The 144,179-nt window shown below is 42.3% G+C and overlaps 2 protein-coding genes and 1 long non-coding RNA gene across 5 annotated transcripts; 2 read left to right on the top strand and 1 right to left on the bottom strand.

The window, feature by feature from the left end:
• The first annotated feature begins 5,381 nt into the window (after positions 1-5,381).
• On the top strand, positions 5,382-13,049 carry YEATS4 (YEATS domain containing 4). The gene is made up of 7 exons (XM_039500703.1): positions 5,382-5,679; positions 6,527-6,646; positions 7,300-7,366; positions 7,462-7,556; positions 9,373-9,465; positions 9,544-9,631; positions 11,464-13,049. Exons 1-7 carry the CDS (start codon positions 5,629-5,631, stop codon positions 11,631-11,633), a joined length of 684 nt encoding a protein of 227 aa, XP_039356637.1. The 5' UTR covers positions 5,382-5,628; the 3' UTR covers positions 11,634-13,049.
• A 45,537-nt stretch (positions 13,050-58,586) lies between these two features.
• Positions 58,587-61,303, bottom strand: LOC120395797. Its single transcript, XR_005592795.1, has 3 exons — positions 61,041-61,303; positions 59,823-59,965; positions 58,587-58,717 (listed from the first exon to the last, which is right to left on the bottom strand). It is a non-coding gene; the product is annotated as an uncharacterized LOC120395797 (long non-coding RNA).
• A 16-nt stretch (positions 61,304-61,319) lies between these two features.
• On the top strand, positions 61,320-143,187 carry FRS2 (fibroblast growth factor receptor substrate 2). Of its 3 annotated transcripts, XR_005592793.1 has the most exons (8): positions 61,320-61,550; positions 118,832-118,932; positions 121,370-121,461; positions 123,105-123,291; positions 126,776-126,934; positions 135,943-136,106; positions 137,111-139,849; positions 141,880-143,187. XR_005592793.1 is itself a non-coding variant. In XM_039520514.1 (7 exons), exons 3-7 carry the CDS (start codon positions 121,396-121,398, stop codon positions 138,059-138,061), a joined length of 1,527 nt encoding a protein of 508 aa, XP_039376448.1. In that variant the 5' UTR covers positions 61,320-61,550; positions 118,832-118,932; positions 121,370-121,395; the 3' UTR covers positions 138,062-141,202. The 3 variants fall into 3 exon arrangements, 2 of the variants coding, with proteins under 2 accessions (XP_039376448.1, XP_039376449.1); XM_039520514.1 differs by lacking the exon at positions 141,880-143,187 and having other exon boundaries at positions 137,111-141,202; XM_039520515.1 differs by lacking the exons at positions 61,320-61,550; positions 141,880-143,187 and adding an exon at positions 103,168-103,216 and having other exon boundaries at positions 137,111-141,202.
• Positions 143,188-144,179: the final 992 nt, after the last annotated feature.

The raw sequence follows: 144,179 nt of genomic DNA, 5'->3' as shown, positions 1-144,179 counted from the left end.
GTCATGTGAGAAAATCCTGGGGTAGGAGTTGCAGCTACATAGTGACAAGCCCTGGCCATGCAGAATTGAAAAATACATTACCCCCTTTCCACCATTATGTCCATATCTACTCCAGCTTGTTTGATCCTAAGTAGGGTGACCAGACAGCAAATGTGAAAAATCAGGACAGGGGATGGGGGGGTAATAGGAGCCTATATAAGAAAAAGACCCAAAAATTGGGACTGTCCCTATAAAATCGGGACATCTGGTCACCCTAATCCTAAAGAGAATTCCAGTATGTCTACACAGCATTTAAACACCTGTGAGTGGTTTGTGTCAGGTAACTTGAGCTTGTAGGGCTCAGGCTGTGGGGCTGTAAAATTGCAGTGTAGAAGTTCAGACGTGGGCTCCAGCCAAAGCCCAAATGTCTCCACTGCAATTTTACAGCTCTGCATCCTGAATTCCATGAGCCTGAGTTAGCTGACATAGTCCAGCCATGCAGACATACCCTTCGATTTTATGCAGAAGAGGGACAGGGGCTCCTTGCCCACTTTATGTTCTGGACATGCACAGCTGCTATGTGAAAGAGAAGGGAGATTTGCTGCTTGCAAAGTTGGTAAGGCATTTGATATGCTCAGTGTCATCCACAACATCATCCCCCAAGACCTAGGTGGCGCAAATGTATGGACTTCACAGCTGAACAGCTAGTAAAGTGGGGTTAGATTAGCACAAGGTGCTGTCACAACACAAATAATATTAAATAAAGCATCAGCGATTCAGAAGTGCAGAGAAAGAGATTTGCTTTAAAATAATTATAATAATAATTTATAATAATTATAAATATTAATATAAATAAATAAACAATTTGAATCCGTTTGGATTATTTCTCAGGTAGTAATGTATAAATGACACATTTAATAGGGTGATTATTGTAATAGTGTGGGGAGAATCGAACAGTTGTTACCAGTTTTGGCTGTTACGTTGGGGTACACTCATTTATTCGTGTTACTCTTTGGGGGGGAGGGAGTCTGTAAGTCTATCAATGTACTGCTTGTGTCACTTGTGTTTTCATATGGAGCTCTACTTCTCCCTTCTGCAAGTCCCCTCCCAATGGAACTATCCTGCAGGGCCTAGGTTCCCTAGGGCTGGGTTCCTCCAGCCCCAGAACCCCCCCCCACACACACACACACACACAGCAAGTCTGAGTGGACCAGGTCAATCAGCACTGTCACGCAGACCCCTTATATGTCTCTGGACTCACTGGGCTGGATGAAGCAGCACTTTCAAGCTGCCTCTCCTTCTATGCCCCTGGGCTCCAGGGACTGGGTCAAGCAGCACTTACAAGCTGTTACCCTTATGCGTCCCAGATTCAACATGTCCCTATCCCCACTCTCACATCACAATTGTACTGGCAGTAACCTACTTGATGAGCAAAACCCACCGTATTTTGGGCACTGCAGGGATCTTTAGCTTAGGTAAAAGAAGCATTGCTGTAGAGTGAATGGGAGAAGCTAAAACCACAAAAGAGTAAAAGTTCAGCAAGAGAGAGAGAAGCAACCAGCTTAACCATACAAGCAGCAAAGAATCCTGTGGCACCTTATAGACTAACAGATGTTTTGCAGCATGAGCTTTCGTGGGTGAATACCCACTTCTTCGGATGCAAGCTTGCATCCGAAGAAGTGGGTATTCACCCACGAAAGCTCATGCTGCAAAACATCTGTTAGTCTATAAGGTGCCACAGGATTCTTTGCTGCTTCTACAGAACCAGACTAACACGGCTACCCCTCTGATACTTAACCATACAAGTTATTTATTGAATAATAGTGATAACTACACAAGGAGGGCTAAACCAATATGACATACATTATTAAAGGTTAATACCTAAGGTAGAAAGGAAAACAAAGAGAGACAAAGAAGGGGGATCTCACCGCTCCCTGAAGCTTGAACTGGTCGGGATTCCCAGGTGATGGTGGTAGCTCAGGGTCCTGAGGGTAGGAGACAGGCAGAGTACCCTGCACGATCAGTCAGGAGAATATGGAGTCCCAGTGGAACTGATGCATAGTTTGGATCTAAGCATCAGAACACTGACTGGAGGGTGAGTAGGGATTTTTGTAGAAAAAATACAATGGTTCAAGGGAGAACTCTAGATTTGTTTATGGGTAAACTGATGACTCAAGGGTTTTCTTTAGGTTAAACAATAGGAGCTGATCACTCTTGACTATGGGTGGTGTTTTCTTCCAGGGAGCTCACAATGCAGCTAGGCTGCTTCAGTATTTTGGATATCAATCAAGGATTCATTAACTAGAATTGGTCTGAAAACTGCTGAGCTGGGTGTGTGCAGGCGTAGGTTCATTAGCATCTGGAGCAGAGATTCCCATGATGCAGTGCTTCCCTGCTTTTTCTGGTCCCAGAGTTCAGTGCGGTTCTCTGTTCTCCATTCTGTATGCAAATTGAGATGTTTCCTTGTCCCATTTTTCATGCAGATGAGGCTAAGGGAGTTGTCTCTGTTCTTCAGTCTGTATGCTAATGGCGATGTCTTAAACTTGTCACCCTTGTCAGGAGGAGTCTAGGTGTGTCTTCCAATGCCCTTCACCGCTCTCTGCAAGTTTTTTTCCTCTGACGGGTTTTGGTTTAAGCAGAGGCTGGGGGGGTGTCTTTCAGGAGTCGGGCTGGATACTGCACACTGGTTCCCCGAGAACACAGAACTGACTGGTATCACAGTATTGTTTAGTTCCTTAAAGAAAGCAACAGTTGAAATATTGCAACATTTTGCTAAGTACATTTCACTTAACTATGTTGTAAGGCAGGCGTGTTAAACAGACTTGCCTACAAATCAACAGGACAAATATTTAGCAATCACGCTGTTTCAACAGCTCTGTGATTAGTTGCATATTTATATATTATATTGAGACTTGATGGTAAAACTGATTCATCCCCTTTCAAGTATGATATTAAAATTGTCAATCCACCCAACGACACCCATTTTCATTTTTCATTAAAGCAGGTTTGGCATCACTCTCAGTTGTTTCACATGAACAAGGACAGGCTTGACTTTCTGTGCTTATCTTCAAGTGAACTTTTGAGTTCTACTGTAAGAAAAGGACTTTAGTAAGTTTTCATTGTTATCATGAACAGCTTTTCTTTTAGTTTGACTATTTCATGTGGACAATATTGCCAAGTTAACTATTTTATAATTGTGTATGAATATACATCAAGAGTAATAATTAATGTGAAACCTGTTTTGCAACCATCAATGGCACAAGTATATATTGGTTGCCTACCAGAGGCTGGTTTAATTAAAGGGCAAACAATATTGCACTATAAATCTTTAACATATTCTGAAGCAGTCACTCACAGTAGGTAATTCTTAGAGCATCTTTCACTTTACAGTAACTCCTCGCTTAATGTTGTAGTTATGTTTCTGAAAAATGCAACTTTAAGCAAAACGATGTTAAGCGAATCCAATTTCCCCATAAAAATTAATGTAAATGGGGGGGTTAGGTTCCAGGGAAATTTTTTTCACCAGACAAAAGACTATATTTTATATATATATATACACACCTTCTAAAAACAAAAGATCATTGGAGTCTACACTCCTGCTCCTCCTGTATGCAGGCAATATAGGTGACCTGAAGAACTCTGTGTATGCTCTCTCACCAACAGAAGTTGGTCCAATAAAGGTATTATCTCATCCACCTTGTCTATCTGTGCAGGCAATAGTAGCTAAATTCCAGTGTCATTCCATTATCAGGCACCAGGATACTGCAACATAATGCTCCCTAGTTATTTTGGGTCCTGCTAATCTCCTACGTCTGAGCAAAAACTCATTGAACATCCTTTATTTGTTGGCTAATGTCCTGTGAGATGTATCAGATAATGAGCTATTAACAAGCAACAGATCAAATCGAAAGGTTTTCAAGGATCATCTAGTGCAGGGGTTGTCAATCTTTTTCTTTCTGAGTCCCCTCAAACATGCTATAAAAACGCCACTGCCCACCTGTGCCACAACAACCAGTTTTCTGCAAATAAAAGCCAGGGCCGGCGTTAAGGGGTAGCAAGCAGGGCAATTGCCCAGGGGGCACTGTGAAGCTAAGTCGATCAGGGCCACAGACTTCATCCCCCTGCAGTGGGACTTTGGCTTTCTGCCCTGGGCCCCAGCAAGTCTAACACTGGTCCTGCTTGGCGGACCGCCTGAAACTTGTTCGCGGCTCCCCAGGGGGCCCTGAATCCATGGCTGAGAACCACTGATCCAGTTAGTGTGTAAGATTTTTGTATCCTGAATGACATGTGTTGAGTCTTACAAAGCAGCCTCTCCTGTATTATTCAAATACTTTGTTCACTATTTCCTGGACATGTCTGTTTTATTCTAAATAGGCTTTTATTCTGCACTCATCACCATACTATCTAAGCACCTTCTAACAGTGCATTAAGCAACACGACTAACATTTCATGTTTGTTCCCTTGGCCTCCTCACAGGGGTAGAAATGTGCGTCATGGAGTATTTTGTTTCTGATTTTTTTTATATGTATGTGCAAACCTATACCCCCATAACTATCTGTTTATGTTAGAGAAGGCAAGTCAAATAAATGCACTTTTCACTTAGAGCCAAAGGTGGTGAGGTTTACTCTGGTCCTTAGTTTCTGGGAGAATTCACTGCAGTCTTGGGCCAGCCCCTGAGAAAGCTCTGTTTCCTGCACAGGCGAGTTTTACCCTTATTGTAGAAAGTGCCATTGGGCCAGAAGTGAAGACATCCACCATGGTCTTTCTCCTGAAGCCATCCCTACACTACAGCACACATCAGCACCTCCAAATCTGGGGTTGGGGGGAAACAGCAGAATGGCAGCATATGGGTGCCAAAACCAATCCTACCCAGGCACTTTCCTTGCCAAAGCCTGCACTACCCGGAGGGTGGCCACTCATGCATTCCCAGAACGTGGGACTTTCTGGTACTTCTGGGAATGGCGTGGGCCCGCCCTGTGGCCTGAGCTCCATACATCACACCACGGACACCGTTTTGAAGCGCATATGCTGCTGCACTCTCTGAAGCGGCTTCCCCAGCTGATACTGGATAACACCAAGCCCTGCAGGGCCTCAGACTGGGATGGGGGCGGGGCAAACCTCCCACAATGAGGGTCCTGGGGTGTAAAATCAGACCAATGTGCTGCCTAATTACCCCTCATCAGCTTACTGCCTCCAGCCACTCACTGACCCGCTCTGCCCTCCCCCCTCCCGACCAGCCGCTTCTCCTGTCCCTCCCCACTCACTGCTCCTCCCCCCCGCCCGTGTATGACCCCGCCTCGGCTCCCGCCCAGCCCGTCCGCCTTTTCCCCCCCGCTCCCCGCCCCCTAGTGGGCGGGGCAAGGTGACATCACGAACCCCGTGACACATGACTCGTGTTGGCCGCGGCTTCTTGCCAGAGGGAGGCGCGGGAAGCTCGCGCCGCACGCGGGCTGCCTGGCTGGTGACGTAGCAGCGTTAGCGTCACCCGGCAGGGGCCGGGCGGGTAACCCACCCCCACCCGGTCTGGCGGCGGGGACGGAAGGCGCGAGCCGTGGCCGGAGCTGCGCGCGGGCCTGGCCTCGCTGCCGCGGAGCAGGGGGCTGAGCGCGAGCGGCCGGCGCGGCCCCGGGCGGTTCCCCGCGGTGCAATATGTTCAAGAGAATGGCTGAGTTCGGGCCTGACTCCGGGGGAAGAGTGAAGGTGCCGCCCGGGGGCGGGGTCCGGGGCCCGGGGGCGGGTTCCTCTCTCGGGCGGGTTGCGGGGGGGGCGGGGCGCCTGTCCCCACCTCCACCGGGCGCTCTCGGCTTGCTGGGGGCTCCGCTCTGCCCGCGGGCAGCCACCAGTGCCGCGCTCAGTGCCCGCCGCGGGGTGCAAGCAGCCGCGGGGGGTGGCGGCCCCGCCCCCCACACAAAGGGCCAGTGCCCCGGTAGCAGCGTGGGCCAAGCCAGCGTCCCCCCCGGGGCCGGCCAGGGTGAGCAGCAGCCGCCGCCGTGCCTCGGGGGCCGGGGGAAGCGCCTCTCGCAGCACGCGCTGATCGAGACCAGCCTTAGCCCCTGCGCTGGGCACCGAAGTTTCCTGTTTGTCCCACAGGGCAGTCCCGCCACGCCTGCTCTGCGAGGGGAGCGCTTCGCTCTCCAGGCCTGGGCGGCTTGAGCTGGAGGGTGACTCGGTCTCCCAACTTCATCGGACTCTTGGCTTCTGCCGAGTGGCAAAGAGATTGGTTCAGGAGACTACAGACTCTTCATAACTCCTCTGCTGGTGGAGGAAATACATTTTTCACCCCTCTGTTCCCCTTACCACCGGTAGCCTCAGTACTGAAAGGGTATTTAGGCAGCTCAGAAACGTTAATTTCAGCTGGAGTCTCATGGCTCTCATGATAAAATACATGGAAAAATACTAGTTTTAAACAAAAGAAAATATAAATGGCAGAATAGCTTAAATTGAAGTAAAAATAGCAGCTGTTATATATCATGTGGCTTCTCAACATGATTAGTTTCCAGTGATCACTTATGAGATGCTGATCGTTTTTATTTTTTCTTTTTTAAAGGGAGTTACTATTGTGAAACCTATAGTTTATGGAAATGTTGCACGTTATTTTGGAAAGAAGAGAGAGGAAGATGGACACACACATCAGTGGACAGTTTATGTAAAGCCTTACAGAAATGAGGTAGGTAAAAAGTTGATTATTGACCAAAAGATATGTAACTGAACTAGAAATGTCATCTGTCTAGATATGGGCCTTAATTCTGTAAACACTTACATTCATATTTAACTTTAAGCATGTTAGTGGTCCCATTGACTTCAAAGTTAAGCACGCATAATTGCAAGAGTGGGGCCTTACCTGTTAAAATATAGGAAACGTTGTAATGACTGTGGTGTCACTTGAGAAATGCCAGAAAGGTCCTTAGTGTTGTGTTGGGATCAGGAGAAAATATAGGCACAATTAGAATAGCTTCTTCATCTCTAGTATAACACATTAGAAAGAATTAATTATATGTACAATTATAGAGCAGGCATTAGGGAAAAGGTGTGCAGATAAGCGTTTGGCAAAAAGTGAGTTATATAGACTGGCAGTTAAAAATAAACTCTATTTCTGCAAGGATCATATAGAAAATAAATTAGATTGATGTCATCAGAGAGAAATGTAGCAAGAGATTATGTGAATTTTTTAATCCCGGAGTTTAGCCTGGTTTTGTCAGGTAGTTAAAGTTTGACACATTAGTAAATATGATAGGTATGTGGAGGGGAAGAAACAATGGGAGAAACTCTTCAGTGTGCTTTAATATCTGGAAATAATTGGCTACATTGTTTACATTTTAGGATATGTCTGCTTATGTGAAGAAAATTCAATTTAAACTACATGAAAGCTATGGTAATCCTTTAAGAGGTAAGATTGTTTGTTTGTTTTTATGGTTTGTACATAGCTTCCACATAATGAGAATGTAAGTCATCTGTATTCCTGCCACTGTTTTTCCACTGCAGTTGTTACCAAACCACCATATGAAATCACTGAAACGGGTTGGGGTGAATTTGAAATCATCATCAAGATATTTTTTATTGATCCCAATGAAAGACCTGTAAGTAAATTTTTTTGGCTTTTAATAAACCTTTATTTATGTGTAGTATATTGTGCATTTATAAGACTTTGCCATGGGATGCAGCTGACCAGAAAAAGTTCTGGTACTAAGTCTCAGCATGTTTAATGTCTTCATTACTATATGCCTAGCCTTCACTTTTGGATGCATCTTGAAGATGTGTGTGCTATTACTCAGTTTTTGTAATCATTTTTTGTAATGCATTGAATCCCAGTGCATAGCTGGCTTTCACACTTTTAAACTAAGTTTAGATAGGGAAAGCATGTGTCAAGTAGCAGTGTGGTGCCTGAAAGTGGAAAGGGAATGCCTACTTCTTGAAAACAGAGCTTGTAAATTACCGTGATCACAAGTGCTTAGTCCAGGGGTTGGCAACCTTTCAGAAGTAGTGTGCCAAGTCTTCATTTATTCACTCTGATTTAAGGTTTCGCGTGCCAGTAATACATTTTAACGTTTTTAGAAAGTCTCTTTCTATAAGTCTATAATATATAACTAAACTATTGTTGTATGTAAAGTAAATAAGGTTTTTAAAATGTTTAAGAAGCTTCATTTAAAATTAAATTAAAATGCAGAGCCCCCCGGACCGGTGGCCAGGACCCAGGCAGTGTGAGTGCCACTGGAAATCAGCTCGCGTGCCGCCTTCGGCACCCGTGCCATAGGTTGCCTACCCCTGGCTTAGTCCTTTCCCCTTGTCCAAAACACTCAAAAAGCTCTTCATGCTTTCCTTGACCTGATTAACACTAAGGAGGAATATGATAGGTTACACACTTTTGAATGGTGTTGAAAGAAGGAAAAGAACTGTAAGGTGTTCCAAAGAGGTATCGGGAGTAATAGGATCAAAGTAGATAAAATGGCCTGGATTCTCTCTCTTCCTTCCCGGCCCTCTGTTATGTACAGTTCTTCCAACTGGAAGCAGGGATCAGCCATCTCTATGGCACTTAACAGGTTTGCTTAAGGGAAGGAGTGGAAAGGGCAGAGTTGTTGGGATTTGTTGATTAGAGCCAGAGCCATTGTGAATCCATGTTGCCTCCATGTGGATGGCCCTGGCCTCCCATGAATAACCAGGGGTTTGTAGGTAGACTTACAGCCTATTCCAGTATCTATCACCTCCCACAGAATAATAGAAAAGGAACTCTTGAAGAAGAACTTCATCGGGGGTGATCTAAATCTAGATTAGTATTGAGGAGCACTTCCTAACTGTTTTGTTAGGCATCAGTATGCATAGGGTTCCACATGAACCAAGTGATCTTTTCTCTGCTCAGAACTTGTATACATGGTGAGCTGGGGCACAGAAAGCTAACATGACTCTATAGGCAGCTACATCGTGCTTGCAAAGTTCTGTAGTGTGCTTTGACTTACTGCAGTTAGTGCTGTAGCTGTGTCCACACAGGATGTTGTTGTGTGGCTAGCTAGTGTTCTGCAGATGCACTTCCTGGCTTGTGCACCAACTCATTCAATGTTTTTAAAAAAGGTAATTATTATAATAGCATTTATAGATCAATCTTGGTTTATCTTATTTTCTATTTTACTTTCCCTAGACCCTTTACAAATCCAGCCAAGCATCCTGAAACAAATGTTTAAGTTGTTTAACAATTAATAATAAATTCAGTTATTCTGTTAAAGTTTAAATGGTATGAGAAGATCAGTTTAGTTCTTGTATTCTTGCAGGTTTTTTAAAATCCTATATGCTTGCACAGCAAAAAGAGCAATGAATGTTTTAATTCCATTTGGGTGTATCACTTATTTTTTCTTAAAGTGATCATATTACATTTATTCAGGTCTATCTGTTTTCCTTGTATAGGTAACTTTATATCATTTGCTGAAGCTGTTTCAGTCTGACACCAATGCAATACTGGGAAAGAAAACTGTAGTATCCGAGTTTTATGATGAGATGGTAAGAAAAGAGAACATGTTAAAGGTTTTGTTTTTAAATAGTGAGATTGATAACCGGTGTGTATTTTTCTCCTCTTAGATATTTCAAGATCCTACTGCTATGATGCAGCAGCTTTTGACAACATCTCGTCAGCTAACGCTAGGAGCTTATAAGCATGAAACAGAGTGTAAGTGCCAACTGATAACAATTCTAATGTTACATTTGAATTTAGAAGTTATGATTAACCGTTAGTGTTTAATTATCCTTGTTTGCTGCTGTAAAATGAAATTTGTGGAAAGAGCTCTGTTTTTGAAAAACATCTTGTATCTCTTACAGACATATACTAATTTTACAATCTAAAGGTTTCAGATTTGTACATTTTTCACAATTGTTTACTTCTGAATAATTCTGTATGAAGGCTGATAGAAATAGTTATCCTTCATGTAATTCCAGTGAAGTCAGAGTAACACAAGGAATGAAGTTGCCCTATAGATTTGAGGTGTGACTGTCCCCCGCTCATCTAAATAGGATATTAACTGAACTCAGTGATTAAAGTTGAAATATTAACATGAAATATTGCAATACTAACACCTTTACCTGAAGCCAGCAACTATTTTGGGATGGAGTGAATAGTTACCATTACTTGTTTTCTAAGTGAAGTTCTCAGACTTTCATGCTGTAGGCCATTTCTTAAGATAACAGACTTTTGAGAGTTACCTCCCTATCCAACCTCTTTCCTAATTGTTTTCTTTGCAACTATAATGCTTTATTTATGTGAACTAAGTGTTGAGGGCATTAAGGAGATGATAAAATGAAAATAAACTTTATTAATATAGACTGGTGTGGCTGTTTGGCTTATATTCCCCTCCTTCAGATTTTGAATCAGTTTTCTGATTTCCTATACCCAGAGCATGGATTTAATATATGTTCATTCCAAATCTCACCTTGCTGTCTACAACTCTACTGCTGTAATCTCTCCGGGCCACTTACACTTTGGTTCTGCCCTCCTGTCTGTATGTTACCCCTCTCGTTTAAGTATTGTCAGCAAATTATATTACTTAAAATACTTCTGAGATACCTAAAACCAAAGACTAAGGGAGTACATACAGCTTTGAAACCCAGAACATGCAGGATTCTAATCTCAGCGTTGCCACTGTAGTGCTGTCTCAACTTTGGTAAATCACTTGACTTTCCTGCCTTAGACATTGTTTCCACGGCACAGATGATAAAAATATCAGTTTCCTCATTTGTAAAATACTTATCTCACAAAAGTACTAGGGATTTTTTTTTGTATTTGTAATTGTTACTTTGTTAATTGGACAATAGAAAATGTTTCATGACTTTACTTTTGAGCATGTCAAATTTTCACATCTTAACTAAGAAGTGGCTACATGTTTCTACTAGGCATGGATAGAAGTGATTTATTGCTCTACAGCGAGAGTATTAGAGGTGTTTCCTTATTCTCATTTCTCATAAATACACTTGTAGAAGCAGATATAGAGTAGGACCTTCCTGGAGCATGGGCTGTTTAATATCCCACAAATGGGAGGGGTGATGTGTTTGCAGTGGAGCAGAGTGCCAGTGTTCTAGTCAGATTTCTGATGCCTTGCCAGCCCAAAAAGGGAGAAGTGGGGAAAGTAACATTCTCACAGTGTTCTTGTGCATAAGCTAAAAAGCTGGAATTTACAGTATATCAAAACTGCAGTTTCTGTAGGATACTTGCAAAGACAATCTGTGTCACTGTATCTCTGAGACATGTAGAATAACTAGGCATAGAGGGCAAAGTGCTTTTTTTATACCTGGTAGGGAATAGGAGCCCAACTTCCAGCCATGCAAACTCCAAAATGGGATCTGAAGGTCCTTCTGGATTCTTTTAGGGCCCATGCATTACCAGCAGTGAAGATTCTGTGAAACAGATTCTGCCCTCCACTACCTTTTTTTGAATTTTGGAATATTGTATTCAGTAATTGCAGTTTTGCAGTGCACTAAAAATATATTTTTTCTTTGTCCCCATCCCAGTTGCAGATCTTGAAGTAAAAACCAGGGAAAAGCTGGAAGCTGCCAAAAAGAAAACCAGTTTTGAAATTGCTGAGCTTAAAGAGAGATTAAAAGCAAGTCGGGAAACTATCAACTGTTTAAAGAGTGAAATCAGGAAACTTGAAGAAGATGACCAGTCTAAAGATATCTAACAAGTATCAATTTGATAGAGACTTAGTTGTAAATAAAGGGACTTGGATCATGGAACAATGTTAACATAGTCCCTCAAATTTCACAGAGGGGACTATGTACAGTTTCATCCATTAATTTCATTTCAAAAGATTGTTGTATGTGAGGCCAGCTTTACAGATGAAAAATGTCCAGTGTTTAAACTATAGAAGTATGTGAAATTTTTATTTTTCTATCATTTTTAAAGAATGTAATTCTTTGAAATCAGACTTTTAAAAAATTTTCATTGAGTGCAGCATGGTAACTTTATATTAAATCTCACGTTACTATGATTTACAACATGTAATCAGTTTTCATACTCCATTTACTCTTCCTAAATGATTGGAGACAAATCTTTAAAACTGAACATTAAAATTGTAGTAGCTTTTTCACTGTTAGGAATCTGAAACTCCTCTGCTTAGTTGTTGGCTTCACATCCAGTATGATGAGTACACTTGAAGAGAGAGGTTAAAATCTTTGGTATGCAGGTAGATTAAGCCTGTCAGTTTAAAATTACATCTGCACTTCTGTTTTCTGGTATTGGTATTAGGAAAAAGTGAGCTGGTAAAGATTCAGGAAGATGAGATTCTTTTAACTAGCAGTTGTACTTTACAAATGGTACAGAGACAAACTATAAAAATGTAGATCAGACTTATATAAATGCAGCAACCACATTACTTATATTCCAAGATGTAAGGTGACTTGTCATATTTTGCAACTTAATATATTAGTATTATACTGTGTTATTTGTTACCAACTCAGTAACTCTAGCATACATCCTTACTGAAAAAGCAGTACATGTTCCACTTGTCAGCTCTGACTTTATTCATAGGAATAGAAGAGCCTGGCAGTGAAGCAGCAACTTGTGATCTTGGAATAAAAGGGTATCTTCCCAGCTATTTTTTAAAGTACCATTTTACAATAAAATCACCTGTTAAATACACACACAAACCCCAGGAATTAATGTGAGATTATGAAGATTCAAAGTATTGGGATTGCTTTAAATTTGAGATGAAGGTGAACCATCTGACCATAACTTTAGTAAACTAAATACATCTAAAACCGTTTAATAGAAGTGTAACATACTTCAAATAATGCAGTTTTTTTTATATCTGCACTTAATACAGAATTGAAAGGATTTTTCCTTTATTCTCTGGCCCCACAATGCAGCCAAGATATGTGGGACTCAAATGAGAAGGCACAAGCCAAGACCCTTTTTTTAAAAGGTGTTTTCAAAGAGTTATAACTTTCCCATGGAACCAACTAGTATCTGATGTTCAAAAAAAGCTGGCTGACTCTAAAAGATGGTCCATGTGGCTACCTTGGACACATTGTTGCTGGTCTGATGCTTTGCAAGACTCATGAGAGGCGAACAGGGGTGGAAAAGTACTAAATTGACAGGGGAGTAAAATAGATGTCCGTATTCCAGAAACAGCAGCTCCTGTGACTCCTTGCAGCTGCTGCTCTGGACTTGAGAGTGGGCTCAAGTTTGGAGGGATAGGGTTTATATAGAAGCCAATGGCTTACCCAAGCCCCACCAGCTCAGATGATGCCTTGTCACATTTCCCAACCTCTGAGTGAGGGTAAAAGAGTCACTATCCAGAGGAAGGAAGGCCCAATGGGTAGGGAACTCGTTTAGGATTGGGGAAACTGTGGTTCAGGTTCTTGCTCTCCCACAGTGAGAGACCTTGAACAAGTCACTTAGCCTCTCCATGCCTCAGTATCCTTTGTGATATGGGGATAATAGTACACCCCTACCTCATTAAGGATTATGAGATGCTCAGATACTACAGTGATGTGGATCATATAAGCACCCTAGGTAACTTATTTTCTTGACAGTGATTGTAGAGGGTTCTTGGAGCTACTTGCTAGAGTTGAAGCTGTGAGGTGTCACTAGAATTTCAGGAGTACTATCACACAAGAGTTAGGGGAATCACATTCCATTTCCTGAGGTAGCTTTTAAAATCCTGGAATTTTTTTCTGTTTTGGGAATAGGATATAGATGGGGAGGTAAAGGAAACCTGGGAATTTGCAGTAGTGGTGGGACAAAAATTGGTCTAGAACTCAAATTGTACCAATATTTACTGCTGCACAGCCCTGCAACACAAGACTGTGGGGAAATGAGGCAATCATCTCAGTGTTTTTAATCTTCACACTGAGCCAACGTATATGACAAGAATGCCTCTCCTGGTTTGGGAGTTGAAGTTGTGAATCCTAATTCTAGAGTACAAGTCAAAATTAATGAGACTAATGGGAATATGAGTAACATGCAATCCGAATTCTAGATCCTCCAAAGTGTTGAAACAGATCTTGAAAGGCTGTGTCATAGATAGCTTAGCAGAATTTTTTATAATTTTGACATATCAATGTTTAGTTTTTAAACATTTTTTAAACTTTTATTTTCAGTTGCAGGAAATTGGGGTGGGGAGGAGGGGTCAGGCAATAGGCAAGATCAGACCATAATTCTTTAATGACAGTAGATGTTGAGATTTCAAAAAGTTAAAGCTTGGTCATTAAAACACAAATTGTTCACATCACATTAAAATATACAAAATACATATTCTTAAATCAAACTCTTCACAAGCAGCATGTTTCTTATTTTGCCTATCTGTAAACTTTGGTTATTATAGATGTAAATTTTTGTTAATATTTATATATGGTGAAATGAACATCTACTGTCACTTACTGATAATCTAATCCTCCCAAGCCTAGTGATAAGAAATATCTGAATCAGCTTTTCTTAAGAACCTAAAAACTTTATCCAGCTGTACTTTTATACCATTGTTATCACCATAGTATTAGAATACTTTAAGTGCAGAACTCAACCTTAAAAATGGACCCAAGACTGGTGCTTCCGTAATAGAGAGCATTCCCATAATAGACCAGTGATCTTTTTTTCCCCCCTCCTTACTTCTCCTGAGGAAATCAAGAATTTTTTTCTTGTCACTATTCCCTCAACTTCACTTTTTATGCTTTTCTTTCTCTCCTTCCTTCCTTGCTATTCCTATAGGAGGAGGAGACAAAAATAATGCTTATTACTTAGAGAGAAAAAAAAATTAGTCACAAAATCTTTTCCTGAGCAGCTATGACCCTCACATGGAAAACAAGAAACTATTTCATATTACACTGTTTAAGTTCCTTGTGTGCATTCTGTATTTTTCTTCATTGGTAGAAAATTGTTTCTAAGCATGAAGAACACATACTTGAATTCAGTGGTATCAGGAAAATTCAATTACAATAGCTGTGACTCTACTTTGGCCACCCCTGAGTACGATGTTTTTCACTTGTTCCAGACAAGTCATTATGGTTCATGATTGTGAATTTAAGTGGTAGCTATGTACATGGTTGACTCTGACTTTCTGCCTTCAGAGAGTGGTTCTATCCTGAATTACAGTGATGACACAGAGTGGTGTTTTAAAATCCCTTCATGAGAAGAAAAAAAAAAAACCTGATTGTGCCATATGTTAAAAAAAAAAAAAGACTTCTTGATCTCACCCAGATACATGATAATTTAGTATAAATAATTGTCTAGCACTAAAGCTTCAGACTCTATTTAAACTAATCCTTTGGTGGGTGAGAAGAAATATGGTTTATTTCCATTGTATTGCTACCTAAAATGTTCAGGATTAGGAGATAAACTTGTCTGGTAATAAATCATGTTACAAGTTAACTAGTCCAGATACAATGTTATCTTACTTCATGCCTCAAACATGTAGCTTTATAATTAAGCACGGTTTGCTATTTCCATTGCAAACTCCCATTTCCCCCACCCCAATAATTTTAACCCATTTTAACTCAGCTGTCTGAGATGTGAGAGCTAAATATTTAGGCTGGATGAAAGAGAGACTGCCACCTACCTCCCTTGATCACCTTCCCTTTCATTACTTTTCAGTAGTAAAGAAAAACTCTCACTAAACTGCTGATCTGAAAGTTGTATGCTTCACCATCCTCCTACAGCTTTTTCAGCACGGGGGTGGAGTGGGGTTGATTCTTCTGGGGGTGGTGGTTAGCATATAAGCCTGTTTGTTAACCTGAGATAGAATTTTGGGTTTGACTTTTTGATACTCTTGTATCTTATACTAATGTGTGAAGAACAATGAACAAAGACACTGTGTGTTGCATTTCCCACAACCTGATGGGGTTTTTTAGTACAATGGGAAGAGATAAGGGATAGAGCAGTTAAAGTGTTACAGGGTATGGTGGGAGTGTAATTATATATGAGCATACACTGAAAGGCTGCCTGGCTCCTTTCTCAAGCCAAGGTCAAGCAACCAGTTCAGGGGAGAGATGGGGGAGAGGCATAAGAAACGCTAAAAGCCAAGGAAAAGCCTGGCCTTGGCCAGAACACAACCTCACTCCTTACCCCTCCCATGGGATACAAAAGAGGTGGGATAAAGACCCAGACCCATGACCCTCCAAAATGGAACATGACGATAAGTTGTAAGGAGTGTGACTATGGGTGTGCTCTGCAGGTGTATTTGGGCCTGCTGAGGAGGAGGAGATGGGAATGGGGAAACGGGGATATAAGCAAGGATCTGCAGCGTCAGAGCTGGGAATGAGGACACGGGGTAAACACTCTGTGGTGTCAGAGCTGGGAATGGAACACTGGGAAACAGACTCTGCCAGCGTATAGAACTGTGGTATACATGTTCATTGGGGTTAGTTCCAAGCAAACATCGCATTGCCTGCACTTCGGACTTCTGGTCATCTGCTTTCTCTCTGCATGACAAGAACCAGGGGAGAGGGTGAAGGGAAAACCCTCTTAACAGTGGTAGCCAGACAGGAAGTGCAGCTCTGTTGGCGCAACCTGCCCGGTCTCATCCAACAGTGCTCTAGGACAGTAAGTAGGTTGCTGGTGCCCAAGACCCATCCCTGTTGGAGGGAGGGTGACCCAGACTGGTGGCCAGAGGCAAACTGAAGATACAGAAGCAAAGCCTCATGGGCATGAGCCACACCGATGTATACTATTCTTCAAATGCAGACCTGGTGAGATCTCCTGAGACCCATGAAGTATCTAGATACAGCTAGGTGAAGTATCTCCTCTCCCTCTTACTTATTTTCTTTTGTTACTTCTGTATTCTGTCTATCTTTTGCATTCTCGTATTTTTATCCTGTTTCATTCATTTACTCTGTCTTGCCCTTCTTTTTAGCAATTTAGGACTAGTAACAGTTGTCAGATTGAAAGCCTTGAAGAATAAAACCCAGCACCAGAAGAATATGGACAACTAACTACCTGGTTGTTGTAAGAAATGTTGCTTGCTTTTGACTTTTTCCAGAGAGTTATTCTTCTGGTTACACTAACCCATCTGTCCCTTTGGCATGTAAACTACACTGCTGAACCACTTACAACTTTATATCATTTATCACCATCCATTTTCAGACCTGCTTAAACCTGATGTGTAACTTACACCTCCGTTTACATCACCATTCAGTTTGGTCCTAGTATTTCTATTTAACCCACATCTCTAATACTAAGCCATTTAGAGCTGTACCCTTTGTAGATTTCACTTTAGAAAGACTTCATTCAGCTCCTAGGCAATTTCAGGGGTTTGCTCTAAGAATTTTCATGATCAAAGGGAGAGATGGGGATGGTGGTGGGAAGTTTTCCCCTAAATGTATATTTAATGATGTTAATGTTTGTTTGAATTTAATATGTTTGCTGTAATGATTAGTATAAAATGAGTTAATTATGGAACAGAAATCAATGGAGTCCATGTTGTGTTGTGCCATAACAACAACTTGGACTCCATGTTGTTGCTGCTCCTTGTCAGAACTTTCACACCTTTTCAAAGTAGTGGCAGAAAAAGAGAAACGGACTATTAGGGGTCAGTTAGAACCAGCTCAGACCGCTAGGTTCACACCACTGAGCATATAAAAAGGGCTGCGTGCCTGAGCATTCTTGCTCTCCACCAGAGCGGCAGGCAGGTATCACATTGATTTGTGCGGACGTCGAGGATCTCCTCTGTGACTCCGGACCCACACCATCGCCCAAGAAGGCATCACTTATCATCACTCATGAACTATAACACCTACCTATATCCTAATTCCTGCTACGCCTTTATCTGCAATCCTGGTTCCAGTAGATCTTCGCTGACGGTCCTGTGCTCCTCCCTCCGTAGCCCAAGTCAGGCTGTGAAGCTTGGTTTGAGGTCCAGGATTTGGAACTCACACTGTCAAGCTACAATGAGATACACCACCATCAGCTGTTTTGTCTTACCTGAAGTCACCTCTGACTCAGTACAGTATTGGGTTAGTTTGTGTTTTCCTTTTGTTTGGTTTAAATATAGCCAAGGTTAAGGTTTGTACGGGTCTCCGGGCTTCACGTCCAATTGGGGGCAGCCACACTTGCATTTGTATTGGGTTGTTTATTCTAGTTATCATTCCCCTATCCCTGCTATTGTCAATTTTCTTAATAAATCTTTAACTGTTTTTGAAGCATACACATCTCTCTGTCTCTTTTCTATCATACATGAGAGGGAGGTGTATGGACTGACAAACTGCTTCCACAGGTGATCAGATACTGTTTGCCAGCCCAAGTTCCTGACCCTGTTGGCTAGGTTTAATGTTAACAATGGAGGGAATACTTGGTCACTCTCTTTTTTTATTTGTTCCTTCCCACACTGGATTGAAGTCACTTTCAGCGATGTTGTCCTGAAGACTATTTTGTTTGGGTTTTTTAATATATTTGTCATAAATCCTGAGTCCATTTCAGAATAACATTACCTTGCTCCTTAAATAGGAATACAATTTCAATAGCACTCCAGGCTCCTCTCCAAACAACAGGAGGCAAATGTGTGCAACATTGTCCTAATGGTCTCAATAACAACTTAATAATTTGGTTTTGGGCAGGGAAAGGGGAACATCTCACAGGGCCCATAAAGTAGCTTTTTACACTGAAGATTTTTAGCATTTTTTAAAAAAATCCAAAAGGATAATCAGTAGTGACCTGTGTCCAGGGGCCATTGTCAGTACAGAAAAAAAATACTCTTGAATCAAAAATTGGATTGTGCATAATACCCTCAGCCGCCAGATTCAGACAACTTGCTACAATCTTAGGGACTATTTTTCCATTTGGGCAATGTTTTACTGCTATTGGCCTTCAAACCAATCCATTTGTGTTTATGGGCTTTAGGTATATTCATATATCTTACACATTTTTATCCCTGAGCATCATGAAGGTCTGAGTATATCATGCTCAGGGGGTGATCACAGAGCCAGACCATTCACTTTGAGATTTGATCATGTTACAGCATAATTTGTTCTTGCTTCTGTAGATGGGACAAAATCACATCTACCCTGCTGTGAAACTTTTACAATCCTGTGAGCCAGTAGTGCCAATTCAGATATTTCTTGAGGTGGGAGGGGGCAAATTCCAATCCCCACCCCTACATCTTTCTCAGGGATCCTTTGTCTGGACAGTCTCCCATCTCTTACCTACAGAGCGCATGATCTACCAATGGTGCCAGGGGTTGAGTTCTCAGTGGACTCTCCTGCTCACTGGATGGAGGGGCAGTTGGGTCAAATTTCAGTGACAAGGTAACCATGCACTCAGAGCAATGCTCTGAATTGCTGCAGCAGCAGCAGTACTGTGCTTCCCCTGCTACTGAAATGAATTAAAGGACAAATCCTGAGGGGGAGGGTGTGGCATTTGCACCTCACTGCTATGAGCAGAATTTAGCCTTAAGTATTTGCCTGACTGCAGGGCTCAGTTATAGGGATTGTGTCTGGGTCCAAACGGAGACAATTATTGCATGGAAGGGACTGCAATTCTAATTTATTTGTCAGGGTCCAGTTTTTATAACCCATGCTCCCTTTTGGTGTGCTTTTTCAAGGGGGAATTATGTACCTGCAATTATGTGCAGACAAAAATGATGTCACACAGATGTCCTATTACATGGCATAATTTGCTCATGCACACAATTATTTGCATCTGTAAGAAAACCAGGTTTTAAATTTTTGAATTTAACATTCAATTGCTGGCCGTTGAACTTAAGAATTTAAGTAATAAATAATGCCATAGATGTGCTTAGGGTGTGCAAAACCAATAGATGGAGTCTCTGCTCTGCACAGTTTACAATCTAAGTTCAGATAAGTGTAACAGGAGAAAACATAGGTGGAGTTCACAGGAATATAAGAACTGTCATACTATTTCAAACTAGTAGTCCATCTAGACAGGGGCGGCTCTAGGAAGTTGGCCGCCCCAAGCACGCCGGTCCCGCGGCTCCGGGGGACCTCTTGCAGGCGTGCATGCAGATGGTCCGCTGCTCCCACGGCTCCGGTGGACCTCCAGCAGGCATGACTGCGGAAGGTCCGCCGGAGCCGCCTGCCACCCTGCCGGTAAAATGCCACCCCAAGCGCGCGCTTGGCGCGCTGGGGTCTAGAGCCGGCCCTGCATCTAGACCAGTATCCTATCTAACGGTGGTCAATACCCCATACTTCGGAGGAAAATGGGTAAAAAACACTCTTTATTTAAGTATGGAAAATATGGAGTAAGTAGAGTGATAGCGGGAAATGGTGACAACAGTGAAAGATCATGAGATGAGCTTATTGTTTCATATGCATCTTGTTCCTCTTTGGAATTTTAAAATATAATTAATTAGTTGGGATTTCTTTTTTTAACCTGTTGTTTATAGTATAGGGCAAGCAAATAATTCATAATGGAATGTTCTTCTTCGAGTGATTGCTCATATGCATTCCAGTTAGGTGTGCGCGTGCACGCTCGTCGGAAGATTTTTACCCTAGCAACACTCGGTGGGTCAGCTGGGCGCCCCCTGGAGTGGCGCCGCTATAGCGCTAGTTATATACCCCTGCCGACCCGTCCGCTCCTCAGTTCCTTCTTACCGCCCGTGACGGTCGTTGGAACAGTGGAGTGCGGCACTGCTGACCTCCACAGCCCTAGCTTCTCACTTGTTTTCTCTACATAGTTGTTGTATATAGTTCAATTAGTATAGTTAGATTTAGTTTACTAGTTTAGTTGTAGTTAGTATATAGTTAATCGGGGAAATTGGGGGGCTAGCCCCTTCTTTTTCCCCCAACCCGGTGCGGGCCCATGCCCAAGGCACCGGGATTTAAGCCGTGCTCGGCCTGCCAGAAGCCGATGCCGGTTGGAGACCCTCACGATTTTTGCCTGCGGTGCTTAGGAGAGTCTCACCTTCCCGATAAGTGCTGCATTTGCAAGTCCTTCAAGCCGAGGACAAAAAAGGAGCGAGACTTTCATTTGAAGCAGCTCCTAATGGAGTCGGCACTTAGCCCTGCGGCGCCGGCACCGGCCGCCCCGCGGTCGGCTTCGGTGCGGAGCGCGCCAGCGGTTCCAGTATGTTCCGGTACCGAGGTCCACCGAAAGGAGCAGCCGGCACCGGCCCCCTGGCACCGTTCCCTCTCTCCGTCGGGAAAACGCAAGGTGGCACCGACCTCCTCCAAGAAGGTCTCTGCGCCTGGACCTGTCACCCGACCACCGGCACCGACAGTGCAACAACCTGGCGCTGTACCGTTGACTCCGGCGCCGCAAGGGCCGTCGAGTCCAGTACCTCCTTGCTCCCCGGTGCACACCATGGTCGAGCTCGCTCTCCCGTCGACGCCTGAGACTTTTTCGACGGCGAGAGAGCTGATAGCGTTGATGGAGCCAACGCATTCTCAACCCCCGGCACCACCGGTGCAGGTTGTTAAATCAGCGGGCAAGCCAGCTATAATGAGGCCTCCTTCCCCTGACCGGCAGGACAGACGTTACTCCAGGTCCCGGTCCCGGAGACGTTCCTGTTCATGCCACTCCAGATCTCGACACCGCTCGCAGTCCCGGTACCGCTCTCCATCGCGGTACTGGTCGTACTTGCGGAGACGATCCCGGTCCCGGTCTCCAGACAGGCGCTATAGGCACTGATCCAGCTCTTGGTACCGCTCCCGGTACCGCTCCTCCCGCAGCCGTTCCCACCGTCGGGACTCGAGATCCTGGTCTCACTCCCGGCACCGGGATCTCGAGATCCCAGTCTCACTCCCGGCACCGTGAAGAGCGGCACCGTTCCCCGGCACCGTCCAGGGACAGAACGGCGGCGTTGGCGGCGCAGTCGCATAGTCTCTCGGCACCGCCTTGGCCTTCGAGACAGCCATCCGTCTCCTCCCAGGCTGACAGTGCAGCTGACCAGCGCACCGAGCCTCAAGACCAAGACCAAGGTCCTCCTCAATGGGCCTTCTGGACTCCGTGGGCATACCATGAGGTGCAAGGAGCCCCCTTTGCCACTCAGCGCTCCGGGCCCTCTGACCACCGAGCGCCTGAGGCCACGGTCAGCAGACCTCCGCCCACAGCCGTGGAAGAGGGGCCACGGACATCCATTGATGCTGAGCATCCCCCTGTCGAAGAGGCCCCACAGCAGCTCGCTGAGCCTCCGCAGGACACTCTGGTCCCGGGCCTGTCATCCTCTTCCTCCCCGGATGAGGCGGTGGCAGGGGCGTCTGCCTCGGGACCTCCTCCCATTGACCTTTGGGCCCATCAGGATTTGTTGCGGTGGGTAGCCCAGAACATAAACCTGCCAATTGAGGAGGTGGCAGAAGATGACGACCCAGTCATCAATATAATCTCAGCGGATATGCCTCTGCGAGTGGCCCTGCCGTTTATCCGCACTATTCAGCGGAATGCGGATACCGTTTGGCAGTCACCGGCTTCCATCACTCCGACCGCCCGAGGAGTGGAAAGGAAGTACATGGTCCTGTCCAAGGGCTACGAGTACCTCTATACTCACCCTGCTCCATGCTCGTTGGTGGTCCAATCGGTTAACGACCGTGAACCCCATGGCCAACAAGCGCCGGCGCCTAAGTCTAAGGAGGCACGGCGCATGGACCTTTTGGGCCGCAAGGTTTACTCTGCCGGTGGCCTTCAGTTACGGGTTGCCAACCAACTGGCTTTCCTGAGCAGATACACCTTTAACACCTTGGTGTCTCTATCAAAATTCTCCGAGCTGGTGCCACAGGAGTCCCATCCTGAGTTCACGGCTCTGGTGGAGGAGGGTAAGAAAGCGTCCCGGTCGGCCCTCCAAGTCTCTCTGGACTCAGCAGATTTGGGAGCCAGGACCCTGGCCTCTGGGGTAACCATGAGGCGCATTTCGTGGCTTCAGGCCTCGACGCTGCCGCCGGAAGTCCAACAAACCATTCAGGACTTGCCCTTTGATGGCCAGGGTCTCTTCTCCGAGAAGACCGACTCAAGGCTGCAGACCCTTAAGGACGGTCGCGTCACGATCCGCTCCCTGGGCATGCATACCCCGGTTACCCAGAGGAGGTCCTTCCGGCCACAACCATACCGCCCGTACAGCCAGCCCAGGCCGCAGCCGGATAATAGGCGCTGGGGCAGAGTGAACCGGCGCAGACAGTCGGGCAATCAGGGGAACCAGTTCCAACCGCCCTCGAAGCCTGCTTCAGGGCCTAAACAGAACATTTGATGGGATGCCCGAGGACGGCCCACCAGTTTCCTTACCGGATCCTTCCCCGTTGTTTTCCAGCCGTCTCTCCCAATTCCTACCGGCTTGGTCCCAGATAACATCAGACAGCTGGGTACTTCGCATGGTGCAATCTGGTTACCGCCTTCAGTTTGTTTCGCCCCCTCCCTCTCACCCACCCTACCCGTCCCTCTTCAGGGACCCCTCTCACGAGCAATTCCTCTCGCAAGAGGTCCAGAGACTGTTGGGTTTGGGTGCCATAGAGGAGGTGCCAGAAGGCATGCGGGGCAGGGGTTTTTACTCCTGCTACTTCCTGATCTCCAAGGCGAAGGGACATCTGCGTCCAATCCTAGACCTCCGAGAGCTCAACAGATTTCTCGTGAAGCTCAAGTTCTGCATGGTGACCCTGGGGACCATTATCCCTTCCCTGGATCCGGGAGACTGGTATGCCGCCCTCGATATGAAGGACGCGTATTTCCATATCACCATTTACCCTCCTCATCGACGCTACCTTTGCTTCGTCGTCAACCACCAGCACTACCAGTTCGCGGTGCTCCCCTTCGGCCTCTCCACGGCACCGAGGGTCTTCACCAAGTGCATGGCGGTGGTCGCCTCGGCCCTCCGCCGCCGTCGGATACATATCTACCCGTATTTCAACGACTGGCTGGTCCGCGGAACGTCCCAGCAGCTCGTAGCACAACAAATGTCCGTGATCATAGGGCTTTTTCAAAAGCTTGGCCTTATGATCAACACCGAGAAGTCTACCTTGACTCCAACGCAGAGGATAGAGTTTATCGGCGCAGTCCTGGACTCCAATCTGGCCAGGGCCTGCCTCCCTCTGCCTCGACACCAGTCCATGGCTTCCATCATCCGAAGCCTACAGTCCTTCCCGGCGACAACGGTGCACACCTGCCTCAGCCTCCTAGGCCACATGGCAGCGTGCACTTTCGTGACCCTATATGCGAGGCTCCGCCTTCGCACCTTTCAAACTTGGCTAGCATCGGTTTACCGCCCACACAGGGACTCTATAGACACGGTGGTCACGATCCCGAGGTCGGCCCTCGAATCGCTCAACTGGTGGTTGGACCCAGAGGTAGTGTGTGCCGGGGTCCCGTTCCGCACCCCCCACCCTTCCATCACTCTGACCACAGACGCCTCGGCCATGGGGTGGGGTGCGCACCTCGGCAGCCTACACACCCAAGGCCTCTGCTCACCCCGCGAGCTGACCCTGCACATCAACATCAGGGAACTGCGAGCGGTTCGCTTGGCGTGCCAAACCTTTCGCTCCCATCTCCAAGGTCGCTGCGTGTCTGTCTTCACAGACAACACGACAGTGATGTTCTATATAAACAAGCAGGGTGGGGCACGTTCCTCCCCGCTTTGTTCGGAAGCAATGCGACTGTGGGACTTCTGCATAGCCCACTCCATACACCTAGTAGCATCGTTTCTTCCAGGAGTACAGAACACGCTGGCGGACCATCTCAGCAGGTCATTCCTCTCCCACGAGTGGTCGATTCGCCCCGATGTTATCCACACAGTTTTCCGGAGGTGGGGCTTTCCCCAAATAGACCTGTTTGCCTCCAAAGAGAACAGGAAATGCCACCAGTTCTGCTCTTACCAGGGACGCTCCCAGGGCTCCCTATCGGACGCGTTCCTCCTGCCGTGGACAGATCACCTGCTGTATGCCTTCCCTCTGTTCCCCCTCATACACCGGGTGCTACTCAAACTCCGGAGGGACAGGGCCCGCCTCATTCTCATTGCTCCGGCTTGGCCGAGACAGCACTGGTACACCCTGCTGTTCGACCTCTCCGTGCAGGATCCCATTCCCCTCACGTTATGGCCGGACCTCGTAACACAGGACTTCGGCAGGCTTCGCCACCCGGACCTGCAGTCCCTTCACCTTACGGCTTGGCTCCTGAGTGGCTGACCCGCACAGAGCGTGACTGTTCCGCTGCAGTACAGCAGGTACTGCTGGAAAGCAGGAAACCCTCCACTCGGTCGACTTACCTCGCCAAGTTGAAGCGTTTCGCACACTGGTGCGATCAGAAGGATCTGAACCCTCTCCTGGTGCCTATTCCCAAGATCTTGGACTACCTCTGGTCGCTCAAGGAGCAAGGCCTCGCGGTCTCCTCCTTGAAGGTGCACCTGGCGGCCATTTCCGCCTTTAGGCCCAGCATAGGGGAGCGATCCATCTTCTCCAATCAGATGGTTTCCCGCTTCCTTAAGGGGCTAGAACGATTGTACCCTCAGGTACGGTGCCCTACACCTACCTGGGATTTGAACTTGGTTTTAGCCAAGCTTATGGGAGCCCCCTTTGAGCCCTTGGCCACGTGTTCCCTACTCTATTTGTCCTGGAAAATGGCCTTCCTCATCGCTATTACTTCAGCGAGACGAGTTTCTGAGCTTCGTGCCCTAGTGGCTGACCCGCCGTATACCATCTTCCATAAGGACAAGGTGCAGCTTCGGCCACACCCCGCCTTCCTCCCTAAGGTGGTGTCGGCTTTCTATGTAAACCAGGACATCTTCCTCCCGGTTTTCTTCCCGAAGCCGCACGCATCACGTCGGGAACAACAGCTTCATAGCCTCGACGTGCGTAGGGCCCTCCCTTTTTATATAGAGTGAACGAAGCCCTTCCGACGTTCGCCCCAGCTATTTGTAGCAGTTGCAGATCGCATGAAGGGCAAGCCAGTCTCTGCTCAGCGAATTTCGTCCTGGGTGACGTCATGTATCAGGACATGCTATGAGCTTGCTTGGGTTCCAGCTACCTATCTCACCGCTCATTCTACAAGAGCACAAGCCTCTTCTGCCGCCTTCCTGGCCCATGTCCCCATCCAGGACATCTGTCGGGCGGCGACCTGGTCTTCCGTTCACACCTTTGCTTCCCACTACGCATTGGTGCAACAATCCAGAGATGATGCAGCCTTTGGCTCAGCGGTCTTGCATTCTGCCACATCTCACTCCGACCCCACCGCCTAGGTAAGGCTTGGGAATCACCTAACTGGAATGCATATGAGCAATCACTCGAAGAAGAAAAGACGGTTACTCACCATTGTAACTGTTGTTCTTTGAGATGTGTTGCTCATATCCATTCCAGACCCGCCCTCCTTCCCCACTGTCGGAGTAGCCGGCAAGAAGGAACTGAGGAGCGGACGGGTCGGCAGGGGTATATAACTAGCGCTATAGCGGCGCCAATCTAGGGGGCGCCCAGCCGACCCACCGAGTGTTGCTAGGGTAAAAATCTTCCGACGAGCGTGCACGCAGCGCACGCACACCTAACTGGAATGGATATGAGCAACACATCTCGAAGAACAACAGTTACAACGGTGAGTAACCATCTTTTTCAGTTTTAAGAGGGCTTAAGCCAGGAATCTATATGATATATGCTTCTAGTAAAACAGATCTTTTACAAGGAGATATTACATGACTGAAACTGAAATTTACATTTAAACATTCAGGGAAAAACATCTTGGAAGCCCTGGAGAATAAGTCACAAAAAGAGTTCATCAACATCAGGATGTATAGCACATCTCCTTTTTTCCTGGATAACTGCTGTAAATTCTAAGTCACTTGAGTGTTGAAATAATAGTGGTTGACATCTTTGATCCATCTTCTACTGTATTCTCACAACAGTGGACAATTACTATACTTTATATTTATAGCACAGAAAACATCTATCTGATGTTCTCCCCTCTGCTGCTTATAGAGTATTTTAATCGGAAATGTTGACAGTTTTTCTAAGGGTCACAGCTGAAGAAATATTTTAGCTAATTCCTATTTTTGTTGTGTTTCCCTTTCAAGTGTTTTGTACACTGTTTGTACATTTTCCTATGGAAAATATTGTTGGTGACAGCTTACAGTACAATGTAACTTCAATTTAAATACTCATATTTCAGGCAAACTGTATCCTAAAACATTTTAATGTATTCAAAATAGTGAGTTCCTAGTATATGGTATAAGTTGCTGTAACAGGTCGGACTCACCCCTGCGGCGCCTCCTGCTGGTGACTCTGGGGAATTAGCTCTTTCCAGCTCAGGAGTGCCCTCTGCAGGCCGGTGATCTGCCTTACAGCCACTGGCCCCCGTGTCCCTCCCAGGACCCCAGTGACCCTTTAACTGGGTTTCCCCCTCCCAGGGGAACCCCCACCCCACTATCCCCACTTCGCCTCAGTATTGGCTACTGCCCAGTCTCTATCTAGCCCCCGTTCGCTGAGGCAGACTGCAGTATCCAGCACTCATCATCGGCAAAGGGGGTTCGGACCTGCTGCCTTTGCCTACCCCTAGGTTGCCCCCTGCAACTCCCAGTACCTTTTGCCCTGTGCTAGGCCACAACCTGGGGTTTTCTAGGCTGGAGCTTCCCCAGCTCCTCAGCCTTTCCCCAGCCCTGCTTGTCTAGCTCCGTGCAGCCAGGCCCATCTCCCTCTAGAAACAGAGAGAGAGAGACTGAGTGGGCTCCTGGCTCACAGCCTTTTATAGGGGCCAGCTGTGGCCTAATTGGGGTGTGGCCCAGCTGCGGCTACTTCCCCAATCAGCCCAGCTTTGAGAGCAGCAGCTCTCAAGCCCTGCCAAGCTGCTTTTAAACCCCTTCAGACCAGGAGCAGGGGTCCACTCTGCTACACACCTCCCCCCTTAAAACTCCCACCCCTGAGGATAGGGGGGCTTCTTGGCCTGGACCAGCCGCCCATGTGACTCCAGTGCCACCCGCTTCTTCTCTGATTCCTCCAACCGCTTCCTCAAGCGGACCTCCTCATCTATGACGGCCGCATACTCCTTAGCGTGGTCCACTGCACCCGCTTGGGACTCGCGGAGGGCCCGCTCTGCTGTCTCAAGTCGTGCCTGTAGATTTGAGTCCCCCAGGCCCTCTTCCCTCAGGGTCTGGGTTCCCTTAGTGGTCTGTCCCACAGCCACCTGTGTCCATTTTGTTTCTTGGACACGTCCTCCCAGGGCTCCAGCCTCTTGCTGGGCCCACTCCATCTGGGTCTCTCTCTCCATGACAGGCGGGGTGATGGTCTGGGTCCCAGCCTCCTGCGGGGTCCCCACGATTGCCACCTCCGCCGGTGTCACCTTCTCTGGATCCAGCGTGGCCCCTTCCGGACCTCCAGACACCTCCCTTGGCCAACCCTCAACTGTCTTGAGGGGACAGTGCCTCCTAATGTGGCCCAGCTTCTGGCAGCCCCAGCAGGCTCCTTGCCTCCTCACTGCCTTGGGCCTTCTCTGTCCCTTCATGGGCCTAGCCTTCCCTGGGCTGCCCTGCATCGTGTTCCCTGGGCCTGGACAGTACCTCCAGAAGTGGCCCGTCTGCCCACAAGTCCAACATGCTGGCAGCTGCCTGGGTTCCCTCACCTGGTGGACTGCCTGAGGGACCTGCCGCTGCCTCTTCTCTAGGTGAGGCACCTTGCTCCCAACCCAGTAGGGACAGTCCCTCTTTATATGTCCTTGCCTTAAACAGGCATAACACGTCCGGCGCTCAGCCGCAGGCCTCCTGGTTCCGGCTCGCCGCCTCTCCCATCTGTCTCCACCACGCCTCCGGAACTCCGTCCTGAGGATGTTTACCAGGGCCCGCTGTTCCTGTACCAGCTGGCCCAACTGTTCCTGGAGGGCCTCCTGCACCTCCCACACGTCCTGTTGGGCCTCCCGGATCCCCTGCAGGTTGTCAGTCCCCTTTCTCCGGGGCACTGACACCGGGGCCCAGCCAGGGACTGCATCTGGGGCCTCTGCATGGAAGGGCCTCTGCATCCCCTGGGTCACTCCAGTTCAGGCAATAGTCCACAGTCCTTGCCCTGGCCCCTTGCCCACAGGCACCGCCCCCACAACTCCTGTTGGCCAGTTCCCGGCCAATGGGAGCTGTGAGGACAGTGCTGGAGGTGGGGGCAGTGCGTGGAGCCACCTCCCCCCCACCAGGGGCGCACAGAGATGTGCCAGCAGCCAACTGCTTCTGGGAGCGGCATGGGGCCAGGGCAGGCAGGCAGCCTACTGAGCCCTGCTGCGCCGCCAGGCAGAAGCCACCTGTGGTAAGTGCCTCCTGGCCAGAGCCTGCACCTCGTACCCCCTCATGCACCCAACCCCCTGCCCCAGGTCAGAACCCCCTCCTGCACCCAAACTCCCTCCCAGATCCCATACCCCCTCCTGCACCCCAATCCCCTGCCCCAGGTCAGAACCCCCTCCTGCATCCAAACTCCCTCTCAGACCCCACACCCCCTCCTGCACCCAACTCCCTGCCCCAGGTCAGAACCCCCTCCTGCACCCAAACTCCCTCCCAGACCCCACACCCCCTCCTGCACCCAACCCCCAGCCTCAGGTCAGAACCCCCTCCTGCACCCCAACTCCCTCCCAGATCCCACACCCCCTCCTGCACCCCAATCCCCTGCTTTGTAATCAAAGCAGACTGGCACCCAGCAGAAGAGGTGGGAGGGTTGCATGCAGGGGATTTGGAGTATGATACAAAGCCAGGGTGAGGTTCTCATAAGCACATAATCCACCGCAGCGTGGGTGTAGTTATTGTGTTGTCTCGGGTACGCAATGCTCCTAGCACCCCGTGATTGAGAAGGGCAGAGACCACTCAGCCCCACAGGAAGCACACATGTTGTACAGTGATATTGCATTAATGTGACCCCCTGCCAGGATACTGGCCTTATTCAGAGCCTCACTTGAGGGACTGTCATGTCACTACAGGCCCTGTAGCAAATGCCTTTTAACAAACCCAAATCTGAATGCAAGTATTTTCAGGAGAGATGGGTCCAAACTTATTTGTATGTCAGTAACATCAGTAGGCCCCAACTGAGATCAGGGCCCCATTGTGCTAGGTGCCGTACAAACACAGGGGGTGTGCCTACATTGCAATCAGAAGTGTGATTGCAGCTCTGCTAGCTTTAATATAGCCACCCTGGCTAAAGATATCAGTGAAGATGCAACAGCACGGACCCAGCATGGTTTAACACCGCTGCTACATACCCAGGCTGTGGGCAGTCTGGTACAGTCCTCACTGAAGCACCTAGATTCTAGTTGCATTAAAAGTATTGGTGAGTAGTAATAATTTTAATATGTTCAATTATTATTAGTTGATAAATTCTAACTCTACAAAGTAGCTTTGCATGCGATGTGGCTCTCGAAATATTTTGGTCAAAGACAAAAACAAAAAAATGGCTCTTCTTCTTTGAAAGGTCGCCGCCCCCTGGACTAGATGATCACAATAGTTCCTTTATAATCTATGAGCAAAGATGCCCTTGTAGTTAAGGAAGGTGAATAATACAATACAAAGGAAGATTCAGATCTATCTCTGCCACAGCTTTCATATGCAATGCAGAGCAAGTCACTTACACAAAAATTTTGCTAGGTGACTGCTAATTGTATATTTCTAATTTTCTATATGCATAACTTGACACACTGGGGGCCCACTGTGCAGAAATGCTGAGCACTTACAGCTGCAATAGAACTCAGTGGCGCCAGAGATGCTCAGCACCTCTGCCAACAAGACTTTGTTTTCACTGACACAAAGGTATGGGGGGGGGGGTTTACAGCAAGATAACAAACATGCAGTGGTTATCCTGCTATAAAATCCTAAGAGACAAGGCACTTGTGTGAGGTACCTAGCTGAGGTCAGCATTATATACCTGTGTTTGATCTCGTGATAAACACTACAAATGTCTCTTCTCCACTATGGTAAAGCAGGATAGTTAATGTAGTTAGGTATTTCATGGTAAAAACATACCTTTTTGTCAGTGACCTCATTGTATAAGCAAGCTTGGTGTGGAGGCATGGGCACAGGTTTAGGAATCTCATGGTGCAGCGCTCTAATCCTAGCTGTGTTCCTGAAGAAAAGTCTTTGTCTGGTTTTTCCCATCTACAAAATGAGAATAATACTCTTATCTTGCAGTGGAGATATGGAGCTAAATTCATTAATGTGTGTGAAGCACTCAGACATTACAGTGATGAGTGCTCTAGAAAAGACCATAAGAAAATGAATAATTATGTGTTCATTGCATGGTATACACTAAATAAGGCAGAGGACACTAACTGTATGTTGAGGATAAAAATATTAAACAGCAGCTTCATTCTCTGAATCATGCATTTTTAAAACAGGTTTACAGATCCTAAATGTAAATATCAGAGACAAAACCATCATTACAACAGTGAGCTTTTGGTTAGTGAAACAGTATACAGTAATATAATCATCAAATCTCTCTATTTAAGCAGGGTGTTACCATGTGACAGAGTGAGCATCTTTATACTACTCATGACATCGCATTTCTAGTGATTTGGTTAAAGTGAGTGAAATCTCTGATTACACATATTTAACAAGTGAGGCATGTCTATCAAATGCTAATATTCAAAAAGATTGGACAGGTATGCCAAGAGGTTTTTTGCAGGTGAATGTCCTTTTGTTTGAGTACTGAGTATATAGTAACCAAATATCTAAGTATCTATTTGTCATCTGTCTGTTATGCTGAGCATGTAACTGGTGCATTAATTTTTCCATAACAACCTCTCATCTTTTGTGAACCATTCCTCTAGAGTTGGACCATTTTTTTCCCAACGAGAGGCTATCAGTAGCCTAGCAGCTACTAGCAGATGACAGATTAATTCTTCATTTCCTTTTGTGTGACCATTTCTGACAGGAAGCCCCAGGAGGATTAACAAAGGATCATTTGGTAATAAATATCCAACAATTTGTGATAAATTATTATGAATTATGGCCCAGGACTTTCTAATGACTGGACATGTCCACCCTATATGCCTAAAATCTCCTCGTTCACCACAGTTTCTCCTGCATTTATCCTCATTAAATCGCTATATATATATTTTTAACCTGACTGGCATGAGATACCATTGAAACACTATAGTAAAGATTTTTTCTTTTATCATGCTACAGACTGAGGTCCTCTTGTACCATATCAACCCTCATTCCTCTGGGCTAATTTGTTTATCTAGATCCTTTCTCCAGCATGTCATATATGGACTTCTTTGGTTAGGAAAGTTGTCTGCAAAGACTGATGTAAATTAGTTATAATTTTTTGTTTCCCAACTGACTGGATGCTATCGCTTCTATTGAAGTCAGCTTTTTGTATAAAACAACTTTTCTAGAAAGATGAGCAAAATAATGCCTAATTTGAAAGTACCAGTGTCAGGGGAGAGTGGGTCAGTTAACGTTTGTTCTGATCTCTACATAAGTTAGAAAAGTTTCTTTACTGAATAGCTGGGAAATCATTTGTATTCCATAGCTCTCCCTGTCTTTAAAACTCTCTGGTTCATGATTGGGTTAAGAACTGGATTATTTGAAATGGGTGTCATTAGTGAGGGAAAAGCAGTTATTTTTATCTCTAGTTCTATCTTAAACCCATGGAGTAGCCTTTGCTAAAGATGTATATACATTTCTGGAGGGCATGTGCAACCAACATTCTGGCATTTTCTAACTTTTGGGAGCTTGACTTTGCAACCTTCATAATGTTCTTTTAACACAGTGGTTTGTATATAGTGTGTGTTCATGCATGATTGTACGCAACACGTGTGTGTGTCACAGTTCTGAGACACTGCAGTTCCAAATTACAGCAGGGTGAAATAAGGACAGAATGGCAACTTTAACTTGGAATTTCCTTGCTTTTGTCAGTTTAATTCAGACCCTGAATGTTATTGCAACATACTGTAACTTTTTGTATTTAATTAGATTTACATCCCACTCAGTTACCACAGGCTGGTTGGAAAAAGATGTGTATGTACTTTCCTATGGTCAGCACATTGATGCTGCTACTGGAAAATAGCCAACAAGAAGTTACAAAAAGAGGACTGCATGTGGCAGCCCCTGTTAGGGGAGTGAAAACAGTTGAATTTGGTTAAGCATAACGTTCATTTGTGAGGCCAGCTGGGCTTGAATATAGTTTTGGAGGCCTCAGATAAAGCTTCATTTGTAATGATGTTTTCAGTCTTTCATAATGTATCTGAAAGATTGAAAAAAGCAGAGCATGACTATCTCAGCAGGCTCCGAATCATTTTATTATAACACTAAATATGTCTTCTCTGACCTCACAAGCTTTAATTTACATTTTCACTTGTTTTCTCATTGCCATTGCATGTTCAGTTCTTACAGCTGAAATACCACTTTGCCCGGAGGCTTAAAAATGCTATAGACAGACAGTACATTGTTCGTATGCAGCAGGTAGATCTTTTCAACAATGCCATTGCTCACAGTTCAATATCTATAAGGCACTTTACTTATTAGGCAACCCAATTCAAATATTCCCAGTATGGGCACCTACCTCGAGGTCCCCTTATGTTCTGTTCCACCTTTCTCAGAAAGCCACATCCATTAAAAGCAACTGATTTATCACTTTCAAGCAGCCACTTAGGACAAGTTTTACTGTGTAAATAAAAATAAACTGTCAAGATGCAAGAAACACATTAATTTAATATTGATTTGGAACTTTTTACATACACAGTGGCAACTGCACTACTGATTACAATATTCAGTGATACAGTGGACCAATGGTTTAAAACAAGAGCCCAATCTTGAGTAAGGATTTCCTTACTCAGACAGAAATCCTATTGACTTCAGTAGGACATTTTTCCTAATTAAGAATTGCAGGGTCAGGTGCTAGGTGCCTGTAGCATAGCCTCCACTATCTGTGAGGGTTTTGTTCAACTGTGGAGAACAAAAACTTCTTGATAGGCAAAGGCTCATTCTACTGAACATACCCACCATGAGGGGAGGCAGACTGACCTTATACTGTTCAACTAGCACACTACGTAGAACTCACTCTCTCTCTAAACCGGTCTTCAAGCTTCTGAAAGATTTGCTATAGACTCAGAAATGCGTGTTTTAAAAGTTGTATTTGTTAGTGTCAAATGGCATTTGGAGATGGACATAGAGAAATTATACAAGAGGCAGCCTCCCACAGTAGAGAGAGGGAGATCTTCTGTATCAAATTTCAGCCAAGAAGTGCTTTTAATGGCTGAGTCATAAACACTGCAAAACAGAGTTTGTAACAGAAACGCAACACTAACAGCATACTCATCTATAGCTGTGCTACCAAGATCGACTCTAATGAATGCAATAATCATAAAGGCCTATCTTAAACAAAAGTGATTGCAAAATTTAAAAAAAGTGCTGAGTAATGTAAATTTAGAAGATTAGAAACAAGAGAAATTAACTTAAAACCTAGCATAAAAAACTATCTTTAAGTCTTAATCTGAATCTTTAAACAATGTATAAATGAGTCTTGCATTGTGTGACAAGTGTACCAACCCCGCACTGAGTCAACAGGGACTGACCAATCAATAGGGGCTTAGGAGACAATGCCCCCTCACCACTGCTGCACATGCTCCCGGTGGAAGGGACAGATAAAAGGAGGCAGCCCAGTTCAGTGGGGGCTGGCTGAGGAGGGAGGATGTGTGCTGCAGGTTCCTGCAGAGGAACCTTTGACTCTCCAGGCGGTTGAGACCATGGACTCAGACTACACTGTGGATGACCAGCCAACCATGGAGACTGAGTGGGATGCTGAGCCTCTGCCAACAGAGGAGATGCCCTAGATGGGCCTTATGGTAGGAAGTACCCAGGGAATGTGTTAGGGGTTCAAGCATCAGCTTCTAATAGGGAATTTACAAGCTTCCTAAGGCTCTGGGTTGGAACACAGTGGAGTAGGGTGGGCCCAGGTTCCCCTATGCCCCTCTTCTGCACTAGGCATGGCTACTGGGGGGCCCAGCTATAGACTAAGTGTAAGCAGGGTCTGAATGAATTCTTCCCTGACAGCCAGCTGGGAGGAGGAGAGAGTTTAGGTGTGTCCATTTAAATACAGTTTGCTCCTGCTCTGCTTAGATATCCATCAGACAGAGCGGTGTTTTGCTCAAAGTAATCAACTTTGGCTGATGCTGGGTTACAAATCACATTACTACTGAATGCAGGGGTAGTGAAATGCTGTTATCAATGTGTTGTAATTATTGTATGAATAAAGGGGAGCAAAACCTGTCCCAAATGAGAGGGTCACCCTCAGCTGAAAGAACCTTGTTAAGCCAGGGGCTCGAATGCCAGAGTCCTGTGAAAGTAAGAGGGATGAGGACAGCTGTTCTAGTCAGGAGGTGTAGACCTTCCCAAGGGTCTTCCATAGACTGGTTTAATTAAGGCTGGCCCACAATATTTTGGCACCTGAGGCAGGCAGCTCAAATGATACCCCCATACTCCCTCGCTTGGGCCAAAACTTTGAAAGGTCTCAATCCTGCCTTCTTCCTGTTCTACTCCTCTCATGGTACTGCTCTGTTACCTATCCCAATAAAGGAGAACTAATAACTTAAAATGCCTTGTTCAAAAATTTTAAATAACACTTAACTTTCAAACACCTGAACAGCAAATGTAACTTTTCTTGTCTGCATAGTAAACACTGGCATTTTTATCTGTTTGAATAATCAAAGTGGAGCTTTCTGTGCCTTCTTGGTTGCAAAGATTTGAACTGCTTCCTGCTGAAGGTCCACAGTCTGGGCCATCTCATGCTCTATTGAGATGGTTGCAAGGCTGACCAGCCTCTCCTGTGTCATTGTGGAGCATAGAGGTGTTTTTATTAACTTCAGCTTGGAGAAGCTGCATTCTCCACTGGCAACTGTTACAGGAAGTGTTAGAAGTATGCACAGAGTAACAAAAGCATTTTGAAAGAGGTTGGTCATCTTATTTGTGCACATATATTCCAGAACAGCCTTTGGAGTTGATCCTGCTGAAATGTATCTTGAAAGGGCTTTCAGTTCATCACCTAAACCACTCGCATCAATATCATGCATGTCATCATGTGTCAACACTGTCTCTAGTGCCCTGCATTGCTGATGTAGGTCTTCTTCAGGTATAGTGAGGAGTTTTGGAATATCATACAGCATCCCAAATATACTGCTGTGTTCCTTGAGCTGCATGAAACTTCCTTCAACTGACTGTATTGCACAATCTAGCACCTGGTTAAAGAATTCAACATTGAATTGTTTTTTGGGGTCTCTTATGGGATTATCCTGTGCCTCATAATCAAAATGTCGTCTTCTTCGGTGACTCTTGTATTCTTGAATGGGTGGGAAAATAGCTTCAGTGTGAAGTTCCTCTGCCAACTTCTGTGCACTCTTCAGAACATTTTGAAATCCCTTATCTGACCGGTAAGACTGTAGGTATGACTTTGCTTTGTCCAGTTGTTCCATTGCTCCAGATATATCAAGATCAACACCTTGGAGTCACTTGCTTACAACATTTATTTCAAACAGTATGTCATGCCACAACACTAAGCCACACAGAAATTTGAAGTTATGTATGTTTCTGGTGATTCCATTTTCCTCTGCCACTGTTCTCCCACAAACAGTTCCTGTCATAGCATTATCCTCCATAATGGCAACTATGGCATCATCTATCTTCCCAATTTGGTGTTTGATAGGCTTTATCGCCTCCACTCGACTTTCCCATCGTGTGGCACTCAGTGGTTTCAGTGTCAGAGAGGATGTTCCCAGATGTTGCTTCAAAATTTGCCATCAATGAGTTGATGCAGAGAAAAATACATAGATGCTTTGAATTACATTAAAAAAATTCAGCAGCCTCACTAGAAGCTGATGCTGCACCACCGACCACCAAGTTCAATGAATGAGAACTGCATGGACAAAAAAAGCTTGAGGGTTTAAGTCTCGGATCCATGTCTGCACTCCTCTGTTCTTTCCTCTCATGTTGGCACCATTATCATAGCCCTGACCTCTCACGTCAGCTATCGCAATTCAAGAATCTTCCAGCTCCACAATTTTAAGGAAGTGTCCATTGTTTGGCACATACAGCCGATCTGAAGTGCCATGTAGTGCTAGGTTTTGGGTAGCAAGCATACTCACAATGGCAATGAGCCTTTTCAGAACATTTTGCCAGTAAAGAGACCATGATGCAATCTTCTCTTGATGCTGATCATCTATGGTGGCCTTTAACCTTAATCTCATCTCAAGCTCTTTCCACCTATGGAATGTTCTCTGGTGATTTGCTGCCTTCTCATGGCATGCCAGATTTCTAGCCAGATTTTTCTAGTCCTTTGTTCCTGAACCCAATGTGGCTGGAACATTAGACTGGAAGAGTTTGCAAAAAAACCCAGTATGCAGCATTCTGGGTTTTTGCCTCCTCCTCCTCCTCTCTCTCCCTGCAGCTCCTGCTGCTTTCTGTTATTCCCTCTCATCTTTTCTCCTGCCTGCCTGTTATGTCTCATGTGCCCTCCTTCCTCCAGCACAGCACTCCACCATCTCCGTGCTTCTAGAGCAGAGAGAATACATATGCACCAGCAGCAGACACAATTTTCTACACTCTGGGTCCTAGTGGCACCCCCCCACAGTCTGGCACCTGAGGTGGCCGCCTCAGTTCACCTCATGGAGAGGCCAGCCCTGGGTTTAAGGTGTTTCCCCCCACCCCCCACTGCTCAAAGAAAGAGATAAATAGGCTTCATTAGGATCCTTTTTGTTATTTTAAATGCACAATCAGAGCTGAAATCAGTTGTGGTAAGACTGTGTTTCTGCCAAGCCTGCTAAAAGCTAAATAACACTGAGAACTGAAATCACTTTGAGATGGGGCAGTATTTCTGCCCAGCCTGCAAAGAGCTGAAAATTACTAAGAGATTGAGGTGCAGAGGTCACAGCAGAGAGGCAGGTAACAGCAGAAAGTGACTGACAGTCAGCTGGCAAATGAGTGGCTGGTGAGGCGGTGAGGATCAGCAGCTGGCGGGGCAGCTGGCAAAGAGGCGCAGTGAGCGGGCAGCTGGCGGAGAGGTGCAGCGAGTGGGCAGCAGGGTGGCTGGTGGAGAGGGCCAGAGCAGGGCCCTGCAGAGAGGCACGGAGATGGGGCAACAAGTGAGTGCCCAAGCAGTGGAGTGAGTAAGGTGCCTCTTTACCCACCTCCTCCACCCAGGGTGGGAGATGAACTCTGCAGATGCACCTCTGAACTCTGGGTCTGCACTGACCAAGGACAGCAAATGTGAGTGTGGTGCAAAGAAGGAACAGACACGTTAGGGTGACCAGATCACCACACTAAAATATCGGGACACATTGGACCCGCCCACAGTCCACCTCCACTCCTTCCAGGCTGCGCTCCCACTCTGCCCCAGGTCCTGCCCTCTCCCCACTCAGACCCCCCACTGCGCCCTTCCTCATCCCCCGGCCTGCCACTGGCTTGCTGCGTCCCTCCACAGTCCCCCAACCACTGCTCGCCTCCCCGCCTGCCACTCACCCCTATGGTGCCGACTTCCCCTCTCCCGGGTGGGTGCTTGCCCACCCCCTGCCTCTTTCCACCCCTGCACTGCCCTCACCCCGCCCCTATTCCACCCCATTTCCCCAAGTCCCCACCCCTGCCCTGCCTCTTCTTCACCTCCTCCCCTGAGCGCGCCACATACCCACTCCATCCACCTGGAAAGTGCTAAGTGCCACCAAACAGCTGTTAGGCAACGGGAAGCACTGGAGGTGGGTGGAGCAGGGATGCGGCATGCTGAGGGGGGGAGAAGGAGGCGAGGAGGGGGGAGCTTGGCTGCATTTTTCCCCTATGGGTGCCAGAGCCCTGGAGCACTCACGGGGTCAGCGCCTCCCTCCCTCTGGCCTCCTTACCCGAATATTGGGACAAATGATGTCCTGATCGTACATTGACCAGGACACAGGACAAAGGGTTAAATATCGGGACAGTCCTGATTATATCGAGACATCAGGTCACTCTAAGGCATGTTAAAGGGACTTTTGGGTTGCTGGACTTAAGAACTTGAGGAGAAAAGGACACTGCCCAACTTACTTGAGGATGGATCTTTTTCTCATGGTTTATATTTATGAATCCTGTTTGCGGTGTTTTCCCAAATTAAAGCCGAGTTACCTCCCTCCTTTTATTAAAAGTTTATTTTTTACACTCAGACTCTGTGCTTGCGAGTGGGGAAGTATTGCTTCTCAGAGGCACCCAGGGGTGGTATTTAATTTTTCCAGGTTACTGGGTGAGGGCTCAATCCAGTTCCATGTTGTATTGATGGAAAGGAACCTCCCAGATATTGAGCCTAGCCCTTATTGCTGCTGTCTCCACCTGGCAGAAGGGTTACATTAGTGTTTGCTCTGCCCTGCCCAGAGGGTCAGAGCCCCCAGCTGCTATTGCTTATATCAGTCAGGAGGCTATAGATCAGAGGTAGTCAATTATTTTTTAGCAAGGTCCAAATTTCTTGATCAAGGTATAGTCAAGGTCCAGACTCCAGAGAAAATAATAATAATATAAAAAATGACAATAAATTAATAAAAATATTTTAGGGTCCATTTAAAATCATTGGGTGGTTTGGATTTGGCCTGCCGTCCTCCTATTGACTATCCCTGCTATAGACTGAGTGTTTGCTCTGTCCTCCCCAGAGGCTAAAGACTGTTTGGTTGCTTGGCCCTGCCAGGGATCCTGAGTTCTCCAACTGCAATTGTTTGACTCAACAGAGAATCCCAGTGACCGTGTGACAGGGTATACCAAGCCCAAATTTAACATTAAAACTGCAACACTGATCAGAAAGAATTTATTGCCTTTTTATCCAATAGATACAAGCCTTTCCTAGCTGACTTCTTTCTGCAGTCCCCAGTCTTAATGTTTTTTTCTGGAAATTCTAAAACTTCTTGTTGGGCTGCTGCTGTGGTTTCATTTTTTAAAATAAATTGTTTCCTTTATTGCTTTTACCTCGAGAGCAGAATTTACAATAAAATATTAAGACCATGAAAACTAATCCCCTTACCAAAAATATACTCAGTGTTAAGAGATATATACAGTAATACATATGTCCTCCTTTAAATAGACCAAGTCACATACCAATAGTAATGTATTTATTTTTTCCATTTTACCTCAAGATATCAGGCCACATCCTGGTCTGTAATATCCCTTTGCCTCTCTCTGGCCCTTAAGATCAAACACATGATTTTTCGTTTCCATCAAAGTTGTCTTTTTCTTGGCAAACACTTTGAGCGTAAGGTTGTCCAAATTAGCAGTGCTCTCAGCTTAATAACCTTAGGCCCCAATCCTACATATATACTTAACTTCATGCACTTTGATCAGAAATCAATGGGACTACTCACAGTGTATTCAGTTAAGCAGGTGTGTTACACCCAGTGCAACTCATTCTTGCACCAAAATTCAGAGTGATACCCTCTGCCTATTCTCACTAAAAATAAAAGAGAATATTTGGTACAAACTCAATGTCAGAAGGGCTTGGAAAGATATTGTCACCTTTCCCCTGCCCACTTAGCAGGCCCAATGCAAGGACCATAGGCAATCATATTCTCTACTTTTGGGGGGGGGGGGAATAAGGACTTCTCCCTCTTTGCACCTCTGGAGTGGCAAGTGGCAGGATCCATGAAGGTATTTGGGTACCTAAGTCCTGTTTTTAGACACCACTGAGATCCACAAAACTCCCACTTGGTTGCTGGCTAATCCTGTAGGCACCTATGTATTTTCCTTTCGGCATGTACACTACACACATACTGCAGCCTCACTATAGGCACTGTAATAGAATAAGAACATAAGAACAGCCCTACTGACTCAGACCAAAGGTCCATCTAGCCCAGTATCCTGTCTTCCAACAGTGGCCAGTGCCAGGTGCCCCAGAGGGAATGAACAGAACAGGTAATCATCAAGTGATCCATCCCCTGTCACTTGTTCCCAGCTTCTGGCAAACAGAGGCTAGGGAGACCATTCCTTCCCATCCTGGCTAATAGCCATTGATGAACCTATCCTCCATGAATTTACCTAGTTCTTTTTTGAACCCTGTTATGGTCTTGGCCTTCACAACATCCTCTGGCAAGGAGTTCCACAGGTTGACTGTGTGTTGTGTGAAGAAATACTTCCTTTTATTTGTTTTAAACCTGCTGCCTATTAATTTCATTTGGTGACCTCTAGTTCTTGTGTTATGAGAATTAGTAAACATCAATTCCTTATCTTCTTTCTCTACACCAGTCATGATTTTATAGACCTCAATCATATCTCCCCTTAGCCATATTTTTTCCAAGCTGAAAAGTCTCAGTTTTATTACTCTCTCCTCATACAGAAGCCATTCCATACCCCTAATGATTTTTGTTGCCCTTTTCTGAACCTTTTCCAATTCCGATATATCTTTTTTGAGATGGGGCGGCCACATCTGCACACACTATTCAAGATGTGGGCGTACCATGGATTTATATAGCGGCAACATGATATTTTCTGTCCTATTATCCATCCCTTTCTTAATTATTCCTAGCATTCTGTTCGCTTTTTTGACTGTCGCTGCACATTGAGTGGATGTTTTCGGAGAACTATCAACAATGACTTCAAGATCTCTTTCATGAGTGGTAACAGGTAATTTAGACCCCATCATTTTATATGTATAGTTGGGATTATGCTTTTCAATGTGCATTACTTTGCATTTATCAACATCACATTTCATCTGCCATTTTGTTGCCCAGTCACCCAGTTTTGAGTGATCCTTTTGTAGCTCTTCGCAGTCTGCCTGGGTCTTAACTATCTTTAGTAATTTTGTATCATCTGCAAATTTTGCCACCTCACAGTTTACCCCTTTTCCTAGATCATTTATGAATATGTTGAATAGGACTGGTCCCAGAACAGACCCCTGGGGAACACCACTATTTACCTCTTTCCATTCTGAAAATTGACAGTTTATGTCTACCCTTTGTTTCCTATCTTTTAACCAGTTACCAATCCATGAGAGCACCTTCCCTCTTATCCCGTGGCAGCTTACTTTGTGTAAGAGCCTTTGGTGAGGGACCTTGTCAAAGACTTTCTGAAAATCTAAGTACACTGTATCCACTGAATCCCATTGTCCAAATGCTTGTTGACTCTTCAAAGAATTCTAGTAGATTGGTGAGGCATGATTTCCCTTTACTAAAACCATGTTGACTCTTCCTCAAAAATTATATTAATCTATATGTCTGACAATATTGTTCTTTATTATAGTTTCAACCAGTTTGCCCGGTACTAAAGTCAGGCTTACAGGCCTGTAATTGCCATGATCACCTCTGGAGCCCTTTTTAAAAATTGGTGTCACATTAGCAATCCTCCAGTCATCTGGTACAGAAGCTGATTTAAATGATAGAATGCTAAATTGTAGTATTCTACTTGGTGGTATTATGTATAACATACCTTATTTAAGCTAACCTAGACCATACCTTGCAGAGAATTAGACAATCTTATAGTGAACGCATCAGGTATGTATCTCTGAGAAAAGTCCATATCTGGTACAGAAGCCTGACCTCCTAGCAGCAGCTCTGCAACCTACTGTGTACAATATATACATGACAAGGTGTTAAGTGTAAACTATTGCCAGACAATAACAGAAACAGAAGGCACAGCAACAAACATTGCAGATAAAATAGGGGAGTGGGGAAGCAACAAAGGTTGAAAGATCAACATGCCACTTTTCAATGCCCCAGAGAACTCCAGCTTTGACAAACCTTCACAATACACAGACAGGAAGCAGTATTTTGCAAGCTTTTGAATTGCTACAAAGCTCCATAAGGAAACTCAAGATATACAGGTATGCACTTTAATTTGTTATGGGGCATCAGGCAGAGCATATTTTAAAATTATTTAACTTTAACAAAGACAGTCACAGAGATGACTATGAAAGGGTGCTGGTTATGTTTGATGCATACTTTGTATCTAGAGAAATGTGGTTTCTGAAAGAGCATGTTTTCACCAAAAATTAAAGAACCAGGGTAAAATGCTGAATGTTTTTTGGAAAAGTTCTGCATGAATTGGCTGATAAACTGTGATTCTGGAAGTGCAAAACATGAAAATATCAGATTGGGTTAACAGATAAAAATATTTCACTACAGCGTCAATTAAAAACAGACATAAAGACCCTACACATAGTCGTTCAAATAGCAAAGAAGTTTGAGCTGATGAGACAGCAAAACCAAGAGCAACTTGCCAATCTTCAAAAACAAACTAGCTTAGACTCTGTTAACAGATGCTACATGAGTGCTACAAGGTACCATAAGGTACCTGAGGCAAGGAGAGAGAACTCCCAGGCTAAGAGAAACAAATTCCAGTCAAACACCAAAGCCTTATAGCCTAAATGCACAAGATGTGGGAAAAAAAGCATATCCCAAGAGATGATGCATGTGCAGCCATAGGTACAAAGTGTAATAAATGCATAAAACATGGACATTTTGCAGCTGTTTGCCGCACCAAAGCAGTCAGGGAGTTGACTCTGATTACAGACAATCAAGAGCCATTTTTTCTGTGATGACACAGAGCTTGCCTGGAGAAGGAAACGGAATATTCATGGCAAATCTATTGACTTTAAAATTGACTCAGGATCATGTGTCAGTCATCTCAGCAAGGACTTACAATTACCTTCAATCCTTCCCAGAGCTGAAGTCACATGATAGAACCTTGACTAGCCCTGGAGGCATTGTGAACAGCATGGTCCAGTTCCCCACACAAACAATTTACAAAGACAAATGCCTGCATTCAGAGTACATGTAATCAAAGACCAACAACCATCTCAGCTGTAGTGTGGCAGTCATGATGGGCCTAGTGAGAAAGGCGGAACTCAATGGAGTATTTGATGACATTGGGCTTTTGAAAGGACATCAGTACAAATAAACTTAAGAGACAATGCTGAACCATACAGTGTACAAACACCTTTACCCGAAAGACCTTCAAAGAGACTAGCTACAGATTTATGAGAATTCAGAGGACATCATTACCTGATCGTAGTGGACTATTTTTCCAAATATCCAGAAATAATGTACTTGAAAGGCATAACATGAGGCAGTGTTATAGAGAAACTGAAGTGCATTTTTGCCACTTCAGTATTCCAGAACAACTAGTGACAGACAATGGACCACAATTAACTGCAGCAGAATTTAAGTCATGCTGAACAAAATATAATTATTGATCATATTACTAGCAGCTCACATATTCACAAGCAAATGGAGAGGCTGACAGAGTTTTACAGCCAGCCAAGAAAATCCTACAGCAGGAAGATCCAATCTTTGCTCTTCTGAGCTACAGATCAACACCGATAGCAGCTACTGGATAGAGTCCAGCACAACTCCTGGGGAAGACAACTCAGAACTACTGTTTCAACTTTGGAAAATAATCTGTCTCCTAAGTGGCCAGACAGGAATTGAATAGCCAAATTGGGGGGTGGAAGGGTGTAGCAAGAGATTTTTACTTTGAATGTTCTAGGAACTCTTGCAGCACCCTGATAGAAGCGTGCAGAAAAATCTTGGAAAAGGTTTAAATATAAGATCACATTTCTCTTAATTGGACATAAAAAGAGTGACAGTATTGGGACACTTTAATTTGCATAAAAATAATTAGTTTTAAGATTAAGGCCTTAATTAAATAGAAATTAATGATAGTTTAAATTTAGAAAATCCAACATGGCTGACTAAAATGGCGGTTATAAGGATGATATAGTGGAAGTTTCTATCTATGAAAGATACTGAGTGGCATAGTAGAAAATTCCATTAACTGATAGGGAATGACTCAGCAGAATCGTCTAGAACCTTCTAGAATCCAAGATGACATCATAAGGAGGTGGAGTTAGACAGGAAGTTCCTGTTCAGGAAGTCACATGTAGGTACATGTGACCATGTGACATCATAGGGGAAGGGCTGAAAAGCTGGAAGCTGACTGGCTGAGCCTGAGAGAACAATCAGTATATAAGGCCAAGCGCTAGGAGGCTAAATTTGTAGTGGGTTTGGGATTTGGAGGAGAGCAGAAACTGCAAGACACCTGTGAAGAAAAGAAGCTAACTGGAAAACATCTACCTGAGAAGAAACAGCAGTTGCAATAAAACCCTGAGGTTGCCCTGGCAACAGCTGTCCTTGCAAGCAGCAGCTACCAAACATCTGCAGTGACCAACAGGCTTCCATATCTGTCACCAGAGGGCAGATTTCGCATCAGCAGCATTGGTCTCTCTTCCGTGGCAAACAATATTAAGCACCAACAGACAGTGTTTCCTTTTTTGACAGATCAGAAGGACCCTACTGATGATTCAGAGGGATCTAAGAATAGTAGAAGTAAGTGTAGTCTTCTATTCACTGTCAAGGAACGTATCGGTTTCTCCTGTAAATAAAGTTATATGCCAGTGGTCTGTATGAGATCTTCCTCTATCCATCCGATAGTCCCTTGGCCAGTGCTTATTGGATGTTAATTGCTACATGTTGAATGTTAAATGTTAAAAGTCAAATAGCGTTAAGTAAATGGTTACATTGTTATATGTTATATAATCTATGTCTTTTATTTGCTGTGCTGCTTTATTTTACACTGTAATTCTATTACGTTTTATCATGCTTTACTCATTTCTTCTTGTTTTCTGTAAATACATAATTCCTTCAATAAACAATTATTTCTGTTTTTGAAGAATTACTGTTTGTGTGTCCATTCTTGAGTGGAAGGCTGTATCCGTGTCCTTTCAGGGGTTAACAAGATTAGCTTGCTCTGGGGAGCCCTCTGTGGGTCAGAGACAAGCCCCCTGGTAATATTCTGGCAATTCCTTTAGGGCGGGCCACAACCTTGTTTACCCTTTTTATTAAATTTAAAAAATTGTAGATAATTTGATTAGCATCTAAATTTTAGGGTAACAATGGGGGGGGGAAAGAGCTTATGAACACTTTTCCAACAGATGATACTCAATTAGAGAACGGCCAGGTCTAGAATCTGGTGACTGTCTGTGTTCAACTGGATGGAGAAAAAGGATGGATAACTCCCTCAGTCATAAAGAAAAAGAATCCACCAACCAGATCATATGTGATCAAGACCAACAGTAGAGAGTTCAACAGAGACTGTCAATATCTAGTTTGTGCCTCAGAAAGAACAATCAACAGAACAAACTACATATGGCAGATGATGACTCAAGCATTCCAAAGTGATCACAGGCAGTTGTTGCAACTAATGGAGATGATCAAGTTGTTACACGTTTGGGTTGTGTAGTTAGAAAACCAATCTGATTTGGATACATTTGACAGACTAGTCTGTATCAAACTTTAGAGATAGCGTGACAGTGTAAATTTTGTAAATGGTAGGAATGTAGAACTTTTGGGGGGAGAAGTAATGGAATGCTAAATTGAATTATGCTGTATAGCCACAAGATGGCACTATGTGTAACATACCTTATTTAAGCTAACCTCAGCCGTACTTGGCAAAGCATTAAAGGATCTTATAGTGAACACATCAGGTATATATCTCTGAGGGATGGAAGCTCTGTAGACAGCCCATATTTGATACAGAAGCCTGATCTGCTAGTAGCAGCCCTGCAACCTACTGTATACAAGGCACAGTAACTCCTCGTTTAATGTTGTAGTTATGTTCCTGAAAAATGCCACTTTAAGTGAAACGATGTTAAGCAAATCCAATTTCCTCATAAGAATTAATGTAAATAGGGGGGTTAGGTTCCAGGGAATGTTTTTTCACCAGAAAAAACCATATATTATACAGATATACACACAGTATACATTTTAAACAAACAATTGAATACTGTTCACAGCTATGATGATTGTGAAGCTTGGTTGAGGTGGTAAGCTTAGAGGGTAGAAGAGGGAGGGATATTTCCCAGGGAATGCCTTGCTGCTAAATGATGAACTAGCGCTCAAGGGTAAACACATTGTTGTTAATGTAGCATCTCATCAAGGCAGCACGAACAGGAGGGAGGGGAGACAGCATAGCAAACAGAGACAGACACACACCTTGTGTGGGGGAGAGAGAGAGATGCACACTGCCCCTTTAAATAAGCTGACCCACTCTTAAGTGCATTGTCTTTTTAAGTGGATCAGGAAGTTGAAACAGCAGCTGCTGCCCCAAGCTCTCTCTGTCTCTCTCCATCCGTGTCCCCTCCCTGCTCTATATGGAGAAGGGGTAAGTGGGGTGCAGGGTCAGGGAGGAGGGGACACCCTGACATTACTCCCCCTTTTCTCCCTGCACAGCAAGCAGGAGTCTCTGGGAGCAGCTCCAAGGCAGAGGGCAGGAGCAGCGCATGGCAGTGGGGGGAGGGACAGCTGAACTGCCAATTGATAGCCTGCTGGGCGCCTGCAGCACAGGGAATTTAGGGGAGCTGGGAGCTGATGGGGGAGCTGATGGGGGCTGCTGGTCCACCCTGGTTACAAGCCCCCACCAGCTAGCTGCAAAGGGCTGCTCTTTCTGCAAGCAGTGGACAAAGCAGGCTGCTGCCAAACGACGTTAGAAGAGAGCATTGCACAACTTTAAATGAGCATGTTCCCTAAACAATGTTAACCGGGATGACTTTAAGTGAGGAGTTACTGTATACATGACAGGCAGCTATGCCCGTCTCCTGCCTAAGCATGCATTCTACTGTTTTATGATAGATATCTGGATGCCTATCTCCCACCTAAGCTCAGAGTGATTGTCAAACCAGGAAAGATACGCATTTGGCTGCCCAAGTTGCATGTGAGGGCGCGGTCAGGTATGCGGTCTCTGAGCACACCTACTGGACTGGGTCCCTCAGGCGAGTTCACATAAAATAGCGGTAGGGAGGCCAGCAACCTCCCTTATCTTTAGCTGAGTGGCTAGAGTACTCACACAGGATATGGGAAACCCCCAGTTCAAGTACCCCTCCCCGTGTGGGAGAAGAGATTTGAAATGTGATCAGCCACTTCTCAGGAGAGTGTCCAAACCACTAGGCAATGGAACAGTCTGATGTGGGGCTCCGTCAGTCTCTCCTGTTGAAGTTGTTCTACTCCAATTAAACAGTGGAATACTGAAATGTTAATGGTATCAAAGAAAGAATTAGAATAACTCTGTAGTCTAGTGGTTAGGCACTCCCACTCAGGAGAAGGGGAAACTTCAACTGGGGGTCTCCCACATCTTGGGTGAGTACCCTAGGCTAAAGGTTATGAAGGAGGTCCTCCTCCTTCTTCTCCCCCACTCCCCAGCTGTTTTGTTTTGGGTTCTGCACAAGATAGGTGCCTCTGTGCTGCTCAGACGTAGGCACCTGTCTCTGAGAGAGGGGCAGAGCTTAGCACACACCCCTCTAGTCGACATGCTCCATTGACTAGCTTAGGTGGCTCCCCTAGCGTACTGGCTTTGAGGATTGTTTTCTAAGCTATCTCCCCCCATTCATTGTATAGGAGCCTAGCTGTCTAACTCGTCTTTGTAGATCACCATGTTGTTCCTGTGATTTTTTTTTCTAGGCACCTAAAAGTTAGGAGCTGTGTGATGCTCAGCATTGCAACACTAAAGTACCTTTGTGGATCCCACCCTAAATGCCATGCTTCTTCTCTCCACCCCCAAAGGCCTGCAAAGCAAGTCAGATGCCCTGGCAGAGCAGGCTGCATGCAACATTGTGCCTGCAGTCTGCTCACTCTCATGTGCAATGTGGGAGCTGAGAGGAACTGGTTTTGTTTGTTTGTTTGTTTTTTTCCTAGGTGCAATTCCACAACTCCTCTTGCTCAGGCCAGTGTTTGAATGGGTGAGATTGTGCCAAACACTGTTTTACCAAAAACTTCAGCCTTTTCACTGAGAAATTTATAAATGGTTCCTTCTGTGCTTTAAAAAATAAATCCTATTTCTCATCCCAAACATTCTTTTGTATGACACTGCTGTTACAAGGTCTACCCAAAATGCTTTATACTTAATATTCTCTATCCTTTCAGCAGAAGGGATTTACAGGTATCAGAACAAACTATACGGTAAAAGGAAAACGTTCAGAAGTCCTTGGCATTCCTTCACCTCTCCCACTCCTCCTCCCACTTCATGAGTTTCACTCTCTGGAATCCCTAAGCAAACAAACAGAAAGAAACTGCAGGAAACCCCATTCTATGCAGTTCTCAGAGATTCCCTTCTTCCTCAGACCCCAGACAAGAATTGGGGAAGGGGGAACATTTTCTTAAACAGATATCCCCCTGTTATAAAACCTTATATACTGCTTGACTGCTCTCTTGAGTGCAGGATTGGCTACTTGCTAAAACAATATAGGTTGCAGGTGAAAATGTTTAGTCCACCAAGTAACTCTAATCTCCATCACAATACCACCACACAATGGCAGTCCCTTCTCATAAAGGAATGAATAACAGGGGCATGGCAGATCAGGATTGAGATGCTTTGGAAGAGCTAGATTCAGATGCCCAGATAGTAAACACCTGCAGTATATCTTTAGTTCAGAGGTAAAAATAACTTTTAAAGAAACAAACAGGTGGTACACTAGAAACTGATTGAATGAAAATGATTAGGGGTTTGGAACGGGTCCCATATGAGGAGAGATTAAAGAGGCTAGGACTTTTCAGCTTGGAAAAGAGGCGACTATGTGGGGATATGATAGAGGTATATAAAATCATGAGTGATATGGAGAAAGTGAATAAGGAAAAAGTATTTGCTTGTTCCCATAATCTAAGAACTAGGGGCCACCAAATGAAATTAATGGGCAGCAGATTTAAACAAATAAAAGGAAGTTCTTCTTCACACAACACACAGTCAACTTGTGGAACTCCTTACCTGAGGAGGTTGTGAAGGCTAGGACTATAACAGGGTTTAAAAGAGAACTGGATAAATTCATGGAGGTTAAGTCTATTAATGGCTATTAGCCAGGATGGGTAAGGAATGGTGTCCCTAGCCTCTGTTTGTCAGAGGGTGGTGATGGACGGCAGGAGAGAGATCACTTGATCATTACCTGTTAGGTTCACACCGTAGGGCACCTGGCATTGGCCACTGTTGGTAGACAGGATACTGGGCTGGATGGACCTTTGGTCTGACCCAGTATGGCCGTTCTTATGTTCTTAGATTGATAGCTGGGGTATAGATTAATTATTAGTAAAATACTTAATTCTCAATTGTAATAAAATACAGCACATAAATATAACATTTAATAGAACAAGCTGGCCATAAATCAGAGAGAGAGCAGTGAAGCTGTGTGACCACTCCAGTTACCTCAGAAAAATAATAATGGTTGCTGGATGTGCTAAATCACTCAGAAAATTTGTTTACCTGGGCATTTCTTTTCATGTTCCCAAAATATTCTGAGTGATTAACATAAAGGCTATTAGCTATAAACTCATAAACTACAATAAGATTAAGCAGTGAAAGTCTTTAAATGAAAAAATGGTTTGTTTTAATGCCTTAGGCTCTATTCTTGCCAAGACTTACACGCATGTTTTACTTTATGCACATGAAGAGTACGACTGAATACTTGGGTAAATCTTTGCAGCCTCAAAGTCTAAGGGGCATTAGAATAAATCACAGCTATTTTAATGTAAAGACTTATAATGTTTGATCTTATTCTGTAGTTTATGTATGTATCAGTTTATGTGCAGTATGAATGGGATTGCTCATGTATGTAAAGTTAAGCACATGCATAAGTGTGACAGGTTGTACCAGCCCCGCACTAGTTTCGCAGGGGTTAATCCTACTCTGTGGGGCGAGAAGGTCACCTCCCTGTCTGCTTGCTGTGCATGCGCCATCTGGAAACAGGATATAAAAGGGAGCAACTCTGCTCAGTCTGGGCTGACCAGTGGAGGTGTGCGGCAGGCTCCTGTGGATTCCGGCACTTTGGGACATGAAGGCTAGCCAGACTGTGATGACCCACAACCCCCAGGCGCCTGACACCACAGAGGAAGGAGAGACCCTGGGAACCCCGAGATGCCAAACTTCAGCGTACCGGGTAGGTAGTAACTCAGGGAAACTTTTCAGGGAATTGTTCATAGAACCAGAGAATAGATTGGTGTGTTTCATCTGCCAAGCTGGTGGCGGGCAACCCTGGCACTGCCAGAGCCGTGGGTTGGGACCCAGTGGAGTAGGGAGGCCCTCGGTCCCCAACCCTGGCCACTGACCACCCCGGGGTGGTGGCCCACCTCTCCAACCCTATTGACTCTGGCCGCTAGAACACACAGCCGGGACAGAAAGGGCAACCGTATTGACTCTGGCTGCTAGGCCACACAGCCCAGCATAGGAGGACCACCTTGACGAGCCCCAAACATTAGGCCACACTGCCCCAAGACTAGGGGTGGTCATTCAAACTCAGCCATGGGGCCATAATGTCCCTTCGCCCCTCCCGCAAAGCATGACAGAGTGTACCAGCTCCAGGACAACAGGTCTTTAAAGTATTGGCGCTTAGAATAGTTAAGTAGATAGCTGCTAAAATATGTTTTTAAAATAATTTTAAAACTCTTTTTCAGGAGTATTTTTTTTTTGTTGAATTGTTTTGGCCAAATGCAGCAGCAAACTTCTAATAAACATGGCTAGAATTGTAACCATGAGGCTGCGGTTTATTTCTGTCATGAGGGAATGAGTATATTGGTAACTGAATGGTTCTGGAGTATGTCAATGGGACAGGAGGTGCCATTCTGCTGTTACCAGTACTTGCCAGCATGAAATTCTGTCTGCTGATGTGTAAGTCTCTGACAAAGAAATTGCTCTGCAGCATATGATTGTATAATGGAACTGGAGACTTTCAAATTTATTTTAACACAAGTTCTATTTTGGGTAAAAAATAATCTAAGTGGATTACATTCAATTATTTTTCATACTAAACCAATTTTAACAAACTTATTTCCAATAAGTAATACAATTTACCTTAAAACATTTGTGAGAGAACCCTCAAAAACTGATAGCAGATAAACAAGACTGCGACTTCTTATTTCTTTAGAAATCTTTGTTTTTTATTTGTAATTACTTGCACATATTTTACAACTAGATAAAGTAATTGTAAAAAATATTCTAATTAAACTCTGTTCATTTTTTAAAATGGCATCTTATCCTTTCTATACTATCAATAGCTTGTGTGCAGTTTTCTGGTTAAGAGCAAAACTACTGATTTTAAGCATGCAGGACTGGGCCCATGATTAGAAGAGACAGTGATTTCTTTCTTTTTGTCAAGGACAATACATAAACACTTGATTCAGTGCTGTGGAAATCTATTTAAGGTTTCAAGATTTCCACACATTCAAATTGTGGTCAATTGGTACCTACAATTTACAGTCCTTTCTTTCTGTCTCTTATCAAATTCAACCCTAATGTTTGAGAAAAATGTAATAAAATGAGGGGTATTGTATAACTATATATCTCTGAAGGAATTAAAAAGTGGATAATGCATGTATACAATGGCAAATGTTTGATTAATATGGCTTTGGATTCTAGAATCAGTCATCTGACTTTTTTCCACTATTTATTAATTAGAGTTCATTATGGAAACATACTAGCTGACATATTAAGAGCTTTATGTATCTGGTAACTTAGTGCATAAGCTTATTTGCTTCTGTACAGCCAATAAAATGCTACTTCAAAGGGCAAATTAGAGTAATTAGTCTTAGAATTACACATATCATTCAAAGCTCCACAGGCTCCTAGGAAAAATGAATGGGAGACATGGCCAAAACAAAACTTAAAGAATATTCTGCATACATCTGCCAAGACAATTTCTCAGTGTGACCTCAGAGCAAAGATCCGACAGTTACACACATTCATGCATACTTTTAGTGCAATCTCAAGAAATAAGGGAACATGACGTTATGATGGAAGTTGGGAGAAACCTCACTGAAGTTGGTGAGAGAGAACTGCTCTTCATTCAGGATAAACCTAAGTAGTAGTTAAGCTCCCTTTTGGGTAAGATAGCTGAAACAATAGGATCTACTGCCCAAAACACAGGCCACATGCAAGTCCAGTCAGTTACAGAGCTAGGTGGGTGGAGGGATTTTGCTGGGGGCTGAATGCAAACACTGGGAGCTGGATATTGTTGTTTGTAGGTGTTAGCGGCGAGATCGAGACTTAGCAGGCAGCAAGAAAGCCAAGGAGACAGTGAGAGAAGTACTTGTAGAGTGGCCCTAAGAGAAGGACAAATTTTTTGGGCAGAGCGCTGGCTGGAATGAGGCTGGAAGTGGTTGCAAAGAAACTGCCTCCTGTTGTTTGTTTCCTATTCTGTTCAGTGAAACAGGACTTGGTGTACATTCTTTGCAAATAAAAAAGATTGCATCAAAGAAATACTTGCTTCCATCATCAATTTCTTCTGAGAGAAAAAACCTGCAAGATCTTCAATATTGGCTAACTGCTTGAGTCAAAAGAGGCAATAATAATTTCACACGCATCCATAGTCCATATTAGATTGTAAAGAACAAGCCTGCTTACAGGATGATCTATAAGTAAGAAGAGTGTGATCTCAAAAAAGAAAATTTTGCCTTAGCTGCATCTCGTAGAGCTGCACCTTGCAAAGGAAATTAAAAACAATTGTGAAATGTTCTTTAGTCATATAAATAAAAAGAAAACAAGGAAAGAAGTGGACTGCAGAACACTGAGGACAGGGTGGAGATTAAAAAGAATCTAGGTATGGCCCAACATTTAAACAAATACTGCGCCAGCCCTGGAGCAGCCACAGAAAAAAACTAGTGGGTGCTTAGCACACACCGGCAGCCAGCTCACCCCCCCGACCCAGCACCTCCTGTCCGTAGTTGGCCCTGCTGATCAACTCCTCCTCCTCCCTCCCTGTGCCTCCTGCCCACTGTGATCAACTGTTCTGCAATGTGCAGGAGGCACTGGGGGGTGGGTGGGGGACGGACGGGTGGGAGGGAGGACAAGAGGGGATGGGGCATGCTCAGAGGAGGGGGAGGAAGGGGTAGGAAGAGGTGGGGTGGGGCGGGGACTTGGAGGAAGGGGTCAGGTGGGGGTGGGGCCTGGGGTAGAGCAGGGGGTTAAGCAATCCCCATGCCCAGAGGAAGCTGGTGTCTGTGTCCAGGTCAGATTGGCAGAGATCCTAGGGTTTTTTCCACCTTCCTCTGCAACATGGGGCACAGATCATTTGAAGGTTTGAACTAAAGGAAATGGTGGATTCTCTGTAACTTGAAGTCTTTAAATCAAGAATTGAGGACTTTAGTAACATAGCCAGGGGTTATGGGCCTGTAGCCAGTGTAACACCGACAGACCTTGGTCAGCGGCGGGTGGGAACGAACCTGCAGACTCATTAATCTCTAAGTGGTCTTGGTGCCACTAGAGGGGACAGAACACCACACCCAGGAGCAGGGGTGGCAAGTTTGTATAATTTTTGGTGGTGCCCAGAATGGGTCCAAGTTCTGCCTTTCCCCCGCCTAAGGCTCTGGGAGGGAGTTTGGGTGCAGGAGGGAGGAGGGGTCGGGCTCTGAGAGGGAGTTTGGGTGCAGGCTCTGGGCTGGGGTAGGGGTTTGGGGTACAGGAGAGGGTGCAGGGGGCAGGCTCTGGGAGGGAGCTAGGGTGCAGGGTCTGGGCTGGGACAGGGGTGTGGGAGAGGGTGAGGGGTGCAGCGCTTACCTTGGGCGGCTCCTGAAAGCAACCCACACCCCCCTCTGGCAGCAACTCTTAGGTGGTGGGCCGGAGGGGTCTCCATGCATCGCTGCCCGCAGGCACTACCCCCAATGCTCCCACTGGCTGCAGCTCGGGGTGGGGGCAGTGCGTGGAGACATGCCCCCCACCCCGCCAGGGGCCGCAGGGACATGCTGGCTGCTTCTGGAAGCAAAGTGGTGGTGGCGGGGGCCCCAGGCCCTTTTAAATTGCCTGGGAACAGCAGGCATGGCCAGGGGGGATGCTCCCGGGGAGGTGCGCAGAGTGGCAGGCCAGTACTGGGGAGGGATCTGGCCCAGAACTTTGGTGGAGCTGGGCCCCCCGCTCTCATATTGGTGGAGCACAGGCACCAGGGGCCCATACAACTCGCTGCCCTTGCCCAGGAGGTGTGTGGGTTACACAAGCACAAGAAATGGTGGTGTGCACTTTGCCTTTGACTCTTTCTTGTATATGTCTACACTGCAGTTAAAAACCCATGGCTGGCTCATGCAGGCTTGGGCTAAAGGACTGTTTAATTGCAGTGTTTGGGCTGGCACCAAGGCTCTAGGACCCTGCAAGGTGGGAGAGTCCTAGAGCTCAGGCGGAAGCCAGAGCTGGAACCTCCCTGCACCAGTAGTTCTCAACTAATTGCACTGCTTGAAGATGGTATAGTGCTTACAAAAGCTTTTTTCATTTTAAGCTGGCAAGTCTGGAACTCAGAGCTTTCTTTGAAAAAAATCTACTGGCTTATCTGCATACACAGGTTATTTTGTCTTCAAATGTCATTGCAAATGTGCCAGCTTCATACCGTTATTTGACCGTTTCTTTGCAAAGGAAACACAAAGCTTGAAGTGGATTGCTATTTGTAGATGTGAATCCAAAACCAATAGATTCCTTGCAGAAGCAACAATTTTTTTTTTCAGTCGTTTTCATTTTCTTACTATTTTCAGTGTGGCCACTACCGCTGCTTCCAGCTCCTTGTTTTAAAAAAAAACTGTCCATTTTTATATCGCAACTGCATACACTCCATGACAACTTAAATTTCATTAATATGCTTGCATGCATACGTAAATGAGATAGGGCATGTGTAATACAGTGCGTATACATGTTACTTTCCAGTATAATACAGTATATAGAGCAGCATAAACAAATCATTGTATGAAATTATTGGGCATGGCTACATTTGTGAGTTAGAGCGCATTAAAGCAGCCCCGTGCACTCTAACTCACGATGCATCCACACTGGCAAGGCACGTAGAGTGCTCTGACTCCGTGTCTGGAGTGCTCCTGGTAATCCACCTCCGTGAGAGGCATAACACTTGGTGTGCCCTGGCTGGAGCGCCACAGCGCCAGTGTGGACACCCTGGTTTGTTAATGCGCTCTGATCGGCCTCCAGAAGTGTCCCACAAGCCCTGTTCTAGCCACTCTGGCCATCACTTTGAACTCTACTGCCCTGCCCTCAGGTGACCAACCGTCAGACCCACCCTTTACATTCTCTGGGAATTTTGAAAATCCCCTTCCTGTTTGCTCAGCAAGACGTGGATTGCTCTCAGCACATCTTTCCAGGTGACCATGCCTCCACGCGCCAGGCGATCCCCAGTATGGAGCAATGGCGAGGTGCTGGACCTCATCAGTGTTTGGGGGGAGGGAGCTGTCCAGTCCCAGCTGTGCTCCAGCTGTAGGAATGACAATACCTTCTGGCAGATATCAAGGGAAGTGATGGAAAGGGGCCATGACCAGGACGCACTGCAGTGCAGGGTTAAAGTGAAGGAGCTGCAGCATGCCTACCACAAAGCCCGTGAGGCAAACCGCCGCTCTGGTGCTGCCACCGCGACCTGCTGTTTCTACAAAGATCTGGATGCAATACTGGAGGGCGACCCCACCTCCACTCTGAGGACCACCATGGACACATCAGAGCCCAGTTCAACAAGGCAGGAGGAGGAGGAGGAGGAAAGCAGGAGTGAGGGTGCTGAGGAGGAGGAAGACACCCCGGCATCCCTAGATGCATGCTGCCAGGAGCTGTTCCCAAGCAAGGAGGAAGGTAGCCAGTCACAGCGGCTGGTGCTTGGGGAAGGACAAACACCAGAGGACGTGCCAGGTAAGCGGCTTTTATTTTGGGAAAGAAGTTATTCGGTGCAAGCTCTTGGGGCGAGGAGGGTTAGGGCTGCATGCATGTCTAGATGCGGAATAGGGCATTGATGTGCTCTCTCACATTGCGGTAATCGGCCTCTTCAAAGGTCTCATCCAGAAGCTGTGCAATGCGCTTGCACAGGTTCCTTGGGGGCGCTACTGTGCTCCTTGTCCAGTAAGGTTAACATGTCCGCACCACTGTGCTGTGAGGGGGCAGGAGGACCATTGCTGCACACAGGCAAACAATTGCTGCATTGCTGCACATATGGGCTAGGGCGGAAGCCACATTGTAGTAGAAGACACTCCCTTGCTTCCCAGGTTACCCTCAGCAGTGAGATATCTTCCAGGATGAACTCCTGTGGAAAATGTGGGGACAGTGTTCAGTATAGGGGCCCCCTGCAGCTGCTGGCTCTCCCCAAGGCACAGAACCTCAGAGGACAGTACAGCAGTGAAACAATCAGTCCCCCTGGACCCTCTGCTTATTCACCATTTTGGGGCTCCTGTGGGTTGTGCGCTTTGGGATGGGCAAATTCTGCTATTGTGTAGACTGTGCTTGTCTTTAAGTACAGGCAAATCATTGCTCTGTCTGGTGGGAACAATGCTGCCTCTGTTAAGTGTTGCATTTTGCCTTTACAGATGCAACCTTGAGATCTCAGCCGTCCATGTTACCACCCTCCGAAAGACTCCAAAGAATTAGGAAGAGTCCACATAGAAGCAAAGAAGATATGCTGCATGAAATAATGCAGCAGTCCCTTCATAAAAATCAAGAAGTGCAGGAGTGGAGGAAGAGTGAAAGGAGGTTCCACCAGCAGAATGCGACATGCCGGCACGGAGCACCAGCACCACAGCATGGAGTGGCTGATAAGCATTATGGAGCGCCAAGCAGACTTGATCCAGGCGCTTGTAGTCATGCATGTGGAGCACTACTGTGCCCACCCCCCACTGCAGCCCTTGTCTCAAAACTTTCCCTTGTGCCCCCATGTCACTGCCAACCCACTTTCCCCAACATCTGGATTCGTATCGCCACTAGCTGCCTCCTACACCTGTAGCTTCACCACCCAGCCCTGTAAACTATGACCCTTACCCACTGCACTCAACCCCCATCATCATGCATTTTAGCCAGCCTGAAGTGCAGCGCTCTTTGCACAGCACTCCAGACAGGAAGGCTGAGTATGAGAACAGAACATACGCAAATCTGTGATTGAACCGTTCCCCACCCCTTGCCCTTTCTGTTTCCCAAGCAGTTGTGTTTCTTTTCAATAAATTAATTTTCTTTTAAATAAATGGCTTTTTTGGCTTTGAAAACATTATTTATTAATGCATTAAGTAAAAGATACATTAGCCCAGGAAAGCAATAGGCACTGCAAGTCAGTGTAGCAAGCACAGATTCATACTAACATTGGAACCACTGCACTTCACTCCTGTGCAGGGCACCAAACATTTTTGGTGGCTTTCAGCCTCAGATTGCTCCCTCAAGATATCCCTAATCCTTGCAGCCTGGCGCTGGGTCCCTCTAATAACCCTGCTTTCTGGCTGTTCAAATTTAGCCTCCAAGTGTTGAACCTCCAAGTTTCATGCCTGAATGAATCTTTCACCCTTCCCTTCATAAATGTTATGGACGGTACAGCATGCAGATATAACTGCGGGGATGTCATCAGCCAGGTCCAGCTTCCCAGCCAGTGGCCCTTTAAATGGCCAAAAGCACACTCCACAGTCTTTCTGCACCGACTCAGCCTGTTGTTGAACCGCTCCTTGCTGCTGTCAAGGCTCCCTGTGTAGGGTTTCATGAGCCACGGCATTAAAGGGTAAGCGAGGTCTCCAAGGATCACAATGGTCATTTTGACTTCCCCTACGGTGATCTTCTGGTCTGGGAAAAATGTCCCTGCTTGCAGCTTCCTGAACAGGCCAGTGTTCCGAAAGATGTGTGCGTCATGGACCTTTCCGGGCCAGCCTGAGTTAATGTCAATGAAGCGCCCACGGTGATCCACAAGCGCCTGGAGAACCATAGAGAAATACCCCTTCCAATTAACATATTCAGCGGCTAGGTGGGCTGGTGCCAGAATTGGAATATGCATCCCAACTATCACCCCTCCGCAGTTAGGGAATCCCATTTGCGCAAAGCCAGCCACAATGTCATGCACGTTATCCAGAGTCACAGTTCTTCTGAGCAGGATGCGATTAATGGCCCTGCAAAACTTGCATCAACAAGATTCCAACAGTCGACTTTCCCACTCCAAACTGGTTAGCGACCGATTGGTAGCTGTCTGGAGTTGCCAGCTTCCAGATTGCAATAGCCGCCTGTGATGTTGTGCAGTCTATCTGGTTTTACAAAAATTTAATAAGTGAATATAATGTAACTGAGATATGCTTCATGCAAAAGGTCTCTTGTAAGGCATCATTACAAAGCTTATAATCTACTGAGTGTGGTCATCCTATTTGTATAAATGTACCACTCTTGTACCTGAAACTAGAAATATGAAATATAACTCTGAGGGCCTATTGTAATTATGTAAAATGTGGGCCATTAATGGTGGTTTGGAATCTTGATGACTCCCATTAACTAGCAAAAAGAACAGGAGTACTTGTGGCACCTTAGAGACTAACAAATTTATTTCAGCATGAGCTTTCGTGAGCTATAGCTCATGAAAGTTTGTTAGTCTCTAAGGTGCCACAAGTACTCCTGTTCTTTTTGCGGATACAGACTAACACGGCTGCTACTCTGAAACCCATTAACTAGGACCATTGTCTGCAAATGGCTGTATTTACCTGTAAGTCTTCCTGTATACATGTGTGCTGGCAAGTGGGTAATGAAGTCCTGCAGTGACATGTGATCATGTCACCTGAACTGGAATCCATCTTTAACCTGATGTCTTTCCATTGAGAAGGAGGGGGTGGGAACTCAGAGAGGGACAAAAGGATTCCCGCCTTATGCAAAAGATATATAAAGGGCTGGAAGAGAACAAAGAGGGAGAAGAGCCATCATGGGATAGCTCAGTGGTTTGAGCATTGGCCTGCTAAACCCAGGGTTGTGAGTTCAATCCTTAAGGGGGCCATTTAGGGATTGGCCCTACTTTGACCAGGGGGTTGGACTAGATGACCTCCTAAGGTCCCTTCCAACCCTAATAATCTATGATTCTATGAAGAATCCTCTAGCTATCACCTGAGCTGGAACAAGAGCTGTACCAGGGGAAAGAATTGTGCCCAGGCCTGGAAGGTGTCCAGTCTGAGGAAAAAAAACACTTACTGAAGCATCTCTGAGGGTGAGATTATCTGTATCCAGTTTGATTAGACATAGATTTGCACATTTTATTTTACTTAGTGACTTACTTTGTTCTGTCTGTTACTACTTGGAACCACTTAAATTCTACTTTCTGTATTTAATAAAATCATTTTTTACTTATTAACTCAGAATATGTATTAATACCTGACATATGTGTTACGCAAGTCAATATTATCGGACTCCTCACTGTCAGTTTGTAGCTTAAGGAGTAACTCGACTGCCAAACATGATGTGCTGGCGAGACCCATCAGCATATTCCTCAGCACTTCAGGATCCATTCCCGCAGACTGAAAGGGAAGACAGAGCATGCAGTACAAAGAATGTTGAAAGATGGTGCGAAACGTGGACGGAAGCACAGGGATTGCTGGGATGTGAAGTGATGCATCACGGGGTGTTGGGACAGGACCCAGAATGCCCTGCACCTCCGCGACCTTCCCACAAGCCACAGCGCCAGAATGGGAAGAGGTGCTCTGTGGGATAGCTGCCCATAATGCACCGCTCCCAATGCAGCTGCAAGTGCTGCAAATGTGGCCACGCCAGTGCGCTTGCAGCTGAGAGTGTGGACACACTGCAGGGCTTTCCCTACTGCACTGTCCGAGGGCTGGTTTAACTCTCAGTGTTCTACATCTGCAAGTGTAGCCATGCCCTTAGTTTGTACTGACTTTACTACTGCTTTTTCATGCAGCCTGTTGTAAAACTAAGGAAATACCTAGATGAGTTGACATACTCCTTAGAGAACCTCTGTATACCCCCAGGGTACCCGATTGAGAACAACTGCTCTACACCACAATTAAACAACTCTGATGCTAGCTGACGGTGTTTACTGCACTGTAGACATACCCATCATTTCTATTTTCATCATTCCTCTTTTTTCCCATCTTCTCTTTTATTAACTATTTTGCTCCCTTTATAATTTTATATACATCAACATTTAAAAAAGAACACAAAGATACATTTTTACAGTGTCTGAAGATCAATAAAACAACATCTAAACACTACGGAAACCAAATTCTTGGTGCCCTTTCACAGGTAATGAAAAAGCAAATTAAAACCCTTGCGCCTCATCTTTTCAAATGTGCAAAATCAGCAAGTTTCTACAAGGAAAGTTCTGGTAGCCCTTCTCAGGCATGGGCCCTGGCAACCCACTTTTCTGGTGCCCAGCAGGAAACAGTAACTGACTCCTAGTTCTTCCCCCGAGGCCGCTTAGTTGTTTTCTTTAGCAATTTCTTTGCGGCACGGGCTGCGACTCTCACACCCCCAAAGCCACTGTCAGCTCTTAATACGCCCCGAGGATCAGAGTCTCCAGGGGCGGCTCCTGCATGAGATGACCCAGCAGAGCCCCGCACAGCCCAAGCGCCTCACCCCACGGTGCGGCGAGAGTCAGGCTGCGCCAGCGGGGCACTGACGCGCCCCAGGTGGGGTGCGGTGGGCAGGCTCAGCCCCGCACCACCGCCCGCGCACGCGAGTTCGGGGTTCCGCAGCAATATGTAAATTAGCTCAGGCCGGCAGCACTTGGGATAAACGGTAGCGCGAGAGCGAGGCCCCAGCAGCCAAGCGCGTGCTCCCAATGAGCGGCTCCTCCCGCCCCGCGTGAGCCCATGGCTCTCCCTGCCATAGACGCCCCCGGCCCCATCCCAGGATCACACCCCCTCCCTCGCCCCGGAAGAAGTTGTGGGGCTTGCCCCGGAAGTTGTCCCGGGCAGAGTCCGGCCCAGAGCGAGGCCCCGCTGTTGCCGCTATCGAGAGTTGCAGTTGTTCCCGGGGCTGTGGAAGGACAGAGCGCTGCGGTCTCCCCGCCCCCGGAGGCTCGGTTCGGCCCGGTCCAGTCCCGCCCCTGCCGGTTTCGCGGCCAGTCCTGGGTTCATGGAGAACGTAAGTGCTGGGCAGGGCCCGGCGTCTTCCCCCGGGTGCCCGCAGCCGGCTTCTGGGGGCGGGGGGCGCAGCGTCCTGGGGCCCGGCCCGGCTCGGCCCGGCTCTTCCTGGCGGTGACTGGTGCCAGCGGGAGAGTCTGGGCTGCGGGAGTCGCTGCTCCCTATTGGCCCTGTTCTGGGCGTCCCTGGGGGAGAGACGAGCCGCTGGGAGCGGGGGGCCGGGCTGGGGACGTGTTTCTGTCAGTGGGGGGAAGGGGACCTGCCTCCGTGCTTGGGGGGCCGAGCGTGGGGTTGGCAAGTCGCTGATGTGAGTGTAGGGCTGGAGACCATCGCCGTGTAGGGCTCGGGTGAGGGGTTGGGTTGGGTTTGGTTTGCGGCGGGGCTAACCTGCCGTTGCGTGTGTTGCCAGTGGGGGTGGAGTGTGTGTGGGGAGGAGTTGAGGGAGGTGAGAAATGTCTGTAAAAACAAAGGTGAGCCCTAAGAGCTCTCTTGAGTGTGGGCTTACTGGAGTCAGCTCCTGTGTGGTGTGGTCTCTGGGCTTGCAGACCATTCACCAGCTGATTTGCCTGCTGGGTCAGCCTTACCCTGTGTGTCCTGTCAAGGTTCCCTCTGTAGCTATTACTGCTTCTATAATGTGCATTTTAGGACTAGTATATTTGCTATTGCACGTCCCTGATTGTGGTGTATTAATTCCAGGATGCCCAGTAGTCCTGGAACTTTAAAGATACTGGTCCTGACTCTCAAAACTAATTCTGAGTTTGGCTAGATTGATGAGTTAGTGCCAAAATAGCAGAAGTGTCTGCAATATGGGGAGGGGATTCTGAAAATTTACCCAAAATGATCCTCTGTGAGTGAAAATATATTAAGTTATACCTAACGGAATATATTTCAAGTAGAAAATTCCCTTTTTGTAATTTCCTGCAAGGATTAGTTTAGTGGGGATTGGCCTCAGAAAGTTAAATAGTGCAAATGGTGTCTCACATCCTAGTTAATTATAGTGGACCACCAGGTCTGCTATAGCTAAGGTTTAGACCAGCTTTTTGTTTAAATCAGTTCCATGACAGTTTTGCAACTTTGTGCTATATCTGCAATACTGAGTTTTAACGTTTTGAGAAAATTCTTAGCTAATTTTAATCTTCCTTTCACTGGCAATCCATAGAAACCAATGATCATATTCAGGTATCACTTAACATTTTATTTGACACTTAGTCATAGAATGATGTACCTTTCAGTTGTGATGCATGTACATAATAGAAGTCAGGCTTAATATTGGGAAGAGTTTTGTATTTGTCATTTTCTGCAGTGTAACCACAATACTTTGTATTAGTTTTTTCTGATGATTTCATTTCCTAATGACTCTTTTGTAAATATACTCTAAAACTTCTTAACTCTTTTGAATGAAACACTAATACATAAGTGACATTTAGCGTAATGTGCATATAGTTTTTCTAAATAACTTATTTTGGTCTTAAACAGCCTTAAAATATTTGTAGCCCATCTACATTAAAATACCACTTTTTTATGATCTGGTAACTATGTTGTCATTTTTTTCTTTTTGGGAGATGAGCTGTATAAATTATTGCAATTTTTTTGTGGTGCATTTGCGTTGCTCTAGTATTAAGACATGTGGGTTCAAATCCAGTAAATGCCCTGTATTCCTACTGAAGTCAGCATGAATTCTGCAAGTTGACTCTGTTGTATATTTTCCTTGGTTAAATACTGCACTGAAAACATATAGTGCTTTATAAATGTATCTGCTGTTTTTTTGTTTTTGTTTAAAAGGAAATGTGTTTTATATTGGAATAAATTTACCAGTGCAATACTAATATTAATACATTTCATTCCCTTCCTTATTTGACTCTAATTTGGATGTCACTCTTTAACTAACAACCCCTTAGTTCATATGATTCTGTGTCAAGAAAAATTGAAAATGCTTATTGAAACAATATTCCTGCAAATATACGTCTAGCTAAACTTCTTTCCATGATTTTTGCTTACTTTCATGATTGTTTATTTTAAACACAAGGTGGTCAATTTAGTTGGTCCACAGAAAAATTGTAGTATAATCTTAAACATCTCCTTGTAAGGTTGTCAAGACGTCAGATTTGAAATGAGTGTGGAGGAAAGAAGTTTAGTTTAATTTTACCTGAAAATTTGTTGTATTTGGTGGAATTATGTATGCTCACTGTAGCAAGGCTAATCAGTTCATTAGAGGACAACCTGATCCTTCCCAGGGTCATCCCTCTGCAGAGTTGTGCAAGCACTACTTTGAGACTAAAAGTAATTTAGCACTCAGACTGATAAGTGACAAATAACAGAGTCATCTGATGTAGGTAGGTGGGGAGGGGATTTTCAAGATGTGTACATACAGGATTACTTTTTGGTACATGTATGAAAAGACATAGCTAACTGAAATATATTTATAGTGGCAAATTCTCCCTGTCTGTTAGTTAAGTAATCTACAAATAGTTCTAGCTTGTTTTGATTTACAGTATTATGTTCAACTACCTCATCTCTTTGTCTTCATAGGTACCCTACTACTGATTCATGTTTGCCATTTTGCCATCTTTTAACATTAAAAATTCTCTAAAATATAAATAAGTGCTGATCCTATCTATTGCGAATCATTTTTGTCAGGAAAAATAAAATATTTGACACTTAATGTATATTAACATTTGTGTTTGTATAATCTGTCCTGCAAATGCTTTTACATATGTGCTTAATTTTACACATTAGTTCCTTTGAAGTCAGTTGGGCTATTCGGGTACGTAAAATTAAGCATGTAAATTTGCAGGATTTTGTCTGCTTGAATTGATATGATTATACATTATTCTATTCTGTGTTCTGTACTGTTGTTAGTGCTCAGTCAGTGAACTACCTGGAAATTATACCCTGCTAAATCTAATGTTCTAAAAATAATAGTTACTTTTTGTAACGTAATTTAATCTTGCTGTATATATTCTTTATTCTTATTCAGTACTCTTAAAGATTTCTTGGTAGTTCCAAACTAATTATGAATGCAATTACATCCATTTTGCTAAGTGTGCAATTCAGAACCTGTTGAAATCAGTTCATTTCCGTTTATTGCAGTGAGCAGTGGATCAGGCCTTATAGTTTAAAGAATGCAGCTCTTAAGATAGTGGATGAAATTCATGCCTGATTAGAGGGGCCAGTTAACAGGGCACTTCCTAAAGCAACATTTAAATCCCATATAACTTTAATTTGGAATTGAAGTGGGCATAAATGGTGCATAGGGCCTTGCGTGGATGTTCGGCATGTTAAAAAACTGCAGGCAAATTTGAGCTGTGACTATTTGGATCTCTCAGTTAGGGGTATAATAGTTAACTCAACATTTACGCTGCTGCTGTTGTCCATTTTATTCAACATGGAGAATGAAACTAAAACAGTGAAGTTGATCAGTTTGTAGATTTCATTTTCTGTGTTTTGCACACCAGCAGATGTTAAGTTTCCCAAAATTTAGGACAGCACTTAAACTTTAATTGAAACAAGTTTATTTTTTAACTTACTAAAATCATGAATAGAGCTCTATTTGTGTTAGGTTTTGGTAAACTTTTTAGCAACCTTAGACTGAAATACTGCATCTCTTTAATTCTGGGGTGTCAAACTCATTTAGCTCAGAGGGCTGAATTGCATATTAAATCATGGTTCATGGTCTGGGGCATAAATAGAGGACTTCAGACTCGTCTTGATCCAGAGCAGTCAGACATTGATGTCACTAGGAGCTTTGCAGTGAGATCAAGGGAAAGATCTACCTTTTTATAGTAATTAAATTTAGATATTCTTCATTTAGTACCTCATTGTCACATTCAGCAACATTCAGTAGGAAAAATATGCCCCCATTTTAGAGCCACTGTTTCTGCCCTCTGTTCCCTCCCCCACCATCTCCTTTCTTTCTCTCTCCATCTTCCCTGTCTGTTTACTCTGTTTTTCCCTCTGCATTTCCTTACCTGAAACAACTCCCAGTTCCCACCTCCTTGTGAGCTTACCTCTCACACCCCCATCGTCATTCTATCCATGAAAATTATCATCTGAAAATAGTTGATGTTGACACTGAAATGTTGTCACTGGATTTTAGATCTGAGACACCAGGCGCTGCGCGCTCCCCCTCTACCCCCCATGAGATTAATAGGAAGAAGGGGAGTTCATGCTCTTCAGTCACTGTTTCCAGCTGTCTGCAGACTCAGGCACCCATCATTGCAGCAGTTTAGCTAAGTTCACATTTACAAACTTTTTTTTAAACTATTAGGTTTAGGAACTTCTTTAAAGAAAGAGAGCTGAAATTCGACACAGTCTGAACATGTCCTGTGGGAAACGTAAATACATCAAGCAGACCATATCCAGCCCATGGGCATTATGTTTGACACACTGGCTTTAATTGGTTTAACTGAGAAACTTCTGGTGGTGAGGTTAGGAGGGACAAATCTGTTGAATATCTGCATGTTCTTAAAGGCATGAAGAATCACAACATCCCTACCCCCTAAATTAATAAGAGGCTTCAGTATAAGTTGACCTTTTTAGTGTGTTGGTACATTTGTTATAATTTTCTATGAATTAACATTAGTGTGGTTTATATTTTGGCAGTGATTGTTCATAATGCAAATAGGTTCCTGAAAAAATGACTCTTAGTTTAGCATTTATGGCAGATGCAGCAGTGAATTAAAACGTCTACCAAGGAAATGGTAAGACTTTACAAGTGTGGTAAAGGAGTGTGTGTATGTGCTTGCTCTGTCTGTCTCTCTCAGTAAAATTGATCACATAACCATTTCCATTATTTCAAAGATGGCAATCACCTTAACTCTTTCACATACACAGAGAAACCATTGTCAGCGATGGTCAAATTTCTTGGTATAGACAGAAGTTAATATTCTGATTGTGTGGAACTTGAAATACAGCAGCTCTAAACCGTTCCACTATAAAAATGTTTAAGGGGAATGGATTTAAAATTTTCAGTTAGACTTTTTCTGTCGTAATCAGTGTATACGAACTCATTCTCTTTATACTTGGATCTGCGATGTATTCTCTGGCATACCACTATCTTCTGCTCTTACCACTTCATTGCTTCTAGCTGAATTGCAAAACAAAAGTTTCCAGTTGTCATGGTTGGGGAGAAGAGTTTGAAAATATGAATGCTAATGACTCAAAAACCAAAGGGTAAATAAAAAGAACCCCGCATTTATTTATTTATTAAAAATCTCATGATTTTGGTGTGGTTGGCCATGATAATATTCTGCACACTGCTTGGTGAGGACAGAGTGGTGCTCCCGCATTGTTGTGACCAGCTGCTTCCTTTCTGTCTAGGACATCACATCTGTTACCTACACAACTTGTTTTGCCTTTACCTAAGGTGCTGTCAAATCCATGAGCATGGTTCAATGGTTGGAGCAGAGAACTGGGTGTCAAAACCTGGGTTCTGTTCCCATATGTCACTGATCTGCTTTTAAGTTAATGATGCCTGGTTTGTATGGAAACAGTTCTATTACAGTACACTTCTGAATCAAGGTCTCAAGTACATTTTTAGGTTTTATCTACATTCTCTTTCACACTATGTAGTAAGTCAGAGGAAATATTCTCTACTGCAAGTGAATTAGTTTGTTGGATGTAAACTTCATTTTTTTCAAGCTTATGTTCAATAAGCATTTGGCTTTTTTTCAGGTATTCAGATTTCTTTCTGCGTATATTTGACTTTGTGACTTTTGTTCAGGAAAATGTGCTTCAGAACTACTACTTTTTTGAAATATCTATACCTATAATAAAAGCCAAGTACTATATGGCAGTTGGCATATTTGTAATACTGCAAGTTTTTTGGATGACTACTCAAATTCAAGAGGGGTTTGATCATCACATTTTTAGTTCTAAGAGAAGACCTTCTTTTTCCTTGACTTCTCTCCGTTGGTTTTTCTTCATGGTGGTATTGGTACTGGCAGAGCTGAGATGTGCTGCAGTCATTCATACAGCAGATGCCGGTTAGTGTAAACCACTGATCCATTACTGTGTGCTGGCTCAATGGTGAAAAGTTGCTGTAATTTCCTGCCTCTCTTTCAAAGAGAAAATGGACCCTCTATCCTGGTATGCTGGAAACTGGAATTCTGTAGTTTGCAACAGTTGATCAGAGTTCTTTAACCTGTCTTCAGAGCTGGAATTTAAATCATGTTGCCTTGCTGATAATTGTGGTGATTACTATGGTGTGGTCCAACAAACTGTTATGTCATCCCACAGACTTATTTGCCAAATTGCTTATCCTTGATTGATCCTATAACTGCAAACATTTTTCAAGCAAGTTAGTCTGTAAACACTTTGGGGGAGAGGCCATGCCTTCCAACATGTTTGTACAGCATCTAGCACAATGTCATCCCACTCTGGATGGAGACATTTCAGCATTACCGCTATACAAGTACTAATAATGATTATAATTAATTGCTTAAAAATTTGGATGATTGTACTTAAATGTTAAAATATAGATGTCAATAATCAATATAATACTAGTTAAGAACCCGACAATTATATTTTCATCTTCATGCTAGTTGACAACAGTTCCTTAATTGTACGAGTATTCCTAGTATGGAATGGCTTTATTTTATTTTGTGTGTGGTAGAACAAGAGTTCTAGAGGAAATCTTGAATGTGATGGAGAGTTGGCTGTTTTTGATATGTCTTTAGAAATTAGTGACACCTTTGCCCCACATGAAGACATTGAAGCAATAATTTTAGAGCAACTCCCACTGTACTTCACAGAAATGCAAACTACGGTTTTATATATAAACTGTTTCAAGTGAAGAATGAATGATCTAGTGTTTGCTATATTCCAGTTCAGTACAAATGCATCGTACGCTGAGCTTACTTGAAGTGACAGCAATAGTTCTTTATTTAGTTGCATAGCAGAGCAAAACAGAGCTGACTATACAGCAGTTGTCTTTCAGACATGTCTAAATTTTTCAGTCTATTTATGACTATCAACAAACACTTTGTACATAGTTTTGCCATGCGTTGAATGCTTCTATTTTCCTTTAATTTAGCTTAAAACTAGTAATGGAATTCCTGAGGTTTTGAAAGGAATAGTTCTTGGCAAGCCTACAGTTTTGAAACCAAAGGCAAATTAAGATACCAAGCAACACAGGGAGGACTAGGACTACTTCAGAGAAGAATGTTAAAATTCTTCTGACATTTTAGAGAGTTGTATTTATATTAAAAAAATACTTTTTCTTTTTTAAAGTAAGTGTTTAAAAGTGAAAATGTAAATATTAAAAAAAATTGTTTAAAAAAAAAAACAAAAAATAAATCCTCTAGCTCTACTCAGTGTCACGTATATGTTAGGTTTTTTCAGCCAAGCATTAAGGCTACAGAATATTTCGCACTTTTGAGGTTTTTGTCTGATGGACTGTATTAAATATTATTTCAAATATTGATTTGCAGATGTAATTTCCTTAATCTAGAGAATATTGCTTTTAAATTACAGCAAAAATGGTAACTGAAAAACAAATCTAATCCTCCTCAGCAGTAAGAACTGTACAGCTCTCAGAGGGTAGCTGTGTTAGTCTGTATCCACAAAAACAACAAGGAGGCCGGTGGAACCGTAAAGCCTAACAGATTTATTTGGGTATTTGTGGCCTAAACTGAACTCTTCCCTTCCAATCTCTGCTCATTCCCTCACCATTCTCAATCACTGCTGACAAATACCACCATCCTCCCTGTCACTCAGACCAGTAACCTGGGTGTTGCCTTTGGTTACATTTTCTCGCTGGACCGGCACATCCATGTTTTTTGTCCAAATAAAGATGCCTCTTTCTCCAAGATGAGTCCTTTCTTTTTATCTTCACAGCTAAAGTTCTCGTTCAGGCCCTTACGTGACTTGAGGTGTCAGGGTAGCCTACACCGAAAATGACAAGGTCAGGGCAGGCAAAAAGGAGAGCAGATTCTCCCCAAACTAGTTAGTCACTAGTCAGTCACAAACTGAACTCCTGATCCCTCATACTGGTTATCAAGAAGCTTTAAAAAAAAAAAAAAATCACACAGCCCCCTTTATTCCATTCCAGTCTCTGGCTCCCAATCAGCAAATAGGTCTAATAACGTGAGAAGTTATTTAAAACTCTAGACGCTACAAACTGTTCTTCTGATCCCAGAAAGGCCAGCCACATTACCAGATCAGGATTAGTTTGGATCTTACCCAAAATACCACACTACCAGTCAGTCCTTTAGTATCTAAAACTAAAGGTTTTATTGTAAATAAAAAGAGAGAAGAGAGTTGTTAAATGGTCAACACAATCAGATACATATATATGACGTCAGAGTCCATATTTCAGGTTCTTACCAGCATTAGTGAATTTGCTGTTCTGTAAAGTCCCTTTGGAACACATGCAAAGTTTGGATGGTTGTTCAAAGCTTCAGTTTGTAGAGAAGTTACTCCAAGGTGAGAAGCAGGTTTGAAGACAAAATGGAGATGATGCAGCTGCCTTTTTATATCCTATGCTATGTGGCTTGTACATCCTCTGTCCCAAACACAAGCTCTCAGCATGTGGAAAAGCACTTGGAATCCTCTGTCCACAGGCATGTCCCTGTATGTCCTGCAGACTGATAGGTGTAGCCACAGCTTCTCTCAGTAGGTTCATTATACAGCTGAGTGCCCTTGATGGGCCGTTAAACAGGCTGGATAGTGTTGATGCCAATCTGTTTTGGTGTGTCACCCAGATCCACAGCACATATTTGAGATATCAATATATCACGCACAATTATAACTTGCAATACAAAGATGATGCATATAAATAAGCATATTTAGCAAATCATAACTTTTCCACTGATACCTTACATGGCACCTATTGTAAGATTCATTGCGGTCATCCGTATTCCATACAGCGTCACACCTTATTTACTACTTTGACTACTATAAGTGCCTCTTCCCCAGCCTTCTTGACATCCATATTGCTGCAGTCCATACAGAAGACAGATGCTAAGAATTACTTCTGTAGTTGCTAGGTCCCCCTTGTGTACTGCATCAAGTTAGAGCTCTTTTTCCTTACCGTGAAAGCACTGTTTAATTCTTATCCTCCCTCCTTCTCTGCCCTTGTCCTTTTGTGCATAAACCCAACCCCACTCCTCTGCCATTGATGTCACTCACCACCCTATATGTCTGTTGCCTTTCCTTCATGCCACATTTTATACCTTCAGAATAGGGACTATCGCTTAATATGTGTTGCACAACACCTATCACGGTGGAGCCCTGATCTTAGTTGGACTGTTAAATATTAATATAAATAAGTAATATGCATCTATGCCTATGCACAACAAAAAGACCAAGTTGTTGTCCTAGTTGTGTCTCAACCGAGGGTAGGTCAGCATAGCTATGGTGCTCAGGAGTGTGGATTTTTCACGCCACTGAGTGGTGTAGTTATGTTGACCAGACCTCATGGTGTTCAGGTACCCTAGCATGTCTGTCTGTTTATAAAGCACCAATTCCTGAAGCTTGCCATGGGCTGCCACCTTGCCTCCTTAAACTGATAAGGATGCAGGCCAACTATGCACCTCCTATTATAGACACACATTTGGTCTCTGTCCTGTGAATGTAAATTATTCCTTCTAATAGGCGTATCCGACAGTCTTATACTTACGCACATAACTAACCTGCCTGAAAAAGTGTGTTGGGTGAGTCTTCCAAACCTGGTTCCCTTTCCTAGTAATTCAAAGTGCTTTTTACCTATCTCAGAGAACTGGAAGGGACCTTGAAAGGTCATCAAGTCCAGTCCCCTTCCTTCACAGCAGGACCAAGTACTGTCCCTGACAGATTTTTGCCCCAGATCCCTAAATGGCCCCATCAAGGATTAAACTCAACCCTGGATTTAGTAGGCCAATGCTCAACTGCTGAGCTAGTTGGGGGTGTGGGGAGCTCATTGGTGACATTATGACAATGCCATACAATAAAGGTTTTGTGGGCGGGGAAGGTGGCTTTTTATAACCATAAGTAAATGGTTGCTAACAGTGAGTTCTTGCATGTGGTTGGTCTCTGAAATACTTTTGAGCCTAGGGTATATGGTTTGGTGAGAAAAGTAGTACAGTAGGTTGTCATCACTAATCTGCTGACCTAGGTGAAAATGACCTAAATATTTGTTTAAAACTTGAACAAAATTAATATTAAACAGGTTGTCCTTTAAATGGTCTTACTTCAGAATTAATGAGGGAAACACATTTTTGAAATTGGGAAGGCCAAGTGGATATTTTAGTCACAATGTTGCCAACTCATGATTTCATTGCAAGTCTTATAATATTTGGTGTTTCTTCTTAAAGCCCTGAGCTCTCAGAGTTAAGTGATTGTGTTTAATTCTTTTTATCGCTTTATTTTTTTTCTAAAAAAAAGAAAAGTTCCTAGACCTCACATTTGTGGAGAAAAGCTTAAACATGAACCCTAAAGGTGTAAAAACTAAAAGGTAAATAAAAACATCAGAATATTTTTAAAGTTTTAAATCCATTCCAATTACTGTAAAGAGTTTGAGGCCTTCATGTTTTGAATGTTTGTGGTTTACTGACAGTGAAAAGATGAGTTTATCGTTAAGCTGTCAGTTGAATCATAGTTACACTTTCTAAACTTATTTTAAAAGCAGTTTGGTTCCCTCTACAGTAGGAGGTCAAACGGGTAGAAATGATCTACTTTTAAATCCAAATTAAAGTCTGTTAAAGGCCCTCTGTTAGGGGTATAAACAAGATAGACAAATGCTACAAAAATTACTTCATCAGTAGCTTTTGAAGTTGTCCTCTTGTTGCCTCTTTCTTCAGGAATTTTCATTTTGTTGACATTCAGATTGGTTGGGGCCTAGATTCATCATAACAGCTGACAAACTTTACCTGTTGCATCTGCCTTTTATAACTTGTAGAATTTTAGAACTTAAAGGAGCAGATCCTCATCTCCTGTTTTGGCCCAAAGTGTTTGCCTTTTGGGTCCTTAAAGCCTTTAATCAATTAGGATAGCACTTAATATCTTAGCTTTTATTGTGCAGCATTTAGGCTAGTCATTGGTTTGGGAGTTTCCAGATAATAAATTGTAAAACTGTAAGACATTGGTCATTTGAGTGTGTGTGTTCTTTTTATACACAAAACATGACCAAAAAAATCTAACTGGGTTAATATGGTAAACTGGATGATCTTCAAAAAGCAACAAACAAAGAGTCCTGTGGCACCTTAAAGACCAGCAGATGTATTGGAGCATAAGCTTTCGTGGGTGATTACCCACTTCATCAGACGCATCACCTTACGTGATACTCATATTGGTACAATGGATTATAGTTAAAACAAGTAATTATTCTTTAACGTCTGCTTTTAAATTTTTTAAAAGTATTTAATTGAGGCATGGTCGGTCTGAGAGGATGCCAGCTTTTAATGCATTCTGGGACCTTGCCATTATAACTGACTGCAGTTTTTCTTCATTCACTTTTTTTTTTAAAAGAAGTTATGATATCCCAGTTCCTGATTCCCTCCTCCCCCCAAAGTTGGAGTTTTGGTGGGACAGATAATACTGCATGAGCCTTATTAGTTAATGAGGAGAGCTGAGTTATAGACACTTCAGATATTAAATAAGATAGTTTAATTTTAATCTTAAACTGGAATTTTAAAGTAGAAATGTTGAGGTCTAGGTAGATGGTAGTTAGGGTATTTGCGGGTCCCACTTCTGGAATAGGTTGAAGCATTGCCCAACTCTGTACCAAACCTGTATGTCCCGGATAACCTGATCTTGGCAGATATTTAGTATTATGCAGTAAGGAAAGGAGTTGCATTAAAACTGGGGATTTACAAGGACAGGATACATTTATGCTAATAAATGAAGTGACATTAACCAGCTTGTTATGCCTTCTGTATGTTGTAATATAAAATGCTTTTCTGTTAATTATATAAGGTGAATGGATGAAATGGAACTCTAAATCAGTATAGAGGCCAGTTGATCTCTAAAGTCAAAATAGGATTGAGTGTAATACTTCTCTGAAATGTTAAATCCTAGGCATAAATTATTAAAATTTGAATGAATGCAATAGTGTATGTATAAAGCAAGTAGTTATATTCTTCAATAAGGATGTCTTCTGCTTTATAAAAATTCTGAAAGTTATTTTTGTTCCATTTGCTGTATCTTTAGGTGCTACAATGTTTGACAACCATATACAGTTGACTGTTGTTTTAAGAAAGGAACTATGCAACATTTTATTCCAAAACCTGTACTCTGTTCTTTATGCCAGAAAATCTAGAATGGATGTTCACATATTTACTTTCAGTCTCAAATATTCTACATAAAAGCTTGTGGCTTTTTTTAGAGAGATACTTTATTCTAGTTATGAAAGGTACTTCAGTCTTTATGTAGATTTATATCTAAAATTATGGTTTTGTAAAAAGAGGCAATTTGCTACAATTTAGATGACAAATTAACTTCTGTTTTCTTGATAACGCTCATAGTTTACGGATTGTATACTTTTTCTGTAAAACAGATTTTCAGCTTTCTCTGTTTCATCATATAAGTGCATTCAGGCTTAAATAAATTCAGCTCTTCCATTACTAGAGTATACAAATGCTAGTCATTCAAAATGTCAAAATTTGGATGTAACCCAGGAGCTGAAAAGAATGTAAGCTTTCATGTATTGAGAGATATTAAGCCTTCCTAGTGGGGAGGGAAAAGTGAGATACTGTATTTATGAGGTTATTTAAACAGTTAGGCTTAGAGTTGTTGTGTGCCAAATGTCTTTCTGAAGTGTATGGCATACTGTACCAATTAAAGAAATGTAGCTACAGAGTCCTTTAGTATTCTTGACTTTCTTGAGTTTTTAAGATTAATCATGGAAACGTAGCAGAACACTTTGAAAGAATGAGGGAACACTAAAAACTAGCAATTTATGGTGAAAAGCTGGAGTATTTGTGTCTCTGCCACTAACAGAATACATTCTGGGCTGTCAGTTGGAGTTCTTTTGAGAATGAGCTTTTTTACTTACCACTACAAATGTTTGATATGAATCAACTCCAGCATCAAACAAAGTATTAGTAGATTTTTCAGTCAGACTACCTTCCGTGAATGCTCTGCTTGAGGTAGCTAGTCAGGTATGAAACTTAAAATTATAAAGTGACCATGTTTAACATTGTGGCATTTAGGAAGATTATAGTAATGGAAGGAATGAGAAGATGTTTCATTTTGCTCATAAACCTGTAGTTGCTATAAGTAAAACTGTAGCAAAGACTGTTAGTAAAAAGTATGGTGTTAAATTATTTTATATCAAAGGAAGCTTCCTGCCAGGTGCCTTATAATTTAACCCTATTGACAAATGTAAATTAACTCTCTTCTTGCACATTCTAATTCTAGATTTGTTGGTTGCTTTTTCCTAATCTAGATTGACAGGGAGCAGAGATTGCTAATCTCAGAAGTTTTGGCTCAATTTCAGGGTATGGCTACACTTGAGAGTTACAGCGCTGGTCGTACAGCTGTGTAGGGAAAGCGTTGGTGTGTGGCCACACTCACAGCTACCAGCGCTGCAGTGTGGCCACATTTGCAGCATTTACAGCGCTGTTGGGAGTGATGCATTATGAGCAGCTATCCCAGCGTTCAAGTGGCAGCAACGTGCTTTTCAAAAGAGGGGGGTGGGGTGCAGTGTGACAGGGACTGGGGGAGAGAGAGAGTGTGGATTTTTGGAGCTGACACTGTGTATCAGCTCCCTGCCTTGCAAAATCAGAAAATGTTCCCGACCCCTTACTCTTAATTGCAAACAGCCTGCAGACCAGATAAGCAGCTGTTCCAACGGACTCCCTTTCTCTCCCTCCCCGCACTGTTTCTCTCATCAAGCAAATACTCTTCCCCGTGCCTGCCTCATTCACAGCAAGGTAGTGGGTTTATCTCATTTGGTTGTTCAGTCAGTTACAGATTGATCACGGCAAACAGGAGCTGTGTTTGCTTTTTAGATAAGCAGCTCCCGGAGCCCCGAGTTCACAACAAAACAAAGAGAGGCAGCATAACAAAACAAAGGGAGTAATTTAGTTAAAAGCATTCTGGGATATCTCCTAATACCCTGGAGGCCAATAACAGCGCTGCTGTGTGGCCACACTTTACGACCAGTGCTGCAGCACCAGCGCTGCAATGCTTATACCCCAAGCAGGCCCAGGTGTACGGCCAGCGCTGCAGCCAGGGAGTTGCAGCGCTGGATGTGCCCTGCAGGTGTGGACAGTTACTAATTGCAGCGCTGGAAAGCCTCCACCAGCGCTGCAAATCTCAAGTGTAGCCATACCCTCAGTCTATTTTCCAGTGCTTCAGGAGACAGTGGTACCACACTGATGCCCCTTCACATTTACTTTCATCATGGAGAGAAAAGCAGCATGTTTAGTCTTGAGAAAAGAAGTTGTGTGTGGGGAGGGGAGCTGATAACACATTTCAAATAGGGCTGTTATGATGAGGATTATAATTAATTGATCTCCATGTCCACCGAAGGTAAAACAGGAAGTAATGGGCTTAATCTGCAGCAAGAGAGAGTTAGAAAGTTTTTCCTAATACCTAACCTAACTATAAGGGTAGTTAAATTCTGGAATAGGCTTCCAAGTGGAAAGCCTCATCACTGGAGATTTTTTTTAGAGCCAGGTGGACAAACACCAGTCAGGGATGGTCTCGGTTTACTTGGTCCTGCCTCAGTGCAGGGCGATGGACTTGATGACGTCTCAAAGTACCTTCCAGCTGCACATTTCTATGATTCTATGATAAAATGGTTTCAATCTGAGCTTTCATCAGAGCAGTTTACAGTTCTGGCATTTAGGATTCTGCTTTTAGTGCAGGAGCCCAAGTTAGAACTGAACTTTGAGATTTCCTAGCTTCATATTCAATTTCTCTCTTGGTGCCACTACAAGATTAGTCCCACTCACGCTTCCCCTAGATATGTGTGTTTCTGTTGTGGAAGTTAACCTTTTGTCCAGCACCCTTTAAGTGTTAGCAGCTGGTCTGTGAAAAGGGGTAAAATAGAAAAGGTTTTTCAGATGCCATCCACTAGTGATATGATCGGTAGCATCTTGATTAGATCTCCAGTTATACCAATAGTTATTTCCTGGAACCTCAGTCTGGCTCAGAGGAAACTCTGAAAGCTGGCGTTTGAATGGCCTGGTTGTATATGTTAGACTGCATCTTCCATAGAGAACTGAGTGAGTGGGATATGTGGTACTACACGTATCATGGTAGCCCTGCCATTTTAGGTGCAGTTTTGTCCTGAGTCTGTATTCACTTACTTACTCCATTGCAGTTGCATTGTTTTTTTGGGTACTTATGCCATAATTTCTGGGACAGGTTTCTGAAGCAATGATCTGAGAGAGATTTTGAAAGGCTTCCTGGGAGTCGCGTAGCACTGTGGAAGATGTTAACCTCCCATGATTCTAAGGAAACTTCTGTAATTTCATGGCCACTCAGTAACATTCACCTCTGCTAGTTGCACTGACAACCAGTCATAAACCAAGATGTTCCAAGTGACTAAATTCAGGTGGGTCTGGATCTCCTAACTCCCTTGATGGCTGGTCAGCAGCAGGGTGATTTTTTAAAAATGATTTAAAAAAAAAATAGGATTTTTTTTTAATAAAATGCTTTTTGAGAAAAAAACTTAGTTTTAATTAAGTTATATTATAGCTCAAAGATAACTCATCATGGAATAGGGATTATAAATTCTAATTCTATAGTATGAGACAATATATTCATGGAATTTATTTACAAAATGTTCTTAAACATTACAATAGTTCATGGATTAGGGACCCAATTTTATGAGGTTCCAGGGGCTTCTGTATTGATTATTTAGGTTAATCTTTCTATCTACCCAGTGGTACTCAGTGCTCAATCTAGAAAATCCATGAGAGATGCTTAGTTTTGCAGTTCTCAAACTGTGGATTTGTGTCTCCAGAGATAACATGCTTGTTAACAGCAAAAATGTTTTAAAATAAATATATAGAGGTGAGAAATAACAGATCTCAATGCTATTGTCCCTCTGCAAATTTGTGTACAGTCAATCCCTTACTTCTCTCTAAAAGTGCAAAGTTTCAAAGAGTTCAATGAATAGAAGAGTTTTGGGGGCGGAAGTCTGGAGATAAATGTGAGAAGGGAGGGACAGGCAGTAGAAACAAAAGTGAAACTGTTTGAGCAGCATATTCCAGAAGACTTGAGGTCTTTCTGTGTGTACCCTTCACCTAGCATACCATTCATCTAGCCTTCATCTAGCATACCATTCTCTCATTAGAAGGGAAAACCTATAATGGCAGCAGGCTGTAAAAGAGATCCATTTTGGGAAAATGAACCATTCAAGAAATACATGTTTTCTGATGTCAAGTATCAGAGGGGTAGTCGTTTTAGTCTGGATCTGTAAAAGCAGCAAGGAGTCCTGTGGCACCTTATAGACTAACAGATGTACTGGAGCATGAGCTTTCATGGGTGAATACCCACTTCGTTGGATACATGTAGTGGAAATTTCCAGAGGCAGGTATAAATATGCAAGCAAGAATCAGGCTAGAGATAATGAGGTTAGTTCAGTCAGAGAGGATGAAGGCCCTCTTCTAGCAGTTGAGGTGTGAACACCAAGGGAGGAGAAACTGCTTTTGTAGTTGGCTAGCCATTCTCAGTCTTTGTTTAATCCTGAGTTGATGGTGTCAAATTTGCAGATGAACTGAAGTTCAGCAGTTTTTCTTTGAAGTCTGGTCCTGAAGTTTTTTTGCTGCAGGATGGCTACCTTTAAATCTGCTTTGCGTGTCCAGGGAGTTCTCCTACAGGTTTTTGTATATTGCCATTCCTAATATCTGATTTGTTTTCTGATGATGTTTTAAAGAAAGTCACACCAGTGAACTGGTGAAAGTCACTGAAGCACTTGGATCCAGAGACTGTTGATGTGATAATCTTACTTTTAACAGCAGTAGCTTCTTCTACCAGTGTAGAATATTTTCTTCCTTTGGAAAAATTCATTCCAAATTGAGAAATCATTTGGGACCTGAAAAAAGCAGGGAAGCTTATTTTTTTTTTCCAGTTTATGAATAAACAGGAAAATGAAGGTGAAGACAACTGAGTTGGTAGCAGAAGCCAATATTTTAAGTTTCTCATGTTGACCTGGCTGATATAGTCAATTTAATTTTTGTTTTTTATAAAAAATAAAAAAATAAAAAAAAAAATAAAATTCATTTAACTATTTTAGTTAAAAACAATTTTAACAAACATGATTTTAAAAAACTTGAATATTTAACTAAATTCAAAAATTCATATGCTTGTTTTGTTAAAATATTATGTTTTCTGTTGAAGAAAATCCAGAATACATAATATTGTTGTTTTTAGTTAAATAAAACAATTTAAACATCTGTCTGGTGTTGGTCTCCTCCTAATATACAGCATGGCGAGAAATCCTCCAAATATTAATGATTAACCTGTTCAATTGGAGATATTTATGAAGTCATTGGAAGGTGAAATATCTGCTTCAGTTACCTTTGGTAAATGAAATAACCAATCATTTATTTTCTGATATAGCTGTAAAACTAATCTGAAAAGTTTTCAAAATAAATCACTTACCTTCTAAAAATGAAACCTACATCTATATCTGAGTTGTGTAGAATATGTATTAAGGTTATAACAACCAAAAAGAATGCACTTTTATATAGAAATCCATGATTAAATTGAGTCTTCCTGACTAGTGATTTAAATCAAATCCACCCTGGTCAGCAGTTCCAGTGTCTTGGCCATATGCCAACTGACAGTACGCTAAATAGGAAGGCTGCAATGTGCTATAGCAGGGGTCGGCAACCTTTCAGAAGTGGAGTGCTGAGTCTTCATTTATTCACTCTGATTTAAGATTTCGTATGCCAGTAATACATTTTAACGTTTTTAGAAGGTCTCTTTCTATAAGTCTATAATATATAACTGAACTATTATTGTATGTAAAGTAAATAAGGTTTTTAAAATGTTTAAAGCTTAATTTAATATTAAATTAAAATGCAGAGCCCCCGCCCAGACCGGTGGGCAGGACCTGGGCAGTGTGAGTGCCACTGAAGGTGGCACGTGAGCTGATTTTCATTGGCACTCATGCTGCCCGGGTCCTGGCCACTGGTCTGGGGGGGGCTCTGCATTTTAATTTAATTTTTAAATTAAGCTTCTTAAACATTTAAGAAACCTTATTTACTTTACATACAACAATAGTTTAGTTGTATATTATAGACTTATAGAAAGCGACCTTCTAAAAGTTAAAATGTATTACTGGCACACGAAACCTTAAATCAGAGTGAATAAATGAAGACTCGGCACACCACTTATGAAAGGTTGCCGACCCGGTCTAGTGATTTGTTGATTTTGTGTGTTAAATAAATTAAATAAAAATGAACTACTGAACATTCATTGTAACTTTTAAAAATAACTGCTTTGGGGGAGAAATAAAGCATTATTCTTAATGGCAGTTGATCAGCAATAGATGGTTCATCAACACAAAACATTTGAACAGATCTTTTATAACTTTTAAGATACGTCTCCTTGGGTCTACTTAATAACATCCCTATATTATAAAGCAAGGTGCTTTTTTGTGTGTGTGCTTTTTTGTGTGACACAAATCCAAAGCAAGCTATTTCAAACACTCCAGCCTTCTTTCTAGGTTGCAGTAAAAACAGTATATAAGATCATACATTTTTAGCAGATCCATGCAATACCTTTTTAAAAAAAAAAAATTATAGTGAGATAAAGGAAAGAGATCCTTAATGTAGAATTTCCTGACTTAAGATTTTGACTTGAGTGTTTAGCATTTTAACATTTGTTTTCATTCAACCCTTTTATGTCCTTAACCTGACTTTTTCTATATGGTTGGAGTATCAGAACTCCCACCCCCATAACCTTGGGTACAGATTTGTTATAAACTTAATTTGTATTACTATAGGAACAGAAGAGTTTACCTTTTGATATGTGCATACTGATAATTACTGAAGCTTGTATAATTTACAATTTACAAAAGTTTCAGTATTCTTTTGGTATACTAAATGTCAATGCTGACCAAAAAAACTCAACCCCAACAGGTTGTTTGGGTGTGATTAAAGTATGTAAATATTAATCCTGAGTGACTTGGATTTCTTTTGAAGTATTGACGATCATAACTTCAGACTAGTTTTCCTGCTAAGGTAGAAAAAAGAGCTGGTAGTCTAATAATTTGCGCAGGAGCCCTCTGCAATATTTAGTCTGTGAGCTGTATTGAGTCTTTTGTCTTTTATAAACTGCAGTTGTTGGATTGTTTCTGGATATTCACAATATTTTGGCTTGGTTAGAATTGGCTTTATAACATATTTTCAACTTAAGATATAGTACTGGTGTTGTTTTTATTGAGTAATATCAACTGCTCTTGTTGAAGTACACAGATTTATACAGTAATGGGTGTGAGAAAAGAATAGCATATAACTGAATTTCCATTACAAACCTGATTTTGGTCCCTTCCTCATTCTTCCTTGCCTTCAAACCACCATCATCACCACACATTCTTCAAAATGGCCAGATTTAAGGTAGTTTGGCTTCCTTAACTGTGAATTTTCATACTTTCAAAGGTTTGAGTTTTGTATATGTTTTGAACACTGAATTTATGGGAATTTAACTTTCTTGAAAGATAATATATGCTTTGCAATGGTAGCTTCACTTGAACAAAACCTTTCTGTGGTAGAGGTATAAAATGTGCAAGCTGCTCAGCTAAATTGTCTGTGTACAAGAGCAAAAGAAACTTGTTTCTCTAGTCTTTGGTATTCCTCTCCCTCTCACCCTAATAGGATGACTTGTTCCTATGGATAAACTTTGGGTGCCTGTGCAAACTACATGTTCAACCCTGAAGTGTGAAAGATCATATAGCCTGTAATCATGTTTTCCAGTTTAAGACTTCCCTTTATTAGCAGAGGTCAAGGTTGCATTGTGTGGGCTCTGCTCACTCATCTTGTGAATATAGACAATTAAATTTTTTTGAAGGGCTCCACCTAGTAGTGAACTAGGCAAAGTGATCCTTATGTCAGATGCCAGATGGGCATAATGGTGGAGGCCCAATCAAATCCCAGTTCAGTCCAAGGAATACCAGACAAGAGTGTGAGTGCAGCATCCACCAGCTGGAGTACTGTGTCCAGTTCTGGGCACCCCACTTTGGGAAAGATGTGAACAGATTAGAGAGAGCCCTGAAGAGAGCAACACAAATGATTAAGGTTCTAGCAGATACAATCTATGAGGAAAGATTGAAAAAAAAAAAAAAAAAAAGGTTTGGTTTTGTCTGGAGAAGAGATGAATGAAGGGGACATAACCTTTTATGTACTTGAAGACATATTATAAAGAGGATAGTGATTAATTGTTTTCCTTATCCACTGGGGACAGGGCAAGAAGCAATGGGCAAATTGCAGTAAGGGAGATTTAAGTTTAGCCAAAGCCTTAGTCCTATCTCAGTGCAGGGGACTGGATTAGATAACCTATCGAGGTCCCTTCCAGCCCAACATTTCTATGATTATGTGATTGGAGGTTTGCAAGCACTTTTTCTTCCATGGATATAATGGACTTGGGCTGGTTGTGACAGTCAAAATAGTTGGTGCGGTTTTCATACATCAGCTAAGAAAAACACAATTGGCCCGACTCCATAGAAAGTATCAACTCTGCTCTGCCCAGGACAGAAGTTTCCTTTCTCTGTGTACACTACACCTCAAAAGAGACATGGAACACCAAGGCTTATATAAATCAATTTGATAGGCTGATGATTGACTTATGTGCATCTAGAGACAGCAGTGAAGTGCCCTGTGGTCTCTTCATATGTCAGGGCCTGGGATGTGAGGAATTGAATGAACTGTTCTAAAACTGGGCGATGTCTCTGTCTTCCCACTTCTTCCACTATTCCTCAGGACCATACACAAATAGTAAGGAGAGCAGCAGTGATACTATTTGCCTTTCTGGCTGTAGAATTTATGGCTCTCTGGCTTTATGAACCTATTGTGACAGTTTGGAATCTGTGTGAATTCATGAATTCCAGTTAGATTTTATGAACTCTGTTTATTTCCTGGCTGTCTTCCACTATATCCCTTGCATCATATTTATTGTAATAAAGGGAGGGTATTGGCACCTGGTGCCTGCTCCTGAATGGGACAGTGGTGAAGGACCATCAGCAAATGAAAACTTTGTTGTAGACCTGAGGAAGAGCTCTGTGTAACTCAAAAGCTCGTCTCTCACCAGCAGAAGTTGGTCCAATAAAAGATACTCTCTCACCAACCGTGTCTCTCTAATTTGACATATCAGGACAGATAGTGAATTCTCAGTGTAATCTGTTCTTCCAGGTAAACTGGGTAATCAAGCAATGGATCACTTGAGGGATTGGGAGTCACTGAAAAGTGCTCACCTGACAAAAGGAACTGCAACTGAATAAAGGGAGACCTTCTGACTGGACACTTAAGCCTGGTCTACACTAGCCTGTTATTTCGGAATTGGAGTTATTTCGTTTAAAAAAAAAAAAAGATTCCATCCACATGACCAAACTTTTTTTCGATTTAAAGGGCTCTTTAATTCGATTTCTGTACTCCACCTTGGCAAATGGAGTAGCGTTTAAATCGAGATTGCAATCCCAGGTTAAAGGTATTGTGGATGCAATTCGACATTATTGAGCCATGGCATTAAGGGGTAGGCTGGGTCCCCGAGGATAGCTATAGGCATTTCAACATCCTCAACAGTAATTTTCTGGTCTGGGAAGTAAGTCCCTCCCTGCAGCTGTTCAAACAGACCAGAGTTCCTGAAGATGCGAGCGTCATGCACCTTTCCTGGCCATCCCACATTGATGTTGGTGAAACGTCCCTTGTGCTCCACCAGTGCTTGCAGCACCATGGAAAAGTACCCCTTGCGGTTTATGTACTGGCCGCCATGGTGTACCAGGGCCAAGATGGAGATATGCGTTCTGTGTATCACCCTGCTGCAGTAGGGAACCCAGCGCATTAAAGCCATCCACAGTGATCTGCACATTTCCCAAAGTCACTACCCTTGATAGCAGCTGGTCAATGATTGTGTTGGCTACTTGCAGCACAGCAGCCCCTACAGTAGACTTGCCCACTCCAAACTGATTCCCGACTGAACAGTAGCTGTCGGCCATTGCAAGCTTCCACAGTGCTCTGGCCACTCGCTTCTCAACCGTGAGGGCTGCTCTCATTTTGGTGTCTTTGCGCTTCAGGGCAGGGGACAGCAAGTCACAAAGTTCTATGAAAGTGGTCCTACGCATACGAAAGTTTCCTAGCCACTGGGAATCATCCCAGACCTGCAACACTATGCGATCCCACCAGTCTGTGCTTGTTTCCCAGGCCCAGAATTGATGTTCCACAGCATGAACCTGGCCCAATGCCACCACGATCTCCCAATCGCCACATGCCGTGCATCTAGAAACGTCTGTGTCCATGTCCTCATCAGTATAGTAATCGCACTGTCGTTGCTTCCTCACCCGGTTTTGCAGGTACTGAACATACTGCTGGATAATGCACAAGGTATTTACAATGGTCATAACTGCAGCAGAGATCTGAGCGGGCTCCATGTTTGCCGCGCAATGGCACCTGCACGGGTAATCCTTGAAAAAGCTGTTCGGTTCAAGATGGCTGATAAAAGGTGGTAAATGGTTGTCTTCTGTAGCTTCTACAGGAGCCCAGGACAGCTTCCGCTGCTTTCTCCAGATTGTCTGTGCAGCTCTGTTCACTATGGCCGAGAAACAGCAGGGAATTGTTGCCTTCTATAGCGTCAACGGGAGCCGAGGACCGACAACATGGAAAAAGCGGCAAGAGCAGAGTTTGCGGCGGAAGCTGTGCGGCTCTGTTCACGATGGCCGAGAAATGGCGGGGAATTGTTGCTTTCTGTAGCTTCCATGGGAGCCCAGCACAGACAATCTGGAGAAAGCGGCGGAAGCTGTGTGGCTCTGTTCACGATGGCCAAGAAATGGCAGAAAATGGTTAGACGAAAGAGTAGATAGAAAGAGGAGAGGACATTCGAAGTGGATTCAACATACCAGGAGACAGGCAGTGCACCGTCTGCTGGCAGTATGGTGTCTGCCGTAGCTTTCACAGAGGGAGGTACGAGTGACGGCACACACCCAGAAAAACCTGCGAGAATGTTTCTGCCCCATCATGCATTGGGAGCTTAACCCACAATTCCAATGGGCGGCAGATACTGCGGGAACTGTGGGATAGCTACCACAGTGCAATGCTCCGCCATTCGATGCTAGCCTCGGTACTGTGGACGCACTCCGCTGAATTCACGCGCCTTAGTGGGGACAACATCGAATGTATGAACTCGATTCAGGAAATTCAAATAAAATAACTTCGAATTAATTTTGTACTGTAGACGTACCCTTAGCGAGAGAAGTGTGCAGATGAGGACCAGAAGCAGGCAAGGTGAGTAGGAGTAGAGGAAGAATCCTGCACCCCTGAAAAGGCACTACCATATCTCAAAGGGCTCTTGGAATTGAGGCAGGCTTTTGTCATTTTTTCATAGATCTGTATATCGTACTTTCTCCAAGTGCATTCACTGTTACATCTCCCTGGGGGAGAATAAACTGGAATGCAGCAGCTGCTTATGAGGTTTGAGAGAGCTGGTGCCAGTTTCAGGGCCTAGGCAATTGGACTGTAGTATCTCTGCAGCCAAGAGGAGTGTCACTCACAGGTTCTGCACCTAGTGAGGGTGCCTAGAGGCACAGAGCTAGAGAGATGGTGTCTAAACTCTGCCAAGTCCCAGCAGTCCAAGGTCATGTGGGATCACAGTTCTAGCAGTAAACAAGTAAAACATAGCCTTGAGTTTCTCTAGGAGGGTCTTAATGTAGTTATGAATCTCCAGGAAAAAGCCAGATGTCCATAGTGTATTATCAGCATGTTCAAGAAAAGGAAGTTCTGTATAAATCCATCCTTAAATGCTTTATTTGGGCAATGATCCTTATTCCAGCCCCAAAAGGTCATATAGAACAGCCTTGGAACCTGGTTCTTCTCCTTACAGAACTGCTCAGATTGAGTTCCTGCAGGAGGTGTCATATTTCCTGTCCATTAAGGAAGACCTCCCGATTGACACTACCTCCAATCATGAGGTGTGGAGCTTTTGTTTTTTTTGTTTGTTTGTTTTTTCTTTGGATTTTTTTTTAAAAGTTAGGAGCTTTCTTGGATAAAACCCAGTATTGTACTTGTAGTTCCAATCAGTAGTCCTTTCAGCTGCCATAACATTAATTTGCAGAGTAAATCAAGAAACATTCTTCATTTGGTTAAGCATCAAAGTCCAGTCCTCTGGAGCACGGAATCTCAGAGCAGAATAGTCATGTCTCCTGTATTGAGAACTTCAGATGGCCACCTGGCCATGAATACAGAAGTTCACCTAATTTTATACATCTGTCATCCAGTCTTTAACCAGTGTCATTTTTTTTGGGATAACTCACTCCACATCTTAATGCCAAGTGGAAGATAAGGGGATGTATAAGCCTTATGTATCTCGGTTTCTCAATCTGTAAAATGGGGATGATGCTACTGACCGCCTTTGTAAAGTGCTTTGAGCTCTATGGATGAAAAACACTATATAAGAGCTAGGTGTTATGTATTATTATAATTGTACTTCATTTTGGATTTCCATATTTAAATGATCCCACTTTCCATCCTGGAGATGTGCTGCTGTGAGAATCACATTATAACAAATCTGTTGACTTCAACATCATGAACAGGTGAATGTTTCTCTGCTTATCTGAAAATTTTCTTCAAGTATTAAGATCCACAGATCTGGGCCACCCGGAGACAGATGGAGCATTCAGAATAGAGATGGAAATTGACATCCAAACTTTTGAGAGTTTTCCACACTCAACAGTAGGAGAAATTATTGTGCTTTTTCCTAAAAGTATACTTAACACAATTTGTAAATTAAGAAATGAGAATTGAATTAATCTGATTGTGGAAGTTCACAACGCTAAGGAACCTTAGCTGTGGAACACTTTTATTTCTAGTAACTGACAGTTCTGATGCTGTTCCAGGAAGTACCTGTTGCATTGGTTCTCAAACTTTTTTGTATTGGTGACCCCTTCTACATATCAAGCCTCTGAGTGTGACACTCCCTCCTCCCCCCGAATATAAAAAAAGTGTTTTTAATTTATAACACTATTATAAATGCTGGAGGTGAAGTGGGGTTTGGTGGTGGAGGCTGACAGCTTGCGAACCCCCCACCCCCCAACATAATAACCTCGCGACCACCTGAGGAGTCTCAACCCCCAGTTTGAGAGCCTCTGACCTATTGTAACAGATTTGTGGACTTCATTATTCAAAGGAAGGAAGTTTTCAGATAAGAACAGATAAATTTCCCTGTTTGACGTACATTTTTATGTTTATGTGAATTAAATGTTGCACAGTAATTGTGTCTCTCTCTTCTTGCTCAAATTGGAGAGTGATTTTATTTTCCATAGACGAGGAGCTTGGTTTTTAATGAGTTTTCCCCCTGCAGCTGAGTGGATTGACTTAAATCAAAGCTATTTAACCCATCAATTGTAATGATGATTTAAATCAGCAAGCAGGAAACCTTGATTTAAATAAACAATTTTAATCATGTTTTGCTGTAGTACTTTTTTAGTTATTTTCTTAAGGAAAGGTTGATTCTCATTGGTTGGTAACCATTAAAACATGCTAATTTTCAACTAATTACTGTTTTTACTCTAAACTTGGTGCTGCTTTTTACTAACCAGGACAATACATTATATCTATACACTTGTATAGTTTAACATATTTTCATGCACATTCTTATTTTTTATATTGTTAGAAAGTGGTGAATGATGTATTTCTTTAATTTTTTTATTCATGGTTTGTGTCAAGCTCTGAGTGGAAATTCAAATTCAATTAATGCACAACAGAATTTTGAAATTGTTAAATAAAACAACATTAAATGTGCTGGCTAGATTAAAAAAGTTTATGAAAACATGTTTTGCATTTAAATGGATTTGTTAAAGGAAGTATTGTCTGTAGTTGGTGAATGGAACTGATTGTTTCTGGTCAAGATTTTAGAACTACTAGATCTCATCCTTCTATACCTACTTTTTACTCATAGCTTGGAAGGGGAAAATGAGCTTTCCTGATTTTTAACTCCCATTGGTTTCTGAACTTTGAACAAGCTAGTTGAAAAAAATGAAGAATTTTGCAGAAGAGTCTGCTGCTGTAAAGTGATTTAATATGTCAATAAGCTCTGGTTACCAGATACTTAGTCAAAGTTTCCTACCAGATCAGTGGTCTCATTTTCTTTAAAATTTTGACAGCAAACATGTACTGCTTTAATTAATAGATTATAGTTAGCTCAGGCCTTAACATAAGTTGCTTTAATTTCAAATATAATTTTAAATAGGTTTATTTTTTAAAATCCAATTTAAATAAATCCAATTATTCTTTTTAAAATAATCTCTCTTTCTTCCCCCCCCCCCGCGCCCTTGCCAGGCAGTAATTAATCAGATTTGTTTGTTCTGGATTGGAATGTGTGACAGTCGCAACATTCACCATATCAGTTGAAAATATATGTTTAAACTTTTTTTTTTTAACTCCTACTATCATATCTTTGCACCTACAGAGGTATACTTCATTGAGTAATAGTCATACCATTATATTATCATACTTAAGCCAGTATGTCATGAATCTGAAGTCAAAGCTAGTAGTGTACACTTAATCATCAATGGAAGGTAATCTCATGTTTTTAATTATACTGTGTATATGTACATAGAATTTTCTTGAGTATGTCATGCTTAAATATATAGTAAAAGAGTCTTTCCTCAATAAACCTAGTTTTATACTGTTCAGGCCCCCACCTCCACAAAAATAACCTTGTTAGAAGATCATTTATGAAGGTTGGAAAGTCAAGGATTTAGAAGTTAGGGAATTCCGCTATTTTGTCTTATTGATTTTACTCAAAACCTACAAGTAGGGTGTGTGTGTGTGTGTGTACACGTACATATATATAATGCTAGTCTGTCTCTGTAACCATGTTTGTGTTGCTGATACCTTGTCTTCCTTCTGAATCCTTTTACTGTACAAAGAGCGTCCTCTGCCATAGCTTTTTCTTTCATTGTCTGCTTTGTTACTGTGGCCATTTAAGTTAAAGGGAGAAAACATTGAGGCTACTGTCAACTCATAGGTTACTAAAACAATACAGCAGTGGTCCCCAACTTTTTTCATCTGGTGGGCCATGGAGGACCGTGGCGGCAGACGAGCATCTGCCGAAATGCCGCCAACAAGCGGTAACGTCAATAGGCATCGCCGCCAAAATGCCACCGACAAGCAGCCTCATCCAGAGGCGTCGCTGCTGAAATGTTGCCGAAAATCGGCAACATTTCAGCAGCGACGCCTCTGGATGACGCTGCTTGTTGGTGGCATTTTGGCGGATGCTCGTCTGCTGGCCAGTACGCGGGCGCACTTAGACGTGCCGGCGGGCACCATGGCGCCCGCGGACACCGCATTGGGTGTATATCTAATACAGTATAATACAATATATAATACAGTATAGATTTAAAATCTTCAAAAGTTTAGACTAAGGTGAATTCAAGGACTGTATTTGTACTAATTACCTTAGTCTTTTTTTCTCTAAACGCAACAGCTATGCATTTGGCACTTTTAGAATTGTCGTCTTCAATGGTTTTTATGTGCATACTATATAATTTAATATCTGTGTCAACTGTTTATCTGTAGAATTGCACATAAAATCTCCTCAGTGCTGCAGTTTCATTTTAAGATGAACTTCCAGAAGTGTGATTAACTTAATAAATGGAACTCTTTCTAACTTCAGTGGAAATTACAGCCTGCTTAACAGCAGCTGTTGCATACAACAAACTTTTACTGTCTGGGTAGTCAAAGGCAACAGGTTACTCCTGTTGTGAGGAGAGGAGTGCAGTAAAATGGGCCAGCCCAGTTAAACAGACCTAGATTGATGGAAAGCGCTGCTCCTTAGGGAGCTAGATTTTCAGGGAATTTTGACTGTTGACATAGCTCATCAACCAAAATAGTCAACAGTCTGATGCATGTCACCCCATTGATTCGCTGAAACCTCCATTGGTTATAGGGGAGCCAGTTGCTGCTGCCAGGTATCACTCAGATGAATCGGAAATTCTCTTAGGAAAAGGAACAGTGTGTTTTTTCTCTTTTGAGAAAAGAAAAAAACATATATAGATAGAGAGGGCAAGGGTAAGGAAGAAGGAAATTGAGAACAGTAATCTCTTCAGTAGTTAGGTTTAAGGGATCAATTATTACATATTATAGCTTAGTTGGAATATGCACTCCTTGAAACTGTTTCCTTATTTGTAATTACAATGAGTCTTGATTTTTATTTATTTATTTCTGTCTGTGCATACTATAATTGGCAAATTTGAAAATACAGGTTTGGGCAGGCAGAGTATATGTTTAAGCAGCAAGGTTATAGAAGTTAGTGAAGACTTTTTATGTATGAAATCTGTCTAAATATATATTTGGTACTCTTTCAAGATGCATATACATACATACATACACGCTAACATTGTCTTTCCCCATGCTGAAGTTTAATTTGGTCATCCAGTAGCCACTTCTATGTTTAGTCAGTCTGAGAAGTTTGACAGTGGGATATTCCAAATCTTATTTAACAGAACAATGTATAAGGTAATTTAATGTTGCAATGCAGCCACCGACTGTTCAGCCTTGCAAGGTAAAATTTGAAAGCCTGTGTGTAGAAGTTCCTCCCAGTGGGGCTGAAGCCATGAGCACCAGCAGGCCCCGCTAAAGGGGAAAGCCCTGAGCCTCTGTGCCCCCCGAGCTGGTGAGTGCTCTGTGATTGATTTCCCCAAATATGTCCTCCCTGAGTTCTTAATTACCAGATACTTGGACTGTTCCTCTCTGTTTAGTCACTCCCCAAAAGTGTGAAACCAGTCCCCAGTTATCGGTTCACTTTGGGATATACACTCCACACAGTTTGCACATCAGAGATCTGCTTAGGATAAAATTAAACAAAAAGCTAATTTAATAGAAAAACCACAGATTTAGAGATGAAATAATCAGGAAAAGCAAACGTATACAATTACTTATAAAGTCAAAGTTCAAGATGCAACCTCAGGCTTTACACTTTCATATTAGATAAAATCCCTTTTCTAATAAGAGTTACCTATTGCCTTAAAGTAGTTTCCTAGCATAATCCTAGCTGTAAGAGGGATCCAGTGTTCATGGACAAGCTTCTGCATTGAGTCTGTCCCCCAAGTTCTGGATACTCTTTTAAAAAGATACCCTTCCATTTTAAAAGGCTTTACGTTATTTCTTTTCCCTTCAGTCACTATAGACTGGGGTTTTCTTTTCAGTTTCAAGCTGTTGCTGTTTGCTTTGATGGTTCCTCACTCTTCTTCTTTTCTGCTCTGGACAATGTCTAGGTGCTTGAGGCTAGTCTCATTGGGTTGGAGAGGTAGCCCTTCCCAGTGCTGTTTTGAGGTGATGCTGAAGTTGCATCACAGTTACCATTACAGGTGGGTGTGTGGGTGGGTGGGTGGTACACATACATTCACACAATCTGTATACATATCTCATAATGACTGTTAGTTCCATGCATTTCAAGCTTTCATAAAAGAGCTTACTTGATGTACTTTTACAGAAAAGTAAAGTAGTTGGTTTAACTGATTTACTTTTGGAGATTTAAACCTTCTGATCTCCCCTTGGAGTCTGTACCCTTATTGTCATAGTTGTCTTTTTAGAAAACAGTGTTTTAGTTTTTAGTTATTTGTGTTTTTAAAAGACCCTTACTCTTAAAGGTGCTACAATGATGCCATGGGGTATAAGCAAAGGAGCAGCCCAGTCTCCATTTCTAACACATTTGAATGCTTGGGGTTGGCAATACTGTCTAGATTTCTAGATTTAGAAATCTATTGCCAACATCTTATTTAGGGCTCATTTGCTCAAAGCAGTGACAATCACATGGGATATAATATCCTACATCTCCTGTGAAGACATTATAAATCATTATTGCCATCCACAAAATAATACAAAACCAATGTACATTTCTCACCTGACAGTGTTCAGCTGGATAAATCTACCTGCAGTGGTTCCCCAGTAATTGCTGTTAGATTAGTGTACTTAGTTACTAAAGACAGCTAATTATTCCAGTTAAAATCACCATCTGTATTTTGAATGCTGTTGATTAAATTTGATTTTAGGATTGCTGAATCTATATTTACTGATGAATGGTAAAACCTAAATTGTCCTTCCTTCTAGTAGATGGACCACTAGATCTGGGTACCTCTATCAAAAGCAGAGAGAGAAATCTAGTCAACTGTCTATTTTGAATTTAGAGTTTTCCTGTCTCTCTTCATTAGAGCAGCCCAAATTAGATTAGATTTACAAATTAGATTTACAAACTAATCATTTAAACTTTAACAGAATTGATTGGTTTTATCTGTCATAAAACATAAGATATACTAGCTTTGACATTTGTTGCACTGAGTCATCAATGAATGAGGCTTAGCACCATGCTAGTAGCTAAGATATAGGTCTCCCTCCAGAGCTACCTAAAGTAGTGTCTGTGGACCTGCCTACTAGAAGAAAGGGATTTTTGAGATAAGTGAACACATTTTCCTATTCTAATTAGCACATTGTCAATAAACTGATAGAAGATCCATGGTGATACTTTCCATTTCTAACTTGATTATTTTGTTTTTGATGGTGAGATTCTGATCAAACAATGCATTAAAAGAGAAAAATCCTTCCTGGTTTCTCGTGGTCTTAGTTATATTTAATTTCACTGGTTTTCCCGTTGGACTGAAAAATGTTCTGGAGTGTGAAAAGGTGTGGATATTTCAAATAGTGATTAAATTCCTTTTAATTGAAACAATTTTAGTTTAATTGTACAGCTTTATTTCAGAAATTGTAATAAAGATAGAAGCCAAGGGCTTGTCTACACTAGCAAGGTTACAGCAGACCAGCTGTGCTCCTGTAAGATGGCTCATGTAGCTGCTCTAAGCCAATGGGAGAGAGTTCTCCCATCAACATAACACATCTCCCTGAGCCATGGTAGCTATGTTGGTAAGAGAAGCTCTCCCACCGACATAATTGTCTGCCCCTGCGCTTCTATCGGTGTACATTTATGTTGCTCGGGGTGTGTGTGTGTTTTTTCACACAGGGGTAGTGTAGATAAGCCCTAAGTCAATGAGTGAGTCTACTTTTGATTGTAAGCTCTTGAGGTAGGTACAGTCTTCGTTTTGTTTGTACAATGCCTAGCATAGTGGGGTCCTGGTCCATGACTAGGACTCCTAGGTGTTACAGTAATTCATAATATATGCATACTGCTGCTATGGTTTCTCACCTAGAATAGTATATATAGAAGAAAATTACTCTTGAGCTTCTAAATTGGTCAGAATTTTGTCTGAATTTGACTTGATTTAGGTTCAGCACTATTTTGGATCTGATCTTTGTATATTTCTTTACTTGAATTAATGTATAGCTAACTGAATTCTAGTATAATTTTTGGATCATGTCATTTAGTTTTAAACTTAAAAAAATGCTGGTTCTAAATGGGTGTGTTCTTAACATTAGACACATTTGAACTTTGCACTACAACCTGCTCAAAGAAAACACTTATTTCTAAATGTATATGTATGCAGGCTTACACATTTTTTTAAAAATACTTTACTACTAAAAATATTTTAAATCAGCTGTGTTAGGTCTGGAGTCGATTAAAACAAAAGTCTGGCATCTGCTTTGCTCCAAACTCTTTGTCTTCAGCTATACCATCACATTGCTGAAGCTGTGGGAGCTGTGAAAAATCTATTTTGTGTGGAACTTGGGGCAACTTTTAATTTAATAATGCCCTTAATATGTAACTGACTTACTATTCAAAAAAAGCTTAAGTTTAACTGGAAACTTCTAAATTTTCTAGAAAGTGACTGTCATAAAAGAAAATTGCACCCACTTTGTTCATTCTAGTCATTTAAAATTCAAAAGATGAAAGGATAATTATGAACGAAGTGTGAAATTCGTTTGAGAATAAGTTTAAATATAAATTCTATTCCCCTTTTCATCAAGACAGCAACCAAAAATAGTGAAGCATTTGTCACACTTGCATTATTAGGAGGAGGCATATGAGCAGTGGAAGAGAATGAGGTTCGGGCCTCAATGGTGGCATGTACTTTTGCCAACTCTTGCAATATTTGGTATTTTTCTTAAAGCCCTAGCTCCTGGAATCATGTGATTGATTACATGAAAATCTCAAACATACATTTAAAAGAAATAAGTATCTAGCTCTCCTGGTTGCAGAGGAAGAACTTGAAAATGTGACCATAGAGGCTCAAAAAACAGATGGTAAGTACAAAGACCCCAAAATTGTATTATGTTTTAAACCAATCTCAAATGTTGGGGGACCTAACTCATGATATTTAACACTTTTTGGGATTGGGACTATGATGTGTGAAGCTTCAATTTGATGCAAAAGACAAGGGGATTTGAAGAGGCAAATTAGTGTATTGACTGTCGATCCTGCATAAATAGGGCCCTGCCAAATTCACAGTCCACTTTGGTCAATGTCACAGTCATAGGATTTAAAAATAGTAAATTTTATGATTTCAGCTATTTAAATCTGAAATGTCATGGTGTTGTAATTGTAGGGGTCCTGACCCAAAAAGGAGTTGTGGAGGGCCAGAGGGGGTCAGAAGGTTATTGTAAGGGGGGTTGCAGTATTGCTACCCTTACTTCTGCGCTGCTGCTGACGACCATGCTGCCTTCAGAGCTGAGCGGCAGCTGGTGGCCGGGAGCCCAGCTCTGAAGACAGAGCTGCTGCCAGCAGCAGCACAGAAGTAAGGATGGCATGGTATGATATTGCCCGCAACTCCCTTTTGGATCAGCACCCCCAATTAAAGAAACACTGGTCTTGCCTGTGAAATCTGTATAGTACTGTATAGTGTAAAAGCACACACAAGACCAGATTTCACCATCTGTGACATGTTTTTCATGGCCGTGAATTTGGTAAGGTTCTATGCATAAATCCATCCAAATGATTTGATATTTAAATTTATTTTATGATTTTTTTTTCTTCTGGTAAACTGGGCCCATCTCTTCTCCCAGCACCCTCTGGGCCCAGAACTCTATTGAAGAGACTGCCATATACTATGGTGGCTCTAGGACCCAGGTGGTGCCGCCCCTCCACCCCATCATCGAGATTTGGGGGACGGGTTGTAGAGAGGAGCCAGCTGAAGACTCCAGACAGTAGGTTAAGGAGCAACTAAGCTCTTTGGGGCAGGGACTGTGTTTTAGTTCTCTGTGTTTCTACAGTGCCTAACACCATGGTGCCCCATTCTTGGGTACCCCTTAGGGAGTGCTGTAATAAACACAATTAGTAATAATTTATTATTAAACCAGAATTGTGGAATGTTGGAATCTGGCCTACATTTAATTCTGGGCTTCCACACAACCTAACACATGAATGATGTCACCTCTTAGCTATAGAGTTGCTCTGAGTAGTGGCTTAAGAAATGCCAGTTATAATTAAAGCTTTATTTTTCAAAGTAACTTCAGTTTGTTCATGCAGAACTTTTCTTACCTTTTGAACTTTCAAACTGCTGGGCTGAGCAAAATGAGCCTGATTTTCTTTTATGCTTGAGACTATAAAAGGATTCTTTAGTCCTTCTATGCAACCTAAATTGGCTGCATAGTTGAGTATGTTAAAAGGATATTTTGGAGTCATAATCATATTTAAATAAGCTGTTTTTAGCCAATTGCAATCTAATTAGATGTTCTTTGGATTGAATATGAAAATAAGTGCTGTTCTAACTAGAAAACTGTACTTCACTGTTTTTCTTAGTGTTGCCTGTCCCATGATCCAGATTTTTTCAGACTACTTTTTTGTTTTAGAAACCATGCAAATCAGAACAGCTACTCCGTATACAAGTAAATATTTAGTCCAAAAATTATTCTCTTATGGGCTGAAATTTTAACTTTTAAAAATGTTTTCAAAAATCAGGAACTGCAGTGGAAAAGGTTGTCTCGTTCTCCCCCCTCCCCCCCCCCCCTCGAGTTTTCTTACTGGTTCTGCACCAACTGTATCTCATGTGTCATTATGAATGGGTCTTTGATTGTAGTACAAGATGGTGTGATAGCATCTCCAATACATCTTTGTTATGTATGGGGGTTGGAAAAATACTGTTGTGATGTTGTCCAGTGGGGGGCTTTGTTTATGGTACTCCTTAGAATGAACATAATGGTATTGTTTCTTTATTTTAGGCCTGGATGTTATAAGTATAATCCAGGAAGGAACAAATTAGTTTTGATTTATGCTCACAGAATGTTTTGGCCAGGTATTTGAGAATTATTTGCATAGTCCTCCAGGCTAGTACAAGATATTAGGTTTAACTGGGGCTTGGGTTTCAACAAGCTATCTGGGAGGCAGTCCTAATAAGACTGAGGTGATGCTGGTTGTTTGAGAGAAGTAGTGAGTAGGTATGAATGGTGACTGCCTTCATGATTGAGGCTTCTTGCCTGTTCCTAGTCAACGAAGAGCATAATTTCAGGGTATTTCTGGATCCCTGGTAGTTCCTGGAATTCCAAGTGGCTTTGGTAGCCAGAAGTGCCTTTGTTGGTGCCTGCAGTAACTGATTATCTGATGTGGACCATGCTGTAAGCATCCTTGCTTTTTGTACCCTCCAACCTACCATTTGAAGATATCTTAGATATTACAGCTGTCACAGAATGCAGAGAGCTGTCTCTTTGCTTACTTGTATTAAGTGAATATAACATAAACATGAAGGCTGGCTGTCTTATTTAGCTGGTGCTTGTAAACTAATTTTTGTACTATTTTCGCATGTTCTCTCTGGCTGGCTGTCAACCCGCATGGAGCTCACAGCTGCTGGGCACACTCTTCTCCTCTGGCCAGGGGCTGACAGCAGGAGCCAGAGAACAAATGCTAAATAGCAGCCATGAAACTGACAAGAATGACAGTTTCACGGCTGGTAGACTTCCTGCTGTGAAGCTGAGGCCTGCCCCACATTGGGCTCACAGGTCAGGCTGTCAGCCAGGTGGCAGGAAGGTGGCGGGGGGGCTCCCACTTTGAGCCTTGCTGCCAGGGCAGGGAGCTGTGCTTGGGCTTTCTCCTATTCCTCACTGGGAGGTGGCAGCGGGGCTCCAGGCTGCCAGCCAACAGGCAATGTAAGTAACACAGTGTCTACACAGACACTGCGTTGCCCTAACTACGTGGACCTAAGCACTATGCTTCTTGCAGAAATGGAGTTATTAGATTGATGTAGTGGGCAACTTATATCGGCGGGAGCACCATTCTAGTGTAGACACTTGCATAGTTAGGTTGAATAAGCTGACTTACATCAACCGAACTCTGGAATGTAGACCAGGCCTGAGTACCTTTCCCGGACCTGAAGAAGAGCTCTGTATAGTTCAAAAGCTTGTCTTTCATAAATAATATCTTTTATTGGACCAAATACTATCTCCCTCACCATGTCTCTCTCTAAAGGTACTATTTGGCAACTTGACAATATTACTATCTTTGATCACATTTTCATGTGTGTACATCTGTTTTAATTTTGGCATACACATTCTATACAATAGTTCTGTATGGGATAAAACATGGTTTTAAACTGCTTAATAAACAAATGCTTAGAATAAATAAAACACTGGATAAGACACATTCTTGAGTTAAATGTGAGCTATCCAACATGGAGGAATAGAAACATTGCAAAAAAAATTTTTGTTACAATATCGGCTCATACATTTGGGTAAACAGATATGTGAAATGACAGCAATAGGCTCTCAATCATAATACATTCATAGGAAGTAAATATAAAGATTGTGTGAAGGGAGAAAGGGTAAAGTTTATATTTTAATGGTTTCTTAACTTATTTTTTTAGAACTAAATTCCTTATTTTTAATAATAAAGGCAGAGTGAAATGAGAAGGCTTGAGACCTTGCATTATTTTTGAAGTATTTTGCAGAATGTTAACACCCACTACCAAATTTAATTTTTATCCTTATGGAATGTTGTTGGTAGAAAAACGAGCTTTTTTTCTCTTCACCTGCAGAGCAGTTAATTATTATGCACACCCTTAAAAATAGCAAATACGGAAATCTATCTTGCCAAGAATAAAATTGGGTCAGTTAGAATAGCAAGGTTATTTCAGTTCAAGATTATAGCATGTGTCCAAGTGAACAAGCAACAAATGAAAGCTTCTCTTGACTGTCAAAAACTGCAAATTGTCGCTCTTCCCGCCCCCCCCTTTCCCGCCCCCAAAGTACCTTTACCAGCTAAGAACTGGAAATCTTTGCATCTCATAGCAATATGTATTGGACTGATATGGCCTGTGCAGCAACCTTCTTGAAATGTCCAGCCAATGAAAGATTTTGTGTGCGCGCACATGCACTCTTCCTCAACCCTGAACTGCTTTATTTCTTTAGTAACTCGTGGTGATGCACGTTAAGGTCCACAGTTCTATTATATTGGGTATTGCAGCCTATATGCAGCTTAGGGACAGAACCAAATCTGTCAGAATTGACAGCAGGTGAATGTCCTACCTCAGAAGTTCACTACAGTTTTATTTGCCTCCACAGTGACAGGCACAAATGAGCAGATCTCTCTGCTTCAGCACTTTTTCTAAGGAAAATGCTAAACTTTATTTCAAATTTATGACTATTTGGCTCAATAATTTGGCTGATTAATTCTCAGCTGTGTGCCAGGACTGAATTTCCCTTTTCTCACAATGCAGTTGGATGGATAATTCTCAGCACCTGGTTACATTGTTCACCTTCATGGAGTGTAACATGGAATATTAATGCAGAAAAGACCAGATTATAGATATGTTGATTTCTGTGCTGTATGTACATACACATACGTAGGGAAATTCTTCCTTTGGGGAGGAAGGCCAGCCGAGTACTGTTTTAATCACGATCAGGAGGTCTGCAGCTGTCCTAAACAATAGTTTATATACCACTCTTCATTTTCCCTAGTAAAATATAGTAGAGGGGTGAGGGGAAAATATTGGGCCATCATCACCTGCCGCTTCTGTGGGTTGCTGTGGGCTAACTATTGGGCTGTCGTTTCCAGCTAACACTGTGGGTCACCACACTTTAATGACCAGGATATTGTTTCCAGCTTTTGCCTTCCCTTCCAACCCCCTAAGCAGCTGGCCATGAAGTAATGAGAAGGCTAGTAACCCAGATATGGCAGTAGGAGGCCCACCATTTATCTTTCTAGTCCCACTGTACACCATTTTATTAGGCCAGAAGATGCCTTTGTGTGCACCAATCCATATTCAGCGTGGTATCTCTAACGGAATTAAACAGTCTATCTTTCCTGGTGACCAGGGTTCAACATTTCTAAGTGGGGGAGACTTTCCATTGACAGTCTGCTGTACAGACCCTTCACAGGCAGCCAAGACCAGGCAGGCATCACCTCAGTCCTCTCCTTCGGCTATGAAAGCTCTGAGGTGGCATCATACCAACCCAGTAAAAAGGAAAATATTCTGAACTGCTCTCTGACACTATAAGTGCCTCTACATGCACATGCTTTCATAAGGAGAGATAATATTGCAGGTATGGTCCCTCTCCACCTAAATATTCTATGGCCTAACTAGGTTCTCTCTGGGAAACTGTGTGGGTTACAGATCTGTTTCATGCAAATATATGGGGCTTTGAACCTTGAGATTAGGCACTTAGGCAAATGACTTTCCAAGTCTTAGTGCTACAATGGGAAGCTTCATGAAAAGCTGAGGCTACTCATAGTAATTGAAAATGTCTGCTTACAATTTTTGGCTTCTTCCAGACACTACAGAAAGAAATACATGTAATATAGCTAGTTGAAATTGTCTCTGAAGTACACAAGGGGAAAGACCACTCTGCAAGTTGTAACTAGAATAAGTACAGGGTGCTGAGGTAAAGTTGGCAGTGGCTCTCAATTGGCAGACAGAGAAGGGGGAGCCAATGGATGGAAGGAAAGAGAAGGGTAACATGCTGAAAGAATTCACATAGATATTGGTTTTTTTTATAATACATAGCAAAATTACACTGCCTTACTTATGGTAAATTCTGCTGCATTTACTGAATCTTATAATAAGAGGGTAGAACTAACATTTAAAAAACCAAAGATCTACTGTGGCTTTAAAAGACTGTGCAGAGACTATGCTCAAAAAATTAAAACAAAGTTTAAAGAATCTTTATAAAAATGTTTGAGTAATATTCAGCCATTAAAATATAATATAATTTTTCATGCCACTTTTATTATGAGATATGGCACTCAAGTGGCTTTGGAGAATCTGCATGGGTTGTGGGCTCAAGTTTGGGAGGCATTTGTCATAAAAGTATTAAAGCACTAACTCACTATTTAAGTCTTTGCAGGCCATGCTTCCCCCCCCCCCCCCATAATTAATTTAGGCTCCATTGTTTTGCCCTGATTAGTGTAACCTACTCCATTCTCCCTATTTCTTGCCTCTCCTCCCTCACAATTTACCTAAAATGTGGCTTCTGAAGTATAAGTGGCTTTTTTCAGTTTAGTTGTTTGCTTGGGAAAGGTTTCAGCTAAACTAAAAAGAGAAGTTCTGATACCAGAATAGTAGTGTCCACACAGCGTCACAAGCTATTTAACTGCATTTGTTTTCCCTGGTAAAATTTTCCTGTGCAAGGAAGGTCTTAATTTTCTCACCAGCATTCTGTTGTTTGACCTTTAACTGGATGGTTGTGCTATATTTAGAATTAAATCTTCCACTGTAGATGGGGGAAATGAAAGAAAATTCAGAGTTCATAAAATATCAAGGTAGCTTGAATTAGCCGGTAGATTACTTCATCATGTACATAGTTCTTCATTTCTTTCAGATATCCACCTAAACCAGCCACTGTCCCCTGATACATGAGCTCCAAGGAGAAAATATTGCACTCTACATATAAATTATCATGTTACATTTGAAGAAGACCAAGAATTTCCAAAACTAAAATAATTTGAATGGTGCTTCCTTGTTCAAACAAAGCTCAAAAGCCAACATTGACGTTTCTGTTCTGGCCTCTTCTTTCTGAAAGATATAGTTAAACTGACAACAATTCAGAGGAGACTAATACAGTGATTAAGAATCTGGAGGGATTGTTCTATGAAGAAAGATTAAAATAGCTTACACAGGTATGGATTGGCTAAATCCATATTGGCTATCAGATGGGTTAGACATAGACATGCCAATCTATAAGTATCTTGAAGGTGTGAACACCAAGGAAGAAAGAGTAAATTGTTCAGACTGGCACAAAGGAGTGGAACAGGGCATAGTGTGACTAAATTAAGCAAAGGAAAATTTAGATAGAAGGTTTTTCCTAATATTCTAACAGAAAGATGTATTTGATTATGGAAAAGTCTCCCAAGATAAGGGGTGGAAAGACCATTGAGACCGTGAAAACTAGACATACAGAGGACTGAAAAACAAAATGTATGGAACAATCCTACGCAACAAAGGAGGGATGGGCTACATCACCTAATTGGATCTCTTCTGTGTCCAACTACTGGGACAATAGTGTGGCTTAGACAGCTCAAATCCTCTTGGAGTTGATGTCACCTGACTCCCGTAGAGGATGGACCAGTCCAGCAACCCACAATGGTGTGATCAAATCACAGGAAAGAATTGATTATATTTTATAAATTGTGTTGTGCATATTGCTCCAGTTCTCACAACAAACTTGTCTTAAAGATTAATTTAGGTTTCCTGCTCCATATATAGGATTTATTTTAATTATTTCTATTTTTATCCCATTTAATTTTTATTATTTGTATTGTGGTACCATCCAAAAACTGCATTTAGGATCAGGGTCTCGCTGTGCTAGGTGCTTTACAAACACAGGACTCCAACCTGCAAGTAGTTAGTTCCCCAGTCCTGTAGACAGGACTGAGGAAGTAAATGGGGACTCCATATGTGATCTCTGGGTGTATAAATGTGAGTAGCAGTAGGGTACTGTGTTCAGTTCTGGTGTCAACATTTTAAAAAGGATGTGAAAAATAGAGGGTGCAGAAAAGAGCCTCAAACATTATTTGAGGGCTGGGCTTTACAGTGAAACACTTTTAATATAGTCTTTTTAATGAGTTTTTAAGTCTTGACCTGTCTTAGTATTTGTCTTGCCATTTTCTATTTTTATATTTAATCTTAGCCTTATCTAGCTGTTTGAATTATACCCTTTTTAATGTAACCCTTGCCTTTTTGCTATAGCATATTTTACCCAAATCTTTTCTATTTTTAAATTTGTTTTGAACTCTTGCCTATTTTCAAGGTGGATGACAGATGAATGATGGAAAGCTTGTTGTTGCTGCTGAAAGTGTTTGAATTGCTGCTGAACTTGGTAGAATGCAAGGTAAACCAGAAGAGTAGATTAATAGAGTCCAGAATCAAGGTGCTATGCCACTGGGGAAGCTCTGGTCTTTGAAGATTGTCCTGTAATATATTGCCTATGTTGTACTGAAATATGATGGAATAAATGAGTGAGTGCTATCATATGAGGACTTTAATAGAAACAGTGTGTATTCAAGTAAAATTTTAAACAAATGGAATGGTGAAGATTGAAAATTGTGTTTAACATACAGGAACTTCTGTATTGCGATTGAATAGAGTAATTCATACCCAATTCTCCCCTCAAATCCTTGGAATTCTCAAATGAAAAGTATGGTTACCTCTTTTACTGCTTGAAGATATGCCAGAGTGTATTTACCTTACTTGATATATATTCCGAGTGGTAGAATTAAGGGAGTAAATGATATGCCTTGAGTGGAAAAAAGAATCATAAGAGATCTGACGAAAGAGATGACATATATTTGGTAGGTTAGGCAGTGCATAAATCTTGGTCTTTATTAATCATTAAGTATTTTGAGATTAATCTTAAATTTTGTCATCGATGGCCAGTTCTCCACACTCTCCTATACCAACCCCTTGATACTCGCTTTCTCTCCCCTCTCGTCCTCCCCTCCCCCCCCTTTTTTTTTTTAAACAAGCATACAAGAGCACAAAGGTGTCCTCAGAGTGATTGCCCTTGCATGGTTTAAGTGTGTGTTTGTAAATGGCCATTAGTCAGGAACAGTTGCGGAACAAAAATTTAGATAGCTTGCTGTTCACTAAAATCATTATTCTCAGTTTTGAGAGAAATGCTGTGCTTTTGAAATCAAGAGAAGAGAACTTACTGCAATGGATGTTCGCAGTTTTACAATTAATGTACTGGCACTTCAAGATTTTCAGTTTATTTTTACAGGAGGATCTTCAGAGATCTTTCCTTACAGCTTAGTCTGTTCTCTTTCCTTCCCTCCCCCAAATATTTTCTCAAACTGTGTTGTTTTATGTACTATGACATTTACTTTGATTAATAATGTTTGAAAAATACATAGGAAATAACTAATCAATTTTTTTAGCCCAAATAGATTGAAATGCTGCACAAATCTCTGCAACAGAACAAAAGCGCCGATCAAGTTTCAAAATTTTAAGTCAACCCCTGTGATTAGTAGTTTGGGAATTAAGAGGACAAACTCTTCTGAATTTGAGGGAATAACCATTTCAGTTGCCAACTAGGGCTGACTTTAAATGGACCAGCTGTCCATATTAGGATCAGAGGGTTGCTAAGGTTACGGTGGCCGTTGGAAGAAGAATGCAGCTGAGAGGGCAAGTTCTTGATGTATGAGCTGAGGGAAGGAATTTAGTGTGATCATGCATCAGCCCTCCTAATCACATGTTCAAAAAGTGCTGTGTGGGCGGTATGTAGAAACTACAATTCTGTGTGTTGGCACTTGTGTGTGGTTACAATAATTTTGTTTTTCTAGGAGTCAGATTTATTAGTTTTATCATGAAAATGTCATGATTTTGTTTTGGGAAAGGGGTAGAGAGAAAAGCAGGCTAAATTCAACATAATTTGAATAATTAGTCTGTGAATGTATTTATTTAATTTTAAAAAAAATTCTTATACTTAAACACTTCTTATCAGAGACAAAGATATAAAGTACACTTTTTTTAATACCTTCAGCTCCACCATTCAGGATTTTAGATTTTATTCACCTTTCATAATTAGGCCACAGCACAAATCAAAACAATTTTGCAGTACCTTTACTTTCCACTTGCATCTCCTTCACTGTAGTTTTGGGTCTGTTTTAGTTTGATATTAGTGACACTGCTTTTTTTCCTTAAGTACTTGTTCTCTTTTTGTTGTGACTGATGCCAGACAGATGAAAGTGCAGGATTATGCTCAGTGACCCCACTCAGCTTTTTTAACTGTTAAAATGTCCCTGTTGTCTCTCAAATAGACAAAAATGGGAAGCTAGTTGCTGTTGGATATTCATGTGCCAGAGAATGCAAGGCAAGGACTCAGCAGGACAGCTTGAAGAAACAGTTAATTTGAAGAGAGGCTGCATACATGGGGATGTATTGGAAAGAACATCATGACCCTTCTGAATCTTCTTTCAAGAGTTTCTGCCTTTTTAAACATCCAACTGCCCCTTTAAACTACTTTCTTTTCATGGGAGAAGTTTCCTTCTCTGAAACCTATCACTTTTTCTCTGTTCTATTTCCAAACTCCTAGTGAATTTTCCATTCTGGGCTAATAAGCACAAATCTGTTTTTTCCTCAGATAACTCTTAAGAAGTTCATCACTGTGGGCCAGCTCCAAGAGGCTTGCCTGCACAGCCAGCAATTGCTGGTTTGAAGCAAAATTTTGATACAGAAGAGATGCCTTATCCCAGGATAACCTCATAGCAGCAACACATGCTCTCATGACCGTAAACTCAACTGCAGTCCCCTTTCCGCAGGGCTTCTCCAGGCTTGCAGCTTGTGCAGTATGTGACAGCACTTATTTTTAGCATTTTACACCAGCCCTGCCTTCTTTATATTGCCCTGAAGTGGTGAATGGACTCTAAATCGATACTGATAGTTTTTCAAACTCTTACACTACAAGCTGGTGTAATCTAAAGAATTTGGCATCATTCTAGGAAATCACTCTAGCCAGAAAAAAGACAAAGGTCAAAGTAAGAACTACTTAAGTCTAAATAGGATACCAGACTTAATAGGATTTGCCACATCTGAGCAACCAATGGTCCCTCTTTTCTTCCACATTGTATTCTACCAGTGTCCACTACTAAGTTATTCAGATGAAGCCTAGAGAAAGAATCTAATGCCAACAAGTAAGATAGCCATCAATTAAGTTCAGAGGGTTGACTGTATTGTCACTTTATGCTCCTTATCTTCTGGAGAGAATAAGGATGGTCCCTTTGTTTTACTCAATAGCATTTTTTTCTATATGGTAGGTTTCCCATCTGTTTCTGTCTATCCAATTGCTGACACGAACTTAGTGTCTGGAGGGCTTTCCAGTTCTATCTGAACACAAATCTGTGTTCTGTATAGGCCACCCAAAGATGTCAGCATTCAGAGTACTAGTTTCTTGCCCAGAGAATGGAGTGAATTCCCATGCAGCCTATCTGCTGCATTATATAGCAAGAATCTGACATAATGTAGTCACACAATACAGTCCTTCATTTTGCAGACCTTCTTTGAGGTGTCAGTATTTCAATGGAAACCCTGCTTTTCACTGAATATTGATTAAATGCCACAGTGGAACAGTGATTTTGGTGGGAGTTGGGAAAATTGCAAGATTTATTTTAAATTACTTAGAAGCCTGGCTGTATTTTCTCCAGACACTACAGAGTTTGCACTTTTTTCATTGGGCTGTTTTTGGTAATAGGGTCCTTAAAGCACATGGATTCTGGGTATAAATCTGTCCCATCTAGTTTTCATAAAATTGAGGTTCCAAGTAAAGACAATGTTGTTAACCACTATCGTAATATTCAAACAAATAAAAAGCAAATAAGGTCATTTTAAAAAAAAGTTGGTGGAGGGAAAGGAATGAGAGAGAGAGAGAGCAGGGACCAACTGTGATTGTTCTTTCCTAAGGGAGTAGATGACAATTTATACTCTTTGCAGGCAGATAAAAATATTTTAGGTACTTTTAAAAAAAAAAAATTGTGAAATAAGTACTGGGATCAATTTCAGGGTATTTCCATGCTCTGGAACCCTCCTCAGTAAAGGCATGTTTATTTTACCAACCTGAGAGGCAAAGGTGGTTCACTGAAAGGCAGTTGGTGTATGACTGCAGACACCTGTCAAAATGAGGTCTCAGCCTCTAATATAGCTTGGGCCTATAGCATTAAAAGTTTGAAAAAACAAGTGTCAGTTGATAGTCCATCCGTCAATTCAGGGCAATGTAAAGAAGGCAGGACTGGTGTAAAATACTGAAAATAAATGTGTACTCTTGTATACTGAACGAACTGGAAGCTCTGGAGAAGCCCTATGGACAGTGAATTGCAATAGAGTTTATGGTCATGAGAACATGTGTTGCTGCTACAAGGCTACCCTGGGGTAAAGAAAGATGTAGTCTGTGCAAACTGCGCAACTGTAAATTTGTTCTATGTATAATATGGCAACTGTTGTGGCAAACTGAATGCCCCTTAAAAGGGGAATGTTTGTTTGAATCCTTTAAAAACACATTTTTTCCTTAGCTCAGTGAGAGCACCCAGTACTCAAGTATTTTTCATTAAGTATGTAGGTTGATTTATAAAATACACTCCTTATGTGCTACTTAAGTATTTTTGCAACACAAAAGAATTTGGTGTTAAACAATGTTCAGTAAAATGGATGTAACTAAACAAATAGCAAGTAATCTTAATGATTAAAAGTATAAGACAGTTGTGGATGAAAACAAGAGACATTTCAAAACTGAAGGGAAATCAATTACAATGTAACTAACCTGTAGATAATCTTTGATTTTTTTTTTTTTTAAATCTCGTTTCTGTAATCGGGCCTAAAAAATCCAAAACCAAAACAAAAAACCTCTTGCTCTCAAATTTAATGACTGTGTTGTAGGAAGAAGTCAGCTAGTGGTGATATGAATCAGTAAATGCTGCTGTTAGTGATGTGACATTCCATATTCTTGAGATCAGAGCTAGTTTACTGTTAGAAAACTGATTTCAGAAGTATATGAGAAGCTCGTTAAGGTGGGACAACAGTGGGGATTTCACTCTCCGAAGCCAATCATCTAAGTACGGTAGAAGTGTATTTCTTGTCATCTTGGATGTGGTGCTACTACTATCAGATATCTTGTGACAACTCTTAGGTTGTAGACAAGTTAGCTGTCCCAGACAAGCAGCAGTGATAGTGGCTGAACTGAAGATATATTCCAGTGGTTCTGAACCTGCGGCCTAATCAGCACACAGCTGCAGCCCATGTGACCTCCTCAGGGTCATACAGGTAATATTGGATGAGACCCACAATGCTAAATGGATTGAGAACCACTGATGTATTCTGTGGGCTGGATGAATCACAACTTGAAAATAAGCATCCTGAAGGTCAAGAGCAGAAAACCAATTCTGTGCTTCTAAAGAGTTGATTATGGAAGCTAGTGTCACCATTCTGAATTTGAGCTGGTGTCTGAATTTTAATTTTCTGAGGTTTAGGATATGATGCACTCGTGCGTTTGCACATACACTTTTTTTTTTAAATAGGGAAGTAGTGTGGCTAGCAGGGGCGGCTCTACAAATTTGGCCGCCCCAAGCAATCATGCCCGGGAGGCGCCCCCGAGCCGCGGGAGCAGCGGACCTGCCGCGGGCTTGACTGCGGAGGGTCCGCTGATCGCGCGGCTCAGCTAGACCTCCCGCGGCTGCGGACGGGTCGCTGGTCCGGTTAAGCTGCCGCAGTCATGCCTGCGGGAGGTCCAGCCGAGCCGCGGGACCAGCGAACCGTCCGCAGTCATGCCTGCGGCAGGTCCGGTCCTCCCGGGGCTCCGGTGGACCTCCCGCAGGCATGACTGCGGCAGCTCAACCGGCCCAGCCTGCCGCCCCCCTGGGAAAGGGCCGCCCCAGGCGGGTGCTTGCCCCGCTGGGCTCTAGAGCCGCCCCTGGTGGCTAGAAATCTTTTTTCCTCTAAATTCTTGAGTTGGTAATTCTATTGCTTCCTAGCTGAAATAAGGAATCCACTTTCATCCCTCATTTTTTTTCCCCCCATGTGAGATTGGTTCTTGCAGAGGGATGGGGAAGGGGACTAAAAGGGGGGCAAAGACTAGAATGTAACATTATAGTTATTCATGCATAAGATACCTACATTTAAGACTATTTTATGCAGGAATTGTTTGCCAGAGAATAAGCCCTTTCTTCAACATACAGCTCTTTAAAAGAGTTCTACAAGAGGCAGTGTCCAAGCAGCAATAGGGTTGTCATGTTTAGAGCTATCCTAATTTGAGTTCTCATTAATACTGGGTTAAATATTAAGTATTAAAAATGGTCCATTCTTGGGGCCCTCCATGTCATTTTTCAAAATGGGATTTTCACCATCTCCATGACAACTAGAGTTGGCTGACATCTTTGCTCTAAGGCTGAGCTCCAGAGTTCTCTGTCTCACTGTGCACACTCAAGATTATTGCAGGAGCTTCTGCAGGATTCTTAAAAGATTATCAACTGTGTGTCTCTCATTCTTCATTGGCTCTGAAGTTTTTCCTCAAAACAGCTAAACTTAAAAAAATTAGGTTGGCTTTCTGAGGAGGGTTTGGAGAACAGCACCTTGCCTCCCCATCCTCTCCAGAAATGGCAGACAGCAGGCCACAGGAATTCAGCTCCCAGCTAGCACGTGGGCAAGGTCCATATCGAGACAGTTGAGCAGACGCATGGAAACTTCTTTCACGGAGACCAGGCCAGAATCAGTGTCATTAAACTGGGAGTAAGTTTCCCGCTTCCCCAAAACATGGGATCCCTTTTATTTTCTGCTTGTTCTGAAAGCTGTGAGTTTTTACTGGAGCCTCCTGAATCTTGGAGTAAAACTTGGTCCCACCCCATGACAACCAGGAGGAAGAAATTCTGGTTTCGAGCCAGTTAGTAGGTGTGGACTGTGCCGAGAAGGCTACAAAGCATCCCCTCTTTCCCACAAGCTCTCTTACCTGCAAGGCCACGGCTCTGTCATTGCCTGTGACCTCCCTGATACGAATGGGGCATGTGTCTCCAGTGGCCCCAGCTTATACCTCATTCTGTGCAGTCAGTTCTTGCTCAACTTGGACGCAGCAGCAAGGAGCATGGGGTAAAATGATTTGAATCCCCTCCTTGGGAGATGAGCCTACTATATCTCCCCTTCTATCCTCTGGAATTCCCCCAGGAGGTCATAAAGTGGCTACTCTTTTCCTTGTAGAGAAATGAAGGATATATACCTGCAGACTGTCCTTTCAATTTCTCTGGTAATGCACTTTCCCTGTCAGAGGGCTCCTCCCCACTTCTCTCGAAGATTTGATCCAAGGACTGGTGAAGAATGTTTCTCACGATCAGATCTTAAAAGGAAAGCACAAAATCTTAAAACCTCTCATGAGTGTCCATCTAGGTCCTCTAGGAGAAATCTTTAAAGTTGAGGCTTTTGAGCAAGATGCTCAGACTGTTGACTAAGCTTTCCACAGTCAAGCACAAATTGCGGAGGGAGGGGGTCTAACTTCACAGATGGATTTTTAGAAAATGAAACACAAACAAAACAACTTGCAAAGTTGAAGAAGATTTGTGTTATTAATCATCTGATTTATGAGGGTGTGATTTTAAGATGGAGTGGCAATTCCCTACCTAAAGTCTTCATTAGTCTGCCTAAGGTTAAGCCTGTTGTGACCTCTTTGTTAAAGTGCGTAGTCATACCAATTAAAGGGAGTAATCTGCTAAACCTGCAGGTGAGAATAAGATGACTCAGACTAAACTTGGATACAGTAGTCTGAGCCTGAGCATTTGGGTGCAGTCTAATTGTGGAGGTCTATGCTTAACTGTTAGCAGCTTGTGACCGCGCAGGGGGAAAAAGAAAAACAATCTACTCTAAACTAGAGTTCTTTAGTAGCTTTTTTTAGGACTGATGTTCTCCTGATTCTGACTCGCTGTATGTAGTGGTGTTGTAGCCATGTTGGTCCCAGGATATTAGAGAGACAAAGTAGGTGAGGTAATATCTTTTTATTGGTCTGAAGCTCTGTGTAAGCTCAAAAGTTTCTCTCTCACCAACAGAAGTTGGTCCAATTAAAGATTACCTCATCCACCTTATGTCTCTGACTTGTTGAACATTCAGAGCTTCCAAAGTTGTGTCCCGGGGGCAGCTGTGGCTGCACTTGAAGAAACTGGAATTACAGGCTAAACTCTGATATCCTTCCAAATATCTTGTTGTAAGCATTTTGGGAGCATAGAAGCAAAGCAGACACCGAGACTTTAGACAAAGGAATAAGTCCCTCCCAGTGAGAGACTTCAAATTACCTTATCTCAGCAGATATTTTCTTTGAAGCCAGTCCTCCTCCAGAGTCCAACATAGATATTACAATTGGGAAGCGGCCATTCTCTCTTGTGGACTTAGAAGACCAAGACTGGGATTCTCTGGAAAACCATCCAGCCCCAAAAGCTTCTTGTTTTTTTTTTTTGGTTTCCCAAGTTTAGAATGAACTCCCTCCCCATAGCAGGGATGCTTCAGGGTGGGCCCTGATCTAGAAGTGAATCACCTCTAGAGAATAGGAGCTTGAGATAATCAGGGAAGGATATTCAGTAGAATTCACTTATTGTCCTAGGGAAAAGTTTATCTTTTACTCACAGTAAATTAAAACAAATCCACACTATCAACAAGAACCTTTGTAGCATCAGAAGATGAAGCGTGCAATAGTCCATCTCCCACACATTGAAACAATAAGAACCAGTTCTGTGAGAGATGAATATTTTGGAAGAGGCCAAAGATTCTTTGTGGTACAGATTTTAGATCTCTGATCCCTCAGCAAGTCGAGAAGGAGATCATGTATTCCGGTTAGAAATACTAAAATCCATCATTGCAGCATTTTCTTTCCAGCATTTTCTTTCCAAGACTTTGAAATATGAAAATAAACCTCCCAGGGATCTACTGAAGATGTGATTGGGGAGACTTGCCCAGAGATACTTTGTTGTAGCAGAAACTAAAGTATCCTTTTTTGGACTTCTGACTGCTACATGGATATTCACAAATGCCATTTCATTCCTTCCTTCTAGTGAAAGGGATACATGTTTACCCTAGTCTGGACAGCCTTCTCATTATATTACACTGAACCCAGCCGCTATAGCTAAAAAGTCTTCAGAAACATGGCTTTGAGCAAACAGGTTTGAAGAGCCAATTACAGCCCTCACAAAACTCCAGCATCTAAGTTATTGTCTGGGACAATATTTGGGGGCGGCAGAAGGGAGAGAAAAGAAAATAGTGTCTTATTCGCCAAATATTAGCGCACATCTCATAGGAAAAATCTGACTCGGCTCCTGGGCTAGTTGGTCTTGTGTGTATGGCTGGCACAATTCTTGCTTCACTTCCAGCCAGCAGTTGCAACAAAATAGTATATAAAGGTTTTGGTCCAGATCCATTATTGGTATCTCAATGAACTCATTCTTAATATTATTTAACAGCTGCCTGATGTTGGGTCTGGAGAAACTGGTCATCTGCACAGATACCAGACCCCATGTAAGGGGAACATAGCTGGACTCCTAGTTGACTTGGGAGAGGGATATAGCCCAAAGACGAGACATGGAGTATAACCTGTCTCGTTCTGTGGGCTGTCAAGTTTACTCCTGGATTTCCAGCATTTTTGATTCTTTGGAAACAGTCTGTATGTGGCTGCTAAGGCTGAAGATCTTCAGCCCTGCTGGGAGAAGAATTCTTGCTTGTGCCCTCGGCAGAAACATGCATGTATGCTCACTTGCCCTCCCTCCCTCTCCCCATGGTTCTACACAAAGGAAAGTCGGCATCTGAAGATGCACTTAGAACCAAAGGAATGCAGTTTAGATCAGCTAGCCTTTCTGTGCCTCACGGGTCAGGCTTAAAGCCTATTGATGAACCAATTTGCATCCAACTTCAGTTGGAAAGCCAAGAGGTATCATGTGAGATGCACACTCAAAAGCGGAGGCTTTGGTCCCCATATCTGTGAAAGTGGGCTAAAAGTATTTTTGTTTCCTTTCTATCCCCAATGCCCTGCAGCCACTGAGGATCAAAGTGGTAACAGATTGTGAAGGAGCATACTACAGTGATTACACCTCATTAACCCTCATGCCTTGTTTCCTAGACCTGACCCATTGGAACCTTGTCTCAGACCCCACCCCTCCTTCTTGTGCCCCTCCCCCTTCCACCCACTACTGCAACAGGGACCCATCTTGAACCAATATCCAGTGCTGCCTAATCAGTCAGCTGGGAAGCAGATAGGAAAGAATTACAGATGCTCATTCTAAGAAGCTGATAAACATTCTCCTAGAGAGATAGGGTGGGTGAGGTAATATCTTTTATTGGATCAACTTCTGTTGGTGAAAGAGACAAGCTTTCAAGCTACACAGAGCAATTCAGGTCACATTCTGGGGTGTGATGGGGTGTTTCCAGCCAGCACACAAGCACGCACCGAGTAGCTGTGTTAAGGAGCTTGGGTTCAGCACTCTGATTCCAGTAGCCTGTTTGTTACACCACTGCCACTCTGGCTTCCATCAGCCTTGGTTACATCCGGGAAGATGACCTGAAGAAGAGCTCTGTGTAGCTCAAAAGTTTTTTTTTCACCAACAAAAGTTAGCCCAATAAAAGATACTATAACCTCACCTATTTTGTGTCTCTAATGTCCTGGAACCAGTGTGGCTACAACAACAGTGCAAAAAACATTCTCCTAGCATTTTGGAGGAAATTCACAAATGATGTCTATGTATCATGTGATGTTTATATATTGGTGTTACAAGGGATACATATCAGGAAAGTCAGATGACACAAAGGGACACAGTGTTTTTTTGTTGGTTTGTTTGTTTTTGCAAGACACCCTGACCACAGACGTCAAGGTCAGCACTTTTTTTGTTCTAGAGCAGTGGTCCCCAAACTTTTCATGGTTGCCCCTCTGACCCCTGTTGCGCCCCCCCCCCCGCGCAAAGCCGGAGCCAGAAGCAGGGCCACTGCTCCTGGGGGGGAGGGGCGGGTGTGGACAAGGGTAAGGGGGGGACCATAGCTGGGATCAGGAGTGGGGCCAGGATTGGGGAGCTGCAGTGGTCGGAGGCCAAGACTGGGGGTGGGGCAGGGCTGGAGCAGAGCTGGGGATGAAGAGGAGTTCAGTGGCACTCCCTCCCTGCCCCCTGTCAGAGCTGGCACCAGGCCCCACTGTGACCTCTGAATGTTCCTCCATCCCCCTCTAGGGGGGAGAGCCCCACAGTTTGGGGACCACTGTTTTAGAAAGACAAGTCAGTTTCTGTTGGCATATTGCATTGTAAAAAATGCATAAGAATCTCTCATTATTGCCATATGATAGATTCCTAACAACCGCCATTTTTATCAGTCCTCTGGCAATATGGAGGCTCTTGGCATGATCTTAATCTATGTCTTACAAGTTTTAATAGAACCCCTTTCAGTCTCACAGGTGGGTAGGTGCCTTTCCCTTCTCACTGAAAGTATCTTGCTTATTCACCACTTTCTTGTCCAAGAGAGTTTGTTTTTGGTAGTCTATCGATGAAACCTGACTTATACTTTCTCTCAAACGTGGTAGTTTTGTGAATTAGCCAGCCCTCCATCCCTAAGGTCACTACAATCTTTCTTATATAATAGGAAATTTTATATTGCCCTTCTGGTTGAATCCAGGCATCCTAAGGAAGAGCCTACAGATAAAGATGTTTATAGCAGAGGCATTCAACGCTCTTCTCCTTTTGTTTCTGTGCACTCAGTGAAAAGAGCAGTGACTTTTTTGTGGCTGGAAATCTTAAAAGGAAATCCGTAAGGCTACTACAAGGTTTTCCCTCAACTTTTTCAGACACTAGAGTTGACTTTCTGCAGCATTTGGTAAAAGGGTGTTAAGGATTACTCAGGTACCTTGTTCTGTAAATTCCTTTTCAGTTCCACAGGAGTAAATGGAATCCTCCCTCCCAAGGGATTATTTGCTGTTTCCCACTGTGAAGACTCTTGATATGGAAGGGACTGGAAGGGAAAATTCTGTCTCGAATTTTCATCCGAGGAACCTCCATGTTGCAGTCTGACCCTCCCTCAGAGAATTGATTAATGTCCAATTCCCCTCCTCCCCCCACTATTGTTTACTTTCTTAAGAGGCGTGAAACAGAAGAGGGTATTCTTCCAAGAAATTCCTAAATTTCTTGTCAAGGCTCTGCTGCAAATGGTTTGTGTTGACTAGCACTTGCAAACTTTTATATAGCTTCCAAAGCTGGAAAAAAAATACTCTCCAGAATGATCATTACCTCTTCCTGAGGCATGCCGAAGCCCATGCTCAGGTAAGAGATTTAGTATGCTTCCCCTTGCCATAGAGATGGGGACTGCCCTACTACAAAGACTATCTGACATGGAGGATTCTAGAAAGAAAACTCACAGGTAAGACAGAATTTTGCCTTTCCAGTGAAGGGACTTGAAATACTGTACGCTAAATTTGAAGTCTGAACAGATTGCAGACTCAAAAACTTGTTTTTTCGTGTTTCAATAATTTAGAAAAAATAACTGGCCTTTTTTGTTCATTCTCTTACATAATTCATTGTTGGTGTTACCACTGGTATTTTCAGCACAATGCTTCTGTTAAATCAGTGTTTCCCAAACTTGGGATGCCGCTTGTGTAAGGAAAGCCCCTGGCAAGCTGGGCTGGTTTGTTTACCTGCTGCATCCGCAGGTTCGGCCGATCGCGGCTCCCACTGGCCACGGTTCGCTGGTCCAGGCCAATGGGAGCCGCTGGAAGTAGCGGCCAGTATATCCCTTGGCCCGCGCCGCTTCCAGCAGCTCCCATTGGCCTGGAGCAGCAAACCGCGGCCAGTGGGAGCCGCGATTGGCTGAACCTGCGGACGTGACGTGAACAAACTGGCCCAGCCCACCAGGGGCTTTCCCTACACAAGCAGCATCCCAAGTTTGGGAAACACTGCATTAAATTGATAGCAGAGTGTTTTTCACATACTTGCCCAGGATTTTAAAATGATTTCCAGTTTTAAAAGTCAAGTTATGATTTTACCAAGAAGAATCTGAAAGAAGAAAATGTTTAGTCATCTGCTTTGTGATTGTGCTACAGTAGCATACTTAATTTAACCTGAAAAGTGAGCAAACCAGACACTTAATAAAAATGTGATAAAATGACAGAGTTTACTCTGTAGCTAAAAGAGCAGTTTTGTAAAGTGAGTTTGAAAATTATTCGAGGGATTGTTACTTCTAATTAAACTGAAATGCAACTGTCCAGCAGGCAGTGACTTGAATTCACTGCCCAGAGGGGAGGCCATGAAATAGAATTCTTCCCAGGTTCAATCCACATCACAAACATAACATGTTTTTCCAGTTATTCAACTTTCCTCCTTCAAAATCTCAAGGATTTATCTTGAAGCTTCAAATGCAACTAATTTCCAAATTTTTGTTTAATGAGCTGGCCCTAGAATTTAACTATGGTGTTTAAGTGGGACTACAAATTGAATGTAGTCCTTTTCTTGTTTTGACAGCAGGCAGTTGTGAAAACCCAGTTAAGTATTTCTGAAGCCTTTGACCATGGTAGTACTACTGCAACTGAAAATTCTTAATTGTAACATTCAAGGAGTGCTGTAAGCTTTTTGGTATTGCATGTTAAATATTTGCTTTCAACTCTGGTACAAACGTAGTAAATTAATTGTTGGCTAACTAGTTTAGAGTTTAGACAAACTATGACTTTCATTTTACTGTTTTAATATACTTATTTTGAGGAAAAAAATATTTAGGAATGGGAAGAATTAAAACTGTTTGAGGATTTGATCCTTGTTCTGTTACATTTGTATTTTCTTGGACTTTAGTACCCAGGTATCCCAGCATTAGTTATATTATTAAAATGTGTACTGTAATGTAAATTAGTGATCTCAAAAACATTGTTCATCCAGTATCTCAAATTAACTGTTAAGGAAATGCATGTAGTGGAAAAAAATAGTTTGTTAGCTTTATTCTCTTCACTCTTTGGCCACAAATTTGCAGTCCTAATGGAGTTCCTAAGTTTAAAAACCAAGAAACAAAAAACCTCACACATTACACACAGCTTTAAGCTAAAGTTGAATTAATGCATCTCAGGAGCAATGGAATAACCTCATTGTTTACGCTGATTTCTGTCCTAGCTATTCTGCTTTTTGGTGCTAGATAAGTTAATGTTCAAAACCAGTTTAAGTTGACTATCATTTATCTTCTCTACCTTTTTAAAATCAAATATATATGATATGTAAAGTTAGAATTTAAGGTAAGCATTAAAATAAAAGCACAGCAGTTCTGTGTTCTAGTTTCAGGACTCAGGGTTAAGCCCCTTCTTAAAGAAGAAAAATATCATAAAGTAGAAAGCTAGATTGTGTGTGTGTGTGTGTGTGTGTGTGTACATGTGTATACATGCATGCTGACATTTTAATTTTAAGGTTAAAAAGTAGATGTGGTCTTCCAAATTGTTGCATTTAGAATGCTCTAGGTGAAAAAGATGATGTAAGTATATTTAGTGTAGCTGTGGTCAACCATTATCTCATGGTTCAACGCTAAAAATCTGCCAGAGGGAACTCTGGTTTTTTTAAAAAGGCTAAACTTCCTTGAGGTAAAAGAATGTGCTAGAGAAGGAAAGGCATCTTACAATGTCTTTTGACTGAAGGAATAATTTATAAACATGTTTTGCAATGCAAGAACTTAAAATTGAGTTATTGGGCAAAGTGGGCATGATCACAGGGCTACTCATTGCTCAGTCAGAACTGGAACCTATGAGCAAATGGACCTAGCCATGTTGTAGCTATTGGATTTGAAGAGCCATACTCTAACCAACTCCCAGATGACGGGAGAGCTTTCAAAGGAATGAGGGCTAGAGAAAAAAGGCTCCTTTTCTTTCACTTCCCACACTAATCACTCAATTTTTTTTTTTAACTTGGATGATTGCACACTTTGTATCTTTTATCACATACAACCTTCCCCCCGCCCCATATTAACAGGTTGCAAAGTCAAGCAATCAAAAATTAGGAGTTGACAGATTTATGCCCATTCAATTTTAACTCTGCCCCCTTGTGCATCGAATAAACTGGGGGTCTTTTGGAAAAATGTGACTGTGTAATTTAAAACTGTATCATAATGCATGAATGCAAGGGGGCAGGATGAAATGATATCAAGATTGGAAGATGAGACACATACATGGGGGGCAGAGGTAGTGAAGTTTATGTAGTCTAGTAAAGAAGATTGTGAGGAGGACGTGAGTTTACAAATAACTAAGTTACAGTGAAAGCTAGAGTAGGCAGACTTCAGGTGGGTGTTAGGCAGTTTTCCCTGAAAGAACAATTTGAATGGAAAATGTAATGCAATTATGTAAATCATTTATACATCCTCACTTGCTGCAAGGCTTTGATATTGACTACCACATGTCTTCGAGGCAACAATATAGTGCAAACATGGTTAACATAGGTATATAATTTTTTCATTGTGTATATACACACACACTTAAATGTACAGCATGTAAACAGTGATCATCCTACATCTCTGCACAACTCATATTTTATCAAAGTTCAGCAAAGCTTGTGCAGTTTTGTATGTAATTGTAGTGTCTTAAATGTGATCACTCAAGTTTTTGTTATTGTCTAATGAAAAACAAGCAGTGTTATGATATTCTGCTTTTGAATGTCCACTGTAGCGACTTTACTTTTTAATCTATATAATTTAAAGATGGGGTCAGCCATACTATCCCTAATTAATAATTTGTATTATCATGGCACCTAGGAGCCTTGCCATGGATCAGGACCCTATTGTGCTAAGCACTGTAAAAATACAGGAAAAAAAGACAGTCCCTGTCCCAAAGAGCTTACAATCTAAGTATAACACAGCAGATGTCTAAAGATATATAAACGAGTACAAGGGAACAATGAGACAGCATTGGTCAGCTTGATAAACAATGCCACCAACAGTCTAACCATTGTCAAGATTTTGTAGGCATCACATCAAAGGAGAGTTTCAAGGAGGGAGCTGAAGGTGGTTAATGGGGTAGCTTTACAGATGTTCCCAGGGGGTACCTCCCAAGAGTGAAGGATAACATGGGAGAAAACAGGTGGGCAGTGGAAGTTGGCATCATGACTCAATTGAAGGCGGGAGTCAACCTTTCAGTAGTAAGTGAGATGATAATTCATGAAGGGCCTTGTAAGTGAAGACAAACAACTTATGTTGTGATAGAGAAGGAGAAGCCAGTGGAGGGTTGCAAGGAGGGTTGACACGCTAAGAATACCCATTGATACTATCCTACACCTTCTGTAGGACAAGGAATAAGAGACACACATGCTCCTCTGTGCAGCCTCCCCAATGTGTCTGTTAGCTCCTGCTATACACCATGTGTCTGTGTATCAGGTACTTCCCTTCTCTCAAGTAGGTGGGGTGTGGGTAGAGAGTGGGTATAGTCCCCCATTGCAATGGTTCTCAACCTTTCCAGACTATTGTAGTCCTTTCTGGACTCTGAATCCCAAACCCTGCCGCCTGAGGCTGAAGCATGTAACTTAGCTTTGCGGGGGCCCCCTGTGGTGTGAGGCCCAGGCAGTTGCCATGCTTGCCACCCCCTAATGCCAGCCCTGCACTTGCAATCCCTCCATAACCTCTCCCGTGACTCCTCTGGGGCTCATGACTCCCAGGTTGAAAAACACTGATCTAGATGAATTAACAACATAAGAACGGACGTACCGGGTCAGACCAAAGGTCCATCTAGCCCAGTATCCTGTCTACTGACAGTGGCCAATGCCAGGTGCCTCAGAGGGAGTGGACCTAACAGGCAATGATCAAGTGATCTCTCTCCTGCCATCCATCTCCATCCTCTGACAAACAGAGGCTAGGGACACCATTCCTTACCCATCCTGGCTAATAGCCATTAACGGACTTAACCAGCATGAATTTATCCAGTTCTCTTTTAAACTCTGTTATAGTCCTAGCCTTCACAACCTCCTCAGGTAAGGAGTTCCACAAGTTGACTGTGCGCTGCGTGAAGAAGAACTTCCTTGTATTTGTTTTAAACCTGCTGCCTATTAATTTCATTTGATGACCCCTAGTTCTTGACGTAACCCCTGGAAGATCTCTATGTACCCTGGTTGAGAACCACTGCTCAAGTGCACCAGTATTAGCAGATTTCTTCTCCCTGCAAGCAAGATGGGAGCAGGAAATGTATTGTGACTCTGAGACCCTGGGGTCCTTCTGGGGCAGCACTGTTGTGCAAAGATTTGCTTCTTACACAAAACTGTACCTAAAGCAGTCTAGCCCTATACAATGTCTCCAAAATACAGTGTTGACTATGTATAAATGCACATTAATAACAAGTTTTTGCTGAAGGAAAGTATGTATAAAGACAAGTTGTTCAACTCCCCCCCCCCCACTTATATTTTTAGCTCAAGTGGTTGCTAATGTGAGACAACAACATGCCATTTTGAAGTATGACAGAAGTCCTGATGCTGCAGCAGAGGCTAGGAATATTAATGGCCAAATCTAGGTGAGTGAATTTAGTTAAGTTCCACCAGTTCTCAAGCTTCCATACTGTGGGCTTTTTAACCTCAATTCCACACTGTCCCTGAAATAGCTTTAAGTGCTCTGTGTCCTAAAACATTAAGGAGGCAAAACTATAAACTCCTCTGACTATTGGATTATATTTCCCTTCTCCCTTTTTGTATCTCTATTTATTTCCTCTTCTTGGGGGGGGGGAGGGGGTAGAGTTGAAAATTAAGTACCAGATCTCTTCACTTCATCTGCAACTTCCATTGCTCTATATCTGCAAGTCATGCTTCCCCATTGTAACTGAAACAGCTCTGCACCCATATGGAAGTGCTCTGTGGACCACAGAGCAAGCCCTTCTGTTGTAAATGTGTTTATTTGTGTTAACTTTAATATCTATCTGCATTACAGCTACCTTTCATAATTAATGTTTTCAAGAATACTTCCTCAAAATAAACGAGCAGCATCAATAGACTACAGCAGGGGTTCTCAAACTGGGGGTCGGGACCCCTCAGGGTGTCACGAGGTTATTATATGGGGGGGTCGCGAGCTGTCAGCCTCCATCCTAAACCCTGCTTTTCCTCCAGCATTTATAATGGTGTTAAATATATAAAAAAGTATTTTTAATGTATAAGGGGGGTCGCACTCAGAGGCTTGCTATGCAAAAGGAGTCACCAGTACAAAAGTTTGAGAGCCACTGGACTACAGGACCCCTGCCCCTCCCCCAGTTCCAATGTCCCTGGGTGAGCTTCTGTGCTATGCCTCCAAGGGCACTCCCAATACTGGGATGCTTTGGAGGCTGGAGAGGTCTGAGCTACATCAGGGACATCCCTGGAGCCTTTCTAAGTTAGGGCAGCCTTCCAGAGCTTTCCTAGGGACTTGTAGTGCTGTCTGCTGCTGGGACACTGTCCTGGTGCATACTTCTTATAACTGGAGTTTGGGTAAGGATCCATAGGCTATCTTCATGGTGCCTGTGCTGGGGAAATTCTCCCTGAGCCAGAACTGGGTCTTTTAGAGCCTTTTGGCCCAGTATGAATAGTTTGGAGAGGGGCGAGGGTCTCACCAAGAAACATTTCCGAATGTTGTCATGGGAATTCAGTTCACAGCTCAAATGAATCTATTTGGTTACTTATGGCAGGATTCTCACAGCTTTGTATGGACATTCTTTTTTTCCAGTCAAATTGTTAGAAAATATAAATTAAAAAAATGGCATGTTATTATGTAATGTTTTAATATTTTTATAACAGCTTGTGTGACTGCTGCAAAATACGTCAGACATTTGTCATCTCAAGGAGAAATATTAGTGCATTTGGTTTTGTTGTGTCAATGAGATGTATATATGGTTAGTGGATATTATTGGGGTGTCTGAAAATTAATTTTAAGTTTAAAAAGGGATTTAAATTAAACAGGTATATTTTTAAAAATATATTTAAAATTGACAACCTATCCTAAACCTACTAAAATCTATTAAAAATCATTTAATTAAAAAAAATCAGTCCATATTAGATGCTGAAGTTTAAAAGATAGTCAGAACACTGACTTGGAGAAAGTCACTGATTAAGTACCTAGAACCAAAGTGTGTTGAAATGTGAAACCAACTTTTGATAGCAGTAGTCTCTTCTGCAGATAGAGAGAGAATATTTTCTAAAAATCAGTTTATTCAACTAGTTTTAGTTCAATGATAAGTTCATTCAAAGTTAAGAAACTGGTTGGGAATCAAAAAAGCAGGAAAACTTGTTTTCCTCTTCCAATCTATGAACAAAAATGAGATATGAGAGAGTGAGATTCAAGATTTTAAAAGTAGTCAAAGACATGGTGACCAGAAACTATTAGTTCAATTCACTAACTACAAGTACTTACTTTGTTTAATCAAATTTAAATACAAAACATGTTTTGGTAAACTTACCTTTCCCCTTAGTTATCTATCATATTCAAGGTAGTTTTATTGAATTAAAAACAGAATTTTAAAAGTGTTATTAATTGAATTGCAATTTTCATCCAAATACAACTTGACTTAAATCATGAGTAAAATATTAATCTAGTAAATAAATTAATCATTAACTATTTTCTAACACAATATAATGTAAAAATTAATCTGAAATGTTAAGCTATACAGTTGCTTAAATAAATATGAACAGATATTATGTATATTCCTGATTAGCAACAAGTACCAAATTTAGTGTAAAGGCTATATTTAGTAGTTGCAAATGAACATGTTTTTAATGATTACATCAACCAGTAAGAACCATCTTTGTTAGGAAAATAAAAAGAACAAATGCAAAAAAAAAAAAAGACCTTAAATCAAGCTTTCCTGCTTGCTGATTTAAATCATGATTAAAATTGTTGATGTAAATGTCTTTTTATTTAAATAAATCTACCTTGGGTATTCTTGAGTTCCTTTCCCCCAAGTAAATTACCACTTTCTTTTTTGGCTCTAGAGATTACATGGTCTTCTAAAGAAGCCATGGGTAGCTGCTGTAGCTGTCCAGATAAAGAGACTGTCCCAGACAACCATCGAAACAAGTTTAAGGTAAGCAGTTGATTTTTTGTGTTGCAAACTATTTTGTCATTCTCTTGCAAAATAGAATCCAGATATAAGAATTGGAATGAAGAAAGTGTTTGTAATGTTTATAAAAAGAACAGGAGTACTTGTGGCATCTTAGAGACTAACAAATTTATTTGAGCATAAGCTTTCGTGGGCTACAGCCCACTTCATTGGATGAAGTGGGCTATAGCCCACGAAAGCTTATTATCCTGTTATTTTTGCGGATACAGACTAACACAGCTGCTACTCTGAAACCTGTAATGTTTATGAAAATCAAGCCATCAGAGACTTACCAGTTTGTATGGCTAAGAAGTCTTCTTTATCCCTAAGGAGCCCTATATTAGGTCCAGTAAAAGGAATATTTTAAACAGGTCTGGTTTTGAGTAGTGATGGATATTCATAGACCTTTGGTCTTCTGTAAGGTGAAAAGCCATGTGTCTTAGGCAATTCTTGGGTAGTGTATCTCCATTTAAACAGAAGGTCAGTATTAATGTAGCATTTTTGTGAAAACTTGCTTTACTTGAAGAAGAAGAAGTGGTATTTCCAAGTCTTTGTTGTCTCATGCAAAGAATTCCTAGGAGTTTTAGGCCTGCAGATACTTTTTACGTATGTGCTTAACCTTAACCATAAGTAGTCATATTGACTGCAATGGTCTCATGTTGCCCAGATACACAAGATTGATATTTGATTTTCTGTCCCACTCTGTCTCACCGAGATCCCAGGAGAATGAGGGTGAGTGGCTGTACTTTCCATCATGAACAGTGACTTTTGCAGACAACTTAAGGGGATGTTGTTACCTTAAATACCACATTTAATGTCTGGACATTTTTACATACTTTTGTTACAAATAGCACCTAATAACTGAAAGATCAGAGACTTTATTTCTGTTTTTCAATTTGTGCTTTGACAGCATTTTGTTTGGTAGTCAGTTTCTCTTTTCCCACTATACAGTTAACGCCTCTGTTGTTTGTGCGAGTCTTTTACTTAAAAACCAGGGAGAGAAAAAAGAGATTATTTGCGAAACCACAGAAAATGTTAGGAGTCTCAGTGGCAGGTGAAACAACTTCTCCTTTTTAAAAATTGACTAGATTTCCGTTTGACAATAACTCTCTTTTTAAGAAGAAAATTAATTCTAACTAGTTTTTCTATTGAGTAAGGAGTGGTTAGGACAAAAGGCACTGAAATAGGGGTTGTTACAGTGTGAATAAATGTGGGAATTGTCCAAGTTCTATCAGGGATAAAGAGGGTGTGGTAACAGTTTTAATGCACATATTACATATTAAAAATACAGACTCTTAGATTTTATTGGACTTAGCCTTTCTACTTCAAACGTCTGTAATGTTGAGGTAACAAGTTACAGTAATGATTTGCACCTTTTGATACACACTGCTTTAAACATACACTTCTTTTTTAAAAAAAGAGGCAAATACTCTCATCTAGAGAATTAGCACTTCCTGACTTGCTCTTATACAAAATATTTTGTTTTCAAAAATAGTTAAACCTGTAATGTTTTGTATCTCACCAGCAGCTATAAACTTTTTTCAAATTTGTATTTGATGAGTCAAATGCTGTATGTTAATGAAATGTCCAAGAAGCTTATATAATGGTATATAACTCTTATTTTAAAGGTCATTAATGTAGATGATGATGGTAATGAACTGGGTTCTGGCGTAATGGAACTTACAGATACAGAGCTAATTTTATACACCCGTAAACGGGATTCCGTAAAATGGCACTACCTCTGTCTCCGACGCTACGGCTATGATTCAAATCTCTTTTCTTTTGAAAGTGGTCGACGATGTCAAACTGGACAAGGTAGGTAGTACGTGTGTGTGTGTGTGTATTTTAGCAACCTATTTCACAAGTCTGTAAATGAAATACAGCTCACTCAGTTTTGCCTTCCTGAGAGCAAGAATGCAAAGAGTGGGGTTTTTCTCCTTGAATGCAGGCATCACAGAAAAATCTTATAAGTAGCCCTTTGGGGAACAGTTCTGTTTAAATGGCCAGCATTTTAAATAAGGTGTGCCTGATTGCTCTGGAGCAGTTTGTCTGCACTATATGAAAGAAGATCTGGGAGACTTCTAGTTTCTGAAATCACCAAAGACTTGGAATATTTTGTACTCTTTTGCAGTGAGGTCACTAATCAGTTTAGGAGCTGATTTAATGGGTTTTGTAGAGGGTTGCAGCCAACTCTCCTTGCTCGAAGTGTTGACTTTCCTTATGTTTCTCATTTTGGGGAAAGAGAAATATAAAAATGAAGATTTCAGAGAAACCTAACAGGTTATTTTAGCTGAATTCACACGACACCTGCTATGAGGGCAGCAAGTGTATGGGGGGGCGGAGGGGAGTATAATAAACTTGAGCACTTGCATGATTGGGTCTGTCTGCCTTGTTTATTTTTAAACATAGTATTTAAAACACACACTTGCATTTTCTATCCTTCTCCCTAAAAAAAAAGACAATTTTTTTATAGAAGCCAAAACATCAGTGAAATCATACTTTTTCCTAAATTCTGTTTTTATTTTAAATATGAAGCACTTAATTTCAGCAAATTTGAGAAGAATGAGGGAAAGGTGGCTCCTACTATTCCATTCCCTTAATCCTGAGCTGACTGGGGAGTCAAAATGGCTCCCAGTTGAAGGGCCAAACAGCTACACACACTGCAGCAGTCCCTATGTGACAGCTGCACTGGTCAAGGAACAGATGAAGTACCATGTGCTCCATGACACCATTTCTGTACTTCCCTACCCCTGATGCGTCCCCTTCATAAAGGTATTGGTGTGGTGGCAACCCCATCTCCGACATTCAAGAGTTCCACTGTGTCAAGGGGAATCTATGGCTACCCGTTCATTGCAGCTTCTTGCAGCACAGTGCAGCCAGACGGGCTGGAGATTTGGCTTGAACTTTACCTTTTAAAAAGCAACCACTATTTAAAGCAGGTGAGAGTAGTTGGAGTCACCCATTTTTACTATTTTGTTAGATTAATTTGCATTCTTAATTGCCCTTAACATTGTTTACTCACTATTTTTTTATTATGAGGCTGGTTTAAATAAAAAAAAAAAACAACTCCACACCCCTGAGCGCAGGGCCGGCTCCAGACCCCAGCGTGCCAAGCAGGCGCGTGGGGCGGCATTTGGCTCCGGCGGACCTTCCGCAGTCATGCCTGCGGGAGGTCCACCGGAGCCCCGGGACGAGCAGACCTGCCGCAGGCATGACTGCGGAGGGTCCCCTCTTCCCACGGCTCCGCTTGAGCTCCCCCAGGCATGACTGCGGCGGGTGCGCTGGTCCCGCGGCTCGGACGGAGCTCCCGCAGGCATGCCTGCGGATGCTCCACCGGAGCCGCGGGACCACGGGACTGTCCGCAGACACTTCTGCCCTGGCCGCGGGACCGGGGAAGGGCAGCGTAATTTCTAGAGCCGCCCCTGCCTGAGCGACATAGGTATAACTATCTATTTATCTCATCAAGCTGGAAGGGACCCTGAAAGGTCATTGAGTCCAGCCCCCTGCCTTCACTAGCAGGACCAAGTACTGATTTTTGTCCCAGATCCTTAAGTGGCCTCCTCAAGGATTGAACTCACAACCCCGGGTTTAGCAGGCCAATGCTCAAACCACTGAGCTATCCCTCCTCCCGACTGAACTCCTGCCATAGACAGTGCTATGTCAACAGGAGGTCTTCTTCCAACAACATAGCTGCAGCCTCTCGGGGAGTTGGAGTACCTATGCTAACAAGAGAAATTCTCCAGTCAGCACAGGTAGTGTCTTCAGTAAGCGCTATAGCAGCACAGCTGCATCAGGACAGCTGCACCGCTATATGTGTAGACAAGAACCAGATTATTTATTGTCTTTCTAAACTTGAAGCCCAGTTCAGAACTTCACTGACCACACAACATTGTTTCTGTGTTGGTAAACTGGGTATAGTAGTACATGATATGAAAAAAACCCATGGCATCCTAGCTAACTCGAGTGGGGGAGGGAGTTGCCTTTTCATAGTTTGGCTTAGCCACAGGTAGTTTGGCTTTTAATATGAAAACATTTGAGAAATTGCTGCAGTAAAAAGTCTTGATTTTTTTTTTATTTACTTTCTATATATGCAATTTAAGTGTACCTCATGTTCTGAAGAACTAACAATTTGGGAACAGAACACATTTTATTCTTCCTTTTTAATAGAAGGGCAAATTTCAATTTCTCAAGAGTACACAGTTATTTTCTGAAGTATTAATACTATATCAGGCAAAATGTCAAATCCAAAATTCTGGAGAGGTTTCACAGATTGTTTAGACCTAGAGTACTGCACATCTTGTAAGTTTCTACCTTTGGAGCATATTTTTTATGATTAACACCAAAATATAGTCAATATGTTAGATCGCTCCTTTTTCCATGGTATTCAAATCAATCAAAAGCTTGTAGATAACAAGAAGTGAATGTCATGATATATAAACATAATTGCATTGTCAAAATGTAGTAGGATATAGGTATCTTAAAATAAAGATACTTTTTAGATGTAATCCGTTCTTCTTAAAAAACACAACCACATACACACTCTTCTTTTAACAAGAATATGTCAACTTTAAATTAATGCTTTCAATGGAAAGAATAATCCAAAGCTGCGACTTCACTGCTTGTCTCTTTGCTTGGGATGGTAAGTTGGGCTCCCTCTACTGTTCAAAGACAAAGTGGCACAATACTTGGGCAAAATACATAGTATTGCTGCCAACTTTGTATTTTGTGTCTATCCCTAAGGCAGAAAAAAAAATTGGTTTGTTGCTGTTTGTTTCACACAATCTGTCTTCTAGCCCTTCATTTTAACCTTCTTTAAGAACCTGGACTTTTACCCTGTGTCAAAACCCTTCTTCCCTATTGTGCAGGTATTTTATTTTTTATGGTAACTCAGTATAAACCTGATAAACACATAACCTTGCAGCACCAAAGTTCTATTCTTTTTACGGGTCTACTTATCAGATTATTCATTTTAAAACTTCGCTGTTTCATGAAGTGTTTTTCCTCATTTAGGGCAACCAGAAATTTTAACAGATTTTTCTCTTATTGGGTCTTTTATTTTCCAATCTGTCTTTTGGTGCATTGGAAGCTTATTCATTTATCAGGTACTCATTTAAAAGGGTCTCACTGTATATTTTTATTTTGATTGTTGCACAAAAAATATAATAGCTCAGTTCCTTTAACAGGTATTCGTTAAGTGGACTCCCGTTAAGTTACTTAAAAATTAATTACATAACTGTTTTTAGAAGCAGTTCTTGTTTTCACTTAAAGGGATCTAAAACAATTTGTTGTGTGTTTATAGGAATCTTTGCCTTTAAGTGTGCTCGTGCAGAAGAACTATTTAATATGCTACAAGAGATCATGCAGAACAATAGCATAAATGTGGTAGAAGAACCAGTAGTAGAAAGGAATCATCATCAAACCGAGTTGGAAGTTCCAAGAACCCCTCGAACACCCACCAGTAAGCATGGTTCTGCTGTCAAAGTATAATTTCTGTGTGTATCATGTTACCTTGCTTTAAATTTGATTTAGCTCTTCAGTTAGCAGAATGCAAGTAATCTAGTTAAAGAATAAATACTGATTTAAATGCTATTGCCAGCTAAAGTGTTTGCGGTAGTTCCCCCCCGCCCCCTTTAAATACTATCACAGAATTACATAAGAACATACATAAGAACAGCCATACTGGGTCTGACCAAAGGTCCATCAAGCCCAGTATCCTGTCCTCTGACAGTGACCAATGGCAGGTGCCCCAAAGAAAATGAACAGACAGGTTATTATCAAGTGATCCATGCCCTGTCGCCTAATCCCAGCTTCTGGCAAACAGAGGCTAGGGACACCATTCCTGCCCATCCTGGCTAATAGGTCCATCAATGGCTATCTTCCATGAATCTATCTAGCTCCCTTTTTAACCTTGTTATAGTATTGGCCTTCATAGTGCCCTCTGGCAAGGAGTTCCACAGGTTGGCAGCACATTGCGTGAAAAAATACTTTCTTGTGTTTGTTTTAAACCTGCTACCTATTAATTTCATTTGGTGGCCCCTTGTTCTTGTATTATGAGAAGGAGTAAATAACATGTCCTTATTTACTTTCTCTATACCACTCATGATTTTATAGACCTCTATCATATCCCCCCTTAGTTGTCTCTTTTCCAAGCTGAAAAGTCCCAGTCTTATTAATCTCTCCTCATACGGAAGCCGTTCTATACCCCTAATCATTTTTGTTGCCCTTTTCTGAACCTTTTCCAATTCCAATATATCTTTTTTGAGATGGGGCGACCACATCTGCACTCAGTATTCAAGGTGTGGGCATACCATGGATTTATATAGAGGCAATATGATATTTTCTGTCTTCTTATCTATCCCTTTCTTGATGATTCCCAACATTCTGTTTGCTTTTTTGACTGCTGGTGCACATTGAGTGGATAATTTCAGAGAACTATCCACAATGACTTCAAGATCTCTTTGAGTGGTAACAGCTAATTTAGACCCCATCATTGTAATGTATATTTAGGATTGTTTTCCAAAGGATTGTTTACTTTGCATTTATCAACATTACATTTCATCTGCCATTTTGTTGCCCAGTCACCCAGTTTTTTGAGATTCTTCTGTAGCTCTTCACAGTCTGCCTGGAACTTAACTATCTTGAATAGTTTTGTATCATCTGCAGATTTTGCACCTCACTGTTTACCCCTTTTTCCAGATTGTTTATGAATATGTTAAATAGGACTGGGCCCAATACAGGTCCCTGGGGGACACCACTATTTACCTCTCTCCATTCTGAAAACTGTATCTCCTTGCTCTGGGACAGAACTGGCTAGAACTCCCAAAGCTGAAGAATTTGGCTAGGCTCTATTGGGACCTAACATCAGTACACAAAGCACCACTTTAGTATGTGCACATATGGTCGCTTTACGAGATCTTGTCTAAGGATTGCCTTATTGCAACCACAGAAAATTATATGACAATTGTAAACGTCAGAATCATTGTCCAAAATGTTCATGCTTTAAGTGTGTCAGTGGGCCCTGAGGAGCTGAATGGAGGTGGAACAGCAGAGTTGGATCTCTCTTCCTTATCAGCGAAACAAGAAATTACTGATCTTTTCTTTATAGGGAAGGCTCCTGTAAGCATTTCCACCACTCTGTAGCAGCAAAGGGCTTGGCAAAGTTTGAATCTTCTTCGAGTATTGTCCCTTTTTGGCACCTTTGACTGGAGGTTTTCAGTAACTGCCCATTTGGCTTGCGCATGCATTCCAGACATCCTCATGCTCGTACCAAGGATATATAGAGCTGCATAGGAAAAATGCCCTCTGTTCCTTCTCCACTGCCCTTATGCCTGAGACTGAACATCAAGCGTGCCTGGTTCACTTTAGGTGTAGTTTAGCTTGGTTTGTTCTTCTGTTAGTTTTCTTAAATTTAATCTAGTTCTTATTATTTAATTTTGGGGGGTTCTGTTTGTTTTATTTTCCCCTCTTTTCTTTCCCCACTTGAGGGGTTATTTTGGAGATCAGCACTTCTGGGGTACACTAAGGTCCCTTGGCTTCAAGAACTCTCTCTCCTGCCAGGAAGTAATCCGTCCGTGACGGCTATTCTCAGGGTCTCCGCTGTTTGGGAGACATCCATACACTGACCAAGTGTAAGATCTGCACGTCTTTTAAAAGCAGAACTCATTAAGAATAGAGTGAGAAAGTTTAGATTGATTATGATGGAACAAGCCCTAAGACTGGCTTCTGATCCAGGCTCGGAGAACCCTCCTGTACTCTGGCCTCCGAGTACACTTAATCTACCTCTGTGTTCAGGTCACCAAGAGCCTCATGAAACAAGACTTATGGGTGCCAACAAGAGGATGAAGAGAACTAAGTTTCCTACCTGAGAGTCCTTATCTCTTTCTTTGAGGGGAAAAAAAAACAACCCACCTTGATCACTGATTTATAATTAATGTTCCAGAGACAAAGGGAGAACCATTGATGTGCTGAGTGGCTCCAGTACGGAGAGGTCATCTAATTCATTCATTCATGCCCGTCACCCCAACCGGGGTATAGGCCGCCAACAACAGATCTCCATAGTCTTCTATCCTGGGCCATTCGCTCTAGCTGGTTCCAGGTATAGCCCATTTTTTTGCTATCAACCTGAAGGCCTTGGGGTTCCACTGCAGTGCCTGTCTGGTGATGTTGGTTGGCTGCAGTGTATGTCCTATCCAGCCCCACCTTCTCCTTCTAATTTCTTCCTCTGCTGGGAGTTGATGGGTCCTCTCCAAGAGGTGGATGTTACTGATGGTGTCTGGCCAGTGGATCTGGAGAATCCTTCTGAGGCAGCTATTAATGAAGGTCTGGATCTTCCTGGTGGTTGTTTTGGTTGTCCTCCAGGTTTCAGCTCCATACAGTAAGACTGATTTCACGTTGGAGTTGAACAGTCGAATCTTTATTGCCAAAGACAGCTCTCTGGAGCTCCAGATGTTCTTGAGCTGTAAGAAGGCTGCTCTTGCCTTACCAATCCTTACTTTGATGTCTGCGTCTGTGCCACCCTGCTGGTCGATGATGCTACCTAGGTAGGTGAAGGACTGCACTTCTTCCAGGGGGCTTCCATTCAGTGTGACTGGGTCGTTGCTGATGGAATTGATCCTAAGGATCTTGGTCTTGTCCTTGTGGATGTTGAGGCCAACCTGTGATGCCACACGTTGGTCTTCTCTTGCATCTGCTGTTTAGTCCAGGTCATCAAGCTGGGTCCACAATGACCATTGGATTCCATTCGTGGATGTCTTCATAATCCAATCGATGACGAAGAAAGAGAAGTGGTGACAACAAGCATCCTTGTCTGACTCGGTTCGCACCTGGAAGCTGTTTGTGAGCTGCCCTCCGTGGATCACTCTACAGTGTATGCATGAATTCTTGATCAGGTTGACCACCTTTGCTGGGATGCCATAGTGCGAAGGAGCTTCCAGAGGGTCTCTCGATCCACGTATCGAATGCTTTCTCATAGTCAACAAAGTTGATGTACAACGAGGAGTTCCACTCCATAGACTGCTCGACTATGATGCGGGCGTTGCTATCTGGTCCGTGCATGATCTGTTCTGCCGGAAACCTGCCTGTTCATCTCGTAGCTGTGGATCGACGGCATCCTTCATTCTCTCTAAGAGGACTCGGTTGAAGACCTTCCTGGCACCGACAGGAGTGTGATTCCTCTATAGTTGGCACAGTTGCTGAGGTCTCCTTTCTTGGGGATTTTGATGAGATATCCCTCTTTCCAGTCGAATCACTTCTTCTTCCCATATTTTCTCAAAGAGGGGTACAGCATTTCCACTGAGGCATCCAGGTCTGCTTTCAGGGCCTCTGCTGGATATCGCTCAGGTCAGCCGCCTTCCTGTTCTTCATCATGGTGATGGCTTTTCTCTGGTTGGTTTATCGCAATTGATTGGGAGGTCCTCGTTGGCTGGGTCAATGTCTGGTGGATTTGGTGGTGCTGGTCTGTTCAGGAGTTCCTCAAAGTGCTCCGCCCATCTGTTCATCTGTAGTTCTATTCCTGTTATAGACTTTCCTGCTTGTCTTTGCTGAACTTTCCAGACAGTCAGCTGTTTCATGTTACCGCTGTATGCTGCCTGCTCTGCTTCTGCTGCCAGTCCATCCACATAATCTCTCTTGTCCTTCCTAATATTCCTCTTCACTGCTCTGTGGGCTTCAGCATACTCTTTTTGAGCTTTGGCCTTTGCTGCTCTAGTCCTGCTGTTGTTGACTGCTGCCTTCTTCTTCTTTCTGTCTTCTATCTTTGTCAAGGACTCTGCTGTGATCCACTCTTTCTGCTGGTGTTTCTAAATTCGAGCACTTCCTGGCATGCTGACCTAAGTGTGTCTCTCACTTTCTGCCATCTGTTGAGTACACTGTCTTCCTCTTCCTCAGACTGATCCTGTAGTACTGAAAACTTATTCTTCAGCGTCAATCCAAAATCTTCCTTGGTCTTATGGTCCTTCAGAAGGTTCTTCTGTCTGACGTGTCTATCCAGTTCTTCTTCAGCTTCAGCTTCAATCTGGCCACCACTAAGTGATGGTCGGACGCCACGTCTGCTCCTCTTCTAACTCTAACGTCCTGCAAGGATCTTCTGAACTTCTTGCTAATGCAGACATGGTCGATCTGGTTTTCTGTCATGCCTGCTGGCGATACCCAGGTACTCTTGTGGATCCGCTTGTGAGGAAAGATGCTGCCTCCTATGACCAGATTGTTAAGTGCACACAGATCCACAAATCTCTCTCCATTCTCACTCATCTCTCCCAGAGCATGGGTCCCCATGACTTGTTAGTATCCTGTGTTATCAGGTCCAATTTTGGCATTAAAGTCTCCCATAAGGATGGTAATGTCTTTGTCTGGGAGAGTCTCTAATATTTTCTGGAGTCTGTTGTAAAAGTAGTCTTTGTCCTCCTCTTCACTGTCATTGGTTGGAGCGTAGCACTGAACAACATTCATCTTAATCCTCTTCATTTTAGTTCTGAAGGATGCTGTGATGATCCTGGGACCATGTGCCTCCCAACCAATCAGTGCTCTCTGTGCCTGCTTGGACAACATGAAGCCTACTCCCTGTGTGTGGTGTGCGTCACTCTCTTCACGTCCTGAATACAGCAACAGCTCTCCTGTCAACAGTCGTCTCTGTCCAGCTTGCGTCCATCTTGTCTCGCTAGAGGTCATCTAAGACATCATCTAAAAGCCTTGTCCAGTAGTGATACCTCCCTTGACATCAGGTGCTCATGACCATTCCAGGAGACATTGTACTTCGAAGCAGTCAGTGCCATTATACTCCTGCATACCTCCTGTGAGACCTTATACCAGTGTCCCAGTCTACTTCATTGGTATCATCTGAGTCAACTAGATGTATTCTTTCCAAGTGTTCCATGTCCTCAGTACCAGCACATTCTAGACGAGTACCTATCCTGGTACTGATGACAGTTTCTGCAGAATCCTATTCAACTTCTACTCATATTCCATTGATACTACAGGAATTCAGCTATTCAAGGGATCTTTTTGTCTCAGACAAGCTGGTCTCCACTACTTATTGGTACCATACAATTGCCTGTACTGAGATCTTCTGGGTCACCAACACCACATCTTTTGGCCAGATATCCTACCTCTCTGATACCTATCGTTCAGGATGAGCAGTTATCACCGCCACTGGATTATGTTGAGGATGAGTCCAATTCCCAGATTTCTGTCCAAGGATCCCCTCTTTACTCCACAAGACATTTACTCTCCTAGCACCTACACTGAGGGGGAGAGAAATAGAGGTTTGGGGGTGGGGAAATGACCTTAACCCCCATTCCATTGGTGTGGCAGATGGATGCCTCCTCCAATGCCCTATGGACCTCTCAGTGGCAACATCAAGATTCCTCAGAGGACTGATGAGTCTTTTATTTCCCTCAGATTAAACCCCAATATGGGACTTGAACTTCGTTCTTAATTCTTAATTTTGTTTTACAAAACATCTCTGAGCCATTAACCACTTGTTTTTTACTTCACCTCTCCATGAAAATGGCTTTTTTTGGTGGCCCTCACTTCTGCTCAAAGGGTTGAAAAACTGGGATATTTAATGGCAGATCATCCCTTTAGTGTGTTTTTAAAAAAAAAAAAATGTATGGCCACACCCTAAATTTATGCCTAAAGTATCTTCTGAATTTCAAATTAACCAGGTCACTTATCTCCCAGTTTCCACCCCCAAATTACATCAAACCAGGGATGTCTTCCATACCTTGGAAGTCAGAAGGGCATTAGCCTTCCATCTGGACGAAACTAAACCATTTAGAAAGTCTCCCAGATGTTTCAGTTGCAAACAGATCCAAAGGACCTAGAGTCTCCTCCCAAAGACTCTCAAGGTGGATCTCTAGGGGTATTATTTCATGTTATGAGTCTGTCAAATCCAACCTCTTTCCAGCGTGCTACCCCATTGTACAGGGCATATACCTACTTCTGTGGCATTACTGAAACCTGTTATGAAATCAGCAAGACTGCAACCTGGACCTCTCTACATGCGTTGGTTCATGCCTATAGATAAGATGTGTGAGTTGGTAGTGCAGTTTTGTCTTCAGTATTAGACTTGGCTCTGAAGTGCCCTCCTCTGGGTGAGGATACTACTCGGGAGTCATCTGAAATAGAGAACTTGTTACAGGGAAACTACTCAATGAAGGAGAGGTTACTCACCTTGTGCATAACTGGAGTTGTTTGAGATGTGTCCCTGAGGGTGCTCTGCTACAGGCCCTCCTTTCCTTCTGTTTCAGAGCTTCCTTTCGTGGAACTTTGTGGTAGAGAAGGAACTGAGGGCAGTTTGCCTGTGCAGCTTTCTGTATCCCCAGTACAGGGCACAAGGATGTCTGGAGAACATACATAGGCCACATGGGCACTGCTCCTGAACATCTCCGGTCAAAGGCTCACGGGGCTATGTGCACCTCAAGCGGAGCAGCCATAGGAACACATACCTTGAAGAACTCCAGCCACTGCATAGTTATCTCTCCTTTTCCAGTATCCCCATATTAGCCAAGACACTGTGGTTTTTGACTTTATAAATATCTTAGATGAGCTTTTTCAGGCTCAAAGTGTGGCTTTGGATGAATGCTCAGAACTCCTGTGACTTTGTTCCATCCCAAATTGAGCTCTCCTCTGACACTTTTGTTTTTGACAGGATGTAGTTCTGAGGGCCTGATATGTATAGCTGAACAAATGGCTTGAATTTTGGCTTTTTGGAAGACCTTTTATCTCTCAGATGTTGTGGTCAGGGATGTCTGCATCATGGCTTGCAGTCAGCATCCATCTCTCAAGTCTACAGAACATATTTCATAGTAGGGGAGCCCAAACTCTCCTAACCCTGTGAGTTTTGTTTCTCAGGATATCTTTATCTGGTATATTTGTGGATAATTCTTGCTTATTAAGCGCTCATCCTCAAATCCCTCTGCATTGATGCTTCTTGGTTAGCAGGAGGTGTGACTCATCCTCTCTTATTAAAGAAAAAAAGAGCTGCTTTGCATCTTGCCTGAGGTACGTGTTAATCACTGCCTGATGCAGTGCCCTTTGTTTTATTTTGAAACATCACATCCCTTAAACTACTTACTCACCAAGAGTGAGAATCCCATAATGATGGTATCTTTAAAGAGAAAATTCTTTCTATATCTTTGAAGACATCTCACATGATTCCCACTCACCTATGCATCTTCTTTTAGAGTCTGTGAGTTCTACCTATGAAGAGGTGTGCTCTGCCTTGTGGTGATAGTGTATTTGTGCGTATTTATATACAAAAATAACATTGTCTGCTGGAGGTGTTTTTTATATGCACTCACCCTTTATCCCTGCAGAGTTAATGATATGTTGGTATTGATCATGTTCCAGCCTCTCTCTCACTCTCTCTCACACACGGGAATTGGCAGTTAAGTTGCACCTTTCGCGCTGCAGGGTTGGAATGTTTCTTCTGCTGTTTTGGGGATGGGGTGTGTGAAGCCCTCCAAAACTCTGTTTTTGGGAGTTCTGGCCAATCTCAGGCTGGAGGCTTGAGATCTAACAGTGAGGATCCTGTGATGATGATGCTTTAAGAAAGTAGAATTATAGGCAAGTAATTTCCTTTTCCTTAAGGAGACAGCTTCATGTCACTATTGGCAAGAATTGATAAGAATTAAGTTCTGTCAGAGGGTTATGGTTCATCCTCCATCTAGGTCTAAAAATGTAAACTTCTTGTTTGTGTTGCTTATACATTCACTTCAGATGATAAACTAGAGCTGTAAAACTGTGAATTTGAAAAGTGGTGGTATGAAGTTCTCAAAAGTTCTCTTGTGACTAGTGACATTACAGGAATATCTCTCTTGTGACAATCTTATATAGTTAACTGGAAAATTGTATTAAAATTTGGCAGTGTGAGAAGAAAAACTGAAATTGTCCAGAAAATCCATTGGCTTAGCAATTTTTCTGATTAAATACTTGTAACCAATGAAACTAACTTATTTTCCCATTGTATATTTAGATTGGCCTTTGTTGCAAACTTGTTTACTTTAGTCAGTCATTGCTGTCATTCTGTATCATATAAATATACTGACAAACAATGCAATGCAATTACAAAAAATTAATTTTTCAATAGTATTTATATCTAATATATATTCCCGTAGACTGTTTTCTTGTTTATGCATGCAAACAATACAGCTTAAGAAGGCTGAACTTAAGAAAATGAATGTTGATGCCAGTTCCACTTTGTTACTCAGTGGAAGTTGCTTTTCATATTTTCTTGAGGGGATTAAAATTTTTGGCACATGGTTTGTCAATTAAATATAGAGGAGATCCAATTTAGATATATTTTTTTTAGGCACATATCTGGCTCTGTGAGCATTTGTTAAATGTATTTATTTTGATAGTGTGCAAAATGTACAGTGCACGTTCCAAAGACAAAAGAAAGCAGCTGAATGATTCATAAGGGGTCACTTTGAATATCTTTTTAATGCATTTTTTCTTAAATTGAATTAGCTCCTGGGTTCAGTGCACAAAGTTTACCTAATGGGTATCCGAGATATCCCTCCTTTGGAGATGCTTCATCACATCCTTCCAGCAGACATCCCTCTGTAGGAAGTGCACGGCTTCCTTCAGTAGGTGAAGAGTCAACACATCCATTGCTTGTAGCAGAGGAACAAGTAAGCATATTTATTTTCACATATTTTGGGTTCAGTATTAATTCTGCTGTTCTTGTACTGATCCTGTAGATTTGTATTTGCACTTATATTCCTAGCTCTGTTTCCATGATGGAAAAACATGGTTTTTTTCTGATCTTGGCTGTGCGTATCTGCATAATATGTTGTATTGCTCTAGAATGTTTGCATGTGGTACCATTTTAGGATGATAATTAAAGCTAAGGTTTTGTCATGGGTATTTTTAGTAAAAGTCAGGGGCAGGTCACTGGCAATAAAGAAAAATTCATGGAAGCCTGTGACCTGTCCCTGACTCCTTACTAAAAATATCCATGATAAAATGGGAAGGAACCGGGCAGCTGCAGGGTGGCTGGGAGTTCTGGGGTCCCAGCACCCCTAGGGGCTCAGAGCTCCAGGGTCCCCTTGCCACCAGCGGCATAGGGAAACTGGAAGAATCTCCCCTCCCCAGCCGCAGGGAGCCACGGGGGTCCCCCTGCCCCTTCCTCAGCTGCAGGAAGCTGCGGGGGTCCTCCTGCCCTGCCACGGCTGCAGCTGGGAGCTGCAGGGTACCCCCGCTGCCCATGGCATCTGAGAGCTTGGGGGGCCCACCACCTAAGGGTTGTTGGGGGTACCTCACAGCTTTCTGCCACCAGGGCTGAAGTCACAGGGGTCTTTGGAAGTCACGGATTCAGAGCTCAGACATAGGGTAGAATTGAGCTTATTATTAAATTTAATAGTAGAAAAAGATTCTCATCGGCTAGTCTGGGCACCTTTGACGTTATTTAAAACAAAACTGCAGAAATGAGATGAGACGCAACCCTCTAGCAAAGCTCCATGCTCAATACAACCCAATAGGCTGGACTTTTACTACAAAACTCTGTCCCCCGAAAACAGTTTCCTTCACTCTTCAGACAGTCAAGCAAAAAGATTACAAGTCTTTGAAGGGAGGGAAGGGAAGGAGTAAGGAGATAAGAAAAAGTGCAACTAATGTTTGAATTTGTCCTCTACAGGTGCACACCTATGTCAACACTACTGGTGTACAAGAGGAAAAAAAAAATAGATCAAGTGTGCATGTACCGCTGGAATTAAGGCTTTCTACTGCTGAAACAAGCAAAACAACAGAAGATCAAAATTGCACTGATGACCGAGATGCTCAGGTTCTTCTGGAGCCTGAAGGAGTCAAATTTGTTTTAGGACCAACACCTGTTCAAAGACAATTAATGGAAAGAGAGCAACTGGAGCAACTTGGGAGAGACCAAGTTAGTGGCAGCAGTACAAACACCTCTGAATGGGACACTGGGTACGACAGTGATGAACGTAAAGAAACACCTTCTGGTAATAAACTAGTGTATGAAAATCTAAATAGGTTATCAATCCCTAGTGCCTCAGGAGTCAGGAGAGGTCGTCTGACATCAACAAGTACCTCAGATACCCAGAATATTAACAACTCTGCTCAAAGGAGAACTGCATTGTTAAACTATGAAAACTTGCCATCTTTGCCTCCTGTTTGGGAAGCCCGCAAGCTAAGTAGAGATGAAGATGACAATTTAGGACCAAAGACCCCATCTCTGAATGGCTACCACAATAACCTAGATCCAATGCATAATTATGTAAATACAGAGAATGTAACTGTGCCAGCAAGTGCTCATAAAGTAGAATTTACACGACGTCAGGACTGTACACCAACAGTCTTTAACTTTGATATTAGACGTCCAAGTTTAGAACACAGGCAGCTCAATTATATACAGGTTGACTTGGAAGGTGGCAGTGACTCCGACAACCCTCAAACTCCAAAAACTCCTACCACTCCACTTCCACAAACTCCAACCAGGCGCACAGAGCTGTATGCTGTGATAGACATTGAAAGAACTGCTGCTATGTCAAGTTTGCAGAAAGCACTGCCACGAGATGATGGTACGTCTAGAAAAACTAGACATAACAGTACTGACCTGCCTATGTGAGCCCAGGAAACGTTAAATCATTTGCACCTTTTGTGAAGTTTATAAAATTGAAGATGCAAATCCTTCATTTGCATTTTTTAACACTAATGCCTTTTATAGAGTAATAGACTTTTTTCTGAATACTTCATGTGCTTGTCTAACAAAAGGGAAATAATGTAGAGCAGGTACTCATTAAATGACACCATTTTATTCTACAGTAATAGTAATTGCTGTGTAGAAGCATTGCCACTTTTCACAGTGCCTCTTTACTTGGTTAGAGTTGGAGTGACTGCCAGTTCTGAAGTTATCAATATTCTGGCCATGTGCCTATAGTTATTAATGGCGTTTATAACATTTTATAAAGCCTCTTGATGTGCATTACTAGCTGATAGCCCTAATCTTGCAAGGTTGATATTTGTACCTTCACTCTCTTCATTCATGTGGCCTCCTCCAATATGAGAGGTGTGAGTAATTCATTATTCAATCAGTTTGACTTACATGATATAGTTTGGCTCATGTGAAGGGATATAAACACCACGCTTCCTCGTATATATGTCAGTTCATTTTTTGAAGTCATTTGGACAAGCTTCAGATTCTTGAAGGTTTTTTAATTTCTGTAGCATTGAGGGGTTACATCAAGTTCACTTGGTCAGAGCTGGAGTTGGGTCTGAAATAAGCCATAAGTCATGTCCCCTAGAAAAGATTTCCAAGTGATAGTACCTGAACAGTTTTACAGAATTCTAATCTGAGTTTTCTGAAGGAATACACAGGTTGGTTGTATCTGTGATTTTAAGGTGTTCTTTAATTTCACAGTTCTGCTTACCTTTCCATCTTCATGTGTGTGATGCCGTCTTTGATCTATTCTGTAATGTCTGTAGGTTAAGAACAGTCAAGTTTTTGTGCATAACTTTAATTATTGTTTAGGATTTTTATGTGTGTTGCTCCTATTCAGTCTGCACATTATCAAAGAAAAATCTCTTGAAGATCCAGTGGGAACTTTTTTACTTAATAGGGTTGCCTTTGTCCAGTGTTTCATTGTTTTACTTTTTATGTCTGACAGAAACATCCCAAAAGTGTTAGTGTCCAGCAGCATACAGCATTACACAAGTGGAAAGCTATATTATGTATTTTTGTCTTCCTCTGAAGCATCAAATATAGGTCACCATGGGAGGCAAGGTATTGCATTTGGTAGTTCAGTGTGACAAATCTTAAAAATACAGCGTGGATCTGTAGATGTACTTGGATTTAGAGAGAATTAGTTACTTACCTTCAAAAAATTCTCTACATATTTTCCCTTTGCAGCTAGTTAACTCCGTTACTCTAATGGCTTAACTGCTGATTGATGTTATGGTACATCCAGGTAGAATGCATCTGCTGAACATGCCAGGTATGCCCTTGACAGTCCCTTGTTCTATATTGAATTGATATCATTACAACAGGTGCAGTGCAGGACCAGAAAGAAAACAGATTAAGCTTGAGCCTGTGGTTTCAAAGGAACTGACCGTTATGTGAACTGGTGTAATGTATAATAATCCTTGAGCTGTGGGCAAGAAAAATCACATGCAAGAAACCGGAGTGGGGGGGAGAGAGAGACTCACACAATGCGTAGGGTCCTCATGTAATATTTAAACTGAGCTTTCGTTTAAAACATAACACTATTTCCAGTCCTTTGAATTGTGTGGAGGGTGTTCCTGTTTTCCTATTAAATTTTCCTTTTGTCTTCAGCCAGATAAATAGTAGGAAGAGTGATAGCTGAAATACATTTTTCCTATTCACACCAGTGAGATAATGGCAGCCTCATTTATATAGGTCAGGCCTTTTTATCCTGAAGGATTTCCAGTGTTCTTTACAAATTTTATAATACTGAAATGCATCCAGGCGCACAATCAGTACACTTCACAGTAGTAAGGGAACAGGCATCTTAGTTGAGACAATTGTAAGAAAACTTCACTGAAAACTTTTCCATAATCATTTCACTATTAGTCTGTGCACTTGTATACATTTTTTTGTGATTTAGGTGCTCGAAAAGTTGAGGGACTAGTAGCATTCACTAGAATCAGAGGTAGTGCAACTGCATGGTGCTATAAGTGTCCCTTGCTCTGCCCTGACATTGCACCTCTGTTGTGATTTGCAACACATCATGCATATACTAATCCTGGGTGTCTTGAAGCGTTATTACCAATTGTTGCAAACTGTGTGGTGGATGTGTGAAGGTGGGATAGGAACTAGAATCAGACCAACAAACTCTCGCTAATTTGTAAACTAAGACAAGATTTCAGCATACATTTCAAGCAGTTAAAAGGCTAGAACACTTAACTCACCAGCTATCTTATTTAGAGACTTATATGGCCCTCATCACCATAATATCAGTGTGTCTCAGTCATTAATGTATTTTATCCTCAAACACCCTGTAGAGTAAGGAAGTACTGTCCCCAATTTATGGGTGCGGGAACTGAGGTCCAAGTAAACTATACATGACTTGCTGAAGGTCACATAGAAAGTCTGTGGTTGAGCCAGGAAATCAATCCAGCTCTCCTGAGTTTTAGTCCAGTGCCCTATCCACTAGATCATCCTTCCTATCCAACACCTACCATGGACCATTTAGAATAACGTTGCCAACTCTTGCAATTTTATGAGTGTTGTAATATTTAGTGTTTTTCTTAAAGCCGTAGATCCTGGAGTCATGTGAATACTGCAAAATCTCACTTTTTTCTCTCCCCTTCCCTCCCTGCCCAAATAAAGCTAAATTTCTTGCCCTTGGGGAGAAAAGATTGAAAATGTGATCCCTAAAGGATCAAAAACCAGAAGGCATCTAAAAAGAAGCCAAATCCAATCTTGTGATTTTTTTTTTTCCTGATTCATGATTTTTGAATGCTTGGTGTTGGTAATACTTTTAATATGACAAATGCAAAATACATCATGCTGCACCTAAAGGGGAGCATATCTTTAGCATACAGAGTGCATTTTAGCAGTGATGGTAAGCATGGTGGTTAAGTTCAGGCTGATCCCTTCCCCTACATATTTTCCAAGAATGTCGCTAAACATCTTCCATTTCTCTAAGCAGGTAATAAATATATGGAGATAGATATATCTCTCAGAACTGGAAGGGACCCTGAAAGGTCATAGAATCCAGCCCCCTGCCTTCACTAGCAGGGCCAAGTATTGATTTTGCCCCCATCCATAAGTGGCCCCCTCAAGGATTGAGCACACAACTCTGGGTTTAGCAGGCCAGTGCTCAAACCACTGAGCTATCCCTCCCCCCTTAAATATATAGAGTTTTTTTGTTTTTTTTTTAAAATAAGGCTAGAATCATAGACTGTCAGGGTTGGAAGGGACCTCAGGAGGTCATCTAATCCAACCCCCTGCTCAGAGCAGGACCAATCCCCAGACAGATTTTTGCCCCAGATTCCTAAATGGCCCCCTCAAGGATTGAACTCACAACTCTAGGTTTAGCAGGCCAGTGCTTAAACCACTGAGCTATCCCTCCCCTTGATTAAGTAGGAAAGAGATAGAAACTACTCAGTTCATCTATGGCATTGTTTTTATTTAATTTTCCCATTAAGTAGTTGCACTTTACCCTTAGAGACTTGGTTGTATCTTAGTCTCTTTAGAGTTGTGATGTTAGAGTCACTATCTGCAGATCTGGGATTCAGTTTTTAGCTGAAATTTCTCAATTGTATTTTTAAGCATATTTATTTTGGACCCACAGGTGTACAGAGCAAGATGCAACAAATATATAACAGTTTATTGGAAAATAACTGGCCTAATATGTGAAGATTACCTAACCAATGCCCACAAAAAGTGGCAAAATTTCTTTTAATTTTGTTATTTATCCACAGTGTGCAGCTGGCCCCTGCCTTTCAGGCACATGACATTTTCCACACTACTAATCCTCCAATGTGTAAAACCTTTAAGCTAGAAATCGCTCCACCCGATGCCATGACTAGTAAAAAGTGCGGTGTGTTCATATATTATACTACTTTTCAAGTAACTGCTCTAACCAATTCTTATTTGCAGTATATAAAATAATATTAGGAGGCACTGTCCAAGACTCCATTGTTAATGTTGCATTGAAAATGCAGTTAAAGTGGGAATTTAATCCTTTGGCTACACAAGGAAAAATAAGTATTTCCTTCCCAAATTGATACTGCATACTTAAGAGGTCCAGAATTATATTTTGTGAAAGTTTTTTTTTCCAGTGATTCTATCAAATACATTTAAAAATGACCAATTCTGAAAATTTTGATTGGCTTTATAACGTTCTTTTGGTTTCTCCTCAGTTAAGTATATAAATTAAAAAATAAATAAAACGTACTCATGTACTGATAATGTATTGAGTATATGGCAGGTGTTGAATATAACAAGTTACACAATAAGGCCCTAATCTTGCTCTCATTTAAATCAATAACAAAACTATTATCTTCAGTGGTGCAGTATCAGGCCCCCAAGTATTTATCTTTACATTTTGGACTTAACTACTTAAATGCTGAGGTATTTGACTGTCAATGTGTTCAAATCTCTGACACAGAAAGCATTTTATTGCAACATAGAATGCAGTTAGTCTGGGCCACAGCTATGATATACAGGGCCCAGATCAAGATTTCAAAGCAGGGCCACTCTGTGGCCCAGCTCCCTGCAACAGCCGCATGAGCAGCTACCCCAATATTGTTCCTTGGAGCCTCATTTCCTCTTGTTCAAGAGCTAGTCTCATCCTCCCTTGTGTTCGATAATCCATCACCTTTCACCCAGTCAGGCTTTTATATTCTCTTAAAACCCAGACAGGCACTGAAAGAAATGGAGGCATCTACACACAAGTCATTTAACTTAAGGTAAATTAAATAGTACTTTCATGGGCATGACAACCTGAAAGTGTTACCTAAGTGTAAGAGAGACAAAGACAGATCTCCTTGTGTAAATCAACAATTGGTTTCAATGGAGTTATGCCAACCTACGCCCACTGAAAAATCCAGCCCAGAATATTCATGTTGGTGTCTGGGGTAGATCCATTTTGCCCAGGATGAGGCAGTATCAGTAGAGGACAGATTGCCTTTGCCATCTTTCACTTCAATTAAGAGTAGGGCTGTCAAGCAATTTAAAAAAGTAATCACAATTAATTGTACAATTAAAAAAATTAATCGCAATTAAAGAATAAGAGAATATAATGTATTTAAATATTTTTGGATGTTTTCTATGTTTTCAAATGTATTATTTCAATTACAACACAGAATACAAAGTGTACAGTGCTAACTTTATATTTACTTATTACAAATATTTGTGCTGTAAAAACACAAGAAATAGTATTTTTAAATTTGCCTCATAAAAGTACTGTAATACAATCTCTTTATCATGAAAGTTGAACTTACAAATGTAGAATTATGTATAAAAATAACTGCATTCAAAAATAAAACAGTGTAAAACTTTAGAGCCTACAAGTCCACTCAGTCCTACTTCTTGTTCACCCAGTCACTCAGGCAAACAAGTTTGTTTACATTTGCAGGAGATAATGCTGCCCGGTTCTTGTTCACGTCACCTGAAAATGAGAACAGGCGTTCGCATGACACTGTTGTAGCCGGTGTCGCAAGATATTTATGTGCCAGATGCACTAAGGATTCATATGTCCCTTCATGCTTCAATGACCATTCCAGAGGACATGCGTCCAGGCTGATAACAAGTTCTGCTTGATAATGATCCAAAGCAGTGCATGTTCATTTTCATCATCTGAGTCAGAGGCCACCAGCAGAAGGTTGATTTTCTTTTTTGGTGGTTCAGGTTCTGTAGTTTCCACATTGGAGTGTTGCTCTTTTAAGACATGCTGCACACCTCATCACCTTCAGATTCTTAAACCTTGGGTCAAGAGCTGTAGCTATCTTTAGAAATCTCACATTGGTACCTTCTTTGCATTTTGTCAAATCAGCAGTGCAAGTGTTCTTAAAACTAACATGTGCTGGGTCATCATCCGAGACTGCTATAATGTGAAATATATGGTGGAATGTGGGTAAAACAGAGCAGGGGACATACTATTCTCTCCCAAGGAGTTCAGTCACAAATTTAATTAATGCATTATTTTTTTAACAAGCATCGGCATGGAAGCATGTCCTGTGGAATGGTGGCCGAAGCATGAAGGGGCATACAAATTTTT

The sequence above is a fragment of the Mauremys reevesii genome, linkage group 1 (genome assembly GCF_016161935.1).
Source record: "Mauremys reevesii isolate NIE-2019 linkage group 1, ASM1616193v1, whole genome shotgun sequence".
In the NCBI taxonomy this organism is placed as follows: Eukaryota; Metazoa; Chordata; order Testudines; family Geoemydidae; genus Mauremys; species Mauremys reevesii.
This window is presented reverse-complemented; position numbering and strand designations above follow the sequence as displayed.

Coding starts and splice junctions, on each gene's coding strand:
- YEATS4 (XM_039500703.1), top strand. CDS start 5,629: ATGTTCAAGAGAATGGCTGAGTTCGGGCCTGACTCCGGGGGAAGAGTG. Junction 6,647..7,299: donor TAAAGCCTTACAGAAATGAG/GTAGGTAAAAAG, acceptor TTTACATTTTAG/GATATGTCTGCTTATGTGAA. Junction 9,466..9,543: donor CCGAGTTTTATGATGAGATG/GTAAGAAAAGAG, acceptor TTCTCCTCTTAG/ATATTTCAAGATCCTACTGC.
- FRS2 (XM_039520514.1), top strand. CDS start 121,396: ATGGGTAGCTGCTGTAGCTGTCCAGATAAAGAGACTGTCCCAGACAAC. Junction 121,462..123,104: donor ACCATCGAAACAAGTTTAAG/GTAAGCAGTTGA, acceptor CTTATTTTAAAG/GTCATTAATGTAGATGATGA. Junction 123,292..126,775: donor ACGATGTCAAACTGGACAAG/GTAGGTAGTACG, acceptor GTGTGTTTATAG/GAATCTTTGCCTTTAAGTGT.